Source organism: Chelonia mydas, chromosome 2 (assembly GCF_015237465.2).
Source record: "Chelonia mydas isolate rCheMyd1 chromosome 2, rCheMyd1.pri.v2, whole genome shotgun sequence".
Classification (NCBI taxonomy): domain Eukaryota; kingdom Metazoa; phylum Chordata; order Testudines; family Cheloniidae; genus Chelonia; species Chelonia mydas.
Window position 1 is genome coordinate 111,045,319 of NC_057850.1, and position 144,179 is coordinate 111,189,497.

At 42.1% G+C, this 144,179-nt stretch overlaps 1 protein-coding gene and 2 long non-coding RNA genes across 13 annotated transcripts; 2 read left to right on the forward strand and 1 right to left on the reverse strand.

Annotated features, from left to right (window-relative positions):
* Window positions 1-4,154: 4,154 nt before the first annotated feature.
* LOC122464539 lies at window positions 4,155-60,573 on the reverse strand. Of its 10 annotated transcripts, none has more exons than XR_006288682.1 (5): window positions 60,324-60,573; window positions 14,554-14,594; window positions 13,325-13,423; window positions 8,156-8,279; window positions 4,155-5,036 (listed from the first exon to the last, which is right to left on the reverse strand). It is a non-coding gene; the product is annotated as an uncharacterized LOC122464539 (long non-coding RNA). The 10 variants fall into 10 exon arrangements; XR_006288679.1 differs by having other exon boundaries at window positions 8,156-8,276; window positions 60,324-60,512; XR_006288680.1 differs by lacking the exon at window positions 60,324-60,573 and adding an exon at window positions 42,295-42,378 and having other exon boundaries at window positions 8,156-8,276.
* On the forward strand, window positions 37,219-38,252 carry LOC122464540. Its single transcript, XR_006288686.1, has 2 exons — window positions 37,219-37,349; window positions 38,031-38,252. It is a non-coding gene; the product is annotated as an uncharacterized LOC122464540 (long non-coding RNA).
* LOC102933374 (androgen dependent TFPI regulating protein) lies at window positions 47,393-92,665 on the forward strand. 2 transcript variants are annotated; one of them, XM_037893163.2, is made up of 6 exons: window positions 47,393-47,866; window positions 55,106-55,240; window positions 56,733-56,834; window positions 73,590-73,705; window positions 79,449-79,600; window positions 91,740-92,665. In XM_037893163.2, the coding sequence occupies exons 1-6, from the start codon at window positions 47,714-47,716 to the stop codon at window positions 91,781-91,783; spliced, it is 702 nt and encodes a 233-aa protein (XP_037749091.1). In that variant the 5' UTR covers window positions 47,393-47,713; the 3' UTR covers window positions 91,784-92,665. The 2 variants fall into 2 exon arrangements, with proteins under 2 accessions (XP_037749091.1, XP_043396048.1); XM_043540113.1 differs by lacking the exon at window positions 91,740-92,665 and adding an exon at window positions 87,816-89,614.
* Window positions 92,666-144,179: the final 51,514 nt, after the last annotated feature.

Consider the following 144,179-nt stretch of genomic DNA (forward strand, 5'->3'; position numbering starts at 1 on the left):
ATTCCCTTTGCTGATGCTAAGCACAGGGGAGTGGGAAAGTGTTTTGCAAAACATTAAAAACTCTACTATTGATCTACAATTAAGGCAGAAATATATATTTTGTTCACACTGATCCCCACAACAGCTACAGTAGATAGGCCTTGTCACAGCGCTGCTGGAGATGCAAGTCTCCCAGAGCCACTCTGGCTCACACATTTTAGGACTGTCCAAGGAGGATACAATTCTTTTGGATAAAAATAGGTTGGAGGATTAATGAGAGAATGGATATACCTCCTTAAAAATTACTTTCCAGAACTGTGTTTTGGGATATAGCCATCATCTTGGAAATTCCCTAACTCAGAGGTTCTCAACCAGAAGTACGTGTACCCCGGGGGTACTCAGAAATCTTGCAGGGGGTACATCAACTCAGCTAGGTAGTTCCCTTGTTTTACAATAGGCTACATTAAGAGCACTAGCGAAGTCAGTATGAACTAAAATTTCATACAGACAATGACTTGTTTATACTGCTCTATATGCTATACATTGAAATGTAAGTACAATTTTATATTCAAATTGATTCATAATTATATGGTAAAAATAATAAAGGAAGCAATATTTCAGTAATAGTGTGCCGTGACACTTTTGTATTTTTATGTCTGATTTTGTAAGCAAGTAGTTTTTAAGTAAGGTGAAACTTGGGGGTTGCCAACTTTCTACTCACACAAAACTGAACACCCTTGCCCTGCCCCTCATCCAAGGCCCCACCCCTGCTCACTCCATCCCTCCTCCCTCATGTCGCTCACAGTCCCCACCCTCATTCACTTTCACTGGACTGGCTCAGGGGGTTGGGGTGCACGAGGGGGTGAGGGCTGCGGCAGTGGGTTAGGATGTGGGAGGGGGTGACGGCTCTATGGTGGGGCTGGAGATGAGGGATTTGGGCTGTAGGAGGGGGCTCTGGGCTGGGGGTGGAACCGAGGGGTTTGGAGTATGGGAAGGGGCTCTGGGCTGAGGCAGGGGGGTTGGGGTGTGGGTTCTGGGCTGGGGCCAGAAATGAGAGGCTCAGGGTGCGGGATGGGGCTCTGGGCTGGAGCAGGGGGTTGGGGTGGGGGGGGCCTCTGGCTGGGGGTGCAGGCTCTGGTGTGGGGCTGAGGATTTGAGGTGCAGGAGGGGGCTCTTGCCTGGGGCTGAGAGGATCAGGACTACAGCAGGGGGTTGGGGTGTGGGCTCTGGCTGGGGGTGCAGGCTCTGGGGTGGGGCTGGGGATGAGATAGAGGGATTCGGAGGGGGATCAGGGCTGGAGCAGGGGGTTGGGGCGTGGGAGTGAGTCAGGGATGCAGACTCTGGGTGGCGCTTACCTCAAGCAGCTCCCGGAAACAGTGGTATGTCCCCACTCCGGCTCTTAACAGAGGTGTGGCCAGGTGGCTCCGCATGCTGCCCTGTCCACAGGTGCCACCCCTGCAGCTCCTATTGGCTGTGGTTCCTGGCCAATGGGAACTGCGGAGCTGGCATTTGGGGCAGGGGCAGCGTGCAGAGCCCCATGGTTGCCCCTACGCCTAGGAGCCGGCATGGGGGACATGCTGCTGGTTCTGGGAGCTGTACAGAGCCACGGCAGGCAGGGAGCCTGCCTTAGCCCTGCTGCACCACCGACCAGACTTTTAACGGCCTAGTCAGTTGTGCTGACTGGAGCCACCAGGGTCCCTTTTTGACCGGCCATTCCGGTCAAAAACCGGACACCTGACAACCCTAGGTATGCAAGACAAACAAGACTCTTGAAAAGGGTACAGTAGTCTGGAAAGGTTGAGAACTTCCCTAACTCATGGCAAGCTTGGTTCTCTAGAGCAGTGCTGGTAGATAAACGGCTCATATTGCTTGGATGGAAGAACAATCTGCCTCCAGGGGTAGAAGCTTGGCTCAGCAACATGGCTGATCTGGCAGCTAAAGAGTGGGTAACATTTTGAAGACTAACCATTTGGAAAAGATGAAAATTTGGAAAGATTTTGGCTACCTTTTTAGAAAACTGATTGATTCCTAGTAGATTAAAACTGAGATGGCATTCTCTTTTCCCTTCTGTGTCTTTTTTTCTGTTCTCTTATTTTTTGGGGGGAAAATTCTCTGTGTATTTATACACAGACACCCACACACATTAAGTAATGGATGCTCAAACATTCCTGATTTTTAGTTTTTGTTTTAAAAAAAAAAAAAAACTTTACTGAATGTAGTTCTCATGAATGGCACTGGAATGGCAGCCCTGAATTTTCTTTATTTCATTTCTGCAGAGAATAAATACTGCATAGACAGTAGCACTGCAACTTCCTCATGCTGTCTTGCCCACACGCAGTTCTGAGGCACCAGCTTTGTAGGTAAAAGGGTAGCTCATTCTCCAATGTGATCAAGGGCTTGTCTACAAAGGAAAATGTACTGGCAGAATTATACTGGTATAATTATAATGCTACAGTTATGGCAGTGTAACTTTCCATGTGGACACTTTTATTCCAGAATAAGAGTGTCCATACTGAGTTATACCATTATAACTACAGCAGTATAATGGTAAATTTGTCCATGTAGATAAGACCTAAGGTCCTGATAGAACTCCCATTGACTTATATAGGCACTGGATCAAGGGTGCCAAATGTGTGGATGGTTTGTGACACATGGATACACATCCAGTAAGAACCAGACTGAGACCACTGTAGTTATTTCATATAGACCATGAAGCTGTAGTTAGATGGGGATTTTAACAATAATGACTTGAGCTAGATTTAAACTGGCAACCGACCATTATTAGGGCTAATACGTTTCATTACATTCATATATATTTATTTTAAAAGTTTTCCATAGAGATGGGCCTGCAACTTAACCCAAGATGAAACCTCCCCTTAATTTTGAAAGGTTCAGAATCTGAATCCAGATCTGAACATTACAACTGATCCTTATTGCTATAATGCGCTGACCCATATATCTCAAACATCCCAAAAGCCTTAGGATAGTCAAGATCTGAAATCTGGGTCCCAGATGTATCTCTAATTGTATTAATTGGTCTATTACTAACCATAACACATTTTAATACAAATTATTGCATTACAGTGCAACCCAATCAGATTAGCACCTCATTGTGAGGTCATTGTACATAACACATGTACAAAGCTGTCCCCCGTCCCCATGAAATTTAGGGCAACACTGGCCAGGGAATTTATCTTGCCAACAAAGAAACCTTAACTCAGGTGAGAATCTGCCTAAATATTAGTATACTCGAGAGACAAATAATCAAGCATTTTTAATGCAATTTATGTAACTGATTGCAGGGTCAGATGCTTATTTTGTACTGAAACTGCTGAGAACCCCCAGTTCCCATGCTATCTATAGAAATTAAGGGCACTTGGTACCTTGCAGCATCAGGCTCAAAACCTGGACTACATTTTGAGATTGTTGGTTTTAATGTCAACCAAACCTGTAAGAAATGTGTATGTGTTTTGTGCAAATAGGCATTGACACATACCAGTCAGCTCCTAAATATTTTGCACTTGACATTAACATTTAATTATGCTGCAACTTGCAATTATCTTTCTTTCTGCCTACTCTAAGTCCCTGTTCTGCCTTACAGTGCTCCTTGGCTTCAGCGCTCTATTATTAGGGATGGACTTACCAGTGCTGTAAATCAGCTCAGACAGGACCGAGTGTGATATTATTGTTACGCTTGCCCTTTGCCTGACCAGGGGCCAGTAGAAGTTACATACATATAGTACCTAGAAAAGCTGGTTACAAAAGGGTAGAAGGTAAGATCACCTGTATTGCACTATTTATGGTCCATACACCATGATAAAATGGATCCCTATGGAGATAAAAGCAATCATATTCTGAGCTATGTATCCCTGGCAAGATATTGGAGTAAATACTGGTTAAGTTCTATTTGATATTTTACAGCAGGGTAGTTATAATTGCTTTCCTTTTTCTCCCTTTAACTTTGTACCATATAGAGCATTACTCATTAATTTCCTTACACAACCAGACAGAACAATTGTGGAAGCCCCTTTCCCTGAAAAGGTTACGTGACTGTCCATGTATATAAATACCTGGATTTATTTATGTGTCTGCAGACTGCAATATAAAACAGTGATTTCACCACCATGGGGGATGGGGAACAGTGAAATTTCATTAACTTTCTGTTGGAGATAAAGGAAGTTACATTCCATGATTTATTTAATCAGTTTTTTATGAACCAGAAAGCATTCTGTTACATTGCAGTCAGTTGCATACAGATTCAGGGGGAAAAGCAGCATGAATTTAATTTCCATTATGTCAACACTGGAGCTGGTCGAACCCTTGAGAAAAAAAATTCGCAGAATAAATTCAACAAAAACAGGAATATTTGCTGAATATTATATGATCCAGACAGCACATTTTACCTCCCCCCGACAATATTCATAGATATTTAGCAGACCAGAAACATCCTAGTGAAAGGAATGCATTTTCAAAAGACGACGACTTAGAGTGGTGACAGCTAAACTGTGCACAAATGTTACCAAGTGGTGATCTCGCCTGGGAATTTATTTAGCGGTCACTGCTGTAACTTAAGGGGGGGAAGTGTGTTTATACAAACACACATTTGTATATCTACAATTTAAAGACAAAATAGTAGAATTCCAAATATTAGTAAATGGAATAAATGGGAGATTTGCTATTGATTTCAGTGTGTACTGGCTCAGGCCCATTCTGCTGCATAGCTGCCCTAACTATTCACATATTACAGACTGATTTTTTCAGTCTACATGCACATACATACAGAATGGGTGTACTTAACATTTTCTGTGACGATATTTATCCCATTATGATCACTGTCCAACGTCCCTTGCTCAATAGGTGGTCTAAACGGAAGAATGGAATAAGCGCCAATCTGTCAGTCATTCCAACTGTGTGCAGCAGGTGGCATTTCTTGAATAGTCTCAGTTGTGCTGTGCATGCGCCTCTCGATGAGCCCATCCCAGAGACTCTCTTATCAATGAAGATAAGATGTTCTTTTTACTGTGATAGCACAATCCCTAAACTCCATCTCCAGGAATCTGTTAAGACGAAGTTGGTTACGGTTATTCTTTAACTATAACTCATCCTTCGCTGCCTGGAATTCTGGTGCTTTTACACTTGTGAATAATATTCATAACTTATTTATATGTACAGGATATTTTACTGCTGGTAAAAGCCAAATGTTTCACATGTTTTCCTGGTCCTGCAATTGTGGTTACACAAGAAAAAAAAACAAACAAACCCCTAACAGCTACTTCTTCCTCTCAAGCCACGTTCAGCTTTTCCATCTCTTCTCACCCCCACTGGAGTGGCTGAGCTACTCTGGACATTTCCTTTTTCTGTCTTTTGAACTGCACTCAGCTACTGCTACACCCTCCCCTCCTGAGCTACATTCCACCTGCACCATGTGCCCCTCCATTTTTCCTATCAGGCTGGCTTCTGATTGGGGGAGAAAATGTCACATGGAGTTGGGGTATTTTCTTGGTGTAACTGTTATGTACACCAGTTCTGCATCAGAGAGGGTCACCAATGACCCCCAGTAAATTCCCTATTGCAGAGATCTCAGCACAAACACCAATGTGGTGTTTCCAGGATGCAACTCTGCTCCAAGAATTGACTGTAGTTAGGAAGATTAAGGAAGACAGCAAATTCCCTTGCTGGTTCCAACAGCTCCCCCCGAAAAGGAGCTGTCTCCCAAAACTAACAACACAGCATTTCTTCAGAGATTGAGCTGAGCCAGCACACAAATAATTTGTAAGACTATGTGGAGCAGCACCATCTGGTGATTCCTACTTCTGTACCAGATGATGGGAGGACAGCTAATGTGACACCAATTTTTAAATAAGGCTCCAGAGGCAATCACAGAAATTACAGGCTAGTAGCCTAACTTCAGTACCAGGCAAATTGGTTGAAACTATAGTAACAATCAGAATTATAGACTAACATAATATGCTGGGGAAGAGTCAACACGACTTTTGTAAAAGGAAAACATGCATCACCAATTTATTAGAATTCTTTGAGGGATGTCACCAAAGATGTGGACAAGGGTGATCTAGTTGAGACAGTGTACTTGGACATTCAGAAAGCTTTTGACAAGGTCCTTCACCAAAGGCTCTTAAGCAAAGTACACAGTCATGGGATAAGAGTTCCTCTCATGGATCAGTAACTGGTTACAAGACAGGAAACAAAGGGTAGGAATAAATGGTCAGTTTTCAGAATGGAGAGAGGTAAATAGTGGGGTCCCCAAGTGATCTGTACTGGCTCCAGTGCGGTTCAACATATTAATGAATGATCTGGAGAAAGGGGGTAAACGGTGAGGTGGCAAAATTTGCAGATGATACAGAATCACTCAAGATAGTTAATTCCAAAGCAGACTGGGATCCAAAGGGATCTCACAAAACTAGGTGATAGAGCAACAAAATGGCAGACGAAATTCAACTTTGATAATGCAAAGTAATGCACATTGGAAAACATAATCCCAACTATATATTACACAAAATGATGGGATTTAAATTAGCAGTTACCACTCAAGAAAGAAATCTTGGAGTCATTGTGGATATTTCTCTGAGAACATTTGCTCAATGTGCAGCAGCAGACAAAAAAGCTAACCTAACATTAGGAAAGATATCGATATTTTCTGTCTTACTATCTTACTACCACTGTATAAATCCATGGTTCATCCACACCATGAATACTGGGTGCAGTTCTGGTCACCCCATCTCAAAAAGATATATTAGAAATGGGAATGGTACAGAGAAGGGCAACAAAAATGATTGAGATGAAACAGATTCCATATGAGGAGAGATTAAAAAGACTGGGACTTTTCAGCTTGGAAACGAGCCAATATGATAGTGAAGGGATATGATAGAGATCTATAAAATCATGAATGGAGTGGAGAAAGTGAATAAGGAAGTGTTGTTTACTTCTTCACATAACACAAGAACCAGGGGTCGCCCAATGAAATTAATAGCAGCCGGTTTAAAAAACATACAAAAGGAAGTACTTCAGACAATACATAGTCAACCTGTGGAATCTTGCCATGGATGTTGTGAAGGCCAAAACTATAATGGGGTTCAAAAAAGAATTAGATAAATTCATGGAGGACAGGTCCATCAATGGCTATTAGCCAAGATGATCAGGGATGCAACCCTATGCTCTGGCATCCAGAGCCTCTGACTGTCAGAAGCTGGGAATGGGTGACAGGGGATGGATCACTTGATGATTGCCTGTTCTGTTCATTCCCTTTGAAGCCCCTGGTATTGGCCACTTTCAGAAGACCATAAACTAGGCTAGGTGGATCATTGGTCTGACCCAATATGGTCGTTCTTATGTAATCATCATCTCTTATGTCTTGCTTCAAGACAGTGGCATCTAACTTTTTCAGTCTGAGGGTCGAACTGGCCTTTTTGAAATAATTTGTCTAAGGGCCACAATCAATACATTGGGGCAGATTCTCTGTCCTGTTCCACTCCCTTTACACAATTTATATGGCATAAAAGGAGTAGAAACAACCCACAACCCTGCCCTGCCATGAGTTCCGAGCATGGGGAAAGCCACTAAAGGGCATGGAGTAGGCATAGCCAGTCCCTATACCTCCTCCCTCCAGCCTCCAGGAAGGGAGAGTGGCTGGAGATCACTGTACTCTGTCTATATCCCCAGACAACATATGGTTCCTTGGAGGCTACAGATAACGGTTGTAAGTTAGAGAAGCCATGAGGCTCCTATAACCTGCATCTAGGCTGGGGCAGAGAGTTAAGGAGTCATATATGGCGATTGTTTCTCAACTTCTCTTTTTCACCTCTCCCCTGGGCTCCCTGTGAGTGAGTGTAGGAGCCTCCCTTTTTTTTTTTAAATGTATATTTTATTTCCCTCCCCCCTCTAAAATAAATAAGGGGAGAACAGAAAAAAAACCCCACAACACAAGCACTAAAGACCAAAGGAATGGTAAGGGAGGGAAAGGAAAGGAAGAAAGAGGCAAGGAGGGGAAAGGAGAGTGACAGTTTTGTTTCCATTTGCTAGAATATCCTTCTGGCTCAGGCTCCCCCTTTTGGGCTCCCACAGATTGGCAGGGAAACAGGCAATGTCAGAACAGTCAGCAGGGCTGGTTTACTAGGGAGGGGTTATGGGGAACATGTCACATAACATGTTAAGTCTTTACCTGAGATGCTCTTCCTCTGGTGAGTTTCACCATATTCCCTTGCATCCTCCTCCCACTGTCCATCTGGAAGCTTTCTGTAACCTCTGTGTAGTGATGCAATGACTCACCAGCACAGCACCTCCTGCTGGAGGTCCAGGGAATTAGCTCTTGCAGCCCAGAGCACCCTCTGCAGGCTGGTGTCCTGCTTGCCTCAGGCCCCACCCCCAACCCACATGTCCCTTCCGGACCCCGGTGCCCCTTTATCTTGGGTGCTGCCCCCTGGCAGTACACCCTTTCTCCCTGGGTCTCCCCACCCAGAGGAACCCCCAACCCTTTATCCCCACCTCGCCTCAGTCTATGGCTACTGCCAGTCACCATCTAGCCCCCGCTCCCTGGGGCAGACTGCAGTGTACAAGCCATTGATCATTGGCAAAGGGGAGTTTGGACCTGCTGCCTTTGCCCAAACCCTAGGCTGCAGCCTCTGCAACCCCAGTACCTGATTTGGCCTTTGACAAGGCCTGCAGCCTGGGGAGTTGCCAGGCAGGAGCTCCTCTTACCTTTCCTCAGCTCCCAGACAGCTAGGTCCTTCTCCCTCTGAAGCTAGAGGGAGAGTCCTTTTGAGCTCCTGGCTCACAGCCCTTTACAGGGCCAGCTGTGGCCTGATTGGGGCATGGCCCCAGCTGTGGCTGCCTCCCCAATCAGCCTAGCCTATTGACTCCCCGGGGCACCCCTTTCCCAGGGTTGTTTTAACCCCTTCAGGGCCGGAGCGGATGACTACGCTGCTACACTCTGACACAAGCTTTCTCCTTTCTGTTTGTGGGTGCCTTTTTTTTCCCTTTGTCTGATATGTGGGCACAGCAACTGGCGTTGTCATACTCCTGAGTTCCCTGGAGAAGACAGTAAAATGTATTAGTGATGACATACTATTCGTACATCCTACTTGCTGAGAACCAAACTAGGCAAAACGGCAGCTCACAGACATATTAACCTGCTAACGTGCTTCAAAATAGAGATTGAACAAACGCCACAGGCAGGCCTTTATGCCAGGTTTATGAGATATTTCCACACTCTGACCTCATCTCTGTCAATATCTTCTCTGGGATCCTTGTTATCCAGCGTGAGCTCAGCACCTTTCCTGGCATCTCCCTAGAGCTAGCTCAACATCACAACACCCATCAGAAGACTCCAAACTGGTGCTGTCAACATGTGGTGCTTCCCCACCACTTCCCCAGTGTTTTCACATTCTGCACGGTTGTGTGAGACAATCTAATGTGAGTGCATTATATTGTGACAAGGTACCACGTTAGAATGGAATAGATTTCCCAAAGGCCCTCATATCATTCATCTGCATAGCTATTCTACGGTAATCAGCCACTCTATATCATTATGTGTCACACCACATCACAGAATGTTAAACACAGACAGGGACGGGAAAGCATTTCAATGGGGGTGTTTGTGTTATGAGGACACTCCCACTGCTGTTCTCTATTTAGAGAAGTAACCAATACGTACATTCCCTTCAAGTCACACTGAAGTTAATGGGACTTGAGAGCACTCAGAACAACTTTTAAAAGCTGGCCCCAAAGAGGTAAATCTTAGTAGTTAATAGGAGATTATGTTATTCACTCAGGGCCACTTTGTTGGATCATATTAAAGAAGTTCTGTATTAAAATCACAAATGAGTTTGATTCCCCATAGTTTAAATTCCAGGGTATTACTAATTAAGAGGTCTCTTGGTTTTTGGTACTGTTTCTCTCCCTCTATTTGTGAAACTTGCAAGCTGCTAATTGTGTTAGTACATTCTAAGACAGAGTCTGTTCTCAAAGCAATTCTTTGTAACAATATCTCCTCACACAGAGAGAGACTCAAAGCAATACTCTGTAACAACAGAAACAGCACCCAGAGACTCCCCGCCCTTTTGCTGTATTCATCTCGCTTTGTTAACAATTGTGATTAAAATAGAGATAGAGGATGTATGTGGATGGATGCTTGGTGTGGATAATAACTGAATGATCAGGGAGGTGCCAGCCTAAGAATCCAGTGTCCATCAGCTGAAGAAGGCATCAAGTGAAAATAACCAGAGGACTCCCGGAGGGCAGACTGGAATCCACCCAACAGCCTCAAGAATGGGAGAACCAAAGAACAAGATAACATCTGGCAGCACGGAGCCATCAGGAATGTGCCATCTGCTGATTGATTCAGCAACAGCATGACGAAGCAATTCCCATAGACTGGCATAGGAAGAAATTCCTATAAAAATGGACTCTAGAAAGTGAGAACTTTGGGGTCTGATTCTTCAAACCAACTTCCAGGAGCATCAGATGAGCATCTGACAAGGCCCTGCTCCCTCCTCATGTCCAGGCCACCTGGCCAGTGGCTTGGCATGAGCAACTCTAAGGCTGGTAACTATGATAACAAACTTGCAGAACCTCTGTGTGTGTGTATGAATGAATGTGTGAATAAATATGAAATTGAATGGAATGTAATAGTTATAACTAACTGCTTACTATGATTCTTTCTGTATTCACAATAAATGTGGCATTTTGCCTTTTCCCCTTTAATAAGATCCTGCTGGTTTTTATTTTATTGGTACAACAACTTCCGTGCTGCACATCATGACAAAAGATGCAGCCATGGGACAAATGTGGCCGTAAACCACCATGGTGCTGCCCAAATGCTGGGCCACTCTGGGAACCAGTGGAGCCCACAGCATAAGTTAGAGCAGCTCTGGACTCTATTCTGAATTTTCTGCAACTTTCCTTCTCCCCTGATGCTGGAATTGCTTAAGTGCAGAATGGTCCGGCCCTTCCTCTGCCATCTGACATGCATCTGTGCTGGGGTAACTACCCTGAGGCATGCTCCATCTATATGCTGCATGGACCAGCACCAGGGTCTGGAATCCAGCCCTCAATCTCCACAAGCTAGTTATCATGGAAGTTCATTAGCCTATTTGCTGGTTTTTCAGTATGGTTGAGATCCTAGGGTTTGTGTTGTGTCAACAGCATTTGTTAGAACTCTGAGGAAATTAAGGCTTTGCAATTATCACAAAATAGAAAGTCTTTTGCCTTTTAATTAGTAATCCTATCAAACTTTTAATTCAAAGCAAACTAATCATAGAGGCACAAAGGCAAGGTATGTAAAGTGGATTTCTGCATGACTGGACAAGCCTTCTTAGGGTGCAACTGGCAAGTTCTGTATGCATTAATAAAACAGCAAATATTTGAAACATTTGGGAAAAGTTAATCAGGCAAAAATACAGGATTTTTTAAAAAAACCCATCTTTCTAATTTGCTTATAGTTGCTCATTTAAGGCCAAGTCTGGTCCCACTGAACTCAGAGACATTTTGCCATTAACTTTAGGAAGATTAGGATTTGGTTCTATATGCATATTTCTGCTCCTTACCCTGACTATTAAAAGTTTGGTTCCTATATTAAATGCCTCGAGGAGCCTTGCGGGGCAGTTAGACTCACTCTCCATGGATACGATGTGTGATTTTCTTCTGAGCTACACTCAGGCAAAAAATAATAAACGTTAAAAAAGAACATTTCAAGAGATGCATTTCTGCAAAAGTAATTTTGCTATGGATGCATCTTCCTGAGTAAATGCATCTCACCTTATTTCAGGTCACAGACTTCCTTATAGCCCTCTCTTATTTTAAAAAATGGTCTCTGTCAAACTCATATGTTGTACACATCTGTATGCAGAAATCTGCACTCTTCTTCAATTCAACACTTTCCTTTTCTTAGCAAGTCAATTCAGGAGTAACCTCTCAGAGCACTTTGCCTGATGTTGAAACCTCATGTGTTTTAATTTTTATGTACTGAAGATTATTTTTATGTGTCTTTTCAGGCCCATTCATTGTTATTATTAAAAGAAAAATCTTAAGCATAGAAAAGTGTTTGTGAGTGGAGAAAGGCATGGACAGCTATTGTTTTTAGTTCCCGAATGTCAACACTGGACTAGTTTCACTGACTTTACTGCTCAAAGGTATAAGTCTACTCTCCATGTGCATGTTTAGCTGTCAGTAAAGACGATAGGCTGGCATTAATACATATACGTCGAAGGGTGAGTATATACTGCTCTGAGGCCTAGAGCCTACACTGTGGCTGAGGAGCACACAGCGCAGCTCAGAAGGGGGTGGCTCAAGGCGATCTCTGCTTTTCTCCAATCCTGAGGTGGACGCATGCCAGAAGAGTCCCCCTGCATAACTTTGAACAGCAAAAAGGTTCTTATTAAGAAATCTCTTGAAGACTTCGGGAGCGTTCATTAAAGAAAACCTGCTAAACGCACAACGAGTACAAGAAAAAAAGCCTGTAACAAGGGGGCCCGGCTGCAAGTATTCAAACCAGGTGACCAAGCTCAGAGTCCAAATTATTGGCCTGATGGCAGGGATCCTTTGAGGCAGTCAGGCAGGAGGGCCCCATCAGCTGCTATGAAATCAGGCAAGGGGAGAAGAAAAAAAGAGACCCAAGTCTATTATCTGAATCTATTACAAGCCTGGCAAGACCAAGAGGGGTTCCTCATAACCCCGTATCCTTTTTTATGCTTAAGATTTTTCCTTTGGACTCAGAATTAGAACCCCAGGTGCCCACAGCACAAATGGCTGGGCCCATGTAGATGAGCTAAGGTCTGCAAACTGAACAGAAGACAAGGAACTTTTTAATTCATTTCCCACGATATTCTCACTCCTACCAGGGCAGACCTATCGAACATACCACCATATTGAAACAGTCAGAGGACAACAGGTCAGGGAAACTCTGCAGCTGCTCCCTTGTAAAATATGGGATACTGTGTGGGATGAACTCCAAGCTATGTTGGTCCTGGGGGTGGTTGAATAAATCACATAGTCACGGGAGAAATCCCATTGTACTAGTGCCAAAGCAGGACAGCATGACCCATTTCTGCACTGATTTCCAAAAGATCAATGCAACATCAAAATTCAATGCCTACCTGATGGTGAACTATGAGAATGGTCGGGAGCTGTCAGATATACATCCTCTTAAGACCTTTCAAAAGGTTACTGGCAAATACTGTTGATGCCAGACTCCTAGGAGAGGACAACCTTTTCCATGTCCTTTGGCTTGTATCAATTCAGGAGAATGCCTTCTGGTTCCCATGGGACAGTAGAGACTTTCCAGAGGCTCATGGACTGGAAACATCAACTGCATGGGCAGTATTCTGCCACCTACCTGGATGACATCATTATCTACAGTCCAGATTGGGAGAGCCACATAAAGCAGCTTGCAGCAGTGCTCCGGACCCCCTCAGATGCCGGTCTAACACCTAATCTGGAGAAATATAAAATAGGGAACTACAAAGTTATGTATTTGGGCTACATCAGAGGCCACTAGTCAATAAGATACAAGCATTGATAGACTGTCCAGCGCCCATGACAAAGAAACAAGTCTGGCATTTCCTGGGTCTGGCAAGATATTATTAGTGCTTCTTGCCAGGATTTGCCACCATCACAGCCCCTGCTCACAGACCCCAAAGAGTGGATGCCCAAGGAAGTTCTAGTGGTCAGAGGCTTGTGATCAAACCTTCAAGACATTGCAGGATGTTTATGTTGTCCTTTTTAATTTGGACTTGGCAAAAAGATGCCTCAGATGTGGGAGTAGGGATGGTCCTTTCACAGGAGATTGATATGACAGAGAAGAACACGCACTACACTTTATATAAGCTGGAAGCCATTGCCTCAAGAAAAAATATACTCCATCACAAAGAAGGATACACTGGTGGCAGGGGTGAAAGTAAGTTAAAGGACTTACCGGGGCAATTTAAAGGGCCCAGGGCTCCGGTTGTCACTACCGCAGTGGAGCCCCAGGCCCTTTAAATCACTGACGAGCCCTGGGGGCTCCCGACTGCCACCACTATCCCGGGGCTCTGGCAGAGCTTTAAAGGGCCTGGGGCTCCGCTGTGGTAGCGTCTGCTGGAGTCCCGAGCCCTTTAAATCCCTGCCTGAGCCCTGATGCCCGAGCCCTGGGGTAGCGGTGGCCAGGCTCTGTCGGGAATTTAAAGGTCTCCAGCAGCCGCTACCGCCCCGGCCCTTTAAATCCCCTCCGGAGCCACACCACTGCTACCCCAGGGCTTCGGCAGCAGGGCTCTGGCGGGGATTTAAAGGGCCCGGGTGGTAGCGGCTGCTGGAGGTCCGGGGCCCTTTAAATCCCTGCCGGAGCCCCGCTGCCGCTATCCCAGGGCTTTAAATTGCCGCCTGGGAAAGCCGGTCCCGGTACAGCGCACCGGCTCTTGCCGTTACGCCGTATTGGCTTACTTTCACCTCTGACTGGCAGTGAAGTGGGCCATGGCTGCACTACAGTAGTATTTGTTGGGAAACTCCTTTTCTTTGGTCATAGACCAGATTCCATTCAGGTGGCTGCATACGCTAAAAGACACTAACCCATGGAAAATGCATTGGTACCTGTCATTGTAGTCTTATCGTTGCCAGGCGCTTCACTGGGCCTGCAAGAAACACCAGAACACGGATTTATTTTCATAAGAAATTGGTGCTTCCAATCCCAATGAATACACCCCTGTGCCGGTCCTGAGGGAGATGGTGGGTGATGGGGTATATAAACCCCCCAGTAGCATGGAAGAGGATAAGGAGCTGCTTTGGGCTGGAGTGACTCCACCCCTCCGCACTGCAAATCATGCCAGCACTGGAGGAGGAATTCAAAGGAGAGAACTCCACTCAGGTGGGGGCAACCCTGGGGAGGGACCAGGCTGTTGAACCGTCAGCAGATTCTCTGACTTCACAGAAGGAGACTGTGGATCCCCTGAGCTAAAAAGGGGAAAGAGACAGACATGCACTGGAGACCCAATGACCTCAGAAGTGGACTGTGATACTCCCAGAGCCCTCTGGGGTAAGAGAGGCCCATATCCTCACAGGAGCTGCCTACAGAGTCACCTCACCTTTTCTTTTTCCCTTCATACCTTTATTTCACCTCAAACGCTGATTGTGGGCTGTTTTGGTATTTTACCTGGGATCCCAAGAGGGCAAGAAACACGTGGCTGGATGGATTGAGCGCCAGCCCACTAGAAAGACACACCCCCTCCCCACATCACCTGCTGGGATGGGGTAATTGGACTTCCATTAAAGGGGGCACCCTACCATGGACAGATTTGTGACAATAATGAGCTCCAGAAAATGGCAGATAATAAATGCTGGACATATTTGAAATAATAAATGTAAATCTGCTGCAATAAGCATGCTGCTCAAATAGAGTATTGATCTTAGCTTTACATTCTTTAACAGAGCCACCCTCATCTCTATGAATATCACTGTTAAGTGTGGTTGGTACTACAAAAGGTCCAATTGTTATTGAGATAAGTATTCTCCCATCCTTGACAGCAGAGAACCTGTTTGCACAGTGATGACTCAGTCAGCCACTCCAGCTGGCATTTCAGAAGTGCTCACTATTCTTATAATTGCTGAGTACTCTTTCTTGAGAAATGTAATCTTCAAATGTTAAACCATTAACTTTGCAAGGGCTCATGGGTCAGACGTAAAACCTGTTTTAGGTTAAACACAAAAAAATAATCTAGATTATTTGGGAGTTTTTCAAGAGCGAACAACAGATTCTGGAAGAGTCTGATAATACAAAACACTTCCAGAAAGCCATTTGGAATTGTTTTGCTTTGTTTTATTCCGACTCATGTTTGCTGTGTTTTGGATGGAGTTTTTAGTGTCCTGGGTTTCCTGTAAAAGGAATCCTTCATTCTTCTCACACCCCTTTCATTTACCCTTACAGTTTCAAACAAAATATTAACCCTTAGCTTTGGCAAGAGTATTGTTTGGTCTTTTCAAGTGCATAATTTCATCTTCCATAATCAGAGGGATTGTAACCAAGACATTACACAAGTCTTGGCCTTTTAGTTGCAACATTAATGCCCGCATACCTTTGACAGTATTTTATATACAGTAAATTGGTCTTTCATGGACACAGCAAGGTGCATGGAAGGGCCTTTCAACTTCCTTCCTGTAAAAATATGCAGTAATAAAGCTACAGCTGTCATACCTCAAAGATCTTGCTTCTTTTTTTATGTCAACAGAAGAAATCTAAACCCTGAGAAGTCTTTTCCAAATGGTTTCTTAGCCACCACTTCTTGGGATGCTGCACCATTATTATATTCGATGAAACATATCAAAATATTGCTATAGAAACATGAACCTTCAGGTTTTCCCTCACACTACCTAATGTTTAGATTTTGTTTCTAGATGGCAGTGTGTACCCATCTTGTTAAAAATGGTGACTGCATTAAAAGTAGAGCAGAAATATTCTTCATCTCCTGTAGTAACAACTCCTACTTCTAATCCAAAGACAGCACTTTAACTGCCATTGGGGCTCCATAGGGGCCACTAGGAGACTCACCATTATTACTGATGATGATTATATGCATTGCGGTAAAGCCTAGAGGGCCAAACAGAGATTGAGGCCCCACTGTGTTAGGCACTGAGGAAATATATAGTATGAGAGTCAGTCCCTGCCCCTGGGGAGTTTAGGCCTGGATTCACAAAAGGAATTAGGCACCTAAGTCCCATTTTCAGGACCACTACAATGCATAAAACTGCTGCTGCTGAACCCTGTAGGCACCTAAACTCACTTGGTGCCTAAGTTTTTGCAGTAAAAATTCCCTAAGCACCTATGTTTCTGCCTCTGAGCATGCATACTGCTGCCTCCCTCGAGGCACCAAGCTCCCATCTAACCAAAAGACAATTATGGTTTCTAAAGGTTTATTGCTGTCTTCCGTACACACTAACATGTACATACATTTAAAAGCTTAAATTCAGTGCATGTTTTCTGAGTCCAACTCTGTCTTAAACTGATAGACTGCATCTGCTCTGGTGTGCTGTTACTGTTTATCTCACAAATGCTAATCTAATATACTGCCATGAAAAGCTCTTCAAATCTGTCTCTCTTTTCCATGACTGTACCATAAAGCAAGTTAATTTGCATTAAAAATACATATAAAAACACTGCTGAAAAGGTAACTTGCCCTGCAAAAAGGAAAGACACTCTCAAGACTACTGCTCAGTGTACAATGTGGCCAAGGTTTTCAAAAGGACTAATGATTTTGGGTGTTTCAAGTTTTTGGATGCTTAACTTGAGACACCTTAAGTGGTCCAGCAATTTCTGAAAATCAGGCCCCTTTAAGGTTTTTCAGGTTGGACACCCAAAAATGGAGGTACCCAAAAATCACTCTTCTTTTTATAGGTTTCAGAGTAGCAGCCGTGTTAGTCTGTATTCGCAAAAAGAAAAGGAGGACTTGTGGCACCTTAGAGACTAACCAATTTATTTGAGCATAAGCTTTCGTGAGCTACATGCATCCGATGAAGTGAGCTGTAGCTCACGAAAGCTTATGCTCAAATAAATTTGTTAGTCTCTGAGGTGCCACAAGTCCTCCTTTTCTTCTTATTATGAGGCATCTCCACTACTGGAGGTTTGCCACCATGGTAGACCCTTCATTACAGTCTTCTATTAATCAATTTGTGGATGAATAGTCATTTTGATCCATCCAGGATACCACATTGTGCATTGTGACAGATTTCAATTGGTCCACCAAGCCGCTGCGGGGCGGTGGGAAGCTACTGCCTCAGTGGCAGGCCTTGGTTACACCTTTCTGTCACTAGGGAATTAGCGGAGGGAGGTGTGCCGGCCACAGTCAGTGGCGCGCCCCTCGGGCAGGGGGAGCGCCGGCCACAGTCAGTGGTGTTGTCGGGATTCTGCTACCCGAGGCGGGTTGGCCAGGGTCGGGGGACGCAGGCCCACCCAACTCCACTGTGTTCCAGCCCAGGGCCCTGACAGTGGCGGGAGGAGAGGGTCCCGCCGCTGGGTCAGCGGGGAGCCATCCACAACATGCTGACCAAATAGACCCACCGCACTGTGCAGTTCTGCCCTGGGCTACTTCCTACCCAGTCTCTCAAGCGGGTCCCTCTGGTCCCTCCAGCTCGTCAGGGTATTCAGCTGCTGGCAGCTCCAGCTCCCCCTCCGCATCAGGCTCACGCTGGCCTGGGTTACTGCCTGGCTCCTCCAGTTCCTCTGGGTACTCGGCGGCTGGCAGTCCTGGTAGCCCCAGTCCTTCCTCCAGATCAGGTTTCTCCTGGTCCAGGGCCTCCCCTGGCTCGACAGCAGGGTCTGGAGGGAACAGCCAGCGGCCTGTGTCTCCCTCCCTCCCTGGTGCTGCCCTGACTGGGCAAAGGGCCCCGCCCTTTGTACTTCCTGTCCCACCCCTCCCCTTCCAGGGGTTGGAGTAACCTTGGTCTGGCACCGCCACACTCAGGCTGAGAGAGTGGCTCTTTACCCTCTGGTTCAGAGGAAAGCCACCCTGGCTCCCTACATCCATCCAAGATCTTTTTCTGTCTTGTGTTCTTCTGCTATCAACTTTCCCTTTCAGTGCATTGCCTACTGAACCCTTTAAAATTTGCCCTGCAAATTGAATCTCTCTTTTCATCAGATCTCTGACTAGCATTTGCTGTGTTCCAGTCATCTCTAAGACATTTTCGTTAGTCGAGCCATGAATTTTTCAGAATTCTTCAGCACCACCATAATTCGAAGAATTGTAGTTCCTTATTAAAGATTATTTGAATGTCCATGTTTCTCAGCAATAAACTTACATTTGGTCTGTGTTAAATTAAGAGTTGGAATTCAGTTTGCAGATTTATGTCCCTTTTCAGCAGATGTTTATTCTTCCAGAATGTCTCTTTAGCTCTTGCTATTCTGGTACTGGAATTCTGTATCCAATAATCATCTTCTGTAATGATGCTTCCGAAGTAGCAATAATTTCTCATTTACTGTATGGCTGTGTCATTCCCTGGAATCTTGCATGTTTTCCCAGGATCCTTGCATACCACTATAGTTTTTATCTTGGTCACATTCAAGTCTAGACCATATTCTTTGGCATATTCATATATAATCTCCATTAACTTCACCAGACCTCCTTCTGAATCAGTTAGCAGTACTGTGACATCTGCACAGTGAATATTATTCACCCATTTTCCCATTCATCTTAAGACTTTCTTGTTTATTCAATTAATTTAATCAAACACTTGCTATAAATGTTGAATAAAGTCAGTGACATTACACAATCTTGTCTCATTCTTCTCTTGAGCTCTATTAATTTTCATTTTCATCTGCCATTACAAGTGCTTTCTGATTCCAGTATAATTGTTTAATTACTTGGAGTTCATATCCATCAATCCCTACAGTTCTTAATATATTGAGTAATTTGTATCTGCAGATTCTTTTAAATATTTTTTTGGAAATCAATAAAAAAACAAATACCTTGTTTTCCCCAGTTCAACTGATCTTTCTAGTATGAACTTAAAGTTCATAATGGCATTTATCATGCCCTTTCCATGTTTGAGGCTGAATTGTTTGTTTCTTTCCTTATCAAAAACTTTCCTTGTCCTCAGTCTTGAACAACTTGCAAAAGTATCAAAGAGGCATGCAATATTAGGCTGATTGTTTTGAAGTCTTTATGGATGATGAATTAGTTTGATATTCAGTTTAATCAATACCAAAGAAGTTACAGAAAGTCAAATGCTATCTAGGATGGAAACTTGAAGCTCTGAGGAATCATGAGATACAAAATCACTATCAAGAAGAAGCGTTGTGGATCATGAATGAAAAGCAACATCTGAAAGCAGCTATCAAACAAGCAGATAAACATGTAGGGAAGAAGTTAACAGCTTTGAAATCATTGTTCTGATAGATGAAAGAAGAAAAGTAAAAGCACAAAGATTGACAACAGAAAAAGAGGAATACAAAAGACTAAATACAATTATAAGAATAAATGCAGATTAGTAAAGTCTGAATGACTCAATGAAAAATGCAAAGAAATTGAACAACCGGATACAGAGAACAAAGTGAGATGTATCAAAAGATAAGACCCTTCAATTACAAAAGAAGGTGACCAATACGACCCTTATGGACAATATTCAACACACCCTAAAGACAAGAATGAAAGATGGAAGGAATATATCAAGGAACTATATGTTGATGATAGGCCTGAAAAAATTCAGCTAGAGATTAATCTAGTAAACCTGCCTGTGATGGGGTGGACTATGCCTGTAGGTCACCTCGTGGAGGCCTCAGGGTTCTGCCACACCCATCCCAGGAAAGGAGCAGTGGAGAGGTCCTCCAAATGGCCTGGAATGTTGTGAGGAAGCAACCAATCAGAGGGGCTGCTGGAACGGTCACTCAGGGGACAGTAGGGCCATATAAAAGGAGCTGTAGAAAACAGAGCAGCAGTTAGTTGCTGCTTGGAGCTGGAAAAGAAAAGACTGTGTGCCTGGCTGGGAGAGCAGGAGGACCAAAGACAGTCTGCTGGCAGGGACCGGAGGAGCGAGAGGCTCCTGGCTGGCTGCTAGGACTGAGCCAAAGACAGTCTGATAGCAGGGACTAGTGGATCAATGAAGAAGTTCCTGGCTCGCTGCTGGGACTGAGTGAGGACTGAGCCCAGGGAGGGCCGCAGGAAGATAGTGTCTCCAGGGAGGAAGAGCTGGGGATATGGCCCATACCAGGGCTGGAACTACTTAAAGGCTGAGCCCAGGGAAAGCTAGGGAGACATCACCAGAAGGGTACTGAGATAGGCGCTGGTGGACTGTATACCCTGGAAAGGGACTGTTCTGGTTCACATGAAGACAGTGTGAGTGACTCAGCCGGAGGGCTGAGTCGCTGAAAAAAAAAAACCCACCTGAGAACCACAGAAAGGGGTCACCAGAACTAAAAGAATGCAGACACGCCCAACCAGAGGGGGCGCTTGCAAGAGGTGGGCGCGGACCCCGTTACACTGCCAATAATGGATGAAGAAATCGTGGTAGCAATAAAAAGACTTCTGAACGGAAAAACACCAGGTTGTAATAGAATACTGGCTGAATTGTTAAAAAGCACAGGAGATGAAAAACCCTGTCAGAGACCATGAAGAATGCATTTGAGACAGAGAATTGCCAGAAGACTTTACAACCTCAGCATGTATCCAAATCCCCCCTGAAGAACAATGCTATAGATTGTAAAGATTACAGAACAAATCAGCCTCATGTTGTATGTCTGAAATCACAAGTCACTTGAAAATCCCAGGCCATTTGCTTTTGACCCCATTATTCCCTCCCAGTCCTCCATTTTTGTTTGTCTCATCTCACTGCTGCATCTTGGCATATTGTAAGTTCTTTGGTGCAAAGAGTACGGTTTTTGCTTTAAAAGTGTGTTTAGTTCTGTGACCCAGAAACATCTTGATCCAGCTGGCAGAGGGCACAGGAGGTGCATAGAGTTTTACAGGAATCCCCTGGATCAGATGAATGCATATTAAGTTTCCAAAAGGTGGCATGTGAGGTCTCTACCAAAAACCAAGAGCCCACTGGTCATAACCATTACAAAATAAATGTAGGGATAATGTTTAAGGAATTATGTATCTGTACTGAAAATAATGTTCTTAAGGTATGTGAATTAAAACACATCACCAGAAGGTGATAAACATGCTCCTGTCAAATAGGAAGGAAGAGATACTCTCTTTCTCTCCAGCTGGTTATGTGTGTATTCTGTATTGTCTGCTTCACAATGAAGACCTAGCTACAGTCTGAGTTCAATACTAATCAGGAGATTGCGACATTGACAAGAAAGAGGCGTATGGTGGGGGGGGGAGAAACACCAACAGGGGGCATCTTGTTTATAGATAAAGACACTGGATTGGGGGGTGTAACTGGGGGCACAGAGAGAGACTCCCAAGTTCTTTTCCACTGAGGAGGCAAGCTGACAGCATGACTCATCTCATGAACAGTAGATCATAGCCAAGTCTGGCTGTAAAACGCTTGGAGGACTTTAGATGAGCACTGTTCTATAAGATATGAAAGTACCTAGTTAAGTAAGTCTGTGTTCCAGAGTGCAAGTTATGATTTTATTTTATATGGCACCATGTGTTCCCAACATTTCTACTTGCAATGCTATCATTTGAAACTCTACTCTTTGCTAAATCAACTTTTGCTTGTTTTCGCTACAAACAGATCTAAGTGCTATGTGTTAAACAGAGCTGTGAGCTTAGATGTAACTGGTTTGCTGGGGGGGGGGGTACCATTCCTTTGGGAGCAGCGAATCTGTCAATTCTATGAATGTCCAGTAGATCAGGGGCTGGACACTCAAGGGAGACACTCGGAGGTTGGAGTGTGCCTATCATTAACCTACAGAAGGACAGTGGAGCCTGTGTAGGCTAAGAGGGGAGTTCTTGTGGCCGGGGGGCGTGGGGAGGGAAGGAGAATGGTTTAGGGAACTGACCCATGGCAGGCACAGACAAGGCTCCCTCATTCTAAGGGCAGGTGGTAGCGAGACGCCTCAGAACCAAGGGTGCCTCTGGGAAGTGTCACAACTACCTCCTACAAAGATGTCCTGATCCCTCCTGCTGTTTAGAAATAAGCACTCAGCATTATGTGCAGACATCGCCATGGTGCAATGCTCCTCCACTAGGCTCTGTGCACTGGAATTCTGAGACTTAGGAAGACTCATGGTGGCAGAAATTCAGGATGTCAAAGGCCATTTCCCTAGAAATCTGTGCAGAGCTGGGCCCAGAGCTGCAACATCAGCTGGACCACCCACATGAGAGCTCCCTTCAGCATGGAGAAGTGCATGGTCAATGCCACCCGGAAGCTCGCTATCCCTGAGTGCTGCTGGTCAGTAGCTAATGGGTTTGGTTTTGGTAGATCAACCACTGGAGCTCTTGTCATGGAGGTGTGCACTGCTATCAAGGAGGTCCTCTCTCTCTTTCTCTCTGGGTTGTAAGGCCTGGCAACGAACAGGAGGTTATTGATGGATTTACATGGTTGGGATTCCTAAATTGCGTTGGGGCCACTGATGGGACTCGTGCCTATTCTTGGTCCTCCACACCTGGCATCAAAGTTCACCAATGGAGAGGTATTTCTCCAGGGTTTCTCAAGGACTAGTTGATCACCATGGAAGGCTCCTCATTAGTAATGTGTATTGGTATGGGCAGGTCCATCCATTGTTTCCCAACTTTACACATGCAGTCACTTGTGCACACAGTTTTGGGGCACCATCACTTGTGTTGCAAATATTGGGGTAAGTTTATGTACATAAGTGTTAGTTCTCCAAAAACTAATCACACAAAAATGATTTCACAAGCACAAATGGAGGCTACATTAAAGTCACTTATTTTTTTAAAATCAGCCATCCAAACTCTTCCAAAATCCACAGGTGTTCTGATCCAGTGTTTTCGTTCAGATCCATCTCTAGTTTAAACTGATTTTTCATAGTACAGTTTAAAACTAGAAAAGTGTGTGTGTGGAGGGGAGAACCAGTGCATATGCCAAACTTATTACTGAATTGCTGAACTAAGATCCCTAGCAACACTGAGACACAAAAAGATGTTTTCTTTCAAGCAGTAGCAGACATGATTCCCTACGCACCAAGTAGGAGATTCAGAATTGCAACTCTCCCTCTCCATTAGTCATTATACCACATCCCTCCCCGTTGTCATGCATCATGCTCCTCTGCTGAGAAAATGAGGATGCCATTGGACTCCTATCTGCTCTTAACTGACAGCTTGGAGACATTTTTCTATGAGGTAATTATCTGTTATATTGAGCTACAGAAGAGTTTGGGATTTAAAAGTATTTGCAGTATTGATATAAAATACTTCTTTTAAAACCCCTGAGAACAAAGAACACTCTGCATTTAGCAGGGATCCAGCTTTCGTTCTGGCTTCAAAAGGCTCATTCAGCTAGGCCTCGGAATACAGTGCAATTTCTCCCCTACATAAAGTGACTGCCCTGTACTCTCTTCAGCAGGTCTCCAGTATTATAACATCTCTCAGGTCTCCAGTAGTTCATTCAGAAGCACAAATACATAAAACAGCTGATACCAGCAAGTACTTACTAATCACCTACTTCAACCTCTGCTCATCTCAGACCTACAGGGGACTTACATCACATCCTGCTTTTTAACCCAGAGAACAAAATGTGCAGTGCAAGGCCAGAAGAACATTCTGATGCCCTGGACTGACACCTGTGTTTGAGACCGAGAAAAGCTGATTCCCTATTCTCGTGGTACTTGCTTGGGAAGAGGGGGTGGGGGAGGAGACAACAATATTTGAGGGAAGCAGGATAGTTCTATTTTATTTTTCTTTTGTGCTCCAGCTGGTGCTTTAGAAGGAGATGAAAGCGACTATGCTTCAGAAAACACCAGACATTTCAATACAGTTTAGCCATGCTGCTAGATGTATAGTCAACCTTTCCCCCCAATACGCTGATTATTATAAAATTTCAAGTTTAATGAGGCATTTCTGTCAGGGGAGAAAACACTACTGTAATGTGGTCCAAAACAGAAAGGAGTTCACAACCCACTTTTATTATCCTGGCACATTTAGTCATTAAGGGTCTGCCATTATTTCCTTTTTAGATGCCCATTTTTCAGAAATATCTCTGTCCATGCTATTAACTGGTTTCTAGCAGCCATTCAAGACTTCACTGTGGGAACAAATACTTTGTTCACAAGTTTTCAGTTAAATCAGTGGGGCTGATGTAAAGGTACTGGTGTAAATAATAAAGATTCCTGGTTAAATAATCTTTTTCTCTGGTCTCTCAAAACTCCAGAATCAACTTTGCTTTTTAAAACTGAATGGTGACCATTGCTCCATAATAAGGATCAGAGTCTTTAGGAATGCTGGGGAAAACTTCTATGACCCCCATTATATGACTTATAAACATGTATGACCCTCATTACCACAGGATCTGAGCACCTCCCAGATTTTAATGTATTCATCTCCACAACACCCCTGTGAGGCTGTAATCATGATGTTCCAGATGGGAAGCTGGGGTCCAGAGAGACTGACTTGCCCAAGGTCACAAAGGAAGTCTATGATGGAGAAACCCAGGTCTCCCAAGTCCCAGGCTGGTGCTCTAACTACTGGACCAGTCTTCCTCTCCAGTAAAAAGACAACTCCAGTGTTCACTTTGGAAGCATTTTTTTCCTGTGCAAGTGCAAGAAGGGGTTTCATTTATTCTAAGATCATGTCCACACTCAGGGTTGGATGAATCTTTTGTGGGCCCTGATGCCTGGACTGTGACCCCAGTGCCTGGACCATGGCCCCGCCCCTGCTCTGCCCGTGCTCTGCCAGGAGGCCCCGCCCGCCGCTCACACAGGGAGGGGAGCAGAGAGTAGCGAACAGGAGGTGAGGGGGGTGGAGAGAAGTGAATGGTGGGTAGGGCCTCGAGGGGAGGAAGCCAAGTGGAGATGGGGCCTCGGGATGGAGAGCGGGGCCATGGTCCGGGCGCCAGGGCCCCTTCTGAGTGTGGGCCTGGTGCCACTAGCACCATTGTAAACCCAGTACTGTCCACACTTAGAGTACAGACACTGCATGCCCAGCTAACACAGGTATAAAGAACAGTGTAGACGATGAGGAATGGCTTAGGCAAATACAATAAAGTGCTCTACACAACTGAACCCTAGGGTATGTACCCTACACAGCTCTCTATATGCCTAAGCAGTGTCTCCCACATCAACATTTCTATTTTTAGCAGTGTAGTGTCCCGCTGACTCCCTGCTGCCGAAGCCTTTCCCCACCACGGTGAAAGACTCCAGCAGCAGGGAAAGGCTATGGCAAAGGGGAGCTCCCTCCGCTGTGCCAGAGCCTTTCACTGCCCCTTGTAGCTACACATTGCAGTGAGTGTGGCTGCAGCCCGCCTTTCACTGTGGCATGAAGCTACACATACCCTACATGATGCCACAAGTGTACACAAGGTCTAAATCAGTCTTTTCAACTCTCACTTAAGTCACTGGAAAGAATCCCATTGTCTTTTATGGGAGCTGGATAGGTCCCACAGTGTGCAAAGAATGGACAGCTCCTGCAATCCTTACCCAGGTACAACTTACATTGATTTCTGTGGAGTTTTGCCCAAGTAAGGACTGCAGGATCCAACTAAGTGGAATGACATTAATGTTAGCAGGATCACAGAAATTAGAGAGGGAAAAGACCTGTTAGACTACTGGGCCCATCTTACTATCTTTGCAGAATATAGCAAAGGAGAGATCAGATGTTTTACACTCTCAAGACAGCAATACCTCATGGTCAGCGCTATTAAAAAGAGCAGCAAATATCTCTATCATTGACAGTTATCACTTGGACAGGGTCTTCTATTGCACATGCACCAGAGGCACTTGCCTGCTTTGTTGGGGCTTGAAATTGGATTGAACGTTTGGGGGTGGGGGGGGAGAATCCCTTTATTCTCAGATATTCCTAGAATTGCTCAGCCACCTTCTTGATCACCTTATTTAATAAAAAGAGGATTATGAGTCTGAGTAATAGTTGGAGAAGTCATCATGGTCATTTCCAGAGCAGTGCATGAAACTGAGCATTATTTTAGCCAGGTTAGGACTCTGTCCTCCATCAAGAGGAGAAATGACAATACATCACAAACAACAGCATAGTGCTTCACCATTCCTTTTCATAAGCAACAACGAGGTAGGGGCCTGTCTGCAGGTAGGGTGACCAGACAGTAAATGTGAAAAATCGGGACAGGGGGTGGGGGGTAATAGGAGCCTATATAAGAAAAAGACCCAAAAATCATGACTGTCCCATTAAAATCGGGACATCTGGTCACCCTACTTGAAGGTCATGGGCCTAAATCTTCACAGAATTCCATGCACATTATGGGGCATTATCAAACCACTTTAGGCACCCTCTTGTTCTTACCCTGTGTTCCTGCTGCAAGGGCGACAGGCTCTAATTCAACAGAGGAACAAACAAAAGTCAAACTGGATCAGACCCAATGTCCATCTAGTCCAACATCCTGTCTCTGACAGCAGGGACAGTGCTAGCGGGGGCTTGTGTGGCTATAGCAACGACCTGAACTGCGGCAGTTAAGTCCTTGATTCAGCACCCATTCACTCACTGAAGAAAATGGAAAGACCCTCATTGACTTCAATGAGCTGGGGAGCAGGACCCTGTTTTGCAGCATCTGTAATGTGCATACACGGGCTTTTTAAAAAAGCATATTGTAATGGGCTTCCCCTCCCTTTGTGCCCAGGTTGCAGGCGGGTGTGGTGTAAGAGAGAGGCTGGGGGAATGGGAAATTGAAACCCAGTGTTCTTGTTTTGGGTTGGGGCTGCCTGTCATCAGCTCTATTGGCACGGCTGTGTCAGGGCTTTGACAGGATTAAAGTGTGTGGGATTTTTGGATAATGTGGTCTTCCCTCATTCCTTCGGATACTCCTGATATTACACTATGTATATTTTTAAATCATATGCTTTAAACAAGCTCATACTTGGGTTAAAGATAGGAGGTTCTATTAGTACAAGTGAAAGAATTTTTTAATCCATTTGGCTTGTCCCATTTATGCTCTTTGTTTACTTTGTGCAACTCTTTCAGCTTGGACAACAAAGCCAATTCCACTTTTGTTTATAGTCAGTTTCAATGTAGGGCTCTACTCCCAACACCACAGTGGAATGTGTTTTGAAGCAATTGTTTACATTTGAATTTAAAACAAATAGTGGAAACAGTTTGTTTTCAGTTTTCATTTCATAATTTGTTATGACAATTCATAACAAAATGCAAACTGTTAAGGAAGAAAATTAGAAAAGATTGGTATCAGCAATCACGTCTGGCAGTGAGGGACGCTGATGGGAGAGGTAGGTCCAAGTGTCCCTTTGTAGAAACATTTCTATGGGGTTTAGATTTTATGAAAGTTTGTTTTTAAACACATATTTGCAGTCAAAGTTAACTTGGTAGAGTCCCCTGAAATGCATGTTTTGGCACATGCATTGTGTATATTGTTATTGCTACACGATGTATTAGATTGTTGCATAAAGAGGTAGTATATGCAAGATGTGAATATCAGGCATTTTCACAAATGTTAAGTGTGCCAAAATATGCATTTCTCACTTAACCATGCAGTTTATACAGCAAGTAATACAAGTCCCCGGTAAGTATAATACACTAACATTTGTTTACTTAACCCTCTAATTAAGGTGCTTTTAAAAAGTTTTCAGATTAGCGACACAATCACGGCAATATACGTCTTCAGGATCAAATTCCTCTAAGGTGCCAAGATTCACATGAGGTTCATTTAGGAGCAGCAATTTGTATGAGGTCTTCAAAGATAATGCCATATTTATAAACAAAAATATTTTCTCGAAGGAAGATAGCTACACTGAAAAGATTCTTGGTCTATAGCAAGCAGTTTGCTACAAGAATTTAATATTCAAAATTCAAAATGTGCTGGTTAGTTTTGATTGAACACAAACATCACATGGTATCTTTCTGTTCCCTAATTGGATGAATAACTCAGGTTCCTGGTGAAACTACTTGTTTATTATGAATTCAAGTTTTGTTGTTTGTGACTATTCTCTAACATTTGCTTGACATTTTCTGATTCCATACTCGTGTGCCAGTAAACCCATTGGCAGAAAGCAAACACAAGAAGCAGGTGAAACAGTTCAACAAATTCATATAAAAATGGGAATTTATTTTCATCAAACATTATTTTGCAGCATTTGCTTAGCTCTGATTTCTCTGCTGGCACAACCAATTAAAGCTGATCTGTAGTAGACAAGCTGCTGCAATTGATGATGGAAATGTTTTGGAATTATTTTTTGCCTCTGGCCATGTCTTTGTTGCCTGGAATCATATCATAGTGGGCATGTGAATCCATAGCTTGTGATTTTATTTTATTTTTAAGATGTCTTGGAAACTGCCTTGTTTTTTCTGGCTAATGCAATGTGCCTTTGGGCTGCACTGTCACATAATTGCAGCCAGTGTGGTGCACATAGGGGAAGGACTCAAGGAGAAGATTCTCTAGTGCTGGACAGCAAGGATGCCTGGATGACTTTTTGTCTGTTTGTTTGTTTCCTCTTAATTCTATATGGCCTCTTCAGCCTTGGGGCATCATGGTCTCCTAAATCCCCTCACATGTCTAATCTATGTAGAAGAGTACTTTGGAAAAATCAGATACTAGATTGCAAGCAACGCTGTAAATCTTCCATTACAAGCAGCATATTTACAATTGTTATGGCAAAGGGTGCTCATAAAGAGTCGAAGTATAAGCACCAAGGGGGAAATGTCCCCAAAAGAAGACTGAAGATACCATACAATAATTAAAGCTGATAAAAAAAGACAAAAAAAAGACAGAACTATTTTCTGTCAGAATATACAGTTCTGTCAAAATTGAAACACTTTGTGAAATCGTGTAGATTTTGCTGAAGTTTCGCGTAGGAAAAAACAAAAAAAGTTGGAACAAACATTTTGATTTTTCATTTTGAAACTTTTTATTTCAAATTCTTTTGATTTTGTATCATGATAAAATATACAATTGTAAAAGATCAACATTGAAATGTTTAGATTGATCCCAAAGATTCCCCTCAATCCCCGAGTTTTCTTTTGTGAAGAATTTCTAAATTTTGGGGTTTCATTCCGAATCCAACAATTCTGAAACTTTGAAATCTTTTACAAGACAGAATTTCCACTCTCTGCACAGCTGTTCAGGGTACTGTGGGATCAAAGCTCTTTTCTTTTGCCTGGCAGGTGAAGTTCTGAGGTTCCTTTGTGTCACTAAGGGAGGGTGGAAGCCCAGGCTCACCTTTCTAGGCCATGTGGTCTCTCCATGAGCAATCTTGGACTAAAGGTTTTCAAGGTGTAAAACTCAGAGGCCTGAGGTCAGAAGAGGAACACTGTGAAACTGTGAGAGAGTCAGAGGCACAAGATAGCTATTTCTGGGGACAGGGCAGAGGTGCCTTACCTGAGGTTTCTGCAAATAGGGCATTTCCTATTTGTTGTATGTTTGCGGAAACAGGACTCATGTACATTTTGTAAATGAACAAATTACACTAAGAAAATAGGTGACTCTGCATCCCAATTTCTGCTCCAGATGGGGAAACTAACCTGGAAGGACCTGGATTGCGCTACTGCTCAGCAAAGGGGCAACAACAGTATATACACATAAATATCCCTCCACACACACAGGTAGTAGGGGCCAGAGGAAGTCTCCTGTTACAAAGGGGAAAAGACCATGTTTGCTTCAAGATGACAAGGAGCTAAACTTAGCCCGGATATAAATTGGCACAGTTGTAGGTTCCTATACCAGAAATTAATTTGGCCAAGGTGTGTAGCTTTGGTGAAAAGCCCTCTTCAATGAAAGCCCTCTATTCCAAATGGGAATAAAGTATACAAATGTAAGGAAAACAGTGTAGAAATGCATTCTTAGAAAAAAAGAACACCTGATATAGCCGGTGGGATCAACTCCATGCTCAGGCTTGCCAATGAATTTCTGTACACAATGCTGCTGCAATGTGGGTCTGTAAGCATGTACCACGTGCAGAATTGTTTAAATACCACCTTGGGCAGCCCCAAGAGTCCCTCAGGTATGGTATGATGAATAAATAAATACTGCACTTTAGCAGGATGAGTCACCAAATCAGTGGATTTTTCTAAATAAAAAGCTGTGCTGATTGGGCTGGATTCTTCTCCCATGCTGATGTAACTCCATGGCTTCATTGGAGTTACCCATTATTTACACCAGTGGGGGCAAGGCGAGGATCAGGCCTGTATAATCTCCTGCAGTATGTATTTTCTAAATAACTGGGTGCACTCAGAGACGCCTCTTGCATTTATGTAAAAAGCAGGGTGCTGGGTATGGTATTAGTCTGTCTGCTTTTGCATTAACCAGTGCGTTGTGTGGCAATCGCCTTTCTGCGCAGAAATCCTTTGTCTCTTGCTAACATGCGGAGGTTGCATCCTGTAGGCTCCTGGAGAGCAGAGGGGATTCTCATTTTCTCCCTCCTCCTCTCTCTCTCCTCCCAGGACACCTCCCCTCCTCACATCTGTTTTTTCCCCATTCGGCTGCACCAAGCCCCCTTCTGAAGCTGCATTCACAGGAACGGAGGAGAAAACTGGAACCACAATTACACATAATTTGTGTTGGTGAAGAATTCTGTTTAATACCACTTAAGCACAAAGCATAATAGGCCGAACTCTGCTCAGTGATGCCAATATAAACCTGGAGTATCTCCACTTGTGTAACTGCCCAAATATAACAGAGCAGGCTTTGGACCACCTAGCTTAAATCATTTTTGAAATGTGGGTGCAGTTATGGATCTGTTTGTACCAAGTGTACTCCTTCAGTGGACAGGCCCAAACACTTACCCTCTGTTTCATATATATTTTCATTCATACTGCCCTCCTCATCCCTGACTAAATCTGCCTGTCCCCCTGTCATGGGGTTCACTTACCACTCTGGCGCCTCCTGCTGGTTGTCTTGGGAATTAGTACTGCTCTCCAGGGTGCCCTCTTCCGGTGGTGCCTCGCTGTCGTTAATTTTTGTTGCAGGACCCACACCACTCCCAGGAGTGCGGCATCCGGCTGTGCCACACTCTCTGTTTTCCCCCCTTTTGAGGGACCTGCAATCTCTGTCCAGCCACTTCCCTCAGTGGCAACTGCAGTCCATTGTCCCGGGGCTGCTTCCCATGTGGCTCCAGCACCTTCTTCTGCCCTTATCTCAGAGCCTCAGCCTGCAGGCCCTTGCAGCTACCCAGGAGCTCTCTCTAGCTCCCCATGTCCCTGCTTGCAACACTGAATTGCACCTGGTGCTGGCGCTTCTTCCTCCTGCTAGGAGCCTAGTCTTCTCCAGTAGCTATTGACCTCTGCTCTGCCCTGCAGCCCTTCTTATATGAGCCTGCCGGGCCATGATTAGCTGCTCCTCTCAGCCCTTTTCTAATTGGCTGCCTCCAGCGCAGCCTCCCTAGGGCTGCTTTTAACCCCTTTTCTACCAGTAAGGGGCAGCCATGCCATCACCCCTCCCCCCCCCCCCACACACACACAAGGGGAGCTGACACAGAGTCTTCATTGAAATCACCCATCAGGGTGACCCAACAACAGCAGGGGCAAACCCAAAGTATGAAGTTTCTACATGATCCTCCACACCTCAAGGAGGCAGCACAGCACTATGGACAAGGCACTGGACTGGGACACAGGAGACCTGGATTTCTTTACCAGCTCTGCCACCAACCTGCTCAATAGCCCAGGGCAAGTTACTCCCTCTCTTTGTGCCTGTTTCCCCTCCCACCTTTTTGTCTATCTATTTAGCCTGTAAGTCCTTTGGGACAGGGTCCAACTTTGGGCAGTGCCTAGTACAGTGAGGCCCTGATCACACATGGGGCATCCAGGCACTACTATAATGCAAATAATAAATAAAGGTCAGGAGTTTGTGAGCATGATACTCTCTCCTCACTTGGGCTCTGCTCCATTCTCGAAACCAGGCAAGATATTTCAATATGAGAATCCTACTGCCATATATTACTTGACAAGAGAGCTGAGTCCTTGAATATTACCATAGGCTGACTGTTCACAAGGAACAAAGCAGGCAAGAAGAGCCAGAAGGCCCACATCATGTGACAGTGCACACCCACTCACTAAAACACAGCTGGTAGGTTTAACTTTCGTCCAGCTTTGACAGGGTCCCTTTAAATTTTACTGGTTTTTGTCAGTTTGCGTCACAGAGCTAACATTGTTCAAATTCAGCATATTATTTTTGGCCTGTGAATCATAGAACTCACGCAAAGTCCTCATCATGTAACCCACTGTAGGGGCTACAGCATATTACTGCATTTTCATGGCAGGGGATTGTTGTTAGAGAACTATTCACCAAGAATGGGGATTTGCTTCACAGATTTGCAAATTAGGAGTAAATTATCAAATAGCTTCTCAGGGCTATAAACCGCACAACTTCCACTGACTAATGGAGCTTGTGCTGCTAAATAATATCTTACATGGCTTTCATCTGGAGGATCACAAAGCTCTTTACTGACTTACAACCATATACAAAATAAACAAACTTCACTTCATCCACTACAATATAATGCAGCAGAGCCAGTGCTGAGGAACATGCAAACAGTGAAGCCACACTTGGGAACTTCCCCTCTCCCCTTTGTTGGGGGCAGCCCTTTGGGAGCCAACGCACTGGGAGCTGTAGCAATCAAGCATTTATTTATTTTGATAGAAGTTGTTAGGGATGGGAGCAGGGAGAATGTAGTGAGGGAGGGGTGAGCAGCAAGAGGTTCGTAAGTGCGTGGAAGGGACTGAAAACAAACTAGGGCTCTCTAGGCAATTCCTGCATGTCTTTTGAAAGTATATAAGACTAGTACTTAAATGCTGCCATCTTTGAGGTTGGATGCAACAGCTGTTTTACACCACCCACAATAACACTACTCAACACAGTTCAGGAGAATTAGGGAGGAGGAATACCATATCCAACTGAATTTACTGTAGCTATGCAGAATGTAATAATTACCCAAGTTGGAATTTACCCAGAACATAGGGGTTAACACCCTTACTCTTGCAAAATGTATCCTGGATATCTTTACCCACCAGTATTGGTCAGGACTTGATTTTGCATGTCAGCCAAAAGACCCCAGACTATGTAATGCTTTGAAAATGTATCTCTTAGATTTTGTTTCTAGGAGAAACACTATTCAATCATATTATATCCAACAGCTTTACAGCATGAGCTGCAGGTGGGGGGAGAAAAAGAAACTGAGAAGGATACAGTTGGGTAAAACTGAGTTCTAACATTTTAATAGCCGCATTATCCCAGTTGTTGGCTTTTTTCAAATTATGCACATTCAAGAATGCCTGTTTTAGAGCCCGAGGAAACTCCAAATAATGATGTGTGTTAAAATGCAAAGAATGCAAATGTGGTTATTTATTATTTGGTCTGTGGTTTCTCCTCCACTCTAAATTAAAAAAAAATTGTGCATAACTTGTATTTCCCAGCTTGAAATCAAATAACACATTTGTCATTTTATATAGGGGGATTCCAAGGTGTTTTTCCCCTTGGTAAGGTGGACCAATGTTGTGATATGATAGTGTTTTAGGACCCAGCTTTGGGGCTGTGCAACAAATCCTGAGCAAAGGGCTGTGCATCACTGGTTGTCCCAGAAGCAGGCCAAGAACCAAATGCTAACCCCACCCCCCTAAATTTGCGTGACATGCTAAGAAAGGGTGGATGCACATATCCCCCACACAGCAAGTGCAGATTTAATGTTCACCCATTGCTCTACTTCAGTATTTCTCAAAGTGGGTTGCAATGCTATTTCCATGACAGGGGGACCATAAAAAGGGGAAAATGAGACTCAGGGTATGTCTATACGTGGAACTGGTGGTATAATTTTCCACTCAAGGAGACATACCCATGCTAGCTCTGATGGAGAAAGCATGCTAAAAATAGATTGTAGCTATGGTGGTGCCAGCAGCAGGAGGGGCTAACTGACCCAAGTCCCTGTATGAGATTCTAAACATGTACTCAGGGCAGCTAGCACCTCCCACCACTTGCATAGCCCTGGCTACACTAGTTTTAGCATGCTAGCTCCTTAAGAGCTAAGGTGGGGATGCCTCCTCCAGCTGGAAACCACACCCTCCAGCTCCAAGTGCTGACATAGCCAAAAAGGAATAGGAAACAAGAAGACTGGAGAAACAAGTAGCTGCATAAAAGCCATTCAAGGAATGATAGCTTGTAAAAAAAAAAAAAATCAAGCCCAGGTAACAGAAAATTGGTCCATTTTTTAGAATCTAAGATTTCTTTTTTCTTCCCTAAGAAAAATGAAAAGCTGTTTTTACCCTCTTCTGGTTGCAAAGATCACTTTCCAAATGTAACAGCTACAGTAATTTGGTTTACTGAATATACAGCACTGTGGAATGTGCAATTAATGAACTATTGCAACAGAATGTATAAATCATACTTGCTTTCCATATCTTTTTAAATGTGAAATTGTCATTCAGGCCTTCTGATGTAAATGATATCTTTGGCCATGTATGGCACAATAAGCTTTAAAAAATAAATAAAGTATATATTTGCAGTGCTCCTTTTGGTTTAAACACCACAAAAAATTCTGGAATTTGAGGGTTACATGAAAGCTAGTGGTTTGGGGGTTAAGAATGAGAAAGTTTGGGTAACTTAATGGAAAGAAGAATGGTAACTGTGGTTAAGGCACTAACCTGAGGATCAAGACTTCTGGCTTCAAATCCCACCTCTGCCACAAGCAACATGTGGGACCTTTGGCAAGTTACTTAATTTTTCTCTTGCTGAATTCCCCATATAAAATGAAAATAGTACTTCCTTGTTTATAGCGGTGTTAAGGAGAAATATATGGGAGGTGCTCAGGTACTACACTAGCAGGAGGCTTCCTAAGATAGCCGTATCCTTTTCGTGTACGTGGAACTGACCACCAGAGTCACTTTCATTTTATTCAGGTTCTGATGATACTCTGCCCATTGCATGTGTGCCCCCCCGCAACCTTTTTGCAAAAATGTCATCAAAACATCCTTTGGGATTTGAGGGTAAATTGCACCATTTTTTAAACAAAATGAAATGAATACTAAAGAAAACGGTCACTCTAGTTTAATGTGAAAGGTGTCTTCCAGAGAAAAAATATTGGGCTTGTGACCTTTCGATGATATATAAAGAAAAGCCTACCAAAAAAAAAAACAACCAAAAACCTGAGGAGGGAAAAATATTTTCTGCTTGTTCCCCCCAAGAAATTCAGGTCTTGCCTATCCTGGAAGAGTCTGTAGAAAGTGGAGAACAGCTAGATTATGGCATCACAAGCAGCGAGGAAGTGAAACCTGATTTACTGAGAGAGGAAGTGATTTGTATGCAGACTGTTACCAACAAAGAGCTTCAAATGCCTACTTAACTTAACATAACTGGAAAACAAGTAGAAAATAGAGACATTTTTGTTTAGGGTTCACTACCCTCCTGCACCTTCAATTAAAGCTCACAATTCACATTTCTGATGCTCCCAACAAGTCTTCTAGATTAAAACTAGGGAAGAGCACACTTGACACACTTGATTTCAGAGAGCAAGCAGAAATCAACCTTTACTGAGGCAGGGGAAATCGCAACCTTTCAGGCCATTGTCATACATAATAAAGCACCAATAAAGGTACAAAATCCATTTCCCCCCTTTGAAGTTACAACTGAATTACAAATATAACTGCATTGGGCATATTTTTTCCTCCCAGAAACCACTGTGAGCTTCAGAGGCTGATGCTTCTTTTTGATCTTCCACAAAATTTAGACAAAAACTCTGCATCTGAGACGGTCAGAAAGTAAATGGCCAGATGCCCCATTACAAAGAATGTGCTATGCACTTATGGAAACTGATCTTGTGAAGTTAGTTTAGTTCCTTAGAGCACATAGTTCCTGTGCAAATTACAGAACTACAAAAAGCAAATCTACAAAAGTAGCAACTAAGCTCCAAATAAATGACAGCTATCAGGTTCTTGTTTATCAAATGCAAAGTTTAAAAAAACCCAAATGGATGTGTGTTTGCTAAGCATATTTTTGAACAAGATGTTAAAAAAAGGAGGGGGGAAATGGAGTGGTTTTCTTGAAAGAAATCAAGGGCTGTGATCTGGGCTCCACTATAGCTTCTTTAAGGCAGCTTAGCTGCAGTCATGTGGCTGTACAAAGCTGGCTTAACCGGCCCACGGGAATATCCGCAGCATACTGCAATTTCAGGTGTGACATACAGCTGGCTAACTGGCCACACCCCACTCCCATCCAGTCCCCGAAACAAGGGTGTGCGAGGAGATATGACAGGGGAAGGACTGTGTGGCTAGAGCTCTCTGCATTCCAGTTATTCTGGGTCTGTGGAGCAGTCTGCAGACAGCTGGTCTATACCACTGCACTTTAGATCAGCCCTTGGGTCTGCTCCGACACATGCCAGGAACAGGGCACCGAATTCCAGAGGCGCAACAGAGGCTTAAAGCCACATTTGCTCCACCAACATTGCCCCCAACTCACCAGGGTTGCCTCTCCTGAGCTGCACAATTCTGAATTAGAACTGAAGTCTTTACAGAGAAGAACTTCTAGCATAAATAATCATTCTGTACCTACTGTGACTGGAGTTGAAGCTCATCAGGGGAATATAAAGGAACAGAGAAACAAACTATAGCTGCTGGGAATGATCAGCTAGCAGAGGGCAATTTTACAGGGAGCTCGGTGTTTTCTGCCTCGAGAAAAAAGTCTGTATTTTTAACTATCACATTTAATTAATAACAAGATTAATACCTAGATGAGAAGAAACTTTTGGCTCACCAGGGTGATTTTCAGCTGTTTTTGTATGAATCAAATAGAAACCAAAACAAAGCAAAACTTCAAGTTGAGTTGTGGATTCTTTCTTTTCTCACTGAACAAAATGTCTGAACTTCCAGCTGGTGATCAGAGTGAGTTTTGTTTTGTTTTTTTGTGGGAGCTGGGATGTGGGGAGTGCCTGTGGACATTGTAAGTATGTTTGTGTGTCTACATAAACAGCTGAACAGTTAGCCATCCTATGTGCTGGAAATATACAGTAGCTAATTAAGCAGTGTTCCTCCCACACCCGTTCCTACTCCTTCAGATAGATGCCTAGTCCCAGAAGAAGCATCCTATGAGCCAAATGTGACCCACACAGTTCTACTAAGTAGAGTGTGGCTTCCCTCATTTTCCATACTGAGGCACAGTCCCAAGAAACCACAATTCTCAGCATAAAGTTGCTCTGATCAAAATGAAGCATCACATGCCAGCACATTTAGACATATTAAAAAAACGGAGAAAGGAAATTAAGAGTGATGTGAGTTTCCCAGGTATGACCACAGAGACCCCGTGCAAAGAGTCCCCAGTTTTTGCAAACAATTCTCATCTCAGACCTGACAAACTCACTACACCAAACATGTCTTACAGGTTATTTATCCATAAAGAGTAACATGTAAGATATCTACAGAAAGTTTGTAACTTGTCAAGACTCAATCTTTGTGATATATATGTAAAGGTAATATTTAAGGAATAATGTATTTATATTTTAAGTATGCTTTATGGACTTGGAGTAAAACTTGGTCACCAGAGGATCATTTGTCTTGTCCATTTAGGCAGGCGGGAGTCATCACCCCATCCTGTTTAGCCAGTGAAGCAATGAAAAGCTAAATTGTTTAGCCTTGCTCAGTCCCAAGACTTTCAATGGAAAACCATCAGAGGCAAATGCAAACAACCGGAACTACTTGAAGGTTTAAAAAAAAAAAAAAAAAAAAAAGGGACATTACAACAAGACAGGGGCTATAAATAGAAACAAAAGACCATTCCAGGAGAACACAGAGGAGGGAGAGACTCTCTGCATCCTTTCACTGAGGAGACATCTGGAGGAGCCAGGTTTTCTTGTGAAAAATTGGATCCTGGTTCCTGTGAAGCCAGCCAGCTCTGCAACAGACTGAACTTTTGGGGTGGGTTGGAAGAACGAACCTCATTAGATAGGAAAGGTAACCATTAATAAGCATAGACCCAAGTTTGCATTTTATGATTTTGTTTTGTATTGTAACCATTTGTTTCCACCACTCTCTCTTGTTTCTACTTAACTTTCCATTCTCATGTAATAAAACTTCTCTTTTTTTTTAAATTAAAAGTGCTGTGTGGTTTAAGGCAAAACTAGTAAACTGGGGGCACACTGCTCCTTTGTGGGGCAGAGGATCTGGCATTTCTGTGAGTAGCCAGTGTCAAGGGCTGGATATCACACGGGAACAATTCAAAGGGACTCAGGGACTGGGGTACATCTCTTGTTAACCCACAAGGTAAAGACAGGGCTGGCATAACCCAGAGGAACATATTTGTGTGGCTGACAGGCTGATGGGGTTAGGGAACAGATACCCAGCCAGGCGCAGGCAAGATACCCTCATGCTGGAGGCAAGGGGTAATAAGGTGACTAATAGTTCTGGGTGCCCCAAGAACCATCAGCCACTCATCAGTAGAATGACTTTCCAGTGGTAAGTTGAACTTTATTTTTCAAAAAAGTGGACTGTAACTATAAGGCCCCAGACATAGTCATGTATTCCCCCAGAGATATGTATTAGGACAGATATATAAAAATAGCAACCACAAATAAAACGATGACCATCAATGAAATCCGCTATCCCTATTGAAAGCACACACAAAACACTTTTTTATTTTAAATCAAAACCCCGCAAATCCATCTTTAAAGTCATTTCTCTGCATAGCATCGTATCTTCAGAAAACTGTGCAGACTTATTTTTGAACTTCAATAACTGGAAAACAGCTTTTTAAAAAAAATAATACAAACTTGGTATGCATGTTGTCTTTGAAGAGGAATGCACATTTGTTAGGTTGGAAAAACAGTGACCAAAAGTAAAGAGATTCTATTTAAAAAGTAATCTTAAAAGATTACACGGGTCCACAGGAGCCATTCTTCATTCACTGTAGACTATCATTGTGCTGTTAAATTAGCCACACTCATATGTGCAATGTGACCTTCCCTAGATGTGCAGTTTACAAGCTGAGCAAAAGACACTCTGTGCAAGGTGTACTGAGCATGTGCAGAGTTACATTGTCAACAGATCTCAACTTGGCCCAGTCAAAATCCGTGTTCATAGGGACACTCGAAGACACTTGGCATCAGTGAGGACTACTTCCAACCAAAATGTCCTCTTTATATCCCTATGTGGTTTGGTGCTATAGCTATTCAGATTAAGGACACAAAATACTGTTATAAGGTGAAAAGTATATTTTGTCTCCCTACTTGTATTCATAAACAACAGAACTCTTTTTCCTTAAAGTTTTTTAAAAAGTTACTTTTGGGAAGGGACTGAGCCTGGAAATTTCCAGTCTTACAGGAGAAAATTTGGGGAAATTATAAGTGAGAATGGAAATGTCAATGCAACCTTAACTATAGCAGTTGCTGCCAGTTTTACTATAATGAGTGGGGCAAATGAAAATAGTATTGTGCACACATTAAGTACATAGTTTTCCTTAACCAGGTGCATGTTAGGTATGGTTACCCCGGTCACTCCCATTAAAATAAATATAGATGGGCCCCATTCTTCACTGTCTTGCACCTTGTGTCATCACAGTTACCGGTTTGAGAAGGGCATAAAATTCTACCCCCTTCTGTAACGTTTCACACCCATTTTGCAGAGGTGTTAATGACTCCACAAAGGTTGAGGCAATGAACCATGATCATACATTTAACTAGATGCAGGTAGGATTTTGTGTTATGTTTATTGTATGAAATTTAGCAGTGCATTACCTACAATTACAGGCCTAATTCGATGCTTATGTACACCTGTGTAAATCAAGGAAAATTCCACCAAAGTCAATGAAGTTACAGCATGGTAAAACCAGTGTAAGTGAGAGCAGTGTCAGGCCCAAAGTGTAATTCCAATGGAGGATCATAGGATCAGCTACTTTTTATCGTCTCTTCTTGCATGTGTGCTAGGTTGAACTCACAGGATTAATTTACCACCCAGTGTGCAGCTTTGCAGAGAGAAGGAATCAAAGACTAACTCACCAAAATAAACTTGTCCCTAACTACCCAGAGCCCAACTTCCTTTCTTGAAAGCCCAGAGTGCTGGAATTCTTCCCTTTAAATCAGAACTGTGCTGCCAGGGGTGCTGTCATTTCAGAGCTCATGGGACATTTTGCTATAGGGCGTCCTAGCAAAATTTTAGTTTGGGTTATTAATTTCTCTTCACTCTACCAGCTTGGGAGCACTGTACCTTTTCTACTGACCAGGCCTATTTGCCAATGTATTTCTCTGACTGATTGCCAGTGCCAAAACGAGTTACATGAGTGGTCAACTGCTCCCTTGCAGCAGGGTGTCATTTGTTATGGGTAAGAGGGCAGTTGCCGCCACCCCCCTCCCCACACACACACACCTTGGTTTGCCCTGACACCGAGACTTTTCATAGGTCTGTATGCTCCATTTTGTCTTCCACTTTTTGCCCCTCTTTCCCATACCAGACTTTGCAGGATATAATATAATCACACAACTTTGCCCCCCCACCCCTCAAATTTTTCTGAAATGATGCCCTGCTTTGCAGCCTGTCATAGCAAAGGGACCAATAGCCAATGTATATGTCAGCAATGAGTATGCTAAAGCCACTACCATGAACTACAAATAGAAACCCAAAGGATTTTGGCTTATTCACAAACTGTGTGGAGGCTGCTCCCTTCCAAAGCCCACTGAAATCAATGGAAGTCTTTCCACTGATTTCAGAGGAATGGATCAGACCCTAAGCCTCACATAACAACCTGTCTGAATCTTGGTTTCTCCACTGTAAAACAGAGATAATATTCTCCTTTGTAAAGCATTTTGAGATCTTTGATGAAAAGCCTTACTGTATATAAGTGCTAAGTATTACTGTTAAATAAATAAAAAAAAAATCTAAGTGAAAACAAGTAGGAGTGCCGTCCCAAAAGTTTGTGGATAATTTCAAGCTTGCTGCCAAGTACCGGCAGTAAACAATGGGATAAGCTGACAGCAAGAAGCTTAAGTGGAAGTTTTGCTAAGGTTGTTTTCATCAGAAATCAGGAATACAGAAGAGAGTTCAGCATGTTTGAAATTGGAGAATATTGATTGGATTGCAATGAACATGCTTCCTCCTTTGATGATTAATTCAGGGAATAAAAATCTATATGAACAGTATATTTTCTGCTAATAAGCTAAAGCATGTGACCAAGAAAGCTCAGAATCCTTGAATGCTGTACAGTATTCAGAGTGTATGAAACATCACGTTTGTAAGAAAAGGAACAGAAACTCTTTGTGGTAATAGCCTAATTCCAACATTAAATATTTCACAAATATAGCTGATTATATGGCAGGCAATTATACAAAGTGTTGCAAATGCCTGAATGTGTTTTTTCTTAGGCACTGAAATGGAATGTAAAGAAGCAATCACTTCCTGAATGGAATCGTGCAGAGCATTTTCCATATTGTAACACTAATTAAATAAACCCTCATGCCAGTTTTGTTAATAAATGGACGTAAAAATGATTACATTTGTGTTTTTCTTCCCCAAACTTGTGGCATACTAGGATGACTTTATTTGTTAGCAGAAATGTAAGTTTCATTTCATAGTGAGAGAATTACAAAAGCTAAAAGAGTAAAATATGGGGATCTGGATCGAAGTGTGACTCATACCTGTTTAATGAGAAGAATTCAGATTTGGAAAGGAAAGTGTATGGACAGGGAAAGTCACATGAAAGGTATGTGTGGTGGGTTATCTTAAATTGTTACATTTAAAATGTCTTTTCATGTTATGTCAAACACCTGGGTAGGTGCCCTTCTTATACGTTGACCAATTTAAATAAATAAAAATTGGGAGGAAAACACAAAGAGAGATAACTTACTTTTAATTACTTCTTTTCTCCTGTTGTTTAAAGCCCACCGTTTTACCAACTCAGGCCTGGACCATGTCAGCTTTGTAAACGAAGCAAGCCAGGCATGGTCAGTATTTTAATGGTCAGTATTTAAAGGGTAATCCTAAGGTGCTGCAGAAAGTGGTAGTGATAATTCAATAGATGGGCCTCTCTGTTCTGAGTAAGCACTGAACCAATACTTCAAACAGGGAGGAAGGATAGTGCAGTGCCTAGCATGCTAGCCCAGGAATCAGGAGTCTGAAGATGAGTTTCCTGCTCCATCACAGATTTTCAGTGTGACCTTGGGCAAGTTGTTTAGTCTCTCAGGGTCTCCATTCCCCTTCTGTAAAATGGGGATAATAGCACTTCTCTACTTCACAGGGGTGATGTGAGGATAAATCCACTAAAATTGCGAGGTGCTCAGAATCTACGGTAATGGAGGCCATATAAGATACATAGAACATGGGGCCTTGCTTCTGATCTCACTCACCCACTTGTAACTCCATTAACCTCAGAGGAGTCACTCCTGGTTTACATCAGTACAAGTGAAAGGAGAATCAGGCTCATCGTGCTGTTAGAGATACCAGGCCTGATTCTCTAATGCCTTGTACCTTGTGTAGTCATTTGTACGTGCACAAAATGGGTGAAAAATGCCACCAAATCAGAATTCACCACTTCCTTATACTGACAGTAGCATATTACATTCACTTTGCACAGGTGTAAATGACTACACAAGCTGCAAGGCAGTGGAGAATTAGGTGCAGGGTCTTTCTGAATGAGATGAAAAAACCTGAGGTCCTCATTAAGTGGTGACCTATCTGGATTCCAGTTTGGGTAATCAAATTTAGTTACTTAAAATTCTCTCTAGAGCAGTGGTTCTCAACTAGAGGTACATGTACCCCTGGGGGCATGCAGAGGTCTTCCAGGGGGTACATTAACTCATCTAGATATTTGCCTAGTTTTACAACAGGCTACATAAAAAGCAAGAGCGAAGTCAGTACAAAGTAAAATTTCATGTCTTGTTTATACTGCTCTATACACTGAAATGTAAGTGCAATATTTATATTCCAATTGATTTATTTTATAATTATATTGTAAAAATGAAAAGGTCAGCAATTTTTCAGCAATAGTGTGCTGTGACCCTTTTGTATTTTATGTCTGATTTTGTAAGCAAATAGTTTTTAAGAGAGGTGAAACTTGGGGTAGGTAAGACAAATCCAACCCCTAAAATGGGTACAGTGGTCTGGAAAGGTTGAGAACCACTGCTCTAGAGGTTTAGTTGGATAGAGTGGCATTCTTCATTCCCATCATAAACTTTTGTATAGTGTTGCTGTGAACCATTAAACAGTTGCTGTGCTCCACCCTAGAGATGGCTGCATTTCAAAGGGCGGTGTAGTGACTCTTATATAGTTTGTAAAGCACTTAGAGATGAAAGGTGCTATCTAAATGTAAGCTATTTATAGTATTTACTTTTTTTGTCTGTTTTTTCTTTTAATGAACACCTGGACTTCGGTCACATATCATACAATAGTCTCCTCTCCTCCTGAAGGACAGATAGGGGCAGAGTCCTATAATGCATCTCTTAGTTCACCTAACAGGATCAGTGAGCAGAGACCAACCTAAAGGTGGCACCTTCTTGACCCGAGATATCTAGCATATCTTGGGGCTGTATTTCTTTAGGTTCTACTTCCTTAGACTGTAAGCTCTTTTCTTGCTGTGTTTGTATAGAGCCTAACATAATGGAGTCCTAGTCCATGACTAGGGTTACTAGGCACTATGGTAATACAAATAATAATCAAATAATAATAATGCCCAGTGGTCCATGGAATGCTTCACACTGAACACTGGATCTCACTTTCGCTCTCTTCATAGAGATCTGCAGAACCCACCGAATGGCCATATGTTGATTTTCTATCTCCAGCAGAAAGAAAGATCAAACAAATTGACAGCAATAGACAGTTTGGGCCTGACCCTGTAAGATGCCTAAGAACTACTTGGGAGGGGCTGAGCACCCTCAGTTTCCATCATCTTCAACTGGATTTAAGGGCACTCAGCACCATATAAAAATACACCTTCTGTTTATAAGTATCACTGAGTTCTCTTTCCCCCAGGAAAATTTCTGATGCGCTGGATCTGTACAAAGTGGGTGGGAAATGCCACTATTCTAATTTGTTAGTAGCCTTTTGCACCTACTTTGCACTCATGTAAATGACCCCACAGAGTGTAGGGCACTGAATATGAGATCCTATACTCTCTCTCTTCCCCCCCACTCCCATCTGAACTAAAAGCCAACTAGACTGAAAGATACATATTTTTCTCTTTGTATGTGGGAAAACAAAACAGATGGTCTCAGTCTATGGGACAGGTGTCCACACCACAAAACTGTCACCACATACAACACCCTTGCTGGAAGTCTCAGCCACACTAGCCAAAAATCTTCTGCGAGGGAAAAATAAAAATAAAAGGACGTTGTACATTTGCAGAAACCCAGGTGCAAATCATTACAAGCAGATGCCATCCTACTTTAAAGTTATGCTGTAAGGAACTCCTACTTGAAAAGATAAATTTTACAGAACCTGGAACAGGAGGTTGGACTAGATGACCTCCTGAGTTCCTTTCCAACCCTGATATTCTATGATTCTACGGAGTGTTTGACAGATGTTATACATTGTAGCCATCCAAGGTATAAATAAAAAATAAAAGACCTGTCATACCATATTTCCATTCTTGTTCCTACTCTCATTTGTAGTGACAAGTTCTAGGAAGACAGAGGAGGAGAAGGTGTTCCTGCAAGCTTCATTATCAATGAGCCTCCAAAAGTCATAGGCAAATGCAAAAAGCCCGGCCATTTAAAACTATTTTCCATTGGGGTTCTTCAAAGAACATATAATGATATCTTTAGGATCCAAAACAATGGATTATCTTTTTTTTCTCCTGCAAAAGATTTTTTTATCTCTGACCTCAGGCAACCCCAAGGTTTCCTAATACATTTCGAACTGGTGTAAGAGGCAATGAGAAATCTGAGACGTGTGAACATTTAAAAGAGAGAGAGATTCACTTTGAATTATGTCTGTGGAACTGGATGTGGATAATCCAAATTCGGACAGAAGTCAAGGAAACAGAAAATGCCTTTCAAGCGCTTCAGTGTTAGGGCTATTTCCTGACATGCATATGAATTGCTTTCTGATTTTATATGAAATCATTCCACTCTGAGTCTTGAGCCCTGCATCAGACAAAAGAGCAGATTGCTCAAATATCCCTACAGACCACTACAAATGCCAAAAAAGAAGAGTAGCCTTAAGATAGTCTGCTCAGCAGAGAGTCAACCCTGTCCTGGAGGGACTGTCTCTACAGGACAGACGGTAGTTCAGTCTCCGGCGTCTCTGTTATGACTGCCAGTTGTGGTGAGTGATGGTGGTGGTGCAGATTAACACAGATCACCAGCTCAATACCTAGTTTATCATAAAGCATTCATATGGTCATTACTGCAGACATGGAGCACCAGTGGTGCTGCCGCACCCCTTGGCTTGAAGTAGTAATAACAAACACCAAATACATGGTTTCCATAGTTTCTATTGCCAGAACCCCCACAATAAAAATTGTTCCAGATCCCCTGTGGAGCATGACCCAAAGCCTGCGTATATAGGTGTTACATTGGACTGTACCTTGACAGTCAAGGAACCCTTTATTAAGACCTCACTGTAAATAAAGATAAGAAACAACCTGATCAGCAAATTAACTGTGTCTACCTGGGGAGCCAATGAACAGACACTAAGAAACTCTGGGCTTGGGCTGTGTTATTCTGTAGCAGAGTATTACTTCCTGGCATGGCTCAGCTCCTTTTACTCAGCAGGAGCAGACACTCAGCTGTATGAAACTACGCGTTTAATAATAGGAACCATGGCATCAACCAATGTGGCCTGGCTTCTGATCCTGTCCAACACTGTCCCTCCTGATATCAGGTGACAAGTCATCTTGCAGAATCTGCTCCTTAAAGGTGCAAGGCATGCCACATCTATTCTAGTTTAAAGATGTGTTTAATCCACCAAGCCACTATGCCAGCACAAGGTGCCCTGTTTAGACAATTCCCCTAAGGAACCTCAAAATCACCTCCAGGTGGAATGTTAGATGGCAAGAACAAGCTTCAAACACAGCCAGTGCCTATCTCGTGACAGAGCCAACAGTCCAGCCCCCTAGTTTTGACCTTCCAGGCCGTCTCTGAGTAAAGCTCAATTGCTTCAAACGTGGAGTGATAAGAGATGCTGCTAATGACTATAAGTGGGTCCTCTGTGACTCCTCTTTGCAGTTGTGGCCAGTTAGATTCAGGCCACATACTTGCAGCTGCACTCGTCAGCAGGGGCTGCCTGGTTCCCTCATGGACTTGCATAACCTTTCCTAGACTACTGAATGGTTAAGACACTTAGGCTAATACACTTGACTTGAGTGGCTGTGTAGCTACAATTACTCAATTATATACCCCGGGGTGTGTGTGTGTGTGTGTGTGTGTGTGTGTGTGTGTGTGTGTGTGTGTGTGTGTGTGTGTGTGTGTGTGTCTATATATATATATATATATATATATATAATGCTGCACTGTCATAGCAGGGAAGAACCATTATCTGGAAGTTAATGTGATTAAGCAAACAAGCAGCTCAGTAAAGAAACTACTTAAGTTACATTACCCCAGGCTGTTGCCCCTTCTCTCTATCCCCTCCCAGACATTTAAAGTGACTTGAATTTTGTCAGACCAGCTGTGTGCATTTGTAAATACTTAAGTAACATGGATTGACAGAATAACCTACTTCAGAAGACTTTCTACAAAGAATGTCAAAGACGATTTTCAAAACTTATGAAACCAAAGAACCCTAACATTAGTGTATTAACCCCTTAGATCCTCCCTCTTTTACCACACTAACAAATTTATTCAGTTCCCCTTTGAAAGCCCTCTCTTCTTTCCATCTTTGTTCTTTATCGAAACAAAAGTGACAAAGGTCCCCCAAAATTGATCAAGGCTCATGGCAACACCAATATCTCACCAGAAGGAAAAATAGGGTTTTCTTCCTACTTGTCCAAAAAGAACGTGAAACTCAGTTATGCAAAACCAGCGACAACCTCCTCCCCTGGTGCAGAAACACCAAAACTTATGTAACTCTGCAACTAATCTTCAGTAATCTTGAGTGAGACATTTAAATCCAGGGAATAAGCCTATTTTTTCCAAGCTTATCAGTAGAAAAAAAAAGAGAGAAGAAGAAAGAAGCAAAGTCCAGCCAGTGTTGTAATATTTGTTTCATGCGAGCAGCGTCCTGACTTTCTTCAGACAGCAAACTCTCCTGCCGTGCAATTTCTTATGCATGGCTACTGAACATTAAAAGAAAAGCTGCTTTTAGGCTTGAATAGCACTCACAGCAGAACCATGGCAATCGCTACCCTGGCTGTGTACCATTCCCTTGTTTTTGTCTGGTATATTTTTGTAACCTATTCAATCTCACTCGTAAGAGCAGAAGACCAGTCGTCTGAAGTGTTCCTTTATGGTAGGCAGTGGAAATATTTGACAGTTCTCAATCTGGTAAGCATGTACTATACAGTGGTACCAATCTGTCTATTTGTCTGTCTACCATCTGTGCCTCAAAACATATGCAGCTGGTGTATTTGCTGCTGTTATACTGCTTTCTTTTATGGTTTATACCCCAAAGGAAACTAAATAGGTATCCACATTTGTGTTGTTTATGCATAAAGAATATTTGGCAGCAAATTGCAATACTTCTAAATTTTATATATACTGTAGCTAGTTGCCTCATTGTTAAGACACAAGTTAACCATGAGAAGGAAACAAATGTAGAGTGTGTACAGGAAGGATGTACAGCTTTGAAGCATATTATCTAGTCCTAGGAGTAGAATAATTACCAATTAGTATTAGTATACGTATATTCAGCACTGAGTAACATGCATGCAGTGATAATTATAGTTCTTTGAATATGATTTAACCTATTACAAAATATACAAGCAGTAAAACAAAATATCATGAGGTAATAGCCAATCATTGCATGTACTTAATTAAAAAAATTGTTTGGGGGGGGGGAAACGTAAGTCACAATGGGCATAAAGAAATGTAGAAATATGTGCAATATTATCACATGCTTTTCAAGAAGTGTGATCAGTGGCTGGCTATGTTTCTTAGAATTACACTGTGATATACTGACAATAATATATTTCTCCATCACACATTAGTACTAATATCACACCATTACTAACCAAATGAAAACATATAACACATGCTGTCCATGGGACAAAACTTGGTCCATGTAACTAGCCCAAGTAGCTGAGCTGTGCAAAGGGGATTTCTATGGGCGGAGACAGGGGCTTGTGGGGAGAATTCCTATTGAGCTGTTGTTCTGGCAATGGAGCTATTTCAGGGATACTAGTTAGCCTCGAGGCTCCATAGCCCTTGCATTCCCCTTGTGACCCAGTCAGTGGTGTATGGATTTACATAGCAGTGGAACCTCCAGCCCTGCCCATGCCCATCCTTATCCCTAGAGGGCCACTGGATAATGCCACACTGGGAGTTACTACACAACAGAGGGCATGGTGGCACACACTAAAGCACTTTGTGAGTCTAAGCCCTTCAGGGTAGGGATGGTCTCTTCTGTGTCTGTGTAGCATATACAGTAGTAGTCAATATAAATATTTACTGCTGCGGCTACTAACAACCAGCAATGTGAGCCACCTCATAGGCCCCTGACGTCCTGTCTGAGCTTCCTCGAACCACAATTGTCCTGTTGTAGGCTGAGCTCTCCACACAGAGTGAGGAGCAGGATTTGGGGCTATACTTTTGGGCATTCTTATGCTGTATTTTTAAAAACCATTAATGAAAACCAATGACAAAATGGGAAACACTGGGGAGTAATCTTAGTAGTATATAAGCTTCTCTCCTTGGGAGATACCCGTCAACATCCTAACCACCGAGGGCCAAAACATAAGCCTGCTGCTGTGCGGCTGCAGAGCCCGCCTACATCGCTGGCCCTTGGAATGGCTTTGTGCTGCCCAAACAGTAAAGAAATCCTGAGGCAAAACGGTCCCCCTCAGGCAGATCCACAATCAGCCCTCCCCATGGCCCCGCTGTTCTGCTGTCTACAATACTGGGGTTACCAGGGGAGTGATGTTGAGTGAAGCTACCCTTTTCCCAGGGTCTCGCTGTGAGCATGGGGAGACAGCAAATGACTGTGCTGATTTTCCTCCCCATCCTTTCAGAAGCAGAACTGACTATTCCAAAATGGAGCAGTGAGCGACAGGGGTGCCCACTGGACTGAAGACACCACCCTCCAGTCACAGAGGAAAGGTGGTGAGATTCAGACAGGGGCATGAAGGGGTGGAGGAAGCAGAAGCTCCTTGATGGCTCACAATCCCTCTTTCTCCAGAGACTTTCTGAGGAAGTGGGGAGGGTGTTACAGCAAGCACCTAATCCACCATTCCCTCCCTCACCTGCACAGGCTGCTCTGGGTAGTAGTAACTTCCAGGGTCCCTATATGTGGCAGAAAAAAAGAGGGAGGGAGGGACAGGTTAGGATACCAGAGGCCTAGTGGAGGGGGTCAGGAGCTAATGCTTAAGCTCGCAGCCCCTTTTGAGGTAGACCAGTTGCTTCATGACTCAGTTGCTCCAAGTCTCATACTGAGGTGACCTAACCTCACAATCAGAAAGGCCAGCACAGAGCTCCCGTTTAGGGAATAAAGGGTCTCTCTATGTCCCTTAGGATGTAGCTTCAAATGTGTAGTGGTGTCTTTTCCAAAATACACCACAAAAAAGGGTCAACGTGCATAGCCATGTATACATTAGAATTGTGTGGCTGTGCCCCTGAAAACAATGCACACATTGCAATTTTCTTTCGGCAGTCAACATGCAGAACCTGCCACTTGGTCTTTCTCTAATTCTGTTTGTTTTCATATCAATACAGAGATCACTCCTTGTTTTCACATCATCCAGAATAAGTTATTACCCCAAATCTTTCCATCTATCACATAAAATGGTTTATTGCATATACACAAGTAGAATATGCATAAAGAACATCCCCGACAACTGAAAACAGACATTTGCATCCACATTCCCTCTCCCAAATTTTGTTCATTACACTTGAATCTCTTATTATTAAAATGGTTTTGATTGTACTAACAGTACTGTTTCCTATTTGTTTTCAAATAGATCCAATATTTATTGCACATATTTTCTATAATTTTATAGTGTGAGTATATATGAAAGTAGTAAAATTTGATTGCCATATCTAACAGCCCACATGGAATATCAGATTTATATCCCATTATACAAAATGCTGTGAGCTGTGTTTATGACTATCAGTTTGGGAATTAGATACATTCAGGTAACCAGATGCTGTCTTTGAAAATGAATCACGGGAATAAATAAATGGAAATACTTGCTTCGATCAAATTAGGTGAAATTTGATTTTTGCCACTGATGCCTCCTAGTTCATCTGATCTGTCTGGCCAAATTAAATAGCTATAGTTAATGAAACACATCCTGTCTGTCTGTCTGTAAGCATTTCTAAAGCCCCTATCACTGTGGCACTAAAAATGGTTTATAGAAAACAGAGAGGTTTGTCCTGAAGGGCCCCCTTCTCTGCAGGTTAATCATGGGCTTCTCCCTTTCAGAATGTTTCTGTTCTTATTTCTCTTCCTGTTCTGGGGGGAATACTTTGGGGAATCCTTTTAAACTACATCTGGCAGATTTATATACTGAGAGCAGCTGCAGTTGCAAGTGCCAACATCGCTGCTTGAAAATAATTTCATCCTTTTGTATATTTTCTATTATACTTACATAATTGCGAAATGTGGATTCATGTCCAGGTATGAATTTTCCTGAGTTTGTGAGGGTTCAGATCTGGTGTTCAAGTCCCTCTGTGTTCTATGGTACGGTGATATATTATGGATGCACTTGTGATGACTCCATAATTAAGGCTGTGTTCAGTTTTCCAGTTTTAAAGTGGGGTTTAAATTCTCTTGTTGCACCTGAAAACATAGGCTGAGTATAATCCAAATGAAACCACTTAATAGCAGGCACCTACGGAGGCACACAGCAGCAGAGCTCCTCTCAGTGTTTACAGGATATCTGGGGATATGTCTGCACTGCAATTAAAAACCCACGGCTTGCCCATGCCAGCTGATGGGGGCTCACAGGGGTCGGGCTAAGGGGTGTTTAACTGCAATGTAGACATTTGGTCTCACGCTTGAGCCTGAGCTTTAGGATCCCATGAGGTGGGAGGGTCCCAGGTTGCAGCCTGAGCCCAAATGTCTACATTGCAGTTAAAAAGCCGCTTATCCTGAGCCCTGTGAGCCCCAGTCAGCTGGCACAGGCCAGCCACCGGTGTCGAATTGCAGTGTAGACATGCCCTGTGGTATCAAGGCTTCACTCCTGCACTCCTCTAAAGGTATGTCTATGCTTCCAGCTGGAGGCATAATTTCCAGCTTGAGGAGACATATCTGTGCTAGCTTTGGTCAATCTAGAGCACTAAAAATAGAAGCGTAGCCACAGCAGCACGAGTGGCAGCATAGGCTAGCCATCCCAAGTACATACCTAGTCTCTTGGCCTGGATCATAGACGGAGTGGCTAGCCCCTCCACTACTCATTTAATTGAGACTACACTTCTATTTTTAGTGTACTAGTTTGATCAGAGCTAGCACAGGTATGTCTCCTCGAGCCAGAAATTATGCCCCCAGTTCAAAATGTAGACGTACCCTTAAGGGGTGAAATTCACCCCTGTGCACTAATTAGTCCCACTTACACTCTCCAAATAAGGCTTAAGAGGGACTGAAGTGTTCATAAACGTCAGGTAGGCCTTCTGCACAGAAGTGAGTTTCACCTAAAGTGAGCAGTAGTACCATAATTTCTTTCCTGACATTGTCTGGGACAATAGTTAACTTTCCAAAGTCTGTAGTTGCTCTTGCAACTTGTAACTTGAGTGTGCACACTAACTGTTAGCACTCCTCTATTTCTGTTAAACCATGTATGATATGGAATGTTATTTCAGTTAGGTGGTTAATCTCCTTAAACGGTTAATTTCCTAACTTTTTACCTTTTTTTTTTTAAAGTATAGTTATAGCAATCTTAGGCTAAGGTGTCCTTTCAGTTATACCAATGGAAATCCACTGAATTCAATGCAGTTACTTTGGATTTCTATTATTGTAGCTGAGGATAGAATGTTGGGTGTCTTAAAAGGTACACTCCTGAGATTAAATTCCAGGATTTTTATTTTGGAAATAGGGGCCTATGGATACAGGTGTGTGAGTGTGCACACGCTCACACACCGCAACCTAAGTAAAGAAAAATGAATGGAAAGTTTTCAGTCTGAAAGATACGATTGACCTCTTCTGTAAACTACAGAAAGAATGCTAGACTGAGAACTTGGATGCTTTGGGACCATCTGTTTCTTTTCCATCCAAATGTTTATTTTAATTTATTTTACTGGTGGGGGGGAATGAAGTTTATTTCTGTCTCATGATTAATGTAGGGCTCACCATAAAAGCAATAATCAGACCCTTGTACTCTGGGAACCATGCTTCTCTCAAATAGGGAAAGCCTATGAGATGCTTTATTAATGATTAGTCACCATGCATCACCAGACTTTCACTGTCATCACGTCACACAGGTCATTTCATTGCCATTTGTCATGCTGTTTAAAGTGTAGGGAGAAAGTATTGAACTGAACATTGTAGCTTGCTCTCCAGCCTGCAGTAGTTACAGTCAATGGCATACAGGAAAAAGAGCAATTCTTAAGCACCCATCTCCCATGTGTGGGCCCCATTCCTTGAGGCACCAGGGTCTGATCTGGTAAAGCACTTAAACACATGCTTAACTTCAAGTATATGAAGAGTCCCGTTGAAGTTGAGCATGTGCTTAAGTGCTTTGCTGCTTTGGGTCCAGCACCTTGCAAGATTGAGCCCTTAGAGTCCAAAACTGTACCTACAGTTAGAGAGGCCAGTCTTGATAAGGAAGATCTCAAAGTCAATGGTGAAACACACACATACACACACACATATTTAAAGGGCTATTTTTGTGTCTCAAACTGGAATGAACTTGAACTGTAAGTATTTGTGGTTTTGACTGGGCTATTTTTAATGACAATTGCATTATTCAGTCCATAAGCCTCCTGTCCTCTTTGGGAGGAAGACTGGTATTGGGGATGAGCCACAGCACTATTTGTCAAGTGACCTGCATTCAACTCCCACCTCTGCCTCACGCTTCCTGTGAGACCATGGACAAGTCACTTAGCCATTCTGTGCTTCAGTTTCCCTATCTTTTGTTTAAAGCTAATTACCTACCTCCTAGGAGTGTTGTTAGGCTTAAGTCATTAATATTTAAATGCACCTTGATGCCCTAAGGGGAACCACACTATGAAAGCACAAAGTATTGCATTTTGAAATAGGGGTGGTTTTTTTGGTGGGCAGGGGGAGGCCATCCTGATTCCCATCCTCTACTTTCCATCTAAAACTTTCTGATTAAGTGCTGTGCCAGTGCTGTCCCCTCCCAAGCCCCACCTTCTCCAGGCTCCTGAAGAAGAAATCAGTCCAACCTCAGATATCACACAAACTCAAAAGAAAAATCTGATTCAGGGTGAGATCATGGCAAAAGAGACATCATTCAGAATGCCATACAGTATCTTTCCATCTCAGCAGTGCCAGCATTTGCAGTAGTGAAATCTACAGTATCTTTCCATCTCAGCAGTGAGTTTCCCAGCACAAGAGAGAGAGAGAGAATCTAGCTTTAAAAATACCACCAGTAATCAAGAAAACTGAGCTCAGGTTCAAAGTTGAGCACAGATTAGCAGCCAAAGAGCAGCAAGTTCTTAATAGGCTTCATCTTTACTTCTTTCCACGTTTAGTGCACTACGATCCATTGTGTAGCACTAGCCGAGGTGGTTGAACAATGAGAAACGTTGTTTTCAGATACAATTATTTGATGATCAGTGGAAGAGAATACAGATAATACATTATTTGCATAATATTATCAGACCATCTATGAAGTTTGCTAACTTAAAATGAGCCAGAATCAATTGGTTACATTATTTGCCAAAAAAATTAATTCAACCAGCGCTCTCAATTCTAGTGCAAAGGGGTCTTATTTCTAGTTACTGAGGCCCAGATCCTCAAGGTATTGAGGCGGCTAACTCCTGCCTAAAATATCTTTGCGGATCTGAATGTAAAGTCCTGCTCTTGCATCCCCTGAATTCAGCGGAAATAGGTTCAAGACCCAGTACAGGACAACTCTTTTTCAAGTGGCTTCGCTGTCTAACACAGCCCTTTTAGGGCATTTTGTATTGGTTAATTGGTACAGTATGGGCATGAACTCTAAACTATCACCAGCAGCCAGGAGGCACCATCTTGGCTAAGCTGTGAGAACACTTATAGTGGTTGATTTGCAGGAAACATTAGAACTCAGAATAGCCACAGATTTGTCCCCTCCCACCACTACTATGTTACCTTGAGGTGAACAATTAACATATTAATTGCAAAAAGGCCTGTCTTTCAACACATCCTGCCACTTTCAGTCTGAATAAAGCTCACTCTTCACACCACACTGTTCTGCTCAGTCCATTAAGCGAGGTACTGTTAAAGTAATCTCCTGAACTACTTTATTTAATCACTTTCAGTTAATAAGGAAAATTGAGCCAAAAGCTGTTTCCCTGGTGCTGACTTGTAGTTCACCAACAAAACAGCTCCCTAAAGAGCAAGTATTGAGTTCTTGCAGGAACATGCTAATCAATGGTGGATGAAGATTCCCTCATTATCTGTAATTAATTTAGGTTTTGCAGGCTGTTTTCTATGGGATCTCCTTCCTGGCTGATGTGTTGAGACTAATTAAGAAACTGCCAAGTGCTAAATACATAATTTCCTGCAGAGACCTTCTCTTCAGTGCCCTGGCTTTCCCTGTGGCCACGGTAAGTAACCAATGTCTATAATAATAATAATTATATATACACATGTACCAGGTAGATACAGATATTACTAAGGAGCTTCATTTTGTCTTTTGAAAACAGAACACATCAATTTAAATGAAGAAACAATGCTTAAATCTAGCCCCAGATGTGAAGCTAGCTAGTGGTTTATTGTTGAACATGTTGCTCTGACATACAGAGCGTCTACAAGCCCCCTCCCTCAACCCACTACAACCCAGCCATAAGCAAACAGAGGTCCACCAAAATCAAAGGGCAGAAAGTAGACATTCTGCTACCCTTATACATAAGAGCCAATGAAATTACCTACTGAAATAGTTTCACCAAAAGGGCAACATGTGCCTTAAGTGTCTAGTAGGGTCCTTAAAAGGCAACAAATCCTCATATTGATTTCCCTGACTGCAAAATGAGTTTAAACAAACACAGAAGAGAAACAGACTTAAATGATATTACTTAGAATAATCGACAAAATATTCATTTTGGACTGTCTGCTCACTGTAGACAATTGTGTCCGCCAAATGATTTTGCAAGTAATGGGCCAGAGACTGAAATCACTCAGTCAGTACAACTCAGCTTGAGAGGGACTTACAGAAGCTCGGCTCAGGAGAGCTGAAATTCATCTTTAACTGGGTCCACAAGCATTTCACCCAGGTGAATCAAGAGAGACCATTCCTGCAATTGAGACTAAGCCATCTCAGCTACTAGTCGTTCTTTGCATATCAGTTTCTTGTAACACTGCCGTCACATCTCCCATGCACGCTTCTGCGTATGAAACAGAAAAGGGCTGAACACTAGGACGTATCTGTTTGTAAACTGCGTGCACTATATTTAGTACTCACAATCCTCCCCACCTCTCATGCCCTCGTTTCCATAATATGGACAACTTGTGCTCAAATGTAAAACCAGGCCAAGAAAGTACAAATGAGCTTTTGGATATCAGTAGCTGATACTGGGATTCATTTCTTACACTTAAATCCTCCCACTGTAAATCCTCCCCTATTGGATCAGATGGGCACAAGATACAGCCTACTCCTGTACCTACAGCTTAGGAATGAAGTTTACAGACTTTACCGGCATGCCAAGATTTAGACAATCAGTCTTGCCACTATCTGCTTTTACTTTGTTACTGAGCAGAACAAATCCTTTGGCATGACAACCAAGGCCTAGGAACCTTGGGCCATCCAAGATCCCACTGGCAAAATAAGAAGGGTTCAAGGATAGTCATGTGTTCCCTGGAAATTTCAGGGTCAGCAGTTTATACAGTAGAGGAGGGGTTTCTTATAGACATATGCCCCAGAATACTGAGAAAGGCAAGGTGAGTCTGACATGGCATTAACAACAGCAGAACACCGCAACTTGCAGTAACTTCCCTTCTTTACTTTGTAATTTGTGTGATACATCAGTTGTTTTATCTCGCAAGCTCACATTTTTCCTACAGCCTGCTTTGCCTTTTACAACAAAAATTCTTTTGTTGCAGTTTGTGTTTATGTCCTTTTGGGTATTGTATACGTACAACCGAGAACTGGTTTACCCCAAGAACCTGGATGGGATGATTCCAAGGTGGTTAAATCATGCTATGGTGAGTAAAAAGCCGGACTAGCGCCTAGAACACCCAGACTTTTGCAATGAATGTTCCACTGTTGCATTATTTATCTTTCCAAAAGGGTTTCACAACTCCCCCCACCGCTGTCTATTTAAAGCACAAGTTGAGCTGAATGTAATGAACGGATGCATGCGCTATAGTTGCCTAAAGAAGCTTTTTAGCACAGGGCAGGTCAGTGAATCATGGCATGTCAAGCCTCTTAAAAATCAATGAAAAGGTGTGTAATCATACAAAGAAAACCTTCTAGGTTACTGCAGTTCAAAAATGAAATTGTCTCCATAAACAGAATGTTATGAAATACAAACTGGTTAGGAATACAGCGGAGCACTTGGTAAGTTTTAAAAGAGGTGAAAGAATCAAAGTAAATCTGACAGCTCAACAGCTCATAAGGTAATGTGTGCACAGCACTGAATAGCAGAATTGAAATGATTGTTTACAGATTTCTATAAATATATTCCAGATCTCTCCTTCAATTGCCATAGCTGTTTTTATGATGTGTTGAATAATCACATACTTCTCATCAGTCAAGTGTAAGGATGCTGACAGTAACATGGAAACCGTGGGTGGTTATAAGGTCATGGCAGCCTCCTGAGGCTAAGGGAGGCAGGAAGGGGAGAGGTTCAATGCTAGACATGAATCAGAGGAGCCAAAAAGTATGAAATAATCATGCAGACGTCCCAGCCTTGTTTCTCTCAAGATTCCAGTTTTTTAAGATTTTTCCAACTCAGTAACTTTGCAAGACACTGCAATTCCTGATGCCTTTGAAGCTAAATGGAACTTCCCAGATATTTCTGACTGAGAACTTTTGTTAGATTTTTTTTAAACGTCCACTTTATAAATGTATATTTACAAATACTTACGCTTGTGCAGCATGAACATATATGCCACTTTCCCATGAGTGATATCCATGTGATAAACTGAGTGATAAATGGAAGCCATGATGCACTTTTGACCCTATCACCTGCTCTCTGCCTACTAATCCAGCTTCACTGGGACTACTTCAACATTCCAAACCATTGAACAGATGCAAACAGCCACTGTTTTTTTTAAAGCTATTAGTCACAGAAAATTATTCCTTTTCTTCTCAAAATTACATTGGTCTCAGGTTCAGGATTCTGGGCCAGCAATAGGGCTAACTATTATCTTGTTCAGTGCTAGATTTTGGATTTATTTTTTTTTAAATCTCAATGCACAGCTGGGAATTTGTCCTTCCCAACAGGGCAACTTTTTGTAATGGCCTAGGAAGACTGAGAGACACTGGGGCTTCCAAGTGTGACATTATTACAGATGGAAAAACTATTTGCAGCAGTCTCTAAAATGTATTTGCTATAATTTCTCTCTCCTTCCCAGGCCTGTATAGATGTACAAACAGTACTAAGGGAGCCTAGCTTTACAACTGGAGGGGTACAAAAAATAGTAAGAGTGAAATGTTTTCAAGTTCTCCGAGATATCTACATTTCCCTCCTTCTGTAAACATTCAGCATATACAGAATACCTGACAATTTGATGTGGTATCAAGATTTTATTCACATGATTTTGGGATGATCTGTGTAACTCAAATCTGCATAACCAAATGGGATGACTTGCCTCACCCTCTGGAAATAGCATGCTGGGAAACCTGTTTACAGCATCCCAGACTCAGTTTAAAAATGATCCCATCCTGTAAGCATAGAGGGAATAGAACTGCAATTTAACTTCCGTTCCCAAATCATGCTACATTCAGGGGCATGTTTAGGTCCCACCTACATTACAAGATAGAACCACGTTTTCACTTTGTCAAGGCAGAACTGCACTGACCCTGGTTGCTGAGTCTGCAATAAATGTCATCTTCTAATTCATCTGTGACAAGCTTCCTCCCGCTCCTCATTTAAGGAGTTCCTGAAAACGCATGTATTTTGGGAAGCATTCCAGCCACTGCACAATGATCAACCAACCTCTCAGTGACTGACTACAAACCAGCTGCCTGTAATGAAATGTAATAGGCCATGCTCACCTTACAGCACAATATACATGATTAATGCTACTAGCAGTTCTGCCAACTTGTGGGAGGGGCGTGGGGAAAGTTTCCTTCCAGTAATTGTAGAATCCAAGATGTCTGCTAGAAGTGAATTAAGAGTTCTGAAAAGATCATTGGCACTGTTGTGGCATGGGGAGAGCCTACGCGAGCATTATAAATGCTATCATAACGAAAATAAGGCTTTTAAGGCTTCAGAAATAGCCAACGGCATTTCTTCCTTTTGATCCAAGATGTCCACTGTAAATACCATGGGGATCTGGGGAGCTGCCACATATTTAAAGGGACAGCACACTAAATGTCAATTGTCAGGGAAAAGATTTGATGAGGGGGTTTCCTCTTCCCCATGAACTCTGCTATATTTCACAGCTCTGAGGTTAGCAAAAGTTCATATCACCTCGTGGCTATGGGGGAAAAGCTGTTAGTTTTGTTAGGTGGCTGTGTGTTTTGGGTATATCAGTTATATATATAAGGGATATATCATTTACAGCCTGAGTGTTTTTAAATCAGTAGAACAGTCTCAGAGGCCCAAATCCACAAAGGGATAGGGAAGAGATAGGTGCCCAAGAATGAGATCCACAAAAGCCAGAACACTAGGCAGGGAGCCACCTAAACAAGGCAACCAATGTTCCCTCTAATTTTTTCTGTCCATGTGTGGAATATATTTTGTTATGTGCAGCAAGGTATGTGCAGATGTGCGCCACCAGTAAAAACAAAAAACCTAGATATAATATATATATATTTTAAAAAGTTAAATAGGGATAATTACGCCAACCAGGGCGGGTTAGGCATTTTAGAACTCACTACTCGAGGAATTAAATTTAAGTGTAAGAGAAATAAAAATTATGGCATGCATAGACCAGGCAAAACACTAAAATAACACACTTTGAAAGAATAAAATTACAGAGAATATATGTGCATTGCAGGAAGTACCAAGAAGTAACAACAACAATAATAAAAATATGTGTTGGGAGGTTAGTATCACACAGAGGCAGTGTGTGTTTGACACAGTGTGTGTGTGTGTGATACAGAGACAGTGTTTGTGTGTGCGTGTGTGAAACATTATGTGTGTGACAGAGTGACAGAGACAGTATGTATGCCACAGACTGTGTGTTGCACTGTGACAGAGAGACAGTGTAACACAGACAGTGTGTGTGACACCGTGTGTGTGTGTGCGAGAGAGAGACAGACAGACACACACACACACACACACCATGTGTGCCGGCTGCTGGGAAAGTTTCTGAGAGACACCCTGCACGCTCTCTTTAAGACACTCACTGAAAGCTCTCCTACTCTGTCCTGAGCCCTGTTGTCTCCCCGCCCCCCCGCTCTGCGGAGATGGGGTAGGTGGGCAGCGGAAGAGAGAGACAGACTGACTGTGTGAGCTGGTTGCTGGGGAAATCTCAGACAACAGGGCACTGTCTCTTTAAGAAAGGCACTCAGCCACTCACCCTTCCCGGCAGCTCCGAGTCCTGAGCCAGGCTGTGTCCCCTCTGCCCTGTGGAGACGGGGTACAGGGGCTGGGGGGACAGGGGGATGCCCGGACATCAGCCCCCTCCCCCACTGCACAGCCAGCAGGATGGTCCCGAGAGCAGCTGCAGGATGGAGCAACGGTGGGGGAGGGACACCTGAACACATGCTGCCGGGCTGGGTGTGTTCTCCGAATCAGCTGGGCAGACCTTGACTCTCTCCTGCAGGGCTGCTCCAGTGCGCAGCTTACAGGGAACACAGATTAGGCAATGGAAGATGACAACAAGAAAATGTAAACTAAGCCCCACCCCTCTCACAGAGTTAGGTGCCTAAATCCAGGCTGCAGAAAGGCACTTAGTTCTGCTTGTGATCCACAACCAGGAACCTCTTTCCTGGAGTCAGGTGGCCTAGGTGCCTCAGTCATTTCTTGTGAAAAATGCATTTGGCGCTTGCCTTACTCCACACAAAATGGCTGGAGAAGAAGGTGCTCACCTTATAACTTTTAGCCCAGTTATTACAGCACTCCCCTGGGGTGTGGAAATGCAGGTTCAATTCCCCCTCTGGCAGAGAGGGAAACAGGATTTGAAGAGGGGTCTCCCACCTCTTAGGAGAGGGGTGTAATCACTGAGCTGTGGGATATTCTGATGTTGGGCTCCTTCAGTCTCTCCTGTTGAAGCTGTTCCATTGTGGATTGCTACTTACAGAGTCACTGGAGCAGAGAGAAAGAGATTAACTCCATTGCCTAGTATTTCAGGCACCCAACCTGGGAGGTGGGAGACAGAGTCCAGTCCAGTCCTCCCTGCTCTAATGACTCTTTTAGGTATTTATAGCAGGGGACTAGACCCTCAGGATTTACTCATGTAAAACTGGGACTAAGTACCAATGGATCTTTAGGGATCTAAGTACCAATCTAAGTACCAATGAGGATCTGATTCAGAGATCTCCCTAACTATATGAATAGGACAAGCATTATGTTATGTAACTAAACAGTTTGTCTAGGTCATACAAGAAACAAGCACAAACACTCTGGGAACACAAAGCTTCTTGAGCTGGCAACCAAGCTTTCTCTTCCTTGTGACAATCAACCAACCAACCAACCCTGTATATTTTCCCTGATACTGGTACATCAAAGGGTTTTCACTTTGCATAACTAGCCACAGAATGTCTAAATGGGGGCTTTTGCTGCTTGTCACGTGAATTTAGTCTCCTGGTGGAACAAGCTCATGCTGAATAGTTACTAAAGGAGAAAAGGAGCAGGTGGGAAGATGTACCCCTCTCCTTTTTGTAGCAATCTGAGCAATGCATACAGGCAATCTTGAGACTTTGCTCTAACATTCAAATGGTTACAACTAGCAATGTACCAAGGGTATTATGTTTTAGTCATGGTTTTGCAATGACCTAAGTGGAAAATTTTCATTTTGAAACAGGAAGAGTGGTTGGAAATCAAATTCTATTATGAGGATTTAGTGAGGCCCAGTGGAGAAGGTGCTACATTGGGAGCCAGGATATCAGAGTTCTAGTCTTAGCTCTCCTATTGAGTCTTATGCAATTCATTTTACATCTGTGCTTCAGTTTCCCCATCTGTAAAATGGGGGTAAGTATGCTTGCCCATTTTTATAAAGAACTTTGAGATCTATGGATGAAAACCACTACATAAGTCCTAAGTACTATTATTTTATCTGAACCAAAGTTTTTAGATGGAGGGTGACACAGATAAAAGCCATTTTGGCCCATTCTCTCATTGAAATTGTTTATTTCGTTCCTGACCTGTTTTTAAGCTGTATCTGAATGCTCCCCAAAAAGCCACTACCTGTTTTGTATGGTTTGAATTGAATCACGTGAATAAATTATTCATTTTAATGGCAGTTGAGAAGAACCCTGGATTTTTAAGGGGTTGACAGGATTGACATGAAAACAAAAAAGGAGAATTGTGGGTCATTAGTTTGTAGCACAAGAAAGAAAACTTGCAACTATTCATTCAGTTGCATTCTTAATAACCATATGCATATGTTTTTCTTCACTAATAAAATAATTTTTTTTCTTTTGGCCTGCAAAACATTATCCTTTTCAGTTTGATTTCGTAAGTTACTTTCTTAGACTATAGGCAAGTTTTTGTTTAATATTACACTTGCCTAAATTATTAGTATTTCTCTGTATTATGGTAACTCTTACAAGCCTCAACAAAGATCAGGACCCCATCGTGCTAGGCACTTTACAGACACACAGTAAGAGACAGTCTATACCCTGAAGAGCTTACAATCAGTTAAGACAAAGAGGTGATGGGAGAGAGTAGAGGCACAGTGAAGAAGTGGCCTGCCCATGGTCACAAAGCACATTAATGGTAGAACTAGCAAGCGAACCATGTCTCTAAGTGTTCTCTCAATCGGATCAAACTGCCTCAATGAATGACAGCTGAGGAGTATTTGGGCATACTGAGGGTAATGCAGAAAGCAAGGGACAAGAACACGGGAGCACAAGAGGCCTCACTTAAGTGAGCCATTGTTGTTTTGACAGCATTACGAACATAGAAAGCAAGAAGGATTCACAATACCAGTGAGGCTTCCCATATTTCTCCTCATTTAAGGGCTTTTGTCTACAGACAAAAGTTATACCTCTTGCTTTAACTATACTGGTATAGTTAAAGCAGTACAACCCCACCCTAGTGTGGATCCGGTTATTCTAGCATAAGTGTGATTTATACCGGTATAACTTATGCTTATATGGGAAGGAGAACTCTGCAACTCTGGTATAAGGCACCTTTACACAGATGATATCCACACTAGCTGCTGTACTGGTATAACTTTAAAAGTAAAATATCACACCCCTAACCCAACAGTTATAAAACGGGTGCAAAGTCTGTGTGTAGTCAGGATCTTAGTTCAGTGCATTCCATCCAGGACTGCTATTTTTCAAAAGAATATATTTACTCATAGCATATACACCTGGGCATTTTCGGCCACATCTCTGACCATCTCATATGATTTCTCCTGCACTTGTATTAAACATTTAATAGCTCTTTTAAATAGGCAAAGAGATAAACATTTCCATTTGCTTGCATTTCCAACTATCCTGGTTTTAAACCCTCCGGCAGCTATGGACATTTATAGGCTCCCCCTTATATTCATTTGTTAGGAGACAAGAAGAATGTCAGCGTGAGGGTTATGGTGCATTAAAGTGACTGCCACACACACTTGGATGCTAAGATCCTTGGTTTTCCCCCATGCTATATGTAGTTTTCAGATGTTTCCATTTTTGTTGACATAAACACTTTCTCTCTGAGTAAATGGGGTTATTTCATTGATGAATGTTAAGGCATTGAATCCTCCTTGACTTCTGTTATTTGAGAATGCACAAGTGCTAGCTCCCTAACCCATCCCCCTGGCTAGACAGCTGGAGACAAAATTCCATGTTGAAAGATTGTATCATTTCAGGCTCATGTCAGCTTCAAACTGCAATGTGAACTTTACCCACTTACTTGTGTATTTAGTTTCAGAGCAAAATATTATTACAATTTTGGCACCAAAACTCACTCACACTGTATCATAATAAGCATTCAAATACTCAATAAGGTCCACATTTTCAAAGAAATGCACATGTGCAAAATTGTGTGCACTATTGCTACAAATTCACTCAAACATCTAATGTGACATTTCCACGTACAAAAACTGCGAAGATGCCCGCATTCCTGGTAACTGCAAACAAACTGCACACGTGCATTTCTGAAAATGTGGGACTTGCATAGCCCCCTCCACTCTTCCATGGTGAGCACTATTCGACCTCAAAAGGGAAGAAATAAGTTTGTTTTCTGACATATTAAAGGTTTGATGATATTTGACAGCTGCTAAGATTAAACTCAAGCAATAGCTTCCCAATTGTATTCATGCCTGGCTAAAATAGCAGAACTTTTTGTATCTCTTGTACATGTGTACATACACACAAATACACACAGACAGATATTCATTTGGTTTCCTGGCCATGCATTGCTGCTCCAGATTGTATAATAAATAAAAAACATTAATTAGGGCTGTCAAGCGATTAAAAAAATTAATCGCGATTAATCGCACAATTAATTGCACTGTTAAACAATAATAGAATGCCATTTATTTAAATATTTTTGGGTGTTTTCTACACTTGCAAATATACTGATTTCAGTTACAACACAGAATAGAAAGTGTACTGTGCTCACTTTATATTTATTTTTGATTACAAATATTTACACAGTAAAAGACAAAAGAAATAGTATTTTTCAATTCACTTAATAAAAGTACTGTCGTGCAATCTCTTTATCATGAAAGTTGAACTTACAAATGTAGAATTATGGACAAAAATATAACTGCATTGAAAAGTAAAACAATGTAAAATTTTAGAGCAGGGGTCAGCAACATTTTAGAAGTGGTGTGCTGAGTCTTCATTTATTCACTTTAATTTAAGGTTTCGCGAGCCAATAATACATTTTAACGTTTTTTAGAAGGTCTCGCTCTATAAGTCTATATATTATATAACTAAACTATTGTCATATGTAAACAAGGTTTTCAAAAGTTTAAGAAGCTTCATTTACAATTAAAGTAAAATGCTGATCTTACACCGCTGGCCACTCAGCCCATTGCCGGCCTGGGGTTCCATTCACTCAGACCGGCAGCGGGCTGAGCGGGGCCTGCGGCCGGGACCCCGGCTGGCAAGGGGCTGGCAGCCAGAACCCCAGACTGGCAGTGGGCTGAGCAGGGCCGGCGGCCGGGACCCCAGACCAGCAGTGGGCTGAGCGGCTCAGCCCGCTGCCGCTCAGTCTGCTGCCGGTCTGGGGTTCAGTCCGCCGGCTCCTGCCAGCCAGGGTCCCAGCTGCCGGCCCCGCTCAGCCCACTGCTGGTCTGGGATCCCGGCCCTGTCCACATAGAGGAGGTACCTACCTTCTCCCTGGTTCTAGCCATTCTCTTCCTCTCTCTGCACTGAGATGAGGGTGGGAGTGTGCTGAGACCAGGGCGGGGGGTGAAGGAGCAGGATGGGGTGCAGGGTCTGGCCAGGAGCTAGAATGAGGGAGGGGGCTCAGGGTTGGGGCAGGAGGTTTGGGTGTGGAGCGCTTACCTGGGCAGCTCCCATTTGGTGTGAGGGGTGCAGGTGGGAATATGGGGTGTGTGTGTGTGCAGGAGCTCCGGTTTGGTGCTCAGGGCAGGGGGCTGGGGGTGTGTGAGGAGGGTGCAGCAGTCAGGGCTGGGGTTGTGGGGGGGGTGCAGGGGTCAGGGCACGGGGCTGGGGTGTGTGGGAGGTGTGTGGGTGAGGGCAGAGGGCTGGGTGTGGGTGAGGGGGTGCAGGGGTCAGGGCAGAGGGCTCGGTGTGTGTGTGAGGGGATGCAGGGGTCAGGGCAGAGGGTTGGAGGTGCGTGTGAGGGGATGCAGGAGTCAGGGCAGAGGGCTGGGGGTGTGGGCTGGGGTTATGGGGGTGCTCCCAGCCCCCTGCCCTGAGCAGCTCACAGCAGGGGGCTGGTGGGGATATGCCCTGATTCCACCCCCCTCCCCAAGGTTCCCGGAGCAGAGAGCCTGCTGCGGTTCCGCTTTTCCCTCTCCCCTCCGTAGCAAGGGCCGTCAGCTGATCGGCTGCAGGGAGGGAGAGAAGGAGGGCCAGGAACCCAGCACGCTGGGGGAAGAGGCAGGGGGAGGGGGAAGCTTGCCTGCCCTGCAAGGAGAGGGCGGGGGGTGGGGGCGTAATTTTAATGGCACGCTGCTGTCTGCTGGGGTCTGGCAGACAGCAGTGTGCCATTAAAAATTGGTTCACGTGCCATGTTTGCCACGCGTGCCATTGGTTGCCGACCCCTGTTTTAGAGCCTGCAAGTTCACTCTTGTTCAGCCAATCGCTCAGACAAACAAGTTTGTTTACATTTGCAAGAGATAATGCTGCCCGCTTCTTGTTTACAGTGTCACCTGAAAGTGAGAACACATGTTCTCATGGCACTGTTGTAGCCAGCATTTACAGGCAAGATGCAATAAAGATTCATATGTCCCTTTATTCTTCAATCGCCATTCCAGAGGACACATGTCCATGCTGATGACGGGTTCTGCTCAATAACAATCCAAAACAGCTTTCTTTTTTAATAGTTCGGATTGTGTAGTTTCTGCATCGGAGTGTTGCTCTTTTAAGACTTCTGAGAGCATGCTCCATACCTCGACCCTCTCAGATGTTGGAAGGCACTTCAGATTCTTAAACCTTGGGTCGAGGGCTGTAGCTATCTTTAGAAATCTCACATTGGTACCTTCTTTGTGTTTTGTCAAATCTGCAGTGAAAGTGTTCTTAAAATGAACAACATGTACTGAGTTATCATCTGACTGCTATAACATGAAATATATGGCAGAATGCTGGTAAAACAGAGCAGGGGACATACAATTCTCCCCCAAGGAGTTCAATCACAAATTTAATTAACACATTTTTTTTTAACAAGTGTCATCAGCATGGAAGCATGTCCTCAGAAATGGTGGCCAAAGCATGAAGGGGCATACGAATGTTTAGCATATCTGGCACATAAATACCTTGCAATGCCAGCTACAAAAGTGCCATGCAAATGCCTGTTCTCTCTTTCAGGGGATATTGTAAACAAGAAGCAGTCAGCATTATCGCCTGTAATGTAAACAAACTTGTTTGTCTCAGCGGATTGGCTGAACCAGAAGTAGGACTGCGTGGACTTGTAAGCTCTGAAGTTTTACACTGTATTGTTTTTGAGTGCACTTATGTACCAAAAAGATTCTACATTTGTAAGTTGCACTTTCATGACAAAGAGTTTGCACTACAGCATTTGTATGAGGTGAATTGAAAATACTATTTCTTTTATCATTTTTACAGTGCAAATATTTATAATAAAAATAATATACACTTTGATTTCCATTACAACACAGAATACAATATATATGAAAATGTAGAAAAACATCCAAAATATGTAATACATTTCAATTGGTATTCTATTGTTTAACAGTGCGATTAAAACTACGATTAATCGCGATTCATTTTTTTAATCGCAATTCTTTTTTTTTTAGTTAATTGCATGAGTTAACTGCGATTAATCAACAGCCCTAATATTAATAATTCTGAGAGAAAATCTGTTTAACAAAGCCTTTTAATCAAGGCATTTTACTATTTAAAAATATAAAACAATATAATGAACTGTGCAGTTTCATACTAATAAAAGAAGAGAATGGAAAGTAAGGAGAGAAAATAAATAAGGACAGAGCAGAACAGCAAAACTGACATTTGTGGGAAGACAAAAACATAGCAAAGTAAATCAAATGAGGAATCTTGTGCCACCAAGGGGCCAAGAAGAGAGAAAGAGAGCAGTGATGGGGAAAAGCACCGGGAATAGTAAAACTACACAACAATGGCAGTGGTTGGGGGACTGTTTGGTACCATCATGCAAGGACAGTAAGAGGTAAAACTCTTTCTGAAAGCCACACATACACTGGTAAAATCCTTCAGACCTTGGGACTTTGCCTGAGTGTGGATTGAGTAAAAACTAGGTAAAGACCTCAGAATTTGGCTTATGAATATTAGCCTTTGGGCAACTATCTTGTGTCCCCCAATCCAACCTCGAAATTGAGGCTCACCCTTTGTTTTCAGTAACATTGCTGATGAAGAAGACACAAATGTAAGTATTTACAAGTGATACAGAGCTGTTAAGCAAACAATCTGTTCTTAGGATTTGGCTGGAAAAAAAGAGAAATCAGGGAGGGATTTTTCAAAAAACATTTACCATTGGCTCCTATCGAAGTCACATTAGGCCACTGCTAAGTGCTTGTAAAAATCCCACCCTCAGGCTTGGTCTACATTGGAAAGTTAGGTTGCTGCAGCTAGATTGGTCAGGAGTATGAAAAACCCCACCCCTGACTGACGTAGCTACGCTGAGATGTCCCCCAGTGTAGACACGGCTATGTGAACGGAAGAATGCTTTTGTCAGCATTGCCACTGTTGCTAGGAGATGTAGTGTTCCTACCAACTGTCACGCGGTAAATAAGCACCCCGACTTTCACAATAAACCAAAAAAATCAAGCTAATCCCGTTTCAAAACAAGGCCCAAACAAGCCAGTCCCTAAGAACCCCAACACTGTGTATGACTAGATCTGCCCTAGCGTGCAGTCTGGGACTGTGGTGGGCCCACTGAGCATCCCTGACTCTCTCCCCCCCTTACCCCTGCTTGCTGGGAGCCTATCAAAAAAAAAAAAAAAAAAGAAGCAACAAGCTACAAGCCAAAAAACTAGCCAACAAGCAACTCAAAAGCCAATTAAGCCAAAACCAAGCCCAATTTCTGCATTTTTTTCGCGGGTTTGGCATGTCTGGTTCTTACACTGATGGAAAAATCCCTCTGTCGGCATAAACTGTATCTACACCTTGGGGGAAAGCTGGCATAGCTATGGCAACCTAGCTATGCCGATATAATCTCCATAGAGCGACAATACTCAGTTCTCAAATATTCATGGAAAACAAACATACAGGGTGAGAAAATATGGTTAAATGAAAATTCACTTTGGAAAACAAATATCCATAGACAGCTATTCCACTATTTGCTCTAATCTGGGGCACTGATCAAGCAGGATAACAAAACACATGTTTAATGTTAAGTATGTGTGTAATCCCAGTGATTTCTATTCGATTACTCACGTGCTTGAGCGCATGCTTAAGCAGATGTTGGACTGAGGCCTGAGTTCCCACCCACCACCATTCAGTTGGCTCTATAAACCTGTATTTTCAAAACCAAAACTAATTAAATAATAAATAATAATAATAATAAAAAAAGAAGAAGTTATTAGATAAAAAATATTTCAAATTACATAATATGTTTGGAAAATAGAAGCACTGCAAGTTCTTAATTCTTTGTGTAAAAGAGACAATTTGCTCTTGTTCAGTTCATGCATAGTAAATGCATCCCAGGGAGAGACAAAGAATACAGAGGGAAAAAGACAAAATCATTATTTCTTGTTTTAACAGAATATGAAAATGTCACAGTTTAACTCTTATGTTCTGGAGACCAGTCAGTATGCCAATATTTCAGATGAAGTTTGAGTCATACTCAAGAGAAAGTTTCCCAGCATTAACAATTGAATAAATAATAATAATAATAAATAATCGATAAAAGATTTTGGAGAACACAATATTTTATCATCTTTATAACCTGAGCTGTATTTCCGAACACCTGACCATCTGATAAAACAGCTGAGAGAGCTTCATGAATGCTACAGATTTTAGTTTTCCATTCTGCAAAAAATGCAAAAGCTTTAGTTTTCCCACTTAAAATTTTGCCGTCCTAACTGAAGAGGTAAACAAACTTCTCAACAAGCAGAGATATTAATTAAAATACACATTAAATTAAATTAAAACAAAAAATAGTGAAGTTTCCTGAAAAGGGATGAATAAGCTCATTCATTCATTCATTTCATTGACAGAGAGATTAGAACACACCACTATTGTTTTAGACCATGATTTTGGCTTTTTTAACCTCAGAATGAAATAATTTTCTCTCCCTCTGTGATAATTATTTTTATCAGTTTCCCTGTTTGCAGGTAAAACTGAGAAACTGTTAATTGAAACACAGAATGAGTCATTGCTTCCACCCATTTTTGCCAACATTCTGATTTGTGTCAATCCAAGCCTAATTATTAGATTTCCTTTTAAATCAAGAAGCATAACAGTATATATTTTTAAGTTTGCTTCCAAACAAAGATGGCACTGATTTAAATAAATGTCAGATTAACAACACAGTTAGGTTAAAATTGGGTTTATAACTATCTTTAACGAATCGTGGTGTTTGGTGACTAAAGACTAATATTAAAAATAGCTAGAATGAGAGCACACTTTTTCCCTGTGAAAATGAAAAGCCTTTAAAGACCTTACAACTAGTATTAGCAACCACAGTATATGGGCCATCACTAATGTTCATCACTAAAGTCAGCTTTCTATCAGCCATCCAAGGGAATTCATTTGGAAAGCTAATTGAATGTCATTGGTAAGGACACACTTTTCATAGGTGGCCAATCGTGCATTCCTTTGGTATTTGCTGTATAAACATGAATCACACTGAACCCATTTACTCTTGTGAATGTACTCCATTATTCCATATGAATTCCATTGTAAATTGCTACTAAAGGAGAAAACAAACTGTAGATAGGGTTCATAAAATGGGTGAACACACCAACATGCTTTATGATACCAGCATGGTGATGAAAGGCTCTGTCTCTCTCTCTGGTTTTTTCACTTAGAATTATTTTGTTGCATTTCATGTGTATCATAGGGATGTGCACGTGTTCAGTATGGCAAGGACATGTGCAGTGTGTATTCAAGTTCAGGAATGAGAAAGACTAGAAAATTAAAATGTACATACATACACACACACTCACCCAGAGTGAGAAGCCAATATAAAAGAAGAAGCCATTTGTACACGAACAAGTTTCACTAGAGAGCATTCCTATAACATACACAAGGATCTCTCTTTATCTGCCTATGATTAAGGCGATCTTGCTTTCAAAATTAAAAAAAACTGGAAGTCTTTTGTGGCAAAGTGTTTTTAGGATCATGAACTATTCACACAGAACACAGCGTATACTTTTTAATAAAACATGTGTTGGTGTCACTGCTGCCAGCTTCTGACTCAACATGTTTTTCCGAGTGAGGGATTTTTTTCCCCCTCAGTAACTTGGGGCTCTGCGTGAGTTTATCGTGGGCCACTCAACAACTGTTAACTTTCATTCTGAGCAAAACAACACCAAACAAACAAACCCAGCTTTGATAAGTATCTGCAGTAAATTCATTTGATTTTCTCTTGACTTCAAAACACTGCTCTTCCCACTGAATGGCTGGGCCTAATAAACACAGAATACATTTTCCTCAGTACAGCAATATGGCTTGAACAAATAATTTGTTGTGATTGAAAAAACAAATGTTTCCACTGATGAAATGGAAAGCTAGGTCATTGCGTGCCCCCAAAGAAATCGCCTGGGACACTGGGTGTTATGTGAAAAATGGGGACACATTTCTGAGTAAAAGACATAATTATAGGGACTGTGAGGAAATTAATTTGTACAAACTGAAGACCTTTTTCTACTTAAATGTATCCAAGAATGACTTGAACTTATACAGCTGGACCTCTGCTATTGACTGAGGGGGATTGTAGGACTCTAGGGTATGAAATAAAACAGAGAAAAATCTCAACAGCACTGGCAGGGAGATGAACTAGAACAATCAAATAAACCTTTGTTATCGCTAGCTTGTAGAATACAACAACTGAAACTGAAGGATATTTGGCAACAAGCCACATGGGGCTGAGTAATGGCTTCTGAGGCCTCCCATGCTAGGGATGTGTGAGAGGAATCTACTAAGTGTTCTCTTGCAGCATGCAGCCATAATGTGTCACACTCTTTTACAGGTAGAAAGTAACTCTCTCTCCCAAACATCTGCCAATAAAACTTAAATCTCATACCACACCATCATGTCCTCTGCATGGGCCTGATCCAAAATCCACTGATGTGAATGGAAAGATTCCCCGTGACTTCAATTGACTTTGGTCTGACCTTAAAGGCAACATATTATATGACACAGAAAAAATCATGTATTATGTTTGCTGCTGCAGTTTTTTCCCACATTCTATCTGTAAAACCAATTGCCTTAGTTACGAGGAGCCCAACTGAGCAGGCCTTGCTGTGGTTGCCTGCTGCTGTGCATTGAACAACTGTTTTCACTGAGCTGTTGACAGTAACACTCAGGGCTTCTTCCTGAGTAGTTACAGTTAATTTAGAGCCGGAGCATCGTCTTTCATGTTGAAAACCAGAGAAGTGGACTTTCTATGTGGAAATCCCCACAAGAAATTCCTCCCTGAGGCTGACCCAAGTTGACCCTGTATGAGGGGAGGGGAAAAAAATATCTCGAAACCTGGAGGACCTCAAGACCCTTTGTGAGAGGCCAGTGATATCCAAGTGGACCCTGTACCCCAGCAGCAATGCTAGCCCACTGCACCCCCCCAACTCCCCTGAGCATGCTACGAAGGCTTTGCAATTTGCTTCCAGCAGCTCCCCATGGCGACTCACAAAACAGTTAATACAATCTGGGGTTGGAACAGCTTCTCTGGTTAATTTCTGTGGGGCTGGATGGACTAAGATATGTCTCCTCCAAAACTCTGCCCTCAGCCCGACCACTCCTTCCCCAGTCTGCCCCAACTCCACACTACACACAGGGCCTGGTTGTGGAGACGGTGCCACTCAGGTGCACAAACTCCCTTTCTGTACAGACAAATGGAGATCCACAGGTAGATCGGGGGATGGGGGGAGGGGTATTTATGATCTGAAAGTGCCTTAGAACAAACACAGCAAGGTGCACACGTAGTTCAAAGATCCCTTCCAATTTGCATGAATTTGCATTTGTCAATGCTGAATTTCACCTGTCTTCATGCTTCCCATTCACCTAGCTTTGTTAGGTCTCTGTGAAAGTCCTCAGTCTTTTCTAATCATTATTAACCTAACTACATTTTGTGTACTCTGCAAATGTTGTCACCTCAACAGCCACACCATTTTCCAGATCATTGATAAATATATTTAACCATCACCAGTCTGGGAATGGAACTTTGGGACACGGTTTGCAGTATTGGAAATTGATTCTTTACTTCTATTCTTAACATTTCTGTCTCTTTGTAGCTTTCTAATCCTAACAATTCTTCACCTTTCAGCATATAACATTTCCCCCAAATTGGTTTTTATTTAAAGGTGAGTTTAAAGTATTTTTTCCCACTCTCCAATGACTCAGAAATGGCTAGAGATATTTTCACCAAATTTACCTAAAGAAAAAACAAATCACCTTTCGGCTTAAATTAAGCATGGAAAGTCTTTCAGAAAATGCCAAGAGGGTTTTCCTTTCCCTCTCAGAATAAACAGTGATAGATTCCACAAGATCTTTGTACTACTGTATACATGGAGATCACTCCAACTTTCCTTGCACATCTGATAATGCAGTAAATCCCTGCACTATCCATTAGCGATTACAATGCACAGCAGTACAGCTTTCTATAGTAGCACCTCATTATCACACTTTTTTCTGTGTAACAAGAAACTTTCAGTGCTTGCTGTATCATGGGAATTTACTCACTGGTAAAGTGGCATGCTTTTCTGTGGCATTCTATACTGTTAACCAATAATTTGTTTGCATGTATGTACACATTGCCACAAGCGTTTTGGTTAATTTGGTTACCACAACACACTATTGCCACTCTCTGACATATCCCCTTTTCTTCCCAGCACACTATTGTGTTGCCACTTGCTCTGCTGGAGATCTTCGCTACCCCGCACCGTTATCCACCAAAGAAGAAAGGACTGATCCTATTAGGATTTGTTTCTGTTGCCTATCTCAGCTGGTAAGAATTATGTATTATAACCCCCTGGGATTTTCTCTAAATGACCTACTCCGGAAAAAGAGAATAAGCTCGCTTCTCATGCAGGTGTGGCATCTTTTGGAAAAGGAGGAAGCACTGGGGAATTCTTTGTTTCTACAAGTTCTTACCTGTGGCAGTGAACACATTAGTTTGAATGAACTTGCCTTTGTCATTACATTATTTGCCTCAATCCCACTAAAAGAAAACCCAGAATATAACGTAAACTGTACAGACAAAATGCACTTATGATTTGAGATCCTTCTATAGTGGCTTGGAAATATTGGACTTTGCTACTACATTATATGACCATGTGTTAGGAAAGGTTTATCCTAATCTAATCTTAACCTTAATGAAATTAGGATCATTGTGTCCCAAATTCCTTTCCTATGTACCATTTTGCTGCATTACTTAGCGTTGAGCCACATATTGTTCTCTTCTGAGGCTCTGTGACTTTTATTGTCTTCATGATCAAACTATGCTTCTGGGAACTTGTCCCACCTCCATGGGACAGGAATAACGCCATGAGATGCATGCTTTTAGCATTTTCATTTCCCACAGAGCCCTCTGCCCCATACAACTTCACCTCAACAGCAGCCACCCTTACCACAATGACCTAAATAAACCTAAGAAGAAATCACTTTTTTGTTTTGTAACACAAGGATCTGACAGGGACCCGCCAGGTTTCAGCTAGAGGCAGGACAGAGATCTATCACCCAAACCCAATTCTTTTAAGCCAGTACTATCCAGACTTCTTGGTGGGGGTATGCCTTGATCGCAACAATAGCAACTTGCCAAACCACCCAGTAAGTATTGTCTGATGTGAGAACATGGGCCTAAACCCATGTATGTTCCAGTGAGCGGAGGTCACGGTCTCAGATGTTGCACACTGAAAAGAAGGAGAGTGCTTTTCCACTCTGGGAGTGCCCACTGGATGAAGACTCAGTATCCTAGATAATCAGCAATCACAACCAGGCCAACCATGGCCAAGCCGAGTTCTAGTCACATCCTGCACTAGTGGTTTCTCCCAAAGTTTCCTTTGAGTTGCTGTTGTCTTCAGCTTCTAGTATATCACAGTCAGCGCTTCACTTGTAATGAAAGAGGTGCCAGGGCTCAAGCAATTTTTTTTTTACTTGCATAACTGACGCAGCAAGCCCACAGATGCTGAGGCTATGAACTGCCAAGCCTAGAGGTGCTGGGGCTCAGCCCTGGCAAGTCCTGGCACAAATTAAGCACAGATCACAGTACTCCATATCCTGGCTATTGGGCCCCCAAGCAGATAGCTATCTGTTACTTGTCCCTTGTGTCATCTTCTGTAGAGTCCTGCCCTTTGTATTCCAGTTTCCTGCTGTTGCATGCACATTCATGCCAATCTCCATGCTGGTGCTTTCTGTCTCCTGGGGGCAGCACAGAACCTTTCATTTTACTCACCTTGGTTCCCAGCAACAAAATGAGCTGAATGATCAGCTGGAGTTAGGTTCCTAATTTCCATTGAAACCAATGGAAATTAGGGGTCTAAACGGAACTTAGGAGCCTAATTCCTTTTGAGCATTCAGCCCCAAAGTCTTTATATTAAAACATTGCTTTACATTTTAAATCTCTGCATCTAGCCTATAGGTCCCAACACTTTGCTGTTGCTGCCTTCACTGATGTGGCAGAATCGTCAATAGTCCAATCATGTGGCCTTATCCTCCATAAGAAGCATCTTTACTACTCCCCTTTCTTCCATATCTATGGATTCAGGTGGCCCACTTGCCATGTGAGGTGCTGGATTCACCAGGAAAGCAAGGGAAGAGTCAAGCAGGGAAGCCAGAATGGCTTCCCACTGCATGCGCCTTTCTTCAAGGTCCTGCTTCCACATGGGGTTTCATTACAGAAATTTATTTTTGCTGTACTCAGAAGTCGGGGGTGGTTTCCAACCATGGGGGGCTGCCAGGTGTGGTGAGAAACCTGGCAGACGTGTTAGTGAATTCCTGTAATGACAGATTTTGATACTCCTTCTCATGCTGAGTAGGACGTTACTCTACAAGTAGTCCTCCTGAAATCAATTAAAAGTATCAAAAACCTGGCCTGTAATCTTCTTCCCTGTCTTAGAATACCAAAGCTTGTATCTCTGAACTCTTGGGTTATACAATTTTAGACCTTAAAAACAGCCTGCCCTTTTCCATTTCAATTGTAAAATCAATGTAACAGCAAAGAGGATAGTAATTTAGGCGCCAATCATCAGAAATGTACTTTGGGCTATAAAGTGAAGGAGATCATACCACCTTTCTAAGCTCAGGAAATATAAATAATCATATAGTGCGTACTGCATCTTAAGCCATAACTAAATAAATAAGTACATAAATGGAGGGTCTCTATTCCATCGCTTTCCAGTAATGTCAGGTTTCAGAGTAGCAGCCGTGTTAGTCTGTATTCGCAAAAAGAAAAGGAGTACTTGTGGCACCTTGGAGACTAACCAATTTATTTGAGCATAAGCTTTCGTGAGCTACAGCTCACTGTATGATCTCCTTCGCTTTATGACCAAAAGTACATTTCTGATGATTGGCGCCTAAATTACTATCCTCTTTGCTGTTACATTGATTTTACAATTGAAATGGAAAAGGGCAGGCTGTTTTCAAGGTCTAGAATTGTATAACCCAAGAGTTCAGAGATACAAGCTTTGATATTCTAAGACAGGGAAGAAGATTACAGGCCAGGTTTTTGATACTTTTAATTGATTTCAGGAGGACTACTTGAAGTGAGCTGTAGCTCACGAAAGCTTATGCTCAAATAAATTGGTTAGTCTCTAAGGTGCCACAAGTACTCCTTTTCTTTTTCCAGTAATGTGTCCACTCCATCTTGATAATGAATTAAAACATTTCAATTATATTATGTGCTAGATACCTGTGCTCAGCTTCTGTTCATGACCTTCTCATTTTGAAATAATGCTATCTCAAATACCTAATTTGCACCAATACGTTCTTTACCTGTCCTGATTTTACATATCTCTTTGAATACCACCTCAGGGACTACTTTTCTTCCTTCAGTGAGAGTGTAGCTCCCATTAAGATTAGTGGAAATGAGGAACATGTAACAAGAGGACAGGAGAAACCCTAAGTCTTCTTCCTTTTAGGTTATTATGGTACATCAAGTCTTACTGATTTATACATGCTGCCCCCAGATACTAGAGAGTTTTGGTATACTTGCTACCCCTGTGCCATCAGCTAAGTTGTACCCTTCCTATAATTGCTCAGAAGTGCAAACATTACTTCAAGATTACCCTGAACTATTTATTCGTTGTCACTTGATACTCTATTCTATTTCTTATCACAAAACTACTTTTTATTCCATTTCTAAATTGATACCTAATTTTTCAAAATAATAGGCATCTGAATATAGTATGGGAGTTGAACCAATAATCACATATGCAAAATGTGCAATTGTACAATGGGTGCAAAATTTGACAGTGCATTTTTAGATGTTTGCTAAAAATTTGGTCCTTTCCGTCCATTGTTTCTGCTCACTGAAGCCAAAATTTTCAAACTTAGGTACCTAAAGACAGGCAACCAAATACGTATTTATGCACCAGAACAGCCTGCCAGATTACTCACAACTTCCATCAACTCAAGTGAGAGATGATGGTGCTTGGCGTCTCTGAAAATCAGGCCACTTATTTAAGTTAATAAAAAAATCGATTTAGGTGCCTGTCCTAAGGCACCCAAGTTTGAAAAATTTGATCCACACAATCTAATCTCCTACTACCTAAGACTAGGATCACTGGCTTTGTAATTGGCTGAGACATGTGTATCATATTGAAAAAAATACATATAGACTCTACATAATACTAAAAAAGCCAACTCCGTCATTTTCCCCACTGAGACTCCAATTAGTGTCTTGTAGATAATATTTCCTATTATCACTATTGAGGTCTTTTTTTCGGCTTTTTTATTTCCTCAGTCGTTTCACACCCCAGTTGTTTCCTCTTATCAGAGGACCTCTGATGGATCTATAAAATTAGTTTCTACTCCTAGTGTTTCCAAGCTCAGCCCAATAAAATTCTATTACCAGCAACACCAGTTTCTCCCATCAACCTTCTTACTGAGGGCTAACAAATCTTTCTTCACACACCTCTTCTTTTATATCCTACCAGTGCCTTCTCTAACTACTGCTGAGCTGTTTTCCTGCTTTAAGGACACTTCTACTGTTTTCTCTAGCATTTACCTGTTTCTCAGATTTGTGACATATCTTAATTCTGGTGGGGTATCTATGTGACACACATATCCTGAGGCATGACTCACACAGCCAAGTGGCAGGCTAGTGTTTTCTCACAGAGTGACACACTCTCCCATGAAAATACTGGCAGTGGGGAAAAAATCACCAGAATATCTCCCTATTGGCAGTGCTGGGAAAAGTCTAAGGGGCAGCTTTACGGAGACAACAGACATGGCTCAGCTTCCTAATAAAATTATAATAGATCCATGGCCACAAAAAATGAACAACATGCTTGCCAGTTAAATCTTGCTGGACCTGGGGCTTGTTTAACTGTTTGAAACAGCACTAAATTAAAGCGCACTAGAGAACCTTTTGTGCACACCAGCAGGGTTTACATGGACCAATTCACATGCTACATGGTAGTCTGCTTTAGAAACCACACCCCCATAGGGCATGTTACCCTACCACATAGACAAGCCCTTGGGGGATCGAACTCAGGACTTTGTGATCCAAATGCACGGGTTTCTTCCATTGTCAGACTGTATTACAAGGGTGAGTGCCCCCACCACCGCAAAGGAGCTAAATGTAGCCTCAGCCCATTCTTCTGGCCTAATATAATGCAAATCTCCTAATTTTATGTTACCTGTCTTTTCAGGGAACTACCTTTGAGATTGTAATCCAATTTGGATCAATGAGGTGCCATTTGAATTACGACACATCTGTGGATAAGTGTATTATAAAAAAAAGTTCAAAAGTTTATCAATCAAAAAATTAACTTTTAAGGCTCTTTTGACCGATAAGAGTCACAGTATGCAAATAACTCACGTTAACTGGTAGCCACAGCAAGCTGTAGATTGGGTTTGAGGGGAGAGGAAGCAGGACAGAATGAAGGATATGAAGCCCTATAAACAGCCCAGGAAGGGGAAAGGGTGGACAATGCCACCACATTCTCTGCTACCTACCTACAGTTGCTCTTCCTTCCCCTTCTCTATGGGACAAAGGGAAGAGGTGCTGGGGAATCTTTGCCTGCTCCAGCTGCTCCCCGATGGACAGGTCACTGCTGAAGGGACAGAAAGATGAGCAATAGCATTTTCCTCTCCCCAGGTGTCTCTGATCTAGGTGGGTTCGGAAAAGCCAGTTGGAAAAAGATGTGTCGAAAAGCTTATTTGCTGTTATACAATATAGTTAAGGACATTATAGTTAAATATCCCTATTTCTCAACTGAGGAGACTTACTCAGTTATTTAAATACCATTATACTCACTGAAGTTGGGTCATGATAGAACCAAGCTGGTCCTGGTAGAACATTGCATGTGTTCTAATCCGTGTTGAATGACATGTGTACTTCACAGAAAAGAGTCCAGCTTTCTAACTGCCCAGTGGAGATGCTGCATATCAGTAGTTTAATGTTAGTTGATCTGTTTTATTCTTTACCATGATAGTTGTGATAACATATTCCTTCCTGGATGGAAAATCTTTACATTCTTCTTCTAACTGAATGGTCCTAACCAAAAATCATTTCTCTCCTTGTCTAGGGTCCTGTGGATTTACTCTGTAACTGGAAAGTGGGTATATCCTCTCTTCACCTTTTTCAGCCCAGGGGGTCTAGCGGCCTTTTTCTGCAGTAGCCTTGTCCTCATTGTCTGGATCTACAACATTGGAGAGTTTCTCAACCGTATGATTTGGGGTCAGTTCACTTTTTTTTTTCCACGTGTAATCAAATGAAAAATTGAAATGTGCTTTGAGAGTGGAAGCAGACCAAATAATGGAGCGGTGCTTTGTGTGCCTGTCTAAAGGGGGCTCAGGCACAAAGCAGGTGTTGGGTCTCCAATAAAGCTCCCCAGTTTTTTAAGTAACATCCTCCCCCCCCCCCCCAAAAAAATGGGTGTTACATCAATTTTCCCTAATGTAACTGGAGAAGGGCCTTTTGCCAGGACAATAATTGGAATCTGATTCCTTCTCACACCATGATGCACAGAATCAAAATTCCCCTGGCCTAAACTTTTTGTACCCACGCGTAGAATTTATTGAACTATGGACTGCTGCTGTTTAGGAAGGGTTTACCGATGACAGAAAACTGACATTGATGTACCTGAGTGCAAGCATCAGAGCTTCTGTCAAGGGAACATGATAAATGGCATGTTTGTGGTCTTTAACCAACCATTCAATGTCTCCTTTCTGCTTCTGCAGCCACGAGTTGGTGGCATGAGCCAAGGTTTTTTTTTAAAAAAAAAAAACACCCCATTTAGAAACCCACCTAACAGAAAAAAATATTATTTTAGGTAGTTATGTTATACAGTGAGAAAAAAAATGCAGGGTTATTTTTTTCCCTCTGGTTTTGAATCTCCTTCCCCCACTCCTCAAAAATAGTTTCTGAGATGAAAAGGTTTCTGTTGGGGGGGAAATTTATATATTTTACTCAGAACAAATGTGTGAAAATTTGTGATTTGTTCCAGGGTGGAATATTGCAAGCTTTGGGAAGGGGAGTGGGAGAGGGGATCTTTTTACTGGAAATATTTTATCCTTGACCAAATTTGTGAAGACTCACAAAAATCTCAGGCCAAAAATTTGAAATCAGAGTGCCTAAAATTAGGATCTCAACATCCACCTAAATAGAAATGGACTGAATTTGGCAGGTGCTGAGTAACTCTGGACCCCACTGAGGAGCTGCAGGTGCTCCAAACCTTTGCAAATAGGATGATTGCTATAGGCACCCAGGTTTGAAAACTTGGCCATAGCCTTTTCTTGCTTAAACTTGCCAGGTGAGAACTGGCGCAGGTAGCCATAGAGATGAAAAAAAAGATGAAGGGCCAGATTCTGCATTCAAACACAACTGTGCATTTCCATTGATTTAAGAGGGACTGCAGAGTTGTAACTGAGCAAAGAATTTGGCCCCAAATCTGTGATCAAAAGCCAGAGTATCTCTGCTACAAGGAATATAAATTGTTCTGAATTGCATGGCAAACACTGCAAGGTATAGTAGCTAGAGATCTGTTTGTAAACAAGCATGCCTCTGTTCCTTGGAAAGACATACAAACAGTGAACTGTGCCACCCTGTACTACAAATTACCAGGTTTCCCCAGGGATTCTCTTCTGGAGTAGCATGCAGAACAGTTGCTCCTGCTCTCGCTCTCTCAAAGACAGCCTTTTGCTTCATTTATCTATTGTGATTGTTTGCTGTTTGATGAGACAAGTGCAAGACAGGTTTATTTTTAATGTCTTATGAATAAGTTTCACTACTTCATGGATAAACAACGAGGAGTCTTTGTGGCACTTTAGAGACTAACAAATTTATTTGGGCATAAGCTTCCGTGGGCTAGAATCCACTTCATCAGATGCATGGAGGGAGGAAAAATAACTTTTGAAGTGGTAATAAGAGTGGCCCATTTCAGACAGTTGACAAGAAGGTGTGAGTAACAGTAGGGGGAAATTAGTATGGGGGAAATTAGGTTTAGGTTTTATAATGACCTAACCACTCCCAGTCTTTATTCAGGCCTAATCTGATGGTGTCCAGTTTGCAAATTAATTCCAGTTCTGCGGTTTCACGTTGGAGTCTGTTTTTGAAGTTTTTTTTGTTGAAGAATTGCCACTTTTAGGTCTGTTATTGAGTGACCAGGGAGATTGAAGTGTTCTCCAACTGGTTTTTTAATGTTATGATCCCTGATGTCAGATTTGTGTCCATTTATTCTTTTGCATAGAGACTGTCCGGTTTGGCCAATGTTCATGGCAGTGGGGCATTGTGGGCACATGATGGCATATATCACATTGGTAGATGTGCAGGTGAATGAGCCCCTGATGGTGTGGCTGATGTGGCTAGGTCCTATGATGGTGTCCCTTGAATAGATATGTGGACAGAATTGGCACCGGGGTTTGTTGCAGGATTTGGTTGCTGGGTTGGTGTTTTTGTTGTGTGGTGTGTAGTTGCTGGTGAGTATTTGCTTCAGGTTGGGGGGCTGTCTGTATGCGAGGACTGGGTCTGTGAGAGTGAGGGATCATCCTTCAGGATAGGTTGTAGATCCTTGATGATGCGCTGGAGAGGTTTTAGTTGGGGGCTGTAGGTAACGGCTAGTGGTGTTCTGTTACTTTCTTTGTTGGGCCTGTCTTGTAGTAGGTGACTTCTGGGTACTCTTCTGGCTCTGTGAATCTGTTTCTTCACTTCACCAGGTGGGTATTGTAGTTTTAAGAACGCTTGATAGAGATCCTGTAGGTGTTTGTCTCTGTCTGAGGGATCGGAGCTAATGCGGTTGTATCTTAGAGCTTGGCTGTAGACAATGGATCCTGTGATGTGGTCTGGATGAAAGCTGGAGGCATGTAGGTAAGGATAGCAGTCAGTAGGTTTCTGGTATAGGTTGGTGTTTATGTGACCATCGCTTATTAGCACTGTAGTGTCTAGGAAGTGGACCTATTGTGTGGACTGGTCCAGGCTGAGGTTGATGGTGGGATGGCAATTGTTGAAATCTTGGTGGAATTCCTCAAGGGCCTCCTTCCCATGCATCCAGATGATGAAGGTGTCATCAGTGTAGTGCAAGTAGAGTAGGGACGTAAGGCATGAGAGCTGAGGAAGCGTTGTTCTAAGTCAGCCATAAAAATGTTGGCATACTGCGGGGCCATGTGGGTACCCATAGCAGTCCAGCTGACTTGAAGGTATAAATTGTCTCCAAATCTGAAATAGTTGTAGGTGAGGACAAAGTCACAAAGTTCAGCCACCAGGTTTGCCATGATGGTATCAGGAATGCTATTCCTGATGCCTTGTAGTCCATTTTTGTGTGGAATGTTCATGTAGAAAGCTTCTACATCCATAGTGGCTAGGATGATGTTTTCTGGAAGATCACCAAAGGATTAAAGTTTCCTCAGGAAGTCAGTGGTGTCTCGAAGATAGCTGCGAGTGCTGGTAGCGTAGAGCCTGAGGAGAGAGTCTACATACCCAGATAATCCTGCTGTCAGGGTGCCAATGCCTGAGATGATAGGGCATGCAGGATTCCCAGGTTTATGGATTTTGGGTAGCAGATAGAATACCCCTGGTTGGGGCTCTAGGGGTGTGTCAGTGTGTCAGTTCCTGTGCTTCTTTTGGGAGTTTCTTGAGCAGATGGTGTAGTTTCTTTTGGTAATTCTCAGTGGGGTCAGAGGGTAATGGCCTGTAGAATGTGGTATCAGAGAGTTGTGGATAATAATGGGTGTTTCTCCATTATTTCCTAACCCAGACAGTCAGTTACAACAACTGGAGATTATCAATATAAGCAGCACAAGTGGAATACAAATGATTTGATGCCCAAGATGATAACTGACTGAAGGAAAATGAAATACTAACCAGTCATCAAATTAAATTCAAATTAGTGTGTTTGGAACTGATGGCTAAATACAATCAGCTAAAAAGGAGAACTCAATTTCACTAAGATCTGTTGGTCAGAGATAAACCCAATCCAGAACACCACGTCCAATCCCTCACTATACCCTGAACTTTGGACAAGTTCAGTCTATGCATATTTTGAAGGTGCTGGTGGGTGATTCAGAGAGCAAAATAAGTACCGGTACTTTACACGCACAGCATGATCCTCAGCTGATGTAAACTAATGCAGAACTATTGAAGTGACCAGAACTCCACGGAATTACACCAGCTGAGGATCTGACCCACACTGTATAGTTTTTATTACTCAAAGCAGACATAAAATCATGGCCTCTTGTGATAATTAATGATTCTAAGGCATTTTTCACACAAGTACAGGGCATTAGTCCTGGGTTAATATTTCTACTGTTTGTTAAATTACATTCTTCCCAGCTCTTGTAATTTTAAATGCATGTTCAGTTCTTCACATTCAAAGCCTACGATATTGTCTAGCCTTGCCATGCACTCTTCAATGGTTGCTGGTTCCACCCTATAGGTGGCTACATGAGAGTGGCCGAGGGAAGCTATTCCTGTAGTAGGATAGAATATGCAAGAGCGAAATCTTACTCCATCCTTGCTCATTTTGTTCTGGGACAAAAATCCCACTGAACTCTCAAGGAATTTTGCCCATGTAAAAAGACTGCTGGATTTGGCCCCAGATTAGTTTGCTGAGCTTTCACAGTGTTTTAGGATCCTCCTAGAAAAAAGGTGCTGTATAAATGCCCAACTCATTCTCATTGCAGAGCAAACCTAATGGTTTTAAATGAAGTTCTCAATGTCTGTGGACTAATGTTGTGGTGATTGCATACTTCTAGAGACGTAGGGTCAGACTGCAAAGGGGACTGGGAAGGGTGGAGAGAATGCAAAGCCATTGTGCCACCCTTCTCTGGGCTGGCCTACAGAAATGGTGTGCCACCAAGAAGAGTGAATGCTGCACAGAACTGAAGGGTGAAATGGTAGGTCGGCCTGAGGTGCCAGGCCTCTCTGGAACTCCTATTAGGGTGCTGTTTTGTTCTGCACCTCTGGCAGGACAGTGGCTTAATGCCACCATTTAACTTTTACTGTTATGGAAAAATATAATGGTATGCCTCGAATCCTATTGGCAAATATAGAAATAACTTTTCATTATAATTATTGTGCCCTTCAGGCACTTATGCCTGTCACTACTGAAATTCACCACGCTTTTGCCAAGCTGCTTACTGACTGTAGCTAGCATCTGGAGGGCACTCTGTAGGACTGGGCAGTCTTTTGCCCAATGCCTTGGACTGAGGGCTCCAGGGCAGATACATTTTCCTCCCTCTTGCTTCTCACCAGCAATTAGTTTCCTTGGCATCACGGTAATTGAAATAAGGCAAAGCTGATTAGAAGATCAAGAAAACCAAAGTAATTCAAAGATAAGCAGAATAAAATACAGTTAGGTCAAAGACGGCACCCACCCTTTAAACCTTGTAGGTACTACTGAGTGAAAACAGAATACTATATATGCTTATGTCCTTAGACATTTCTGTCGATCCTGCAGGCTGCCAGAGTGTCTCAGTTAGCACATCGACTCCCCAGAGTCCAATCTATCTCTCCCTCTCCTTCTTTAACAACCATATCCAGCCTTGGTGCCAATGACAACGGGTTTCTGTTCCTTCCCAATCAGGTTACCCTTCTCCCTCTTGGTTTGCTTTCTCCTTACTATCCCCCCCCCCCCCCCCCCATTACTGGCAGTAAACCTCATCTCTTTGTTTTAGCTCTCTTCTTTGAAACAGACCTTCTCTGCCATTGTCTTAACAACTACCGGTTACACTGGACTCATCTTTTATTCCTATCAGTAGCTCAGTATGTCAGTAATAACTCATCTATGCAGAGACTGAGTTCAGCTGTTCACCTAGCCAACATAAACATAAAATGTATAGGTATAAGACTACATAAAATTGCTTATAATTTCTCAATCAAATAAGTTTATCTTGGATACTTATCTAATCCATTGAAATTATGTACACACATATACCATATATGTGGGCATGATTACACCTGGTCAGAAAACGACATTTTCTTTGTGGAAATTTTTGATTTTTTGTTGATCAACCAAAACCATTTCATTCTATGATGGATTCAGTTTTTTAAAAAACACCACCACCTTCCATGAGAATTTTCATTTTGTGAAAAACCCAGTTGCATTGTAAAATTTTGATGATTCCTAGTCCTGATGCCCACAGCATGTGATGAACTGCATCTATTACAGACCTTTAATAGTCTTACCTGTACTGTGCCCACTTATCCATCTACCCCAGAACTACCTACAGTTCTAAACCTGTGAGCAGCTTTAAGCAACCACAACTTTTCTTAAAATTAAAAGCATCGGCCACAAAAAGATTTCCTCTTTCCTCACACAACATGCATGTTTCTCCCAAAATTATTCCAAAGTCCAGGACTGACTTTTTTTTAAGGTTCAATATCTTGTGTGCCACAGCAGAGAAACGGGCACTGTACCATTTTTGAGCCTGCATTCTGAGCTCTTTCTGATAATATAATATGCTTTTCTACATCTGGACAGCCAAGAGTTAGCAGACCTTAAATTTGTTTAATTTTTTCCAGACAAACCCTTATGTAGCATTTGAGGTCTTAAAAATATGTTATTTTCCATTTTGCTTTGGCTTGGACTCAAGGTAGCCACTGCAATCCAAATATACAGGCAGAGAGATACAAAAAATAGGACTAATAATTTTTTTTTAATGCTAAAAGTTTCTAATATTGTTCGGTAACCATTCACACCACCTAAGAGCTTGGCCCATGGGTCTGTGCATCCAAAAGTGAAGCACGAGCCATTTCTGATAGGTAGAAAATGTCACAAAAAACCCAGGTTTTACAATATTTCCACCAGTCAAACTGAAAGAGGAATCCCAAAATAGGATGAAATGGTCCTCTCCATGGTTTTGTTCCCAACAGAACACAAAACACCCAGAGCGGTTCAGATCAAAAGTCCTTGAATCCAAACCTTCCCCAAAAATAGTGAGGAAGGGGTTATGATTTGAGGTTCTGGTGTAGTCCCTGATCTAGTGTAAATCTGAACATTTAGAGAAACAGCTGATTCTTTTCTTTTTCCTTCAGCAGACCTGCAAACCCTTTTCTAGCTTCTTTACTCCTCTACTTTGAGCTAGATGTGAGTAGGATCTATCTGGGATGCTCGTTGCCTTACTGGCTATCACCAGATAGCTACTTTGCAAGAGATTTAAATGCATGAATTAGGGAGAAGCCATGCAAAACAGTTGGGGCCTTTAAATTTGCAAGTGTCCGGTAAGTTCATACAAAACAGACAAGTGGCTTATACCTACCCTGAAAGAAATGAGCAAAACTTAACCTAGAAAACAAACACTAAGGACAAAAGATCAAACACTCACTGGCTGCAGGAGAAGAAGTTGCAGACTGTGATAGTCAGCTGTAATTGCTTGTAAAATGGCTTCCATAGGCCTGCAGCTAACTGCTTCTCTAAAATTTAAAGGCCCAGATGCTAAATGGGGAACTTGCTTGGAAAGGAGGCATACAACCAAAGGAGTGAAGTTAGAACTAAAGTTGCTTCCAGAGTGGTTTAATTATCCTGGCTTAGGGCATGAGACTAAATGATATAAAATAATTTGTATGTGAACACACAGGGCAATTTCTGACAGAAAAAGGAACATTTGTCAACTCCTTATGTTTAACAATCTGTTCCACCTTTGTATTTTGCTGTGACATTCTGAGTAGTTTTCCAGACCTGGAAGAAGAGCTCTGCATAGCTTGAAAGCAAAACAATTGCCTTTCTAACATACATAGGATATATATTTGCTTGTTAGTTGTCAATGTATGTTTATTCAGAAGGTGTGTTCAGTGCTATGTGAGTTCCTGCTACTAGTCTCTTCAGACTCTTTGTGCTGTGGGAATTAAGTTGTCTCTCTCACAAACAGAAGTGGGTCCAATAAAAGATATAACCTCACCCACCTTGTCTCTTTCCCGACGACTGTGCCCCTTTCAGGAGACTGGTTTATCTTGCGTACCCCCAGGTTTCACCTCACTTAAAAACGACTTGCTTACAGAATCAGCCATAAAAATACAAAAGGGTCACAGCACACTATTACTGAAAAATTGCTGACTTTCTCCTTTTTTACCATATAATTATGAAATAAATCAATTGGACTATAAAGATTGCACTTACATTTCAGTGTTTAATATATAGAGCATTATAAACAAGTCATGGTCTGTATGAAATTTGAGTTTGTACTGACTTAGCTACTGCTTTTTATGTAGCCTGTTGTAAAACTAGGCAAATCTCTAGATGAGTTGATGTCCTCCTTGAAGACCTCTGCGTACCCCCAGAGGTATGTGTACCCTTGGTTGAGAACTACTGGACTATAGTACAGCACAGCAATACCATAGTAAAACATACAGGAGATCCACCATAGAAGTAATTATACTGCATCAAGCTACTCAAAGGACCACCTCCCCACAATAAAGTGCGTGTCACAGTATAAATGTATTGTTTTCTTTCAAACTCCAGCCTGTGTCTCCTAACAACTTGGCTGTTCCCTTCACAAGATTTCACCACTGGTAAGAACTGATGTGAAGAGCTGCACAAGGAAAGACATTTTCTGGCCTTCATATGGACGTGTGGGTTCAGATTCCACTCTCACACCATGTTAAGAACTTGTGAAGCGCTGTGCATCAGGGAAGCCATTTGCAAAGCAGACCAACAAGTAATTTTATTAGTTCATCAAAACCCAAGAACTAGGCCACATAAACTTGCATGTCATCTACTGGCACCTTATGTATTAACTGACTATTGACATATGTACCAGCAAAGAACACTCTTGTAACACCTACTTATGGTTTGAGCAAGTTCTCACACATTCACAGGCAATGCCCTGCCCAGTTCATAATGAAACACAAACAACGTATGGCCTGTGATTGTGAAAGCTCTGGAATTCCCAAGAAAGTCCGTCAAGCATTGATTATTGTGAATCAGATTCAGGAGTTTTTTCATGTCTCCAGTAGTCAGATGTCAAACTTTGAGATGTAGGCCAGTCACCAAATCTCAGGAAGGATATCCCTTCCCCACAATGTACAACAAAATAATTGGCTGAGGTACATTAAGCAATTTTTTAAATTTTCCTCTGAAGTAGCTGGTATTATTCAGTGCCAAGGGCAGAATATTGATTTAAAGGACCAACAGTCCAATCTGATAGAGAAAATATTGCTCCCAGTCCTGCAAGCTGTAGGATGTGGGAGGGCCTCTGGGCTGTACAGAACCCCACTGGTGGGGGCTCTGCACGGGGACAGGCATCTACCCACCCAGAACAATTTCCAGGATCAAGGCTACTAAGTACAGATTATTTGTGTGATCCCACCTGAGTTCCTGTAACCCAGTTATACTATACCAAACCTTCATGCAGTCTTTATTACAGGCAGAACACCCAGTAATGCCTATAGTTAAGCATGCTAATGAATTTTTGTTCAAAACCATCACTTTCAGATGCTTATAATTTTGTCAAATATCATTTTGGCTGATCTGTGGCAGGGTTATTATCAGTTGGACAGAAAAAGGGAAAGGTTTTTTTTTTTTTTGAGCAATACTTGTGGGAGATAAAAACACCCTCATGTTGCTAGAAAAAGATTTTTGCAACTTTTTTTGTTTTGTTTTAAAGAGCTTTGAAGCATCAGTGATTAGCGTTTGAAACTTAAAATTTAGTAGAGTCATAGTCCCTTGCTTGCAACTGTGCCTTCCATTGGTCAAGTGAAAATCAGATTTGAGTTGGAGAAAATTATAAGCGCTTAAAAATCCCTTCTTTCTCAACATGCAGGAGTTTCTCTGAAGCTACAGAATCAAAGGCCTTCCAGCATGCCATTGGTAGTGCACATTCATGCCTGTAGAAACTGAGTGGAATTTTTAACTGAAATATGATTTGTACATGAAAAAAAGAAAGTTACCAATAAATTTTATGATGCCCGAGCTTATGGAACATGATCGTAATCTTAACCGTCTTTTGGTGTAGTACTGTTTTTATGGTATGCACGCTAGTTCACAGACAGTTATAAAAAGTTTAGGGATTGCACATTTTATGGGCGCTATGTTTGCATTCTTCAGCCAGACTTCCTTAGTACAATATGGTGAACTATTAGGAAGCACAGCAACTGTGGCAAGGCATACCTCAGTGCACTTAAAAAGTGGTATTGGAACCTAAGGGTGCAAGCTTGAAGCTTTCTAGCGGCTGCATTTTCCCTGGAACTGCTTCTGATTTGAGAATGCAGTACCTACAATGATAAGCTGTAAGGATCTGAACCTCCCTGGAGGGAGGGAAGTGACAAATTTTAGCATTATACAGGGGTGGGCCTCACCAGAAAGTCACATTTTAAATAAACTATAAAACGCCTGTGTTCTCTGAGAAACTAACACACCAGATCCAAGTTCCACTTTTCTTTATTACAGTCCAGATTTTCTACGATTCTGCTTTTAGTTTTCAGACTTTAAAAAAAACAGACTCTTCTTTCTAGGAAATACCTTCATTTCTGCTCCCTTTACATTTGAAGTGTAAATGAGCAAGGTATCCTCATTACATTAGTAAAATAATAACTTTATTTATTTCCACAAGCTCCATACATCTGTGGTAGGGGAAAGGACTCAAGTTTCAGGAATTAAAAGGGTGTTATTAATGTCTCAGCACTCATGAGCCAAACGCCTAGTCTGTCTTTGTCTCCTCTGTCAGCCATTGCTGTGTAACTAGTCTGTGGCTCTCTCTCTAGAGATGCTTCATATTTGTCAGTCAAACCACAAATGACCACTGGGGTTCAAGAGTCTGGAGCTTCTATTCTTGAAAGACAGACCTGTATCTCTAGAGGATTTTCATCTCCTGTCAGTGTTAAGAGGGCTTATCACCTCTTTCTTTGCCATCCACTAGAGGGCGACATAATCACAAACACTTGAGTGAGCAAGCAAGCATGATTCCATCAGCAAAGGCCAACCATATAAATACACACCAGCCAGCATGTAGAATCATAGAAACATAGAGGTGGAACAGACCTCAAGAAGTCATCAACTCCAGCACCTTGTGCTGAGGCTGGGCCAAGTAAACCCATACCATCCCTGACAGGTGACTACCCATGAGAATTGTACATGACCACTGTAGTACACGTACCTCCTGTTTTTTCTATCCATGAGATACCCGTTTGCACTGGTCAGTCTCAGAGGGTTCTTCTGCTAGGATATTGTGCAAGGAATGTTTCTGTACGTCAGGATGCTTCCTGCATGCTGTGCAATCTGGTGTAATTCTACCAGGCAAGCTGAAAAGGGCAGCAGTGGAACCCAGTTCTGTTGCTGGAGGAAGAGCTTCAGAGCCTCCCCACAAAGGATGTTCTTGGAGGTCAGGGCAGTCGGCCACTAAGCGTCCTCTAAAATGTTCTCAGTAAGCAGGAGGACGATTGTTAACAGTAAAGGATAAAGGGCAGGAAGAGTGGGAAGATGGGTGGGGAGGCTTCTGAAGGTTTGGCCAGTTCAGACCACCATCTTAATGTATCTCACATCTCTAAAGGGAAAAAAACCCAACCCTTTTCCACATTCACTGTTTTCCCATGAGAGTTATATTATATTGTTCTTTGTTTCTGTCCATTTTGCAATACACGTTTAGTGAAACACAATTAATTCTTTCAGGGGCAAAAAGTATAAATCTGTCATTAATCTTCCACATGGCATTGGATAGTTTGATTTAATGACATGCCAGGTGAAAAAGCCCTGAGAAAGTGTATACATTTTCTCCTCTTTTCTCACTATAATGTGATGCATTCACTTCATCTCCATCTGCAAAGGTGCAGAGCCTTTTGCTGTACTTTAAGTAGGCTGCAAAAGCTTGCCAAGACCTACATTAATCATTGCTGGGTACTGGACATCCAGTGCAACAAGAAGGCAAACAGAGTGATTTGCCAACTGGCTAACAGCAAGTGTCAGGCTGGGACATAGAGAATGGAGGGGAGAGAAGATAATGTCTGGACTCCAAAATCCTTTGTTTTAAAATATTCTTTTATCCAATTAATACAGGGACAGATCCTTTCCCCACTGAAGTCCATGGTAGAACACCCATTATTTTCCTTTTTTTAAACCTTTTTTTAAAATTGTTCTTATGACACTTGTTATTTTCAGTGGCACCAGGACTTGGGCCATAGTGCATTTCAAATTCTTCTTCAGTGGCTAATAATCTAACTTGTGCTGGGCACAACCCAGGCAAGTTTGTCTTCCCTCCTACCTTGAAAATAAAGATCGGTCCAAACTGCACAATTCAGCTCTCACCCCTATCCCAATCCCACTCAACTTCAGGGGTGCTGAGACTCCAGGGACTGATTCTGGTTTATCACTATGCTAACATGCTTCACATATAAATGAACTTTTCTATTTGTGCGTTTGATTAGCAATTTGTTCCCCTCTGTTTCTGAACAGGAGATACAATAGTAATACTGGAATACAAGAGGAAGGGCAAATGAAGCTTTCTTTTCAAAGGAGTGCTTCCTCCATGAATTCTGAAGCCATGAAGTAGAGGAAAAGAAATACCACTGTGATAAACTCCTTCTCCAACGTACTCTGTCTTCTGGTGAACCCATTTGGTCATCACAACCATGGAAACTGGTGGAAAATATTAAATGATATTATTTTACAGGATGGTTATGAAACAAAGCAACTGCTACGAATAAAGAAATGCATGCATCTGTGTACAAGATTTCTCATCCCTTGCACAATATACATTAGGATATATCTGTGGTAAACTTGTAACTGGCAAATAAATTACCTCATGATCGTGCCGTGGGACTCACACCACATCTTTAAATGCCCTGTGAAAGCAAGCACTCTTTATTCAGTACTTGTTTGGCTCACCCAATGTTTTTCTAGAAGTCCAGATGGAAAAATAAAAAAGAGAGTAATAATTTTAACATTGCCATGACTTCCAAAACTAGAAAGATAATAAATTGGGTTAGGGAAGACTTATTAGGAATGTCTGCTCAGAAATTTCACCATGAAACCACCATTGTCGCAACAGGAAACATTCTGAAATATTAATATGTTATAACTTTTTCTTCTTAATTTCTAACAAGAACTCAAAACTTTTTCTTTTTTGGTTTCAGGTAATCTTGAAGCAAAAGTAAGCTAAGTAATTATACTGACTGCAGGATTGCTTTGACAAAAAGTATGTTAATTGAAAGCACTGCTTAACATAAAGCTGCCTGCCATAAAATTATATTACATTCACATGTTTACTAACCTTGCTTGATATATTTGATTTCTATTATTAGCCTCAACATTTTGTTAATACCTAGAGTTAATACCTGGAGAGGTGCTTTGCAAATCCAAATAAACAAACAAAAAACAGGTCCTGGAGTGAAAGTGTACTTGAATGGTCAGCATAAATTAAGAATGTCTCTATATTGTTAGTGATGCATTTAGATCATTTTAAATTAGTTGGCAGTACTTCAGTGGGGTAACTACTACTTCATTGCAATGCAGATAGCTCAGCACTGTAACACATTCAATCCACCAGGGTGTTGTTTGCATCATTTGAGTGCTGCTACTGCTTACCAAAGCATCAAAGAGAAACCTGGATGGATTAGCTGTCTGGGAATAAGACACAAAAACAAAGTGGACATACACATTTTGTTCTTCTCACATGTTACGCACCTGGTAACGCTCTGGATTGGGAATTTAACATGCCAGGACTAAATTGCATATCATGTTATCCCTATGAGCCAAGAGGAGATCTGTGCATCCATAGCTATTTTCAGGTTACCTGCACAATTCACTTCAAAGTCTAGTGGGGGGACTGTAGCACCTCTTGCTCTGGTTGAATTAGAGGGGGAGAGTGGAGGAGAACAACAGGGAGATTTAGAAAGGGAAAAGATGATCCATGGAAAAACTGAAGGGAGAGGCAGGCAGAAGATAAAAGGGCAGTTAATTAAGGGAGAAAGAAGAGGAGAAAATTGAGGAGACTTGCTGTAGAAAGTAACAAAATAATATATTGCAAGTTCAGTGTCAAAATATTACAGTGAAATAGATACTAATGTGCGATAGAAATATCAGGGGGCCCGCTCAACAAACTACAGGATCCAAGTATTCCTAAAGAGAAGATAACTTGATCTGGTTTCATATGGTGGGCCCCGCTGGTTTTGGTGCACACTTGTTGATGTTTAATAGAATCCAGTAGAGTTAATACTAAATCATTTTACTTTCTCAAACTTTCTCTATTAAAGTGAAGTTCTTCATGAAAAGTGACTCTGTAAAAATGGCACCAGGAGGTTGTATATTCATTGTGTCTCAATGATTTCCATATCATATGGGCTCTGTATTCAAGAAGATGTATTTTCCTAACTGCCAGTCCCTCAAATTCCCTCTGGGCTCTGAGAGTCCAGACTGGTTCTTTCACTCTTATGCATCACCACCAGCCATAGGTTCTTCATGGCAGATCATACCCTCAACTACACCTGTGCAGTCAGGCTGTCTTCAGAGTATTACTTCCATGACCTCGGTGCAAATCTACAGAAGGTGGAGGAGAATTCTATAGGTTGCTTTAAAAATCCTATAGAAAAGATAGCATTCCCTACTCAGTTCTCTATGAGGGAGATACGGGACCTGCACTGCGAGGTTAAATTCAGGACGATAAAAAGTTTGTCCACATAGCTCAGGGTGATCAGCCCCTGGGCTTGGGTTTGGGTCTCTCTCTGATGCAAACACAGCCAAAGAAGAAGAGAAAAATTACATGATGCAGCAGAGTCAACAAGTATAAACTGACATTGCTCCCTTGATTGCAATAGAGCTATGCTGATTTACACCAAAAGAGGAGCTGGCCTTACGTTTCTTTTGCACAACATCTTAAAACAGCACAGCCAAGATGAAAAGGAGTACATGTGGCACCTTAGAGACTAACACATTTTTTTTGAGCATAAGCTTTCATGAGCTACCGCTCACTTCATCGGATACATTCAGTGGATAATACAGTGGGGAGATTTATATACATAGAGAACATGAAACAATGGGTGTTACCATACACACTGTAACCAGAATGATCACTTAAGATGAGCTATTACCAGCAGGAGAGCGGGGGGGAAAAAACCTTTTGTAGTGATAATCAAGGTGGGCCATTTCCAGCAGTTGACAAGAATGTCTGAGGAACAGGGGGGGGTGGGGGTGGGGGGAAATAAACAAGGGGAAATAGTTTTACTTTGTGTAATGACCCATCCACTCTCAGTCTTTATTTAAGCCTAAGTTAATTGTATCCAGTTTGCAAATTAATTCCAATTCAGCAGTCTCTCGCTGGAGTCTGTTTTTGAAGTTTTTTTGTTGAAGAATAGCCCCTTTTAGGTCTGTAATCGAGTGACCCGAGAGATTGAAGTGTTCTCCAACTGGTTTTTGAATGTTATAACTCTTGACGTCTGATTTGTGTCCATTTATTCTTTTACGTAGAGACTGTCCAGTTTGGCCAATGTACATGGCAGAGGGGCATTGCTGGCACATGATGGCATATATCACATTGGTAGATGTGTAGGTGAACGAGCCTCTGATAGTGTGGCTGATGTGATTAGGCCCTATGATGGTGTTCCCTGAATAGATATGTGGACACAGTTGGCAACGGGCTTTGTTGCAAGGATAGGTTCCTGGGTTAGTGGTTCTGTTGTGTGGTGTGTGATTGCTGGTGAGTATTTGCTTCAGGTTGGGGGGCTGTCTGTAAGCAAGGACTGGCCTGTCTCCCAAGATCTGTAATAGCTCACCTTAAGTGATCACTCTGGTTACAGTGTGTATGGTAACACCCATTGTTTCATGTTCTCTATGTATATAAATCTCCCCACTGTATTTTCCACTGAATGCATCCGATGAAGTGAGCTGTAGCTCACGAAAGCTTATGCTCAAATAAATTGGTTAGTATCTAAGGTGCCACAAGTCCTCCTTTTCTTTTTGCGAATACAGACTAACACGGCTGCTACTCTGAAAGAGCCTAGATGATGTTTCTCTCTCTACTTTGAGTAGGCTTGCAAAGCCAGTCAGAACTGTTTATTTATAGCTGTAGATATTCATGGCTGTATAAATTAGAAGTTATTACTGAATGAGATGCCCGCCCACTCACACAGCGCAGCTGTACATGAATCCTTTCTCACTGCTTGGCTGAATACAGTATAGAATAGGAGGGAAAATGGCATGCTCCCAGTCAAATGATGGGATCACTGCTTAACCTGCAGGCAAAAAGCCCAGCAATTAATTGTCTCCCCCAAAGCACAGTGTGCAGTGTACGACAGGTACAATTATCTAATATTGTTTAACCCTGCCAGTTTGTGTGGTACAGACACAAAATACAGGTGTAAGTGCATTAGAGGGGAAAAAACCCTATCATTTGACTTCTTTTTCCAAAGATTAAGCTGTGTTTTGTAAAGTAGAACTGGTGCTCATTAAAGGAAGGGAGGACGACCCTCTCTACAAAAACCTGAGCACCCCGCACCCCGCCCTCCTCCACCAGAATAAGCAGCTAAAAACAAGTAGTGTATTAGAAATTGGAAGGCAATGTTCTGCAAATTGTTGGTCTTATCTTACAGCTTGACAATAGTTTAGCCAGGAAAATCTCAGGACTTGTAAGCAAGTGCTTTTTCCATGTGAACCTCTTCATTTACCTGCATCATCAGTTAGCTCCTCTACAGAGTTACAGGACCTGATTCTGACCTAAGTTACACCAGTGTAAGTCCAAGGCAACTCCACTGCCTTTGGTGACATTATTCCAGATTTACACTGTTGTACATGAGACCAGAATCTGGTCCCCAGAGAAGATGTACAGTATAAGGAAGAATTCCACCAACCAAAGCCTCTACAAAGATAGTCCAGGGCAGCTGAGGTTCAATTTGAGACCATGAGCTTGCTTGCAACGCTTGCTTCTTTGGGTTTCCTTATCACTCAACACTTTTTTTCCATTGATGGGCATGTCACAGTACTGATTTAAAGCTGAATTAGAATACAAAGATGACTCTTATTCTCTGTGCAGGACTAAATTTGTTGGGACATTGAGAGTTGCACTGCTAATACAAAGCCTTGATATGTAGGTGTTCAGCCTGTAAATTGTCCCATGTGGGTTGACACAGTACTTGTGTAGTACCTGATTGAAGTCAATAGGTTTCCATGTTGGTGCTGGTGTCCAATCATGTGGAACAACTTGCAGAATAATTACTATGGGACCAGTTATTCAAAAGCTTGATTTGTATTATGCATGGGAAGTTCTTCATTCATCACAATGTACACTTCTAAATGATCATATTTGTACAAATTTGCATGCCTAGGTAAATCAAATGCCATGAGTGAATGCTTATTCTATCATCTGCATACCCAGAAGTATTGTGCACACATAACAGCTGGTGCGAATGATTGGATACACAGAACTGCATGCAAAAAGTGGAAACTGAACAGAGGTGGCTTTGAAAGTTTGGTGCATTATTTGTTTTTGCACAGATCACTGTAACATTAAATATAAAATAATTTCCATGAGTTACCATGGGCTGGCAACTGAAGAAGAAAGTTAAAAAAAAATTCTTTAGGGGACCCTGCAGCCTCTAAGCTGTCCTCCTATTACTCCCTGTTCCTCTCTGGAATCTCTCCAGTCTCACTGAATCATGCTGCCTTGGTGTCTGCCCAGGAATGACTTGACAAGTGTGACATCACATTTGTGACTTGACAAGTGTGACATCCATCAGTCACAAGGGCAGGTGTCTCTCTAGCTATTTTTATTTGCACCAAACCATTTCTAACCACTGTTTCATAAAGTTTGAGATGGACTAAGTACAGAAAAACTAGGAGAGAGAATAATAACAAACCAACAAAGATCAGTAAGGACAGAAACATTTTTAAAAGAGCATTGCTTAACAACAGGCTTTGAAGGATTAGATCTTTATCAGTAAATGTTGGTAAACATCCATTTCACTGTACTCACAAACCAATGAAAATATTTCCAGCAGTAATAACTGAAATTTACATAGAGGCAAAATAGAAAAAATGCAACTTGAGAACTTATTAGAGTTTGATTTAAGAATATTTACTTTGTGTATTTTGACGTGATGTTAATTATTTGAGTTTTAACTGATGTAAAGCTTTAACTTTTTGAACCTCAACATCTATTGTCATTAAATAATTATTGTCTGACCCCCCACAAATAATTTCCAGGCACAATAAATTTAAATAAAGAAAAATTTTAACAGTTCCTTAAAAATCAATGTCGAATTTATAAAAAAAATAAAAATCAAATTCTGCCACGTCTACTAATTACCATGCTGTCAGTTTCAAGTGGCCAGGCACCCAGGAATGGAATGGAATGTCACATGTTCCGATGGGGCAGCAACAAGTAATGGAGTATGTACTTTAAAACACTTTGTATCACGAAGAAGCCAGCTAGATATTCTCAGGAGGATGCCTGGAATTAACCATGAGAACTGAGCAAATACAATTTGTTAGATGAATTATTCAATGAGTAATGGCAAAATTCATTGAATAATTTATTCATATCCTTTTTTTTATTAGTATTCATCCAGATCTACTACTCACAGTTGCTTCACAGAAAGACATTACTGTCTGTGTATATTGGCATTCATATTAATAATCTCCCTCCATAATAAGTTCAGTTCTTGAACCGAAGCCACGGCTTTATGTTAGGAATCATTCTTCTGCTGCTCTTTGTTTCTTGCAGTCAAGCAGTTGATTAAAATAATAATAGGCCAAATCCAGTAGTGTGTATTCAATTCTTCGTCAAAACTCCCAGGGTGAAATCCTGTCCACACTGACTTCATTGGAACCAGGATTTTGCCATCCAGGAAAATGAATAATTCTGAAAATCTTGTGACATATTTAGATGCCTTAGTATGCATTCTCTGTAGGTTCCTCAGTCCTAGGCACTCAGTTTTGACAATATTGGTGCAAGTAAAAAAACTTCAGGGTGTGGCCCAATAACAATCAATAACAACAATAATAAATAATACTGGGTGTTTCTACAGCAGCTTTTGTCCAAGGATTTTGGTGCATTTTACAAACACTGCACCTCACTTTCTTTTGGGAGTGACATTTTACTCCACAACCCTGACATAATTTAAAGGGCAAAGCAATCTCTCAGGGTAAGAAAAATAATATACTTTTATGCACCTAGACAAACAGAATTAGCTACTCTAGACAAATCTGTTTTTAGTGTCAACTAAAGGCTAGGTTCCAAAAGGAAAAAGGGACTGCAGCATTTGAGGGCATTTTGTTTGCACAGTAGTGAAGTAAGCCACCTGCTTTTCACTGTGACATGCTAATTCAGTTAAGCAGTGTTAGATGACAGTTTGTGGTCTAGCATCACCCAGCAACTATGCAATAGCCAAAAAGCAGGTGTGTGACATGCCTAACACTTCATTAATTTTGCAGTTCACACGCCTCAAAATGCCACAGCCCCCTCCTTTCACATTCTGAACCAACAATTTCTGCTCTGTTGTGATCAAAAACTACTGCCAGAAGCCCACCTCCCGCCCCACCCTGCCGCCATAGGGGCATTGTGAGGATCAATTCATTAAGCCTGTGAGTTGCCCAGACACTACAGTTATGAGGGCCAGTCACCACTAAGGGTGTTTCTACAGGTCTCAACATGTCCTCAGCCCATGGTTTGAGCCAATCAGAGATCAAGGGGTTCCCCCCCCCCCCCCATACACACACAACTTCAGACTTTTAGGAAGACAATTTTAGGGTGGCAAAATATTCTAATAAAGGACAAAAATACACTTTAAAAATGTGCCGGCGTCACCTCTGCCTTAACAGCTCTACAAGCATATTTCCCAGAGTGGAAGAGATTTTCTAGTAACTTAGGCCTGTATTTAGTAAAGCATTTAAGTGTAAGGGGACTGTTGTCCCCTTACTAAAACTCAGTGGGGGTGTTTTGGTTGCCTAGCTCCCAGTACCAAAGAAAGGGGAAGGGTCGATGGGAACTCAGGACCCTGAGACTGACAATCCCCAGGGGCAATGGGGAGAGGCCAGTGCTCCAGGTCAGCCTGACTGACAGGGCGGGCAGACTAATGAGGGAGTCAGGAGGCCAGGGGGGTCCCGTCCTCCCTGCGAGCTGGAATTTCCTGAGTCAGACAGAGTGGGGCCGAGCTAAGGAGAGAGCAGGGGCCCAAGCTGTGCTGGGAGGAGAGCTGCAGCAACCAGAGAAGCAGCCCAGGGAGCTGAAGGCAGAGGAGCAGCAGCAGCCATGCTGAGGCAGAGTGGAGCTGGAACTGGAGCTGGAGCAGAGTGGAGCTGGAGCAGTCAGAAGCCGGGTGTGGTGAATAGCTGGGGAGAGTGAGGGGGACCCTGGGCCACGAGTAGGGTTACCATATGTCTGTATTTTCCCGGACATGTCTGGCTTTTTGGTTCTTAAATTGCCGTCCAGGAGGAATTTTTAAATATCTAAATACATCTGGGATTTTGCCATTATTATTTTTCCCCAAAGAAGAGTTGGTCATTCAAGAAAGAGAGTGAATGTTGATCACTCTAGAGAGTGCTCACTTTTTGCCCCTAGCTCCCAGCACTTGTGCCGCGAAACAGCTGTTTTGCGTGGGTGGGAGGGACGGGGGAGGAGAGGGAATGCGGCGCACACAGGGGAGGAGGTGAGGCGGGGCCAGGGCAGGGATTTGGGGAAGGGGTCCAATGGGGCAGGGAGGGGGCGGAGTTGGGGTGGGGACTTTGGGGAAGGGATTGGAATGGGGACTGGGAAGGAGTGGCGTTAGGGCGGGGCCAGGGGCAGGGTTGTGCGAGCAGCCACCAGCACCAGGAAAAGTTGGCATCTAGCCCTTGGTTCCAGACAGGTATGATCATTTTTCCATAGTGGCGATAGTGCAACGTCAACAATTTCAGTGTCTTTTCTGAGTTCGTATCGTGCATGGTAGTGTTTCCTCAAGAGCTCTTTATTTAATATTTTATTTTACTACCCCCAAACACAATGCCAAAATGAAAGTGTAAATTCACTGCTGAACTAAAGACAAAATTCCTGTTTTCGAAGTGGTAGAGAAGAATGGGAAGCTGAGTGCTTGGTATGTAGAGCTGGTACTTGCGTTTCTGTGAAAAATACAGGCGCTAATGATTTACAAACTCATGTGGACTCAGACAAGCACAAAAAACAGTTTGAGAAGAGAGCTCATCAACAAAATTGACAGATTACTTTGTAAAACCAGGCAGCAAATCAGAGGATGTTGTTACTGCAGCAGAGGGTGCTTTTGCATTTCAGACCGTAAAGCATCATGATCGCTTTAAGGCAATGGATTGCACATCTGTCTTGTTGAAGAAGACATTCCCTGATTCTGAAGTAGCACTGAAATTTTCAAGTGCTAGAACCAAGACAGAAGCAATTGTTATCTCTGTGCTTGCACCGCATTCTGTTGATGTTGTTCTGAAAATGTTTGAAGAAAATGACATAGCTTACTATGGAGTTGCTACAGAAGGAAGCAATCACGGTCCGGGGAAATTTTTCCAGTAATTATTCAGTATTTTGACTGGAAGAATGGCGGTTTGCAGTCAAAATTGATTGAGATCCAGAACACACCCAATGAGACGGCCGACACGATTGCTCATTTTGTAAAAGAAACACTTGAAAAAAATGGTTTGTTCAGAAAGTGTATTGCATTTACAGGTGACAACTGCAATACAATGTTTGGAGGACTCCGGTGTGATGAAGATGGAAAGAATGTGTTTGTAAACTTAAAGACGTTGTTGCAGAAGAGAACATTAATTGGTGTGGGTTGCCCAGCACACATTTGGAACAACTGTGTTCACCATGCAGCAGAAAGAATGAACGTTGACATTGAGAACATTATTTTTAAAATTTACCAGTACTTTCATAATTACACTGTCTGAACTGAGCGGCTGAAGGAGCACTGTGAGTTTGTTGATGTTGAATACAGAAAGCTGCTTTTTCATAGCAAGACACGATGGCTGTCATTATTTCCAGGCATTACAAGGCTGATACAGATGTTTCCGGCCTTGAAGTCATTCTTTCTGTCACAGGACAAACCACCCACGGTGCTTAAAATATTTTTTGAGTATGAATTAAGTGAGATTTACCTCTGGCACTTGCATTCACTCATGAGTGTATTCCAAACGTACATCCGAGAAATCGAAAGGGAAAGCAATTCTGTCGTGGAAGTGCTGAAAAGTTTGAACTCGGTTCACACTATCCTTCTTGAACGCAAGACTCACAACTTTATGTCCCTGAAAGTTGAGGGACTACTGGCACAAAAGCGCAGGGAAGGAATTGATGAAGAGTGTGACAAATTCTGTGCTGAAGTAGATAATATGTACAGCAGATGCTAAGAATATTTGGAGAAATGGCTTAGACTCCTGGAAGACTTCTCTTGTTTCAGGTGGATTACCCTGAGTGAGACACCGAATTGGAGTGATGTGGAACCATGTATCAAGTACCAGATCAATAAGGGGGTGCAAATTGATGACGTAAAGTGTTTTGATCAGGTCAGCAACCTGAAAGAGTTTACGGAAAGTTGCAATAGTGATGAAGAGTTCGGTAATTTGCTAGCACACCAAAAGTGGACCAAATATTTTGAAAAAAAGAAAAGGAGTACTTGTGGCACCTTAGAGACTAACAAATTTATTTGAGCATAAGCTTTCGTGAGCTACAGCTCACTTCATCGGATGTAGCTCACAAAAGCTTATGCTCAAATAAATTTGTTAGTTTCTAAGGTGCCACAAGTACTCCTTTTCTTTTTGTGGATACAGACTAACACCGCTGCTACTCTGAAACCAAATATTTTGAGAAATCCAAAAACATTGAGTGTCATTCAGAACTGTTAAAGATTGCACAGTTCTTCTTTGCTATTCCTTCTCACAATGCAAATGTAGAGTGAATTTTTTCACTGATGCAAAGCCAGTGGACAAAGGAAAGGAACAATTTGAATGTTGAGTCGCTGAAAGGAATTCTACTTGTACAGTACAACTTTAGACAAACTTCTTGTAAACTTTCATGCCTTAGAATAGAATATCAGTGTTGGAAGGAACCTGAGGAGGTCATCCAGTCCAACCCCCCTGTTCAAAGCAGGACCAATCCCCAATTTTTTCCCCTGATCCCTAAATGGCCGCCTCAAGGATTCAGCTCACAACCCTGGGTTTAGCAAGCCAATACTCAAACCACTGAGCTATCCCTCCCCCGTTCTTAAAGAGCAATCAACCACTGCTGAGAAAAATGCGATCTACAGAGAAGTATGTGTGGGCACATGAGGAGAAAGAAAACTGAAGAATTGGTGAAAGGAAAGGACTCACTACATATAAAGAAGTACAGTAAACTTTAAATAATTAATCTTCATTTTTGAGGCCATGTCATTTTTTCTTATATATACTCAATATAGACAACATGTAGTGCACAGCATACATAACAGTATAATAACACATTAATACAACGCGAGTTGGTAGATACTGGTGCAAATACCACCCCCGCCGCTCCTCGTGGAGTGTCTTCTTTTTTGAATGTTCAAATATGGTAACCCTAGCCATGGGCCCAGCGCAGGAAGATGCCCCCAGCTAAGGTGCCTTTCAGCCCAGACTTGGAGGGGGATCATAACTCCGACAGGGTGGGGGCGATGCTAGGAAAAAGGGTCCTGCCACCTAGAGCCTGAGGGCATGTGGCCACCGCCAGAGCAAGTGTCCAATCCACAGCCAGGGCCTGAGAAGGGGCCTGGGACTTGTGAGGAACAGACTGAGCTTCCCTGACATTCCAGAGACGCTGGTTCCCTGTGCCACAGAGCGGGGTGATGTGTTTTCCTTTAACCTTTCCCATTTTTTCCTTATTTTTTAAAATTGATTGCTGTTTAATAAATTGTATTTGCTTTGAACTGTATGTAATGATCAGTGAGTCAGGGAAACATCCAGTGCCGAGAGTACACCCCGGAGTGGGGACACCTTAGCCCCTGCCCTAAGTGACCACAACAAGGTTGGGGGTCGAGCCCTCCCGGGAATCTTGGGCCCAGCCTTGTTGGGGTTACGAAGACTTTGCCACACAGGAGAGTGGAAGGGGAGCCTTCGAGGTCAGGCAGTCTTCTCGGTAAAGGTAAAGTGGGAGTGAGGACTCAGATCCCTTGGCTAACCCATTTCACCAGGGTAGTGTATAAGCCAGGAAAGTTCCCCACAATAGCAGGACCATTTCCCCGCTTATATAAGCATGTGTTTAATTTTAAGCATGTGCTCAAGGTTTATTGATAGGGCCCTACCAAATCATGGTCCATTTCGGTCAATGTCATGGCCATAACATTTTAAAAGTTGTAAATTTCATGATTTCGGTTATTTACATCTAAAATTTCACAGTGTTATCATTGATGGGGTGCTGACCCAAAAAGGAGTTGTGCGGTGGTCACAAGGTTATTGTAGGGGGAGTTGCGGTGCTGCTACCCCTACTTCTGTGCTGCTGCTGGCGGCAGCGCTGCCTTCAGAGCTGGGCAGCTGGAGACCGGCGGCTGCTGGCCAGGAGCCCACCTCTGAAGGCAGAGCCACTGCCGGCACCAGCGCAGAAGTACGGATGGCGTGGTATGGTATTGCCACCCTTACTTGTGTGCTGCTGACTGCCTTGCTGGGCCCTTGGTCAGCAGCCGCCACGCTCCACCGCCCAGCTCTGCAGGCAGCAGCGCAGAAGTAAAGGGTGGCCTGGTATGGTGTTGCCACTTTTACTTCTGCACGGCTGCTCTCTATCCACCCATCTCTGAAGGCTACGCAGAAGTAAGGGCGGCAATACCACAACCCCCTGAAAATAACCTTGTGACCCCCCCTCCCCCGCAACTCCCTTTTGGATCAGGTCCCCCCAGTTTAAGAAACACTGGTCTCCCCCATGAAATCTGTATAGTATAGGCAGGGTAAAAACACACAAAAGACCAAATTTCACAGGGGAGATGAGATTTCACAGTCCATGACATGTTTTTCATGGCTGTGAATTTGGTACGGCCCTATTCGTTGATGTCTATGGAACTTAAGCATGTGCTTAAGTGTTTTGCTGAATCAGAGACGTATAAATTCTTGCAGAGCACCAATATTAACAATATGATATTAACACTCCCTTTGAGAAAAAGAACAGCTGTGATAGCATCCACACTCATTTGAGTTTCCACTGCATATGTTGTTTGTTACACTGAACAATTGTTCCCACGGGATTGTTTATTCTTAGTGAACACACAATAAATCCTACTCAGGACAGCAACACAGTCTGAACAATCATCTTATAATTCTTTTAAAAAAATCTAAAATGTTTTGGTTGATTACATTAATAAATGGGACTGATCAAAATCAGGAAGTGCAGAGTAGCACCAAAAGTCAACCAAACCTCTTCAACCTTCCAAAAAGGCTCAGTCTGAAATTTTAGGAATTAATATTCCCGAAAGGATCAAACTGTTGCCAGCTACATACATTTAAATGGGTAAAATAATCTTTATAATATTTAGGAATAAATACTGCGGAGAAAAAAAATTTAAGGCAAATGTGAAATAATATAATCAAAGATTTGGAGGAATGGAAGAAACATGAAATTTCCTGGCTAGGTAGCATAGCCTCAGTAAAGATTAATGTCCTCCCAAAGTTATTATTTTTGTTTCACTTCACCTCTATTGATATCCTTGACATTCCATTAAAAACATGGCAGGATATGCTATTGAAATTCATATGGAAACATAAAAGATAAAGGGTGAGATCTAAAATTCAGTATAAGCCAGCAGAGTGGTGTGGACTGTCTTTTCATAATTTGGCTTACTATTGCTATGCACCACAATTAAAAGATGTGATCACCTGAATTAACAATAGACCATCTAGACTGGGTAAAACTCAAAAGAGACTGGAGCCCAAATATAGCTATTTATAGTAATTATTGCATTAACAAGAACTTTAGGTCACCAGAAATTTTTTAAAAAAATCACACATTTATCCACCTTAGTAGCTTTGAACAAATTTTTTAGAAGTCCTGCTGCTAAGATCCTTTCCCTTAGCTACTTTCATTAATAAGCAGGAATTTATCCCTAGGAGATATCAACATGACAATTCATTATGGTTAAGGACGGAGCTTACTGAGTTCAGACAGCTGTTCCCAGGTCCTGATTTGGAATCAAAGCTAGAAATATGTAATAATGTAAATAATACAAAGAGCCAGTGTTTTCAATATTTACAAATCAAACATTTTATTGTGAAATCTTGATAAAAGGTGGCTTTTTATCTAGATCTTTAATCACATTTGAGGAGCTCATTCAGAAGAAGCCTGGAACAAGAGATTTAATTGCTAAAATACACACAATTTTGACTGAAACACATGTTGATAAGTGTGACTCTGAGGCTTCTTGGCAAATGGTCCTCATTCATTGCAAACAACTCTCACCTCAGACCTGACAAACTCACTACACCAAATTTGCCTTACAAGATATATATCCATAAAGAGTTATATGTAAGGGTCATAACTTTTCAAGATTCATAATGAAGGTGATATATACGTATGGGTAATATTTCACGAATCATTCATTTATATTGAAAGTATGTTTTATGAACTTGGAGTAGAAATTAGTCACCAGGAGATGTGCCTCCGGGATGGCCCATTCAAGCAAGAAGGAGTTGTCACCACTCCCTCATCAGCTGGCGAGGTAATGCAATGTTCTATTGTCTACCTTTGCCACATCCCAGAACGGTCAATGGACAATGACTGAAACCACTTGGAGGTGTGAACATTTTAGCAGGCAGGAGATTGCCCTGGCTATGAATAAAGACAAAAGACTGTTTCACTATAACAGAGTGTAGGGAAAGGCGCTCTGGACCCATTCACTGAGAAAACCACTTAAGGAACTGGGGGCCTTCATGAATGTTTGGATCCCGGTTCTTGTGAAACCAGCCAGCTCTGCAACAAGCTGAACTCTGGGGGGAAGCCTACTTTATTGAATAGGAAAGAACTATTGGTAAGCATAGACCCAGGTTTGTGTTTGTAACCAATTGTTTTCATCCCTTTCTCTCACTTCTAGTTAAATCTTTATTCTTTCTTAAATAAACCTACTTTTGTTTTATTGTAAGTGCTCAAAAGTGCTGTGTGGTTTACAGGAGTGGCGGTTTAAGGTAAAACTGGTAAACTAGGGTCACTGCACCTCTGGATGCTGAGAATCTGGAATTTCTGTGAGTAGCAAGTGTCTAGGGCTAGATGTCACAAGGGAATTATTCAAAGGGATTCGGGGATTGAGGTGCACCTATTATTAATCTGCAAGGCAAAGACAGGGCTGGCATAGCCCAAAAGAAAATGCTTGAGTGGCTGAAAGGCTGGTGCTGTCAGGGAACTGACACCCAGGGCTTGCCTTACCATGAGGAGAACTGAGGCGGCTGCCTCAGGTGCCAGACTGTTGTGGGGGGGCACCGCTAGGACCCAGAATGTAGAAAATTGTGTCTGCTGCTGGTGCCATATGTATTGTCTTTGCTCTAGATGCACAGAGATGATGGAGTGCTGTGCTGGAGGAAGAAGGGCACAAGAGACATAAGAGGCAGGCAGGAGAAAAGGTGAGAGGGAATAACAGAAAGCAGCGGGAGCTGCAGGGAGAGAGAGGAGGAGGAGCCTCTTATGTACCTCTTTAGCACCCCCAGGAGCCTGGACTGATTAACACCAGCTTCTTAGGGAGCTTCCTGCTGCTTCCCTGAACCCACTTGAGGAGAACAGGCAGTCAACTGAAGTAGTAGGAGCCAGTTAGGCCCTTATGACGCTGATATCTTCCCTCACTCAGGCCCTGCTACCAGCTTGCTTATTTGTCCCCTTCAACTGAGTGTTGAGAGCCACTATAGCTGGCACAGGACAGCAGTGATGAGTGAAAGAAGAAAACGTCCCTCTGGGGCAGCATTCAGAAAAAGAAAGAAAGCAAAGGAAGCTTTTCTATCCAAGCAGGAAGGCGCTCTCCTGAGATACACAGACACAAATGTTCATGGTGAGCCTTCCGGTCCCAGTGAGGATGTGAGTGGTGAGGAGATGCCTGATCTTCCAGTTAGTCAGAGTGCAGGTGACCTGGCAGCTACTGCAGATCCATATCTCCATCTCAAATGGATGTAACCATGCACATTCCTGAAGAAAAGTGTAGATCAGAGAAGAGTGTGGTGGAGGCGCAAGAAACAGCTGCTGCTGAGTTTAGTTCCTTAAGTCTAGATGATCCAGGACTGTGGACCCACCTGAGCAGTAGCCTGAGGGACTTTCTTGTACTGAATGGGTCACAGCAAGTGAAAAACTTCATGTTCCCCAAAGACAATGAAAATAGAAGTTTCCATCCAACACATTACTGGTGTGAAATCCCCAATGGTGACAAAGTGAAGAGGCCATGGCTTATGTACACAAAAACCCAGAATGCTTCATACTGTTTCGTTGCAAACTCTTCTAGTCTAATGTTCCAGACACATTGGGTTCTACAGGAACAAAGGACTGGAAAAATCTGGCTAGAAATCTGGAATGCCATGAGAAGGCAGCAAATCACCAGAGACATTCCATAGGTGGAAAGAGCTTGAGATGAGACTAAGGTTAAAGGCCACCATAAATGATCAGCATCAAGAAAAGATTGCATCAGTCTCTTTACTGACAAAATGTTCTGAAAAGGCTCATTGCCATTGAGAGAATGCTTGCTACCCAAAACCTAGCACTGTGTGGCACTTCAGATAAGCTGTATGTGCCAAACAATGGAAACTTCCTTCAAATTGTGGAGCTGATGGCTGAGTTTGATTCTGTACTCCAGGAGCATCTAAGAAGAGTCACCACCCAAGAAATGTACACACACCACTACCTTGGAAAAACCATTCAAAATGAGATCATACAGTTACAGGAAACAAAAGTCAAACAGACGATTGTGGGAGATCTGAAGTCAACAAGATATTACTCTTTTATTCTGGACTGTACACCTGACATCAGCCATATGGAACAAATGACTTTAATGGTGCATTTTGTAACAACAACAGAACCTAGTGAAAAAGTCCCTGCAGTGGTGACTGTCAGAGAGCATTTTCTAGAATTTATTGCCATTGATGATACTACAGGAGCTGGTATGACAAATGTGCTTCTTAAAAAGCTGGAAGATACGGGAATTGCGATAGCTGACATGAGAGGTCAGGGCTACGATAATGGTGCCAACATGAAAGGAAAGAACAGAGGAGTGCAGACACGGATCTGAGAGGTAAACCTTCGAGCTTTTTTTGTCCCTTGCAGTTTTCATTCATTGAACTTGGTGGTTAGTGATGCAGCATCAGCTTCTAGTGAGGCTGCTGGATTTTTTAATGTAATTCAAAGCCTCTGTATTTTTCTCTGCCTCAACTCATCGATCGCAAATTTTGAAGCAACATCTGGGAACATCCTCTCTGACACTAAAACCACTGAGTGCCACATGATGGGAAAGTCGAGTGGAGGCGATAAAGCCTATCAAACACCAAATTGGGAAGATAGAGGATGCCATAGTTGCCATTATGGAGGATAATGCTATGACAGGAACTGTTCATGGGAGAACAGTGGCAGAAGGAAATGGAATGACCAGAAACATACATAACTTCACATTTCTCTGTGGCTTAGTGTTGTGGCATGACATACTGTTTGAAATAAATGATGTAAGCAAGAGACTCCAAGGTGTTGACCTTGAGACATCTGGAGCAATGGAACAACTGGACAAAGCAAAGTCATACCTACAGTCTTACCGGTCAGATGAGGGATTTCAAAATGTTCTGAAGAGTGTTCAGAAGTTGTCAGAGGAACTTCACAATGGAGCTATTTTCCCACCCATTCAAGAATACAAGAATCACCAAAGAAGACGACATTTTGATTACGAGGCACAGAATAATCCCATAAGAGACCCCAAACAACAATTCAAAGTTGAATTCTTTAACCAGGTGTTAGATTGTGCAATACAGTCAGTTGAAGAACGTTTCATGCAGCTCAAGGAACACAGCAGTACATTTGGGATGTTGTATGATATTCCAAAACTCCTCACTATACCTGAAGAAGACCTCCATCAGCAATGCAGGGCACTAGAGACAGTGTTGACACATGATGACATGCACAATATTGATGCGAGTGATTTAGGTGATGAATTGAAAGCCCTTTCAAGATACATTGCAGCAGGATCAACTCCAAAGGCTGTTCTGGAATATATGTGCACAAATAAGATGACCACCCTCTTTCCAAACGCTTTTGTTGCTCTGCGCATACTTCTAACACTTCCTGTAACAGTTGCCAGTGGAGAACGAAGCTTCTCCAAGCTGAAGTTAATAAAAACACATCTACGCTCCACAATGACACAGGAGAGGCTTGTTGGCCTTGCAACCATCTCAATAGAGCATGAGCTGGCCCAGACTGTGGACCTTCAGCAGGAAGCAGTTCAAATCTTCACAACCAAGAAGGCACAGAAAGCACCACTTTGGTTATTCAAACAGATAAAAATGCCAGTGTTTACTATGCAGATAAGAAAAGTTACATTTGCTGTTCAGAGAATAACCAATTTATTTGAGCATAAGCTTTCGTGAGCTACAGCTCACTTCATCGGATGCTGTCGCTCTCAAAAGCTTATGCTCAAATAAATTGGTTAGTCTCTAAGGTGCCACAAGTACTCCTGTTCTTTTTGTGAATACAGACTAACATGGCTGCTATTCTTAAATTTGCTGTTCAGGCATATGAAAGTTAAGTGTTACTTAAAATGTTTGAACAAGGCATTTTAAGTTGTTAGTTCTCCTTTATTTGGGTAGGTAGCAGAGCAGTACCATGAGAGGAGTAGAACAGGAAGAAGGCAGAATTGAGACTTTTCAAAGTTTTGCCCCAAGCGAGGGGGTTTGGGGGCATCATTTGAGATCTCTGCCTCAGGTGCCAAAATGTCGTGGGCCAGCCCTGCTGACACCCAGCTACCACAAGAAAGACTTCGTCTTGCTGGGGGAGAAGAGAAACAAGATGACTCACAGCCCTAGGTACCCCAAGAACTGTCACAATAAGAAAAGAACTCAGATGAAAAAAATTTATCTGGATGAGTGGGTCTTTATATGGTGTGACAGGATCGGGCCAGATGGCTATAGGAGAGTAATAGAAGGCAGATATATTAGCCCCAGGCTAAGTAGGTCCCTTTTCCCTGGGTAAGGTAACAGGGAAGGTTCCAGAACAATCAGGAACCTTCTGGAGACAATTAAGACAGGCTGATTAGAACACCTGCAGCCAATCAAGAAGCTGCTAGAATCAATTAAAGAAGGCTAATCAGGGCACCTGGGTTTTAAAAAGGAGCTCACTTCCGTTTGTGCTGTGTGTGTGAGGAGCTGGGAGCAAGAGGCACTAGGAGCTGAGAGTGAGAACGTGGACTGTTGGAGGACTGAGGAGTACAAGCATTATCAGACACCAGGAGGAAGGTCCTGTGGTGAGGATAAAGAAGGTGTTGGGAGGAGGCCATGGGGAAGTAGCCCAGGGAGTTGTAGCTGTCGCACAGCTGTTCCAGGAGGCACTCTAGACAGCTGCATTCCACAGGGCCTTGGGCTGGAACCCGGAGTAGAGGGCGGGCCCAGGTTCTCCCCAAATCCTCCCAACTCCTGGTCAGACACAGGAGGAGTCGAGCTGGACTGTGAATTCAGAAAATGGCCAAGCTGAGAGCTGCCGTGAAGCTCCAAGGCGAGCAAATCCACCAATAAGCACAAGACCCACCAAGGTAGAGCAGGAACTTTGTCACAATGGGAAAGGGGACAGACATCTTCAATTTGTAGAGCTCATAAAGCAAATTTCTATAAATTACTGTACAGATGGCATTTCACTTCTGGCAAGATCCATCGTATTTTTGCTATTAGGAAGGTGCTCTGTTAGAGGAGCTGCAGAGAAAGGGGAACATACTTGCATATGTAACCAGGAATTAGACAGTTTTGGGAGGAAATTATTGGAGACAAAATGCCAGCATCCTAGAGATTCCCTGACCTGCTTCTTAATGCTCCAGTAAAGGATCTACATTTTAAACAGAATGGCAAACTAATTTCTTTTTAATTGTGAGCAGCCAGACTTTGCATTGCCCATTACTAGAAAATGTGACTCCTCTGGAATTGTGATATAGTAAAATATGGATTGTCCTTCTAAAGGAAATGTTTTCACACCAAGTACGTACACAAGAGAAGCACCATAAAAGGATAAGTATTTAGAAATGTGGTCACTCTTTTCAACCTACTCAGAGGAGGAGGGCTCCCTGGACAGCAAGCAAGAATTCTTAGGCAGGTTCTTTGAATACTGATCCTGAATCAGTAATAAGTAATGTACATGTAGTATGGCAACGTTTTATGGTAACTTTGCTTTAATAAAATGGTTGGGTCTGAGGGGGGGGGGTATCGTGTATGTGGTTTTTTTTAAGGCTCAGTCTCAGTTTGGTTCAAGCCAGTTCTTATGCAAACAACATTCTGTTTCTTACTTTTCACCAGCAGACAGCAGCAGAACTTACATGGACTACACAGAATCCTAGAGACCAAATTCTAATCTTATTGATGCTGGTGTAACTGACTGCAGAATTCAACTCTGAGTGAGAACACAACAGCTAAATACTTCTACTCGCTTTCTTTACCATACCTGTTACTGACCAAACTATTTTGTAGAAACATTTCAGTGCAGCCCATCTTCCAACCACTTCATGCAGACCTTTGTCTCTTCCCATTTGGAATCTAGATTTTATCCCCCAGATTATTTGCTCTCATATGCAAAATCTACTGTGTGGGGGGCTCTTAGGGGGTTAACTGTATTGAGATATCTGCCTTACTAAATGATCTATAAACTGAAATAAATATAGAAGATAAAGAAAGATGCTTGTGCTTAAGAGGAAAAAATGCCTTACATCAAATTAACCACTAAGTCAGTAACGTTATTAGTCACCTATCATTTGGTTTCAGTAGCTTGTCATTTTGAGACCCACACTTCTCTGCAAACGGTGACGGCAGCAGCAGTTGAGAAGCCACCTACCCAGACCTCAGGCTTTCATTTAGTTTGTTCACCCCGAGCTATCCCCACACACTTTTTCTTCTTGACAGCACGGAGAGACTTACTCCTGCTCACCCACAGTGCCTGTAAAAAGGAGACTCACTAAAATAGCTGTTGGAATGTGACCAAGACATAGCAAAAGCCTGTTGGAAACAAAACAACAAAAACTTGACATGTGCTTAAAAATAAGTGATGCCCTTCTCAACGCCTCTTCCCTACGCCACGCTGCCACAGCTGCCGTCAGCAGGGGCACTTGAGCTGCGTCCTCCCTCCTTACAAGAGAAACAGAGTGTGCCTTGGGAGACCTCCAGAACATTGGCACTTGCTCCTCTCCCTGGTCTGAAATAGCCCAGGTTTGATGACCTTACAGGCTGGCTGCAAAAGACACCTGTGTGACAGGTTTTTGGAGAGGGCTGAGGCTGCGTTTCCCATAATGATGAAGGGGGTGGAGGGGACAAATATCTGTAGGTGCCTGTCTGACTGAGTTCCTGTTGAAATGATTTCTTGAATGCCTCTGGGATTTCACTGGATTTATTGTATTGTTAATGATTGGTTAGGGTGCCTAGAGCCTTTGATAAGTCTCTTTTGTCTTACTTTTATAGCTCTATAAACAAATACACAAGTGAATAAACCTGTTTGGGGCCATCAGGGGTTGCTTTCAGGCCAGATTCTGCTGCGCTTATTCATGTGGACTAGTATCTTACTCTCCGAGTAGTCCCTGGGCCTGACTCAGGCCTTCTCTACAGATATTTGCACACAACCATGCTTTCCACATGCATACTCTTGGAAAGGAGGGACCATCTCATTTTCCCTCTCCTCACTGCCCAGGAGACCAGAATCCATGATTTCCAATCCCTCAAGGCAAAGTTGTTGTTTTAATTCTCTTCCTATCTCCTCCCCTTTCCTTCCCATGGGAGGGTAGCAGGTGCTCGGGGGGCTGACTATAAATAGCCATATAGGTAGAGATTACTTCCAAGAGGTGGAGTGGGGAAAAGTTTAATTTTAGTCTTCCCTGAGAGGCAGGTGTTGAATTTTGTCCCCAGACATTTGGGGAGGGGCGGGAAAGGAGGTTGAATTTTGCCCTTGGTGTATGTGTGTGATTTTGTCTTTTCACCCTGTGAGAGGAAGACTGGGGAGGCTAGCTGGCCAGGTGCAGGTGCAGAGTATATGAGCCAGCTAGCCGGGAGGATGGGGCAGTAGCTGATCTTGCAGGCAGGCAGGCAGGAAGGGAAGAAGAGATCCAGTCTAGCGCAGCCAAAGAGGAGCTCAGCTGACCAGGGAGCCAGGCCTTGACCAAGAGGCACAGCAGTCCCTGAGTGCTACAGCCCCTTATTACATTAGCCGGTTTACCAACTCTGACAATTTTGTGGCAAGTCTTGCAACGTATGGTGATGTTCTTACAGCCCCAGTGCCTGGAGTCATCCGGTTACATGAGAATCTCAGCTTCATTTAGCCCTCGTACCGGTGGAGAAAGGCTGGAAAGCATAACCCCTTAAAGGCTCAAAACCCAGAAGGCAAATAAAGAGAACCCAACGCTTATTTAAAAATCTCATGATTGTTAAGCCAAATCTCATGATTTTGGAGTATTTGGGGTTGGCAATACTACATTAGGTGAGGAGTGGTGCCAAATCTGATGACATGAATGCCAGTTCAACCTACCCCTGGAATTAAGTGTGATAGAATCAAGCCCATAGTTAACTAATAATTACAGATCAATTGGTTAACATTTGCACAGCACTTTGAACGTGTAAAGAGCTACATAAGTATTATTATTACTACCCTCCCTTGTATTATAAGCTGCTAAGAGAGAATGTTGCTTTCCAGTATCCAGTGATTTACACAGAGAAGGAATTCTGAACCTGAAAGCAGGATTCGTAGATTCCAAGGCCAGAAGGGACCATTGTGATCATCTAGTCTCATCACCTGTGTAAAATAGGCCAAAGAACTTCCCCAAAATAATTCCTAGAGCAGATCTTTTAGAAAAACATCCAGCCTTGATTTTTAAAATGCCAGCGATGTAGAATCCACCATGACCCTTAGTAAATTGTTCCAGTGTTAATTAGGCTCACTGTTAAAAACGTACACCTTATTTCCAGTCTGAATTTGTCTAGCCTCAACTTTCAGCCATTGGATTGTGTTATTCCTTTCTCTGCTAGTTCAAAGAACCCATTATTAAATATTTGTTTCCTATGTAAGTACTTACAGACTAATCAAGTCACCCCTTAGCCTTCTCTTTGTTAAGCTAAATAGACTGAGGTCTTTGAGTCTGTCACCATAAGGTGTTTTTTCTAATCCTTTAGATTATAAAGGATTCTTCTTGTGGTTCTTCTCTGAACCCTCTCCAATTTTTCAATGTCCCTCTTGAACTGTGGACAACATAATTGGACAGAGTACTCTAGCAGTGGTCCCACCAGTACCAAATACAGAGGGTAAAATGACCTCTCTGTTCCTACTTGAGATTTCCCTGTTCATACATCCAAGGATTACATACATTACCCTTTTGTCCACAGCATCACAGTGGCGGCTCATGTTCAGCTGATTATCCACCACAACATACAAATCTTCTTCAGAGTAACTTCTTCCCAGGATAGAATCCCCATCCTGTAAGTATGGCCTAGATTCTTTGCCCCTAGATATATACATTTAGCCATATTAAAATTCACATTTGCTTGCACCTACCTTACCAAATCATCTAGTTCGCTCTATATTAGTTACCTGTTCTCTTCATTATTACCACTCTCCCAATTTGTGTGTCATCTATTAACTTGAATCGATGACTATTTTTTAATTTTCTTTCAGGTAATTCATAAAAATGTTACATAGTGTAGGGCCAAGAACTAATCATGCAGGATCCCACTAGAAACACACCCATTCCCTGTTTACAATTACATTGAGACCAATCAATTAGCCAGTTTTTAATCCATTTAATGTATACTGTGTTAATTTTATATTGCTGCAGGTTTTTTTAATGTAAATTGCATTCAATACAAAGTCAAATGCCTTATAGAAGTCTAAGTACATTATGTCAACACTATTACCTTTATCAACCAAACTGTATCATCAATAAAAGATATCAAGTTAGTTTGACAGGGTCTATTTTCCATAAACCCATGTTGATTGCCATTAATTATATTACCCTGCTTTAGATCTTTATTAATCAAGTCCCATATCAGGCACTCTATTATCTTGCCTGGGATCGATGTCAAACTGACAGGCCTATACTTAACCTAGGTTATCCTGTTTATCCTTTTTAAATATTGACACAACATTAGCTTTCCTCCTCTCTTGTGGAACATCCTTGGTGTTCCAAGACTGATGGAAAATCAGCATTAACAGACCACAGTGCTCCTCAGCCAACTCTTGTGAAACTCTTGGATGTAAGTTATGTCTAACTCTCCTAGCTGCTGTTTAACATCCTCCTGAGATACTAGTGAAATGGAAACAGTGTTATCATATAATATGACTACATGATCTTTTTTCTCCAAATATAGATCAGGAATATTTATTGAACACTTCTGCCTTTTCTGCATTATGATGATAATTCTATCATTTCCATCTAGTACTGGACCAATATCATTGTCAGGATTCTATGTATTCCTAATATACTTTCAAAAAAGATCCTCCTCCTTGTTCTTAACGCTGCTGAGCATAGATTTCTCCTTGTGTGCCTTTGTTTTCCTTATCAATCTTTTACAATCACTAGCTTCTGATTTATATTCATTACTCTCAACTTCCCCTTTCTTTCTCTTGTAAACAGGAACTAAGGCCATGTCTACTTTATGGGGACTATACTAGCTTAGCTACCGCACCATAGGTAAATTGGCTTAATCCCATAATATAGATACAGTCTATACTGGACTGAAGGGCTTTTTTCCCCCTGTTGATGTAGGAGCACCACCTCCCCTAGTGATGATACACAGGTCAATGGAAGCATTGACTTAGCTGTATCTACACTGGCGGTTAGGTTGGCATAGCTATGTTGGTTGGGGGCGTGGATTTTTCACACTCCTGAGCAATGTAGTTTTGTGTGTAAATTTTAAGTGTAGTCCAGACCTAGTACACTCTTCTAAGACAGCAGTCACAACATCATGATCATAAGGAGTTAAGGATGTGGGTGAATGGCTTGCCCATTACAAGACAAGAAGTGCTGTATTTCCACCTTGATATCATTTGATCATTTATATCATACTGCACATTTTTTGTAGTATAAAGATTGGTCGGTTTCTTTCCCACTGTTGATTATTACTATCGGTAAACTCTGGCATGCGGGTCATTGTTCATCATGAACATCCTTTTACATCATGAAATCTGGATACAGAAACAGTTGAAAATTTGGGGAGGGGGGCTACCCAAGTAGCTTTGCAGTAATACAACCTGTTACCATGCAAGAGATCCCATTTCAAATCTTGCGAGGAAGGGGTAGAAAGGACAGCATATCGAGTGTTATTTTGCAGTAACCCCATCTCACCTCATCTTCTTCAGAAAGAACAGAATTTGTGTCTGCGCCTCCTTTTAGCTACAGGGACAGACACTGGAGGGGCTTTGAGAGGGAAATAAAGAGCAAAACTAGAAAACTACCTGGTGCTGGGGAGGATTCTGTGAACACCTTCCCTACCGAGGACAGTTTTAATCCTGACAGGTTATGGTCAGGTCTCACGTGGTGTCTAGAGGATCAAGATTAACTTTGATAAGCTCAGTTGTTTATATTTAATTGGTTTCCACTTAGGGGATTCCTAGAGCTGAGTGAAAAATGGGGGGTTGAACATAAACAACATTGTTTCTATTCAAAATGAAACCAGTTATTTTCAAACTCTTGTATTACATTGAAAAACCTGGAAAAAAAATTGTTTCGAATTAACCAAAATGTTTTGGGTAGAGTCAAAACTAAATGTTTCACTTTTCTAATTCATTTCAAGTGGACCAAGTGCTTTGCAATGCTGAGCGGCGCAACACCTAGCACCTTTGAGGACTTGGGCCCTACTGTTAAAGTTATATGAAATGCAATTTGAAGGGAATCATTTGCTACCTCAGTTCTATCATTTGAAAGAAGAACGTTCACTCTCAAGGTTAAATAAACATAAGAGACATCTTAAGCATATTCAGTTGTGTAGCGACATGGGTAATATAGAACATAGGTAAATGAAATGGCCCAAGAGAAACCTTTTGGTGCCATCTGCTGGTGAAACTCACACATTGCCTTTCCACAAATGGTGGGTCTCTACAGCTTTATGAAACAGCCACAGGAATCATGACGTATACACAATGGCACAATCACACCAGCTAATATAAATATGGAGTTGTGTCCTGGTTCGACTAGTGAAGATTTTTTTCTTATATCCACCTTTAAGTTAAAAAGAATAGTTTAGAAATCACAGAAGCTTTAATTTTTGGTGTTGGCAGTTTGAGAATTAAACACACTGTATTAAATACAGCATTAGGAGCCAATCATGCAAAGTGCTGAATGCCGTGTGTGAGGTTCTGAGTGTCTTCAAGCCCCATTCAAGTGACTTAGGGTGGAGGCTGCAGAGAAGCTCGCTGCAGACACCTATCAATTCACAGGATGGGGCACTCAGCAATTTGCATTTAATTCTCGACTGCAATTCCAACCAAGTCAAGGCCCAAAGGGGAACAAAATCAGTCCCATTGTGCCAGCTTGGAGTTCAGTGATGTTGCACTATTATATCCAAGTCATATAAAGACTAGATAAAAAGTTTGTCACATTTGTTGTTTTATTAGTACATGTAACAAAATAAATGTGCAGGGCAAAAGACACAAAGTTAACAGCACGTTATTTTTATCCCTGTTCTGAGAGTTTTTAAAGAGATGCTGTCAATTAGGTTAGGCTCCAAATCAGATTTACCTTAAGCCTCATAGCCTTTTGAAGAACATCCTCCAGATTTAGACAGCTACATATCTAAAACAATGTCTTTGTGCCAAAAAGCAAACAATAGCCATTGTTCATGTGGTATTTAGCCAACGACAGTATTTTGTGCTACTGAGCTCCCACTGATGAGTCTGCAACAGTTTCTAGAGCTCTGTGCTCTTTCTTGATGGTGCTAATGTGCAAGGTGTGCAAGTAAACCCAAAATGAGACAAGGGAAATTTTAAACTGCAGTTAGAAACATTGAGGGTGGTTGGGGGATGATTGAGATGGAGTGGGGGAAGGGAGGTAAAGGAAGAAAGATGGAATGGATAAAATCCCTAGTAAAGGAATAAAATCTGTAGGAAATGAAAATTTTATATTAAAAAAATAGCAAAACAAATAATATGATCAGTTCTGTATTATTTAAAGTAGAAGCCAACTGAATCCATTCCCCAATGTTTGAGGCCACCCCCTCAGCAATGCATTCACACCTCTGGTATATACATATTATTATTAAATATACCGGTTGCTCACTTTAAAATTAAAACTACTGCATGTCTGCTTTAAAGATTTTTTATCATTTTATGGGGAAAAAAGAAGCAGCAAAGGGAAACACACGAAGAGACAAGTTTGTTTGAATTTTTAGTTGTGCATTTATTTTCCTTTTCACCTTAATTAGGATTTTAATGGGTTCCTTTTCAAGACGTAAAACACAGATTGAATGACTTCTGAGAGATTTATAGAACAAAATTAGAATCTCCGTGACTGTGTCTCCACTGGGGGGGGAAAAAGTGTAGTCTTAACTCAAGGTAGGTAATTCGAGTTGACTAACTCAAGGTAAAACCCTAAAGAAGGCAAGGCAGTTTGTAGCTTTCATATGTTAGCAGGTCCCTTTTTTCCCAGTGAAGACAACAGCCTGTGAGAGAGCACATTGTGTTTCCTCTGATCATGTGCATGGAACTGAATATAAAATGGCTACCTTACTCTGTAGACAATTCTTAACTCTTTAAAGGTGCAGTGCATAAAAAACAGAGGCAAAACAGTTAATTGGGACATCATGAAGTACATTTTGAGAAATGTCCACTGCCATGGCATGTGTCTCACCAGAGAACCCAGCTCCAGCTAAAACTTCACAGAGCTACATCATGAAGCCTGAGGTACAGCAGAGCACAAGAGGGAAAGGGATGATTTAGATGCTTAATCGGTGACAGAACTTGTTGCACATCTATTTCTCAATAATTTCCAGTGACGAATGAGTGCAGACATGCTGCTGGTTGTGGTCCTTCCAGATCAGGATTGAAGCACATCGGAAGTGTGAAGGAAACTTGTACTGTTGTTGTCTGTACTATACCTGTTTTGTTATTAAATAGAGAGCTCAATTTTCAGGTCTCTCAATTCAGCATCTGCCAGCAGGAATAAATTTATACTCACAGAATGAAGTCACTGAAAACGGTGACATACGTGCACGTAGGCTGTAATGGGGTTTAAACTCTGAGTTCTAAATTCTTCTCTTCCCATCGTTTCTACTTCTTGCCATCAATCTGCCTATTCATCTCTTCCTGAGATGAGCCCAAACTCAGAGCTAGCTTTTAATCTGATTTGTCCTCGAGCACATATTTGGGGTTTTAGTTCTGGCTAATGTAGAGATAAACCAGAACTGGGAAATTTGCTCAGGGGGTAAATTTTTTCAAAAGCATCAGAGCCTAAAACCCTTTTTCAAAAGTGATTCAGGCACTTTGCCAGTGTTGTAAAGATTTCCCATCCCATTGGTGGGAGTTGGGCATCTAACCTGCTTAGCTTCATTTGAACATCCCTCCAAGCACCTATCTGCATTTTTAGGTACCCAAATAGCTTAGTAAATCTGGCCCTTAGGAGCCTAAATCCCATTGACTTTCCTAAATTACATAAGTGCTCTTGAAAATTTTACCCTGGGATCTTGATCTGAACTTTTCTAAAATTCAAGAGTGGGATGAGATTGGACGCAGAAGTCTGGTTCAGAGCCATTTTTCTTCCTCCCACCTAGTTATATAGGGACCTATAAGGAAGCAGATGTACATACTTTCATGGGTTGTTCACATCTAGACTCATGTATACTGCTCACAATTCCCCATTTCACCACAACGTTATTCTCCCACAAAGATGTGTATAAATTCAGGATTTTACTGGCAACTTTGAAATAGGAGAATACTGTATACTTAAAATGACAAACCCTAGTCATAGGCAAACCTCCAATGTTCATGAGTCTTATTTGCCCCCAATTGTATCTGCATTTTTGGATTGCAAATCTTGCAGTCTAACAGACTTTCTTATAGCATTTTGGCACTTCCCGTGCTGGCCACGGAAGTACATGAAAATGAAAAACAATAGGGTGGGGAAAAAGATTTAACTCAAGCTATTTTAGGTTGGGGCCGGGGGGGAAGGTTAGTTAGATTCAATTAGAATTTTTGGCAAAGGCTCAAGTTGGTTCTCTTGTAATGAAAACTAGTTTATTTATCCCTAATAACAAAAGCACCAGGAATGTCCAACAGAACTATTGTTGGCTGGACAGTACCAAGTACCTCATAAATGTCTTACTGATTTTGATAGTACATAACAACACAAGTGGGAGATTAGCAGCATAGTGATGAATAGTTGGAGAATGAGAAACACAGGGGACGAGCAAACCCTTACAGCAAGACTGGCTGATGTTTTGTCTTTAAATGGGATCATACTTTACAAGGAAGGTAATATTGTAACATTTAAAGGGAAGCAAAAGCCCTGAGTCATTCAAATTTAACTCCAAAGCTCTGTTTCCACTGGAATGTGTCTGTTCATCACAAAACTATGTCACATACAATATGCAAATACAACTGCTTCCTGTTTGGAGCAGTCAGTCGGAAGAAACACACACTCGGATTCAGTTCCAAACCACCTGAATTCACACAGGACAAGCTCCTTCCAGACCTAAAGGAAAGGAAGTGACCTTGAGGAAATGTACTGTACGTCATTCCTCGAATGCATAGCCATCAGCTGTGAAAACTAACCGTGACTGAAACGAGGCTGCCACTGGGTTCTGTCCATGAGCAGGGAAATGAAACATTTCCCTGAAGCCTTTTTTGGTGGTGGTATCTGTATTTTTGTTTTGTTTGGGGTTTTTTGTTTATTGCCAGAGTATTTACAGAATACTGTCGCATTCTTTGATTTTTCTGCACAGGTGGATTCTGCCAGTTATTTACATTTCATAAAGGACTGCTAACAACTTGATAACATGGAATTTTCCCCATACACTTGCTATCAGGCAAGAGAGCACATATCCTGGTGTTGCATTACATATTCACAGAGAAATATGTGTTTATACTGTTTTTCTTTCGGCTAAGACTTTGAAGTCCTCCTCCTCATCTCAGGGTCAGGAGGAGACAGGGAAACCTCTGCCAAACTGCAGTGCGTTCACAGCTGCATTCATTAGAGTAGATGTTACTGGTACTTCTTGAGCTAAGTATGGGCCTTTTCTACACCTGTCTTAACTGATGACAGATTTCAATGGAGCATACAATACTGAAGTCCAAAAAGTGAAAGCAAACCCTTGTATCAAAATACAGTAACAAGTCCACCAACATTGTCTAGTGTGTCTTTCTTGTGTCTCCTCTATATGTCAATGGGAAAATCACTGCAGGATAGGTCACACAAACAAGGATGGAGTGTGAGAAGACCAAGGTGATTTAAAGCATTTCAAACCCAGGTTTGTGATACCTTTATTTACCAGGACACCTATTGCATTCTTGGGAGTTTGTTTCAAGTAGGTGAGGGGATTTTACCATGTGGCCGCTTCCATTCCAAGAAGTGAGGAAATCTACCTGCTCCCTTAGGGCTAATGTGAAAATTGGTGGCCTGAACAAATAGTACACGGGGATACAATAATTTCATAATAAATGGAGGGGTTCCCGTAATTTCACTCTGTTTGTCTTGAGCTGCAAATTCTCCATTGTGTTTGGAACAATCACAGCATTCCAAACACAAAGAAATAGAAAGCAGCAGACAGCAGGCCAGATCTTTCAACAATCTTTTGCTAAAGACTTGCAGGCAACAGCCAACACATGGACCCTGTTTCCTGCCATTGTTATCACAGCAAGACTGGAATTCCATCCAAATGGATTTGACCCCTTTACTAAGCAGCTAGTGCATATTTCCCTGATTAGTATATTCCTGTGTGTGGAGGGGACAAGGTCGGGGGGAGGAGGGAGGAAAACCACCTCACTGCATTCCTGCCAAAGTGATAATAGTATGCAACTATGTGTTGGACTCTTTGTCCAGCCAGTTATGGATTCTGTCTTTCTCAGAAGAACAACAGCTCAGCCATCTGGTCTAGAAGTGAGCTGTACACCAGTGTATTTCATCAACACTTAGTGCAGAAGACCATTGCTACATTTTGCGATGCAAAGGAAACAATGGGCCAGATTCTGAGCTATTGCTGCTAATGGAGCTGCAGTGATGTATAATACCTGGTGATCTGGCCCAGTGTGTGTCTTGTCTGTGAGAATCCCTTCCCTGGAATTCAGGTAGCCCTTTTGCAGGACAGCATCTTTCCAGGTATCTTTCTGACTCTGGATGTCTTTGAAGGTATGTCTACACTGCAACATAAGCCCATGCTTGAGCCTGGGATCGAGTCTAACCCCCTTTGCGCCTACACTGCAGCTACGCTAACCCAGGGTTTGGACCCAGAGTCCCAGGAACCTGCAGGGGTTGAGGGTTTGAGTTCGAGTTAAGTCAGAACCCAGGGTCTGAGCCCTGTTGCTTTTGCAGCGTAGATGCAGCCCCACCTGACTTGGATGCTGGGAATCAGCCAGAAGTATCCCACAATTATGTGGGACAACTTCCTTAATCCTCTGTATCCCAACAATCTGCAATCCACTCTATTGAAAATGGAAGCCACTCCCCCTTCGCAAATGGCAGCAGCTCGGGTCAGCTTTCACCCATTCTCTTTTGATTGCCGATCTGCAAGCATACTGTAAGAGAGCCTCCTGGGTTTGCAATGGATAGCAAACTGATCAAGCCTTTTGCAAAGTGAGCTGCTTCCTGGTAACAAGCAGGGTGGGTAGTAAATTTTCCTCACCATGCACCACAGTCCTAGGGCTAGAGCAGCCATGTTGCATGGGGAGGGGCGCTAGGGACTCTGGGATATGGTTACTTTGACTGGGGCCTGCACACTGATGTGTGGAAGCTGAGCCCTGGGCTTGACCATTGATTAGAAAAGTCTTAATATAGGGTTAAAATACAGTGTAGACACTCAAGCCCAGGGTTCCCTAACATGGGTCAACTGACTCAAGTCTCACTAACCCTGGTCTTATGTTGCCATGTAGTCATGCCCTTGGATTAGTTACCTTTTCACTGCTGCTAGGCCTCTGAGCAGCTAAGGCTGCCAGAAGTTGTTCCAGTATGGAAGACAGTCCATTTCTCCCCCACCTGAGTTTATTCATCCATGTATTCTGCTTTGTCTTGGCAGCCATCCTGCTCCTGGCTGCACTTACTGCTGCTTTGCCTCTTCCTTCCATACTATTCTTCTGCTGCTCATGCTCTCAAAAATCTTGATCTTTCCAAATATCTGCTCACTCAATCAGCTCCCTTTTCTTTCCCCTCACCCTTGTCCCAGAGCATGTCCCCCTACAGTTCTCTCAGCCCTTCTGCTCTTAACTAGGCCTCAATAGTGACCATCACTTCCTGCGACACTGAATGGCTACCCTTAATATTGCAACAAGCTCCTTGATGCATCTATTTTTTCCGCTTGCTCTCTCTCTCCCACCACTTCCACAAGGGAGAAATGTTATAATTTCTTCCATGAAAAGATGGCTTAAATCTAAAGAAATGTCACCTGGGCCAACTCCACTTCTGTCAGTCTTATCATCTGCCCCTTCGAGTACCTTCCTCCTCTTTATTTTAAACTAGAGATTGTCCCAAACTGAAAGCACACACACAAATTGGATCCAAAGTCTGACTTGATGGTTGACCTCAGTCTCTCTGGTTGACCAAACCAAACCCTGAGGGAAGTTAGAAAGCTTAGGACTGCCTCTATTCCCCTCCCATCCATGCCCCCCTTCTACATCTTCCTTTCCACCAGTAAAAAGCCCTCATTCCTCTTACCTGTTGCTGCTCACTTTCTCTCCCTCGGCATCCCAGACATTGCTCCCTATATCAAAGCAGTTATGAGCCACTCACTGTCCAATGTTCTCTGACCTCATGCTCTCTCCTCAACATCCCCACTCAAGAGTCTGACTAGTCCACAATTCTATACCATTTCTAACCTACTGATTTGAGGTAACTAGTTTACTTTATAAAAAGCTATGTATAAAAGTAGCTTGTAAGCTGGTTGGGGTAAGGACTGTGATTTTACTACATTTGCTGAATTCCTAGCGCAAAGGTGCCCTGACCTGCTTATGGCCTTAGGTGTTACAGTAATATAAATATTGAATAACAACATTCATAAACTATGCAAAAAAATTCACCTACCTAAATGTGTATCAAACAATACTATGAGTGAGAAGATCTCCCAGTACTGTGGGCCAGAGTTTCAGCTGGTGTAAATCATTATGGAGTCATGCCATCTTATACCCTTGGAAATCTGACCTGGAGTATACAATGCTTTATAATGCAGCTCCTTTTATCTAGACCTCAGAGTGGTTGACAAGTGTAAATTAAGCCTAATGTGAAGAAGGATCGTGATACCAATTTTATAGGTGGCTAAACTGAGTTACAGAGACCCAAACGTATAGAATTATCCCCTAATTGTGGATGTCCGTCTTGAGATGAATAAGGCCTGATTTTCGCTGGGGCCAAGCACAACTGAGCTGTTGGTGCTCCGTACTTCTTATAATCAGGTTCTAGGCATCTCAAATTGGGTACATCCAAAAATCAACATCCACTTTTGAAAACAGTTAACCTAAAACACTTTATCTTAAGCACAAGCTCATCATTTGAATCCCATTGTCTTCCCCAGGCTTTGGATCACGCCCAAAGTGCACAGAATGTTTCCTCTGCACTGTGCTTTAACTTTGGCCATAGACTTAACTGTGCACACCCATAGAGTCGTGTGCTGTTATTTATTTAATTAGCACAGCTTGCACAACTAAATCTATTGTTTTATTAAAGTTTTGACCACAAGGTTCACCACATCAAGCTAAACACCCTCGTAGCTATTAAGTCTCTGTTTTTATTTTAGTCACATACACACACTGCCAGCCTGTCAGCCTGGTCCATTTATTGTTACTTTGCTTAGAACAGTAAGTCTGTGCTATGTGGACAGCTGAATAAAGTCCTATTTCTGTAACAATCTAATCTGACATTTTGACAAGGGGGCTGTGGGTGTGCCTTGGCAGACAGAAGGCAGTAAATGATGTTACAGAACAGACAACACATACACTGACCAAGTACATTGTTTGTGGCTGCACTGCATTGTGTTCAACTTCAATCCAAAAAACTGCTCTTTGGCCAGCAAACTCAAATACCATCGCTGATTGAGAATTCATGCTGTGCCAGAATAATCATCCACGATTTAAAAAAAGGACTGGGACCTCTTCCCCTTTCACCCGGGTCAAGGTTCCAAACATTGTGCAACCAGAAGGGTTTTTTATATAGATACAGGCACAAAAAATTTGATATTTGAAACGAAAGGACATAAGGTTAAAATTGTGGGGCAAATTTCTGTTCTTAGTTATGGCATTGGCCTCAGCAACATTTGCATGTAACTTAAAAACAGACTTGGCAACCATACAGTTTTTAAAAATTGTTATCTCTGTTACTACTAACCTGTATGTTTATTAAACCAGAGAAATGGCTTATAGTTTAGGCTACTCTTCATTCCATCTGGCCATTTGTTTACACTTAGCATTTCAAAGAATTTGGGCACTGAAACTAAACTAGTCAGTTTTACTTTTGTTTCTAGTCAGTATCATTTTCCAGCTCTCATGGACTAGAATGTGGCTGTTGTGTTTGGGTTTAGGAGGAGTGTTTCATTAAATAACTCTGTCCACTATTTTTTTTACTTTCACCTTATCTACGAAATAGCAATCGTTTAACTAAAATGGTTTTTAAATTGATTTAGTTAAACTTATGCAAACTCTCACATGGATGCTCTTATGTCAGGTTAACTGACTTTATTTCACTTTATCTTATTCGTAACCAATTTAAACTAATCTGAAATAAGCCTGGTTCAAACTGAAATAAGAGTGTTCATACAGGAGTTTGCACCACTTTAAACTGGCATAATTTCTCATGTAGACAAGCCGTTTTGTTTAACTAAAGATATGACTTACAATGGGGGAATAAACTTGTAATTTCAAAAAATTGAAAACAAAATTTTTAGCAAACTGAAAAATTTTAAAAATTAATTTGCAGGCAAACTTAATGTTTTGACAAAATTGAAATATGTCATTTAGATTTTGACTATTTTTAAACTTATTTTAAAAGAATTAAAGGAAATTTTGAAATACAAAGTTGTTTCAAACTGAAAAATTGAAACATTTCATTCTGAAAATGTCAAAATGCAATGTTTGCAGTGTTGTAGCCAGAATATGAGAGGCAAGATAGATGAGGTAACATCTTTTGTTGGACTAACTTCTGTTGGTGGAAGGTATAAACTTTCAAGCTACAAAGAACTCTTATTCAGGTGTAGCTCAAAAGCTTGTAGTACCTTCCACCACCAGAAATTGACCCAATAAAAGATGTTACCCTCACCCACCTTGTCTCGCTCAAAATGAAATATTGAATTTTCAAAATTTCTTTATTTTTAAAGCTATTTTTGATCAAGACAATTTGGCATAACTGACACGAATTTGCAAAACATTTTGGTGCTGCTGAATCTACATTTCCACCAAAAAATATTTTGGAAGAATTTTTTTTCCTGATTCTAATGACTCTGCTTTTGTTGCCGAAACAAATGTTGGAAAATAATTGAAAGAAGGGGGCAAATCATGTACCCCTGATCTGCATGCAGAAGGGATTCTATGCAGATTCACTGGTTATAATCCCTGTGGAGGAGGAAAAACAAAGAGGGTGACAATTCTCCTGCAGTATCATCAAACCAAAGCACTCAAAATTCAAGAATCCATTTCCCCCAGGCTCTCTTGACAAAAATAAATAAATAAAATAATCATGAAATTGGCTTAAAATCATGAGATTTTAAATATATAAAACATTGGGTTCCTTTTATTTGTTTTCTTGGTTTTGAGCCCTTAGGACTTTTCTCTGCAACCATGAAAGATAGAATCTTTTATTTATTTATTTTTTAAATGAAAGCTGAGATTCTCATGTAAGCAATTGACTCTAGAAGCTGGAAAAAACTCCAAGTATCATGAGAGTCACGATAAAAGAGTGAGTTAGCAACACAGCTATTGTAACCCTGAGGTTACAGCAGTGGCTACTAAATAGCTCATTTTGTGCTTTCTAGACTGAGGGAAGAGGATTACATCCCTCTAGAGTCCATACAGAGCTCCCTTGTGCAAAGCCTGTTTACTCAAGCTTTGTTAAGGGGCCACACTTTGGCCTGTTGTTAGCATGTATCATGACTGTAACGGAATGTCCAACTTCTTTCCTTTGTTGAGCAAGGTGTGATGTACCTCCCCAGTAGAAAAGCTCACTGAAATCTGCAGGGACAGCCTTTAACTAAAGTTTCAGATCTATCCTTTTCTCAGAATTTCAGGGGATGCAGAATATGATTCCAGGTCCAGATGTTGTACATGGATCCTTTTCTTGTAACAGATCAAAGCAAAACTCTAGAGCCAACTCTTTTGGCTTCACAATATACCACTTGGAAGTGAATTAAGATAAACTGAATTAAGGCCCCTTTAATTTTGAATGAGGGTGTTCACATAGGGGTTTAACTAATCCACTTCAAATTCATGCAGTTAATTAATTCAAATTAGATTAACTTTCCTGGATGTCCCCATGCAGATAAACCCTAATACAATGGCTCTATTGTTGCTTTGAGTTTATATTGAAATGACAAATGAACAACAGGGATCAGATTTTGTGCTAGAGACCTGTCACTCAGTGTTTCAGTGCTGCATTCTAAGAATTCTTGTGGTTAATGCTGAATGGCATAGGAACTTATCCCTCAACTGGTTCATTTGACAGAGAGCTCTAGACTGCAGGAAGGTCAGAGTACTTTATTTAACATGGGGCACTTCTGTTTCAATCTTCTTTTGTCCCCAGTGAGTAGTGGTTGAAGTACATTAGTATATATGTTTATTTACCAGCAATAAATCTAGATGATAATATATCAGGTTCTTAAAATGATACCTTTGATTACAACAAGGCTCTGCAATCTGGCTACACCGTTTCCTTAGAAGGCAGCTGGGTAGAAGATAGAGGAGAATACTCTAACTTGAACCAAGTATCACCCTGGACCAAGGGGCACGGTAGCATTTAGTTGGCTTAAGCCCATTTTTGTCCCCTATCCTTTCCGGGTTTTATGCTGAGGACAGCTTGGCTGGAGGAGAAAACCTGGAATCAGACTGAAAACTGTTTTTCCTCCCACTGATTTCATTGGGAGCCAGATCAGGCGATTCAAAAGAGGGTAAGGAAAGCCAGTTCTACCTCCTTAAGTAGCTTCCATTACTGATCTTTGAGGATTTTAGGATGGGTCACAAAGCAATGTACTTTATCTCTACAAGCCACCATTCTGTCAGTTCCTTTACATTTTTGGAGGCAATGGGAAGTGAGTGTGTAAGACATAAAAGAAACAACATTTGAGAGATTTTAAGGACTGAACCATAGAATTTGAGGTTGGGTTGATAGAGCATAGGACTGATGAAGTTTCAGTAACTATCTAGTCAGCCATGCACATGGCTTTTGGGTTATATAGCTCCTGAGTGACTTAGGAACCTAAGTCCCATTTACAAAGTGACTCAGGGCTGTATTTTCAAAAATATTTAGGTACCTAAAGATGCAGATAGGGGTCTAGTGGGATTTTCAAAAGTGCCTAAGCAGGTTAGGTGCCCAGCTAGCATTGAAATCAATGGGGCCAGGATTTCACCCAATGGAATGATGTAGAACCAGAATAAGTGAGAACAGAATCAGACCCTTGAATTTTAAGCCCAACCAGTAAAAAGTCAGAGAGCTAGATGTGTGGCCAAATATGTGATTTTAAGTGTGTTATGAGCAAAAACCAGAGTAGAACGACAATGGTGAGGAAAGGACATGCTATCTCCAAACCCAGATAACCTCAGAGAGAAGATTTGCACAATAGGATATAAAACCTAATGCGGCAACATAACATTCTGAGTTCTGAAAAGAGACAAAAGAGCTATGCCTTGCTTGACATTCACAAACAGGAAGTTGCTGATGAGACAACCTCAAGATTGGATTATTAATGGTGATCTCCTGGGATGTATCCTGAAGTAAAAATTAAATTGAGCAAAGGAAAATGTAGGTAGACTATCTGGAAACATTTCCTAACAGTGAAGTCTGTTAGACTGAGGAATGGTCTCTCCAGGGAGGAAGAGGTCACTTCATCTCACTTGAGACACTTCAAAACGGACTGATGAAAACTCTGGAAAATACCCATCCCTCCCCTGATCCCGAAAAAAAAACAAACCCTGCACTGGCAGGGGAATAGTCAGGATGATCTAAAAGATCTTTTCCATCTCCAGTTACTATGACCTCAGCTGGGCTTGCTTGAAACATTTTAGAGGGAGTGAGTGTTAACACTTGCATGAGGACATGAGTACTGGAGAACTGAATGAGCAATTGTTCAAGCAAGAGCCAACTAGCCAAGAAAGAATATTTCACACTAAGCCAGAACTAGCTAGGTTAGGCAATTCCTCCCCTCCCCCGCACTTTTCAAAGGCCAGCTTCTTCAACCTCCGAGTTTTATCCAGGCAACTGGATTTCAACCAGAGTTTCAGTCATATTTAACCAAGAATCTCACAAAACTCACAAACTTCAAATTTCTTTAAACTCAGATTGTTCAGTTTGACAATATTTAAAAGTAAAATGTAGGAATACTGCTAACTAAAAGCAGCTGAGTCTGAAAGTTAATTTGTTAAAGCAATCACTGTGTATCAAATAATATTCCTCTTTCACTGAATATGTGGGTCATTAATAATGGTGATTATGTGAAGAACTAGAGGTGGCTGAAATTTTCTTATCAGTATGTTTTTCAATAAAGAATGGCTTTTCACACTAAATGAAAATTTTTACATAAAATATTGGGTTTCATCAACATTTTCCAGTTTCTTGATTTAAAAACAGAAACCAACAATTTTTCAGAAACAAATAGTTCAGTTTTTGGTTTGTTTTTTCTTAAAAATATTTCAGCATTTGGTTTTAAAAAATTGAAAACTTTTATTGAGCACCACAAATGTTCACTGAAACTAATTTTCACTGAACATCTGTTTTTTGTTTCCAGTTTTTCTTTCAAAAACTGAAAAATTTTACAAGAAATTTTAAGAAAGTAAATAACAAACCTTTCTTGTGAAAAATGAGTGACATTTTTGACCAGTTCTACTAAGAACCTACTTTTAAGTAACAAGCACTTTGCTTAAAGGCTAAAACTGTATATGAATTATCAGGGCAAACATTATCTGTTAGTAAAATGATGGTGTGCTCAACACTGTAGTAGATCATACATGGTCATGCCTCTGAAGAACTCACCATCTGAGCAACATAAAGCAACAACCCACATTGTTAAATCAAATCAAATGCTAAACAAAAGCCAGTATATAAACACACAGCGGAATTGTTCTGCAGGCACAATGGTCACTGGCAGTCACTCCCCAAAGGCGTCCCAGGAATAAAATGACTGTGATGTTGGAAATTAAGATGGAGGTGCACTGACAAAAATGTGGCCGGCAATCTCAGACTGTGGCCACCGGCATCAGTTTCTCTGTTGCATTAACACTGACAAAAACCTCAAATATCTAAAGAAAAATAAGTTCAGTTTCATTGAAATGATAAATCTAAAAAACTTCCTGCTGTGAAAACAACGGTGACATGGGCAGTTTTTTAGTCACTTGTTATGTTTCATGTTACATTAAAAACTCTGGTGGGGAAAGGTTGACATTTCGAAAGAATAAGGATGTGAACTTCTACACACTTTTGGAGTTTTTATTTTTCATGTTATTTTTGTCTTTAGATTAGCCTTAACAACCAGAGCTATTTTTGAAATTGAAACATGCATGAAAAATGATTGGGTGTTGAGCCAGACTTTCCTATGGAACTTTTCCCTAACTGAGTCCTTGAATTCTAGAAAACACAGTGGAATTTTGTATTACACAAAGCCCAACATTAATAGTACCACTGTTATAACTGTAGATTTTAAACACTAAATATCACCTCTGATAAGGGGACAAAATACAAAAGTGTTCTGGTTGTCTCAACATTTCAAAGCTACACTCAAATGTGTTGTGTTTACATGTTCATATAGATATCGATAATTGTACACATAAGTACATTGTGTTAACAGATATATCATATTGAAAGTGCAACCTTACATATACAAATATTGCAGGTATGAATGAAATACACTATGAGCTACAATCAAAGACACAGCTGCACATATAAACCATACTGGGTGAAATCTTTGTCCCCCATCTCATGCCAAGTCTGGCTAAGGGTGCATCGACACTGCTCACTCCTTACAGTCGCATGTAGAGTACATGCACGGCATGTCCCCCCAGCACAGGTATATTATATAGCAGTATAAATGGTGAGGCACTGCTTAGGCAAATAAAGACACTCTTGAACTCCATGGGTATGTACTCTGCCTAGCTCTCTACATGCCCAAATAGTCTCTCCCCCATCTACACTATTATTTTAAGCCGTGTAGTGTCCTGCTGCCTCCCTCTGCCAGAGCTTTTCTCTGACACGTGTAGCTATATGTACCCTATACGCCACAGCCAGTGGTGTGTAATGTACACATACCTTAAATGAGCTTTGCACAGGTGACCTACATGGGAGGTGTGGAATCCTCTCACAAGCCACAGGGCACCTTGGCAGCTACTCCAGTCTTTTTCTGGGTGGTGGTTATATGTACTATGCTCTTCCTACACTGGGAGTTTGGTCGGTGGCCCGGCATACATGGCAGACCCCACTGCCTTTCATTCTCACAAATTGCCATGGAAAAGGCAACAGACCACTCATGGCCCCTCTCCAAACCCCATCAGAACCATGATAAATCTGACGAGTTTCAGGCCTTGCAGTCACAATTGATGCCTCTTTGGGAGGCTGAGCTGTGACAAGGAGGGGAAGTGGTGTACTGCGTTTTGCCTTGGGAAGCACCAGCTGGAGAGCACAGTGACAGCCTCCCCTTACTACACCTTAGAAAAGATGTGGTCATTCTTGCAGGCAAAGGGGCAAGAATGCATTGCCCTATCACCCCATCTTGATATGCTGTTTGTCTAGGATCACTAGCATACTTGGCGGTGTTAGCCAGCCTGTCTTCATCCATTCCCCCAGATCTACAGCCAAAAGATGGGTGTCCCCCCATCCCAGATATACCATACTGTACCTGTGTGGGTACAGCAGAGGAAGGAAAAACCTCCTGGGCCCTCTCTCCCCACGAAGAGCACTCTGCTAGCTACATGGCTATAATTTGGTCTGCAGTATACCTTAATTTACACCCACTGAAAGAATAATTTTAAGAAAGCCACTTTACACTCTATTTGTACCTGATTCCCTGATTCCTCTCATGCCTATTGAATGTGTATTTCATACATACGATGTATCATACACTTAGAATACAATTTTGACAAAAAAAAATCACACGGAAAGCAAGATTTGCACAATATTTGACCCCAGTCCAGCTAGGTACTTAAGCATTCACCTAACTTAACTTCAACCCACTGAAGTGAAGTTTAAAGCTAGGCATGTGCTTAAGTATCTTGCTGAATCGGGGACGATAAGATTTGCAAGTCCCAGGTACACAAGCTAGCAGGAAGTAGTACTGTATTAATTCAGTTCCCTTCCCTCTAAAATGTGTGAGTGGGAGGGGAAAGGTTGGAAGGACAATCAAAAAGAAATGTAATTTTATTCACATTATTAAGAATTAGGACAAGGGACAAAAGAATATTTGATGTATATTGTGTGAAATTACTAAGGAATCAAGAACCCTCCCAAGCATGTACTGCAACGTGTGACTTTTGAGGGGTAATTCTGCCATATACGTTCCTGAAAACTCATGCATGACTCCATGGTGTACCAGACAACTTTATGTTCTTCAATTAAGATTTTAAGTGCACACTGGAATAAAAATATTTACATATAGGAACCCTGCCAATTTTACAATGTCAAGTCAATTTCTACTGTTCTAGTGTTCAGGAATGCTAAGAGACCCTAATACCTTTGGACCATATTCCCAATAAGAAAACTTCTTATAGGGTTTTTATTTTTCCCCTCAAAACTGGAGTTTGTTTGGGATTTTTTTTCCCTTCCCCCAATATACAAGCTTGGCTTCTGCCCAGAACTCTGGGGAAACAAAGCTTGAACTTTACCCTTTGCAATAACTACAGCTGGTGTTTTGAAAGCTGGGTTTGTGTGTTGCCTATTATGTACAGCTGTGCTTTTTTACACCTGTTTCATACTGTACATATCTGGAATTTTTTGTGTATTCTTAATCATTTCAAAGACAGGAACACAAACATCTCTGCTTTTCCTTAGATGATTTGGGTGGGGGGGGTGGGGTGTGTGTGTGTGTGTCACTGAAACTTCCTAGAAACCAGTGTTGTTTTCTCTTGCCAGGCGCCAGAGAGAGCCTTCCTGAGCAGCAGGCATCTTTCAATAGAGACTTGGAGCTAATAAGGAAGAATAGAAGGCCATTCTCTAAGACAGGATGCCAAGAGGACAAGAACTGAATTGGCCAGCCAGCACCAGAGACGCCATGCAAATCAAGAATGCGGCATAGTCTCCGGGGAAATTATTGCTGAGCCTGGAGCGTATGATAAACCTGCAACCAAAGCCTTCCCTTAAGCAACTGCAATAACAATGTGTCACATTCCAGAACAGCCAAAAACAAAGACAGCAAAAGCACTTGCAACTTGGTGCTTCTTTAGACATCTGTGCTTTCAAGGAAAATAAAAGCTTCCACAAGGTTCATCGTTTCTGAACGTTTGCTGAAAACAAACCAAAAGGGGTTCAAATACAGCCAGAGTTAATTCACGTAAAAATCAAAGCTAATAATGGCAGAAAATATTTGCAATACTTACTCAGCTTTGATTTCCAGCAGGCAAATGGCATCACTTCCCAGAACAGGTAACCCAGCAGTCTGAAAATAATGCAATGAAAATAACATAAGAGAAGTATTAGAGAAACAAGGTGGGTGAGATAATATCTTTTACTGGACCAACTGAAAACTAAAAAGATAACGCTTTGCCTGCCTTGTCTCGCTAATAGCCTGGCACCAACGTGGCTACAACAACACTGCAAACAATAATGTAATTATGTACTCTAATGTAAATAACAATGTAAATATGCTCAAATAAACAGATGCTAAACAAATGGCTCTACAATACATTATAAATAACTACATTTCTTAATGCAACAATTTCCATCTTTTAGGACTAGGAGGGACATAAGGAACTCATCAAGACTTATTGCATGCTCTCTTTGGTCACCTACTGCAATGTGTTTCACAAATATAGAGCCCTTTCATTTCTATTTGTGAACTAACCGTGAACAGGCTGTGGCAGATTCACAGATTATAAAGCCAGAAGGGATCACTGTGATCATATCTCTAGTATGACCTCCAGTATAACACAGGCCACAGAACTTCCCTGAATTAATTCCTGTTTGAACTAGAGCATATCTTTTAGGAAAACAGCCAAACTTGATTTAAAAAATGCCAGTGATGGAGCATCAGTTTACTAATTTCTTCATTATGGGTAATTGTTCACTGAATAGCTTGTAAGCAAATGTTAGTCTCAGGATTTGTCATGAAATGGGTGGAATGAGTATTTGCTATTCAATGTTTGCTATTTGTGCCCTGTGATTGGTCAGTCACCTTCAAGCATAAAAACTCACTAGGACCGCTACAGAAATGAAATTGCTGCTACAGTGGGATCCTGTACAAAGGACATTGTCTAACGATGTCACAGGGCATGAGGTCTGAAATGCTAAGCAAAACCCACTGAGCCCACCTGGGGAGGGAGAAAGGTCAGATTAAAAATAGTAGCCTCAAAGTCACAAGTGACTCATTTCAGCCCTTCCATTCGATATATCAGTTCAAGTACACCATGTCAACCCTTACCATGCACCGACAAATAGATTAGTGGAAATGTCAGTATAAATAGCAAAGATCTTAATTTTTAAAAAGGCTCTGGCATATTTAAAGATCTCCACTTCACTTGACTAGAATATCTCAATGCACCTCACTAGGCTTTATTAGCATCACCAGTTCAGAAACCGATGGGCAGAAGGTTAAAAACTTTAATGCCAGGATCTAAAGTCAAAGACAATTAGCTCTTAAATTGTTATAAAATATATATCTATCAGGAAACTGTACCATTTGTGTCAAAGTTGCATGTTATAGCCACTCTGGGAGTTAGTTTCACAAGACAACCAGATGACATGTAAACAAAGCCAAGAAAGACACTGGCTCTCTGTTTCTTAAGGATATCCAGAAATGCCACCAACAGTATTCCTGTGCTGACAGAAGACACGTGTGCACACACACTCTCTCACTCACAATGAAAAGCAAATACAGACTCTAGCTGGTGGATCCACTCAGCAGGCAAACAGGCCACCAGAGAAGGAACTGTTGGAAGCAGGTTAAGAATAAAGCTGTGGGATCAATAATTCCTTGAGGTTCAGCAACTCTAGATACTGACAAATGTCCAATATACTGACCTCCGTCTTTGACCTCTCTTCATGTAACTTTTATTATTTGGCTGTAATGTTTGTGGGTATTGTTTTTCCTTTCGTATTATGTTTTATTTTATTTATTTTCTTATCAAAACAAGTTAGATGTAACAGTAGCCACTGGAGTCCATGTGGGAGGGCATCATATTGTCTAACCCTGAACAGTATCATGTGACTGGGGCAGAAAATAGAATGAAGATCAGTTTGTTACCCGTGTTCCTGTGTTTCCTGATCCTTATGGCAGCTGGGACTGAAAGTTTTCAGCCGACTGCTTTGCTCACTGGCAGACACTAACTGACCTCATGGTCTTGCTCTTAATGGACAAGTGGCTGTATCACAAAAACCACCACGATGATTGGTTCTCTGTAAGGCCCTTAGTTTTTAATTTTTTACAGAATATCCTCCCCAAAAATCTTGGGTTTGGAAAAGCCACTATTCAGTTTTTACTGATTTTCACCCAAGTTTTGGAAGTGCTGGAGCTCCCCAGACCTGACTACTTGCCTCGTAAAGTGAGATGGCTGTTACTCGGACTCTGGGGAGGAGGGCCCACCTTGCAGAGTCCCCACCGACTGGCACAGCACAACTGAACAGAGGGAGAGTCACTGCCGGTTGGTGACTGCTACTCCACGGTAGGGGAGCAGGATAGGCAGGGATCCAGGGCCTGGCAGCCAAGACCCGCACAACTGCCGCATGAGAGGTCTGCAGGGAGCAGCAGGTACCAGGCATGGCCATGTCCGCGTTTAGCATCAGCCTGGGCTTCCACAGCTACTACATTGTGGTGGAGCAGAGCCGTGGCATCGAGACCATCACCAAAAAGGACAGTGACTGCTGCTCCCCTCATAAGTACCAAGCCACGAAGTACCCTCAGCCCTCCTTCCCGCTGCCCCCACATGAGTACCAGCCACTCTTCATCCTCCTTCCACTGCCCCACCCATGAGTACCAGGCACCCCTCTCCCCCAATCCCTGTGAGTACTGGGCTCCCAACAGGAACTGCCTACTCCACCCCATGAGTATCACGTGCCCCCCACACTCGACACCTCTCACACCACATGGCCTGCTGCATCCCATGCTCACTGAGCCCTGCAATAGCCTCAGTGAGTAGCTGGGCCCTTCAGCCTGGCTTTGGGGAAGGACATGACACCTACCCAAAGAGGAACTCCTAGGGCACAGAGCCCAATCCACTTCCCGTGACTGACAGAGCCCCCTCCTGATCTTGGCTCTTCTGGCCTCGGGCCAGGAACAGGTTGCTCTAATCCCCCACTAGCCCCGGGGAGAGGAGCTGAGGAACACACGGCATGGGTAGGGCAGCAGCTGTCCCCCAGTGGGATCTGCAGGAGCAGCACCTGGTAGGGATGGCAGGATTATTTGCTGTTCATTCATCCCCCTGGTTTTCATAGCTCCCACCCTCCTGCTCTTCCTCTGCCCTGCTTTCCCCAGTCTCTCCTGACTCCCAGCCCATGAGTCCCACCTCTGTGACAGGACAGATATTGCTTTTTTCCTGTCCTCCCATCCCCCAATATTAACGCAATATTTACCCAGAAAACTCTTATGTTCATTTTTACACCTTTTTGCGTGTGTGTGTGTGTGTGGGGAAACAAACACTGATGGATTCCCAGGAAATTATGAACAAAATAAAAGCTGAAAACGAAGGGCCTCAGTTTTCTGTCTGAAGTGTCAGCAGAGACACCAAGGACCGAATGGGTTGTGAGACTGCACAGGGATGACCCTTTTCTGGAGCTAGGCTGAGGTAGCAAGGAGAAATTTGCTCTGTCACTGCCCGTGATGCTCCACCTCCTCTAGATAAAGAAAGAACTCCACCCTGGAGGACTGTCAGTTCATCTGGGGGTTTTTGAGGCCTAAATTTCCATTAAAAATAATTGCACTGAGGAAGTGTTTCCACTGTAAATGGAGCAGTAACGCAGAGCTTCCTGACAGTACCTATACATACTGGAGCTAATACCACAGATAGGGCTGCGTCTTTTAAAGGAAAGGTAAACACACACTGAAAATCAAGAATAATGCAAGCAATGGCCTTCTGGTGATGACACTTTCTCTAGAAATGATCTGAAGCAATAGTCAGAAAATACTGTTTTCCTGCACAAGTGTCTCCTGAAGAAAGGCAAAATGTTGCCATTAACCTTGTTTTTGTTCCCTATTTTAAGCACATACTTATGATTTGTTCCACTTATAGCCCACATGCTGACAAAGCAGCCTTCCTCTGTTTAAACTGTTTGTCTATTTATCTCTGCAGGAATGCAGATCCACAGAAGTAAAAGAAAATAACATTTGTGTTGTTTACATCTGTAGAAAATGTTCCCTTCCCTCCCTCCTGAAAAAAAAAACAAAACCATTTTGTTCTTTCTAACATGCTTCCTGAGAAAAATATCTATCCAATTATTAGCTAATAGCACTGGGACATGCTGGGAACTTAGGACATTTTATTTTTTCCATTGTTTAAGAACAAATGGTCCTTACAAATGCCTGAACTGTACTGAAACAACAAAGCAAGCCTGCTAGCAGTACATCTCCCCGTTCTTTCTTCTATCTCACAGTAATTCTACAACACTGAAACAGTCAGAGGAGATTAGAGATTTGATTTTTATTTCCTACAGATATTCAAAGCTCCAAATGACCCTCTCTCCCTCAGTTTCACATATGTTGGAGAAGAGCCTGAGCCCAAATTGAGATTTGTATCTGAACTCAATTTCTCCAATGCGTGGAATCGTCCAGATCTGGCGTTCCAGGTCAGACCCATCTCTGATTTTTAACATAGGTGTCAAAAACGAGAATTTCACATAAAAGGAGTGATAAAAGCCCTGCAAACAAGAATTAACCGGCTATATCAGATATAGTTTGCTGCTTAGCGTATATGTTCATCTCTGGCCCTGACTCTCAGTTACCACTCCTCCACTACATTAAGAAGCTTCCCACACAAGCAATTATTTCTTATACAACTCTTCTCCCCCCCACCCTCTCCTAGACATGCACCAATTGTTTCAAAAACGCCAGGGAAAAACTAGCTAACCCAGGAACTTAAAATGTCACATGTTGACAGACACTTGACAGTGTTCAGTATAAAATGCTTCATTAAAAGGAGAGACTGGTGCAGAGGTTCTCAAACTGTGGCCTGTGGACCGCTGGTACGTGCTACACAGAGAGCTGGCTGGCTCATCTTTGTTCCAGCTGCTTCACTGTAAAAAGCCTGAAGGCATGTAAATACTGCACACTTGTCACATTAAAGACAGTCCAGATACACACTTTCCCATGGAAGCAATTGCAGTAGTTGCCAGGGGGAGATATGTGATGGTGAACAGAAAGAGCAATGGTCCAGTCCATTATGAATGGGAATGAAGGTTGCCCGAGTAATCTCTTTATTAAGACATTTATGGAGAAATTTGAGAACCCCAGGTCTAGTGGTTTGACCTCATTGCTAGATCCATGGGGCAGATTACCAGCTTGTGTAAATCGTCACAGCTCCCTTGATTGAAGATAATGGAGCTATGACAATTTATACCAGCAGAGGATCAGCCCCTAGGGGTGTATAACTAATTTTGCAAATTGTCAACATTTCACACTCCCCTCTCCAGCACGCAAAATCAATAGCCATGAAACAAACAGCTGGCATGTAGAACTGAAAATGCTTTAGTCCAAAATTTGTTTCTCAACTTGTTTGATTTTTATGCAGTGATATCAATATTTGTAATCAGAGGATGACAGACAGTGACTGTATCTATGAGGTCTAGTTCTGCTGCCTAGCTTTAATTAACTGAAAAAAGAAAAGGAGTACTTGTGGCACCTTAGAGACTAACCAATTTATTTGAGCATGAGCTTTCGTGAGCTACAGCTCACTTCATCGGCTGCTGTAGGTCACGAAAGCTCATGCTCAAATAAATTGGTTAGTTTCTAAGGTGCCACAAGTACTCCTTTTCTTTTTGCGAATACAGACTAACACGGCTGTTACTCTGAAACCTTTAATTAACTGATTATTAAACTTCCCATTTCTTTAGTGCAGATACTTAATTCTGTTACTAAAGTGATGTGCATTCAAACGTGTTTTCCAAGGAAATCAGAAAACATTTGAATTCATTCCAATTTTCCAGGAAGTAAACACAGACCCAGCGGTTTACAGTTAATTAGCTTAAAATAGTTAATTGCTCACTGCCAGAGGTGACCTGTAACATCTCTGTTTAAATCACCAGCCTTGTCTTTTCTTCCTTTCACAGTCACACATCACTTGGCAGCTTAATCCAAAAGACATTTCCCCTTACCCATTGTTTATTTGCCTGTAACAAAGAATATCCTGGTGGATACCTAACGGGAGTGCATTCTGCAAACATACAAGCCCCATGTCACTGCTGACTCAGTGCTGTAGGATGCCAGGGTTTTGTTGTGTGTGACTGGGGGCATTGAAATCTCCTGTGCTACAGACCCTCCTGGTGAACAACCTGTAGCAAGAAGTAAATAAATAGAAAATTAACTGGACAATAATTCTGTATCAGGGATTTCGTTTTAAGGGGAAGGACTAGCCTGTGGGAGAGCACACTAACAGTGAATTTTAGGGCTTTTTATTTAAGTTTCTCATCAATAGCCTGGTCAGCAATGCATGTAATTATATGTTTCTCTGTATGCTTTATAGGCCTGTAGATCATATCAGTCATCACCATATTAGCCCCATCAATGAATTCTGACATATATTTATCTATGTTACTTATTTCTAAGATACCATTCACCTAAGGACTTGTCTACACAAGTTATTCTATGTATAGACACTCTTATTCCAGAATAAGATTGCCTGTTTCTGAACTAGCTTAATCCACTTGGGATGCGGAATAAACTAAACCAGAAAAAGGCACTCATTCTGGAATAAGTGTGTCCACACGCGGAGTTAGTTGGGAATAGCTATTGTGCTTTAAATGGCACCAGAGGAGGAAGGAGAACAGGCTGCTCTATGGGGAGGAGATTGGCTGCTTGCCACCTTCGGCAGTAGACAGTTCTACATGCCCCCCACTCAGGTCCCCTGTCCATTGAGATGAAGACCCAGTATGCTGTACAGGCAACAGGAGATGAGGAACAGACCCTAGTGGCTGAGGAAGAAACAGTGCCTACAGCAGCTGCCAAGGCTGGGATGTTGTGACACAGAGGCCCTTTTGTGGTTCACTACTCTGTGTCAGTCACTCTTCTCAGGCCTGACATATTCGCTACACCTAATACATTGTTTCCATGATATATACCCCCAAAGGTGGTATGTAACATATCACTGGAAAACTAATAACCCACTGATCATTAATATTCTTGCACATACAAAGAGCTATGGGTATGTGCTAGAATTATGTTCTTAAAATGCGTTTACAAGCAATGTATAAGCCCAGCCTCTCCTAAACAAAGGAACGTGTATTTGCTTGTCATCAGGCAGAGAGGATGAAGGAACATTTACATAAAAGGCAAACAAAGTCACCAACCTAGTGCCTGGTGGAGATAGCCTCTTGCAGGGGTCTGAACCTCAAATGATAAGTAACTAAATCAACTGATTGTATACAATATTACTGTATTATAAAAATGTATAAGTAAAAGTAAGGTGTTTTAGGAATGCTAAGGACACACTGGTGATTAATATAATTGTAAAATGGATGTATTAACACTACATGAGGAATTATGAATACCCATTGATATTATGCTTTAAAATATGTGACCAAACAAAGGGGAAACAGGTTTTCTCCCAGATAGGAGGGAAAGGCAGCTATCTACCTGTCACCAATGAAATTAAGCAAGGTGTGACCACAAACAATGGAAGCCCTCTTTACATACGAATCAGCAGGGGGGTGGGACATCAACAGTGAGGGAAGAAGAGCAGGAGGTCATCCTGAGTCTGGGGACAAAACAGTGAATTTGGGAAGATATAAGGAGAGAGAAGAAGCCATCTTGGCATCCATCACTGGGCAGACACAAGGGGCCAGAAGCTGGGTCCTTCAACCAAAGGGATAGAACTCTCTAAACTGAATATAAGTGAAAAACCTGCTTAGGAAAAGATCTTTCACCTAGGAAGACCAGAGAAACCAGTACCATGTACTTCAGCATAAGGTTCTGACTGAGAGAAAATCAGCCGTGAATGGGAAAAAAAAAAGAAGCATTAGTAAGAAATCCACCTTGAACCAAGGCTGTAGCTTGTTGAGTTAAGTCTTAGCCACTATAAAGCATATTTTACTTTTTTTGCTTGTAACCATTTGATCTTTTCCCTTGTACTTTAACTCACTTAAAACTTGTCTTTTTCATTAAATAAACTTGTTTTACATTTAATCTAAACCAACCCAATGCTCTGTTTGACTTGAAGTGATTATTAACTCCAGTTAATGCAACAAGCTGCTGTGCTTGTGTCTGTCTACAGGAGCAATGGACTTTACTACTCCTCTGAATGTTCCAGGAGAGGGCTGGACATTTCAGGGCAGCACTCAGGACTGGGGGCTTGTCGGGGATCACTTGGCTAGTAGTAACCAAGGCTGGTGGAGCCCAGAGTGTGGCTGTGGTGTAACAAGCAGGCTACTAGAGGCAACACAGACACTCAAGGCATACTGGTATGTTGGCTGGGACCATCTAGACACAGAGCTACATCATTTTAAGGCCCTCAGGTCAGGGTCACAGAAAAAGGGATGGCACAAGCTCTTACTGGTCTGGGTTGAACTCCAATATGTGGGAAAGGCTCATGGCCAACACCAAATCCAAGAGGAGGAGACATGGGGTGCTCTGGTCAGGGACTGTCTTCTGAGGGGGACAGAGACAGCCTTCTGTCAACCTGACCTGATGTCCTGGGAAGTGTGCTGCCTGCCTGGAGCCCACATGCAAGATATTACAGAAAGATGGCGAAGGCTCATCCATCCTCCTGACCACTATCCCATGCTGCCCATCCATGTGGGCACTAATGATACAGCTAGGCATGACCCTGAGTAGATCAGCAGAGACTACAGGGCTCTCAGACTAAAAATGAAGGGGCTGAGGTTGTGTTCTTGGCCATCCTGAGGGCAAGGGCCCAGGCAACGACATGTACATTCTGGAGATGAAGACATGGCTGCATAAATAAGGTCAATGGGAGGGCTTCGGTTTGCTTGCCCATAGGATGCTATTTTGGGAAAGAAGGACAGCTGGGAAGAGATTGGGTTCACTTCACCAAGAAGGGGAAGATCATCTTGGCACACTGTCTTGCCAACCTAGTGAGGAGGGCTATAAACTAGATTCAAAATGGGCAGGCAACAAAAAGCCAACAGATAAACATAAAAAGGTGACCTTAACTGCAGGCTAGATGACTGGGGGGGACGGGACACATGGAAAATTACAATAGGGTAATAGGAGCAACAAGAGGGAAATCAGTGGAGGAATCTGCTCAATATATTAGATGTCTATACACAAAAGCAAGAGTATGGAGAATAAACAGGAAGAACTGGAAGATAAGTCCACAAACTAAATTATGACTTAACTGGCATCACAGAGGTGGGATAAAGCTCATGACTGGAATATTGGTATAGAGGGGTATAGCTTGTTTAGGAAAATCAGAAAGGTGAAAAAGGAAGGTGGTACTGCATTATACATCAAGACTGTATACACTTGTTCTGAAGTCTAGAAGGAGGTGAGAGGCAGAGCAGTTGAAAATCTCTGGGTAAACATAAAAGTGGAAAAAATATGGGTGATGTCGTGGTACGATAGACCACCAAATCAGGAAGAGAAGGTGAATGAAGAATTTTTAGAACACAACAGAAATATCCAAACCACAAGATCTGGAGGTAACTACTGAGACATCTGTTGGAAAAGTACTAAGGCAAAACACAAAACTTCCAATAAGTTCTTGGATTGTAATGGGGACAACTTTTTGTTTCAGAAGATGGAGGAAGGAACCTGGGGAACAGCCATTTTAGACTTGATTCTGACCAACAGGGAGGAATTGGCAGAGAATCTAAAGGTAGAAAGCAATTTAGGTAAAAGTGATCACCAAATGATAGATATCATGATTCTAAGGAAAGGAAGGAATGAGGAGTACACAATAGACTTCAAAAAAGCAGATTTTAACAAACTCAGAGAACTTGTAGATAAGGTCTCCTAGGAACAAAATTAATATAAAGGGATAAAGGAGTTCAGGAGAGCTGGCAGTTTCTCAAGGAAACAATATTGAAGGCATGACTGCAAACTATCTTGATGCAAAGGCAAGATAGGAAGAATAGTAAGGGGCCAATATGGCTCTATCAGGAATTCTTT

Coding starts and splice junctions, on each gene's coding strand:
- LOC102933374 (XM_037893163.2), top strand. CDS start 47,714: ATGGCAATCGCTACCCTGGCTGTGTACCATTCCCTTGTTTTTGTCTGG. Junction 47,867..55,105: donor ATTTGACAGTTCTCAATCTG/GTAAGCATGTAC, acceptor TAATTAATTTAG/GTTTTGCAGGCTGTTTTCTA. Junction 79,601..91,739: donor TCTCAACCGTATGATTTGGG/GTCAGTTCACTT, acceptor GTTTCTGAACAG/GAGATACAATAGTAATACTG.